General features: G+C 32.8%; 8 protein-coding genes and 5 long non-coding RNA genes across 15 annotated transcripts; 6 read left to right on the top strand and 7 right to left on the bottom strand.

Moving 5' to 3' along the window:
- Positions 1 to 8,298: 8,298 nt before the first annotated feature.
- On the bottom strand, positions 8,299 to 9,507 carry LOC142219560 (protein CREG1-like). 2 transcript variants are annotated; one of them, XM_075288513.1, is made up of 4 exons: positions 9,349 to 9,507; positions 8,707 to 9,114; positions 8,557 to 8,638; positions 8,299 to 8,497 (listed from the first exon to the last, which is right to left on the bottom strand). In XM_075288513.1, exons 2-4 carry the CDS (start codon positions 9,106 to 9,108, stop codon positions 8,388 to 8,390), a joined length of 594 nt encoding a protein of 197 aa, XP_075144628.1. In that variant the 5' UTR covers positions 9,109 to 9,114; positions 9,349 to 9,507; the 3' UTR covers positions 8,299 to 8,387. The 2 variants fall into 2 exon arrangements, with proteins under 2 accessions (XP_075144628.1, XP_075144673.1); XM_075288558.1 differs by lacking the exon at positions 9,349 to 9,507 and adding an exon at positions 9,189 to 9,314.
- A 2,660-nt stretch (positions 9,508 to 12,167) lies between these two features.
- LOC142242885 (protein CREG1-like) lies at positions 12,168 to 13,796 on the bottom strand. Of its 2 annotated transcripts, none has more exons than XM_075288380.1 (4): positions 13,644 to 13,796; positions 13,167 to 13,573; positions 12,461 to 12,542; positions 12,168 to 12,391 (listed from the first exon to the last, which is right to left on the bottom strand). In XM_075288380.1, exons 2-4 carry the CDS (start codon positions 13,566 to 13,568, stop codon positions 12,282 to 12,284), a joined length of 594 nt encoding a protein of 197 aa, XP_075144495.1. In that variant the 5' UTR covers positions 13,569 to 13,573; positions 13,644 to 13,796; the 3' UTR covers positions 12,168 to 12,281. The 2 variants fall into 2 exon arrangements, with proteins under 2 accessions (XP_075144495.1, XP_075170520.1); XM_075314405.1 differs by having other exon boundaries at positions 13,640 to 13,778.
- Positions 13,797 to 19,247: 5,451 nt separating this feature from the next.
- LOC142219515 (protein CREG1-like) lies at positions 19,248 to 19,689 on the bottom strand. Its single transcript, XM_075288468.1, has 2 exons — positions 19,603 to 19,689; positions 19,248 to 19,526 (listed from the first exon to the last, which is right to left on the bottom strand). Exons 1-2 carry the CDS (start codon positions 19,682 to 19,684, stop codon positions 19,414 to 19,416), a joined length of 195 nt encoding a protein of 64 aa, XP_075144583.1. The 5' UTR covers positions 19,685 to 19,689; the 3' UTR covers positions 19,248 to 19,413.
- A 467-nt stretch (positions 19,690 to 20,156) lies between these two features.
- Positions 20,157 to 64,557, top strand: LOC142240252 (uncharacterized). Its single transcript, XR_012723309.1, has 4 exons — positions 20,157 to 20,250; positions 63,958 to 64,044; positions 64,102 to 64,183; positions 64,252 to 64,557. It is a non-coding gene; the product is annotated as an uncharacterized LOC142240252 (long non-coding RNA).
- LOC142241998 (protein CREG1-like) lies at positions 22,983 to 37,245 on the bottom strand. Its single transcript, XM_075314012.1, has 4 exons — positions 37,088 to 37,245; positions 27,589 to 28,071; positions 23,338 to 23,419; positions 22,983 to 23,261 (listed from the first exon to the last, which is right to left on the bottom strand). Exons 2-4 carry the CDS (start codon positions 28,051 to 28,053, stop codon positions 23,149 to 23,151), a joined length of 660 nt encoding a protein of 219 aa, XP_075170127.1. The 5' UTR covers positions 28,054 to 28,071; positions 37,088 to 37,245; the 3' UTR covers positions 22,983 to 23,148.
- LOC142219514 (uncharacterized) lies at positions 42,351 to 42,866 on the bottom strand. Its single transcript, XR_012717612.1, has 2 exons — positions 42,494 to 42,866; positions 42,351 to 42,388 (listed from the first exon to the last, which is right to left on the bottom strand). It is a non-coding gene; the product is annotated as an uncharacterized LOC142219514 (long non-coding RNA).
- On the bottom strand, positions 47,882 to 48,414 carry LOC142240845 (uncharacterized). The gene is made up of 2 exons (XR_012723508.1): positions 48,121 to 48,414; positions 47,882 to 48,061 (listed from the first exon to the last, which is right to left on the bottom strand). It is a non-coding gene; the product is annotated as an uncharacterized LOC142240845 (long non-coding RNA).
- Positions 48,681 to 80,714, bottom strand: Sur-8 (leucine-rich repeat protein shoc-2). Its single transcript, XM_075311523.1, has 5 exons — positions 80,570 to 80,714; positions 79,953 to 80,226; positions 61,462 to 62,009; positions 59,325 to 61,391; positions 48,681 to 53,337 (listed from the first exon to the last, which is right to left on the bottom strand). The coding sequence occupies exons 3-4, from the start codon at positions 61,868 to 61,870 to the stop codon at positions 59,947 to 59,949; spliced, it is 1,854 nt and encodes a 617-aa protein (XP_075167638.1). The 5' UTR covers positions 61,871 to 62,009; positions 79,953 to 80,226; positions 80,570 to 80,714; the 3' UTR covers positions 48,681 to 53,337; positions 59,325 to 59,946.
- LOC142241466 (uncharacterized) lies at positions 56,338 to 56,902 on the top strand. The gene is made up of 2 exons (XR_012723793.1): positions 56,338 to 56,576; positions 56,644 to 56,902. It is a non-coding gene; the product is annotated as an uncharacterized LOC142241466 (long non-coding RNA).
- A 13,463-nt stretch (positions 80,715 to 94,177) lies between the features above and the next one.
- Positions 94,178 to 95,216, top strand: LOC142238590 (uncharacterized). The gene is made up of 2 exons (XM_075310621.1): positions 94,178 to 94,530; positions 94,953 to 95,216. The coding sequence occupies exons 1-2, from the start codon at positions 94,320 to 94,322 to the stop codon at positions 95,108 to 95,110; spliced, it is 369 nt and encodes a 122-aa protein (XP_075166736.1). The 5' UTR covers positions 94,178 to 94,319; the 3' UTR covers positions 95,111 to 95,216.
- A 5,067-nt stretch (positions 95,217 to 100,283) lies between these two features.
- LOC142219513 (uncharacterized) lies at positions 100,284 to 100,919 on the top strand. The gene is made up of 2 exons (XM_075288467.1): positions 100,284 to 100,542; positions 100,615 to 100,919. Exons 1-2 carry the CDS (start codon positions 100,329 to 100,331, stop codon positions 100,821 to 100,823), a joined length of 423 nt encoding a protein of 140 aa, XP_075144582.1. The 5' UTR covers positions 100,284 to 100,328; the 3' UTR covers positions 100,824 to 100,919.
- A 5,762-nt stretch (positions 100,920 to 106,681) lies between these two features.
- LOC142237776 (uncharacterized) lies at positions 106,682 to 108,221 on the top strand. Its single transcript, XM_075309557.1, has 2 exons — positions 106,682 to 106,949; positions 107,827 to 108,221. Exons 1-2 carry the CDS (start codon positions 106,694 to 106,696, stop codon positions 108,024 to 108,026), a joined length of 456 nt encoding a protein of 151 aa, XP_075165672.1. The 5' UTR covers positions 106,682 to 106,693; the 3' UTR covers positions 108,027 to 108,221.
- A 4,699-nt stretch (positions 108,222 to 112,920) lies between these two features.
- Positions 112,921 to 113,316, top strand: LOC142219512 (uncharacterized). Its single transcript, XR_012717611.1, has 2 exons — positions 112,921 to 113,085; positions 113,144 to 113,316. It is a non-coding gene; the product is annotated as an uncharacterized LOC142219512 (long non-coding RNA).
- Positions 113,317 to 121,896: the final 8,580 nt, after the last annotated feature.

Raw genomic sequence — 121,896 nt, 5'->3', positions numbered from 1 at the left:
ACGGACATGCTTAGATCGACTCAGAATTTCACCACGACCCAGAATATATATACTTTATGGGGTCTTAGAGCAATATTTCGATGTGTTACAAACGGAATGACAAAGTTAATATACCCCCATCCTATGATGGAGGGTATAAAAAGAAAAATGAAAGATTATCCAAACTTTACAAAATTATTTCATAATGAAAAGAATCTCCCAAAGAGTGAAATAACGTTGCATTTCATACCCCAGTCCAGCGTTACCGTTGGGAATTTTAAAAAGTGGTACAAAAAGTGGCAAACGACAAAAAAGTGGCACAATTATTTTTAAAAAGTGGCACAGAAAGTGACTCCTTCTTTTTATTAACTTATACCAACAAAAAACTTTAAACTTAAGAATTTTGTACTATTCCATTTTTTGTTATTATGTCAATTTATAATAAAATTGTACAATTTTAGGGTGAAATTTTAGAATATAAGATTTTACTGTAGTAGTACCAGTTTCAGGGATGCTTTCTGAAATAATTTCTGATTTGACTTCATGGCCTATGTATATTTTTGTAATTTCTTTAATACACTAAAAAAAAAGTGAACTCACTATTTCACTAAAGCCAATTTAACTATATTTTAGTTCATGAAATTATTATATTTGGAGAAAGTTTCATTTACTCTAATAATTTTTTGCGTACGTTAGTTAAATGAACTAAAAGACGGGAAAAAATTATACACAAATGAAGTAAAAAGTTTTACTAAATTCGTACTTCTCACAAAATAGTTCATTATTTCTTTAAATTTGTAAATTTTACTACAACAGCGTCCATCATGAACTTCGTATGTCACTAAAGACATTCTTGCAATTTTGAACTCCAATTTTTTCCTTCAAACTGCAAAATTTTCTTTAAAAAGTGAAAAAAATTATTTATGTCTAATAAATTTTCTTGAATTTGTCGAAAAATATTTACTTATTTTTGTGATATCGGCGTGATGTCAGCGCTTGTAATACTGTTTAGTTAAAAATTTCTAAAACTATTCAAAATTTTCTAAAATTAATCAAAAGTTTTCTTCCTAGTGGGTTCACTGTTTTTTCAGTGTATAAAAATAATTTTTATAGTCGATATCTGCTAAATCACTAACTGCAATATAACTCTTTAAAAAAAATATGTATATTTCTAATAGATTAATTTTTATTAAATATATTTTATCAGAATTATAGTCTGCTGAACTAGAACGAGACTGAGTGATTGCAAACTTTTTTATTCTTTGCACTTGCACTACAAACCTTAAACATTTCCATAATTATCACACAATAAATTTGACATAACCTAAATTGAATCATAGCCGCTCACATACATTAAGAATAGACGGACGACAAATTTGCCAATAAAGTGACACAACGGTAACGCTGCCCCAGTCTTATAGATATGCTTTCTCAAAGACTGGAAGCCTGTTCGTGGAAATTTCGTTCGCCTCGAGACGAACTATTCGTCAAAAAAACCCATATTGATATCTCGAAAACCAGGTGGTTTTTGGTTTATTTTTGCACTGTAATATACTTACAAGCTCCTAAATACGATCAGCAAACATTTTGTTTGCTGTTATGCCTCAACTCGATAAATATTCAGATTTTTGGTCAAACACTACAGATATTCATAATATATTGTTTTAATTATGTTAGGGTAGCTCCTAAGTTGACATTTTTATTTGTTTTAGCCAAAATAAAACACTTTTTAGTGTAATCGAGCTTCAAAAATAGCAGGAAATGTTTGCTATTTCAGCAAACAGTGACTGATGTCCCTTTTTCAGCAGACTTTCTGCTGTTTTAGCAAACTTTTCTGCTGTCCCTACTAACAAATTTCTTTGGGTGTAGCAAATGTATCTAAAGTTATTTTAGTTTCAATTTAGACGAACTAGTCGTCTCGAGTCGATTTTGTGTTTCTTGAACAGGCAGTTAGATTAATCTGCAACAAAGGTTGCAAAAATTCCAAAAAAAAATCAGATATAGCATAATTGAAAACAAAACAAGTATATACCGCCGTAAGTTCGGCCAGGCCGAATCTTATGTACCCTCCACCATGGATTGCGTAGAAACTTCTACGAAAGACTGTCATCCACAATCGAATTACTTGGGTTGTGGTATCTTAAAACTTCTTAACATCGTTTTCAAAAACAAAAAAGTTATGTATAGTTAAGTCTACAAATAATTACGAATCGATATGGACTTTTTGCACGGTACGTAGAGAGCCAGAATTGAAATATGGGAGTCGCTTATATGGGGCTATATACAATTATGAACTTGATATGGACCAATTTTTGTGTGATTGGAAATCGATTTATCTGAGGGATATATATAACAATAGACCGATATGGACCTAGTTAGGCATGGTTGTTAACGACCATATACTAGCACAATGTACCAAATTTCAACTCACTCGGATGATTTGGCTTGGTACATTGGCTCCTCCAAGAGGCTCCAAAACCAAATCTCGGGATCGGTTTATATGGGGCTATATATGATTATGGACTGATATGGACCACTTTTGGCATGGTTGTTAAATATCATATACTATCACCACGTACCAAATTTCAAGCAGATCGGATGAATTTTGCTTCTCCAAAAGGCACCGGAGGTCAAATCTGGGGATCGGTTTATATGGGGCCTATATATAATTATGAGCCGATACCGACCAATTTTTGCATGGGAGTTTGAGGCCGTATATTAACACCACGTACCAAATTTCAACTGAATCAGATGAATTTTGGTCTTCCAAGAGGCTCCGGAGGTCAAATCTGGGGATCGGCTTATATGGGGGCCATATATAATTATGGACCGATGTGGATTTTAGATGTTAGAGACCATATACTAACACCATGTACCAAATTTTAGCCGGAACGGATGAAATTTGCTTCTCTTAGAGGCCTCGCAAGCCAAATTTGGGGGTCCGTTTATATGGGGGCTATACGTAAAAGTGGACCGATATGGTCCATTTGCAATACCATCCGACCTACATCAATAACAACTACTTGTGCCAAGTTTCAAGTCGATAGCTTGTTTCGTTCGGAAGTTAGCGTGATTTCAACAGACGGACGGACGGACTGACATGCTCAGATCGACTCAGAATTTCACCACGACCCAGAATATATATACTTTATGGGGTCTTAGAGCAATATTTCGATGTGTTACAAACGGAATGACAAAGTTAATATACCCCCCATCCTATGGTGGAGGGTATAAAAAAATATATATTTATATATACAAATGTCAAGCCAGCTTGCGAGCTGAAACCGAGCGGAACCCGGTGACCGCCTTTCAAATGCTCGAGATATGAAAATTGGAGTTCGGTCACCATGTATTTATGAACGAAAATTTACTTCTAAATACACGCTCACAAAAAATCGCTTCTGTAACATATACTCCCAAACATATTTTGCTTCAAGCATATACATTTTTGGGTATTGCCCAAACATTTATATGTTTGATCTCTTCCAATATATAATATGTTTGAAAGCATATTGGTCTAAACAATATATGTTTGGGTAGTCTAAGTTCCAAACATTTTGTATTTTTGCATCCAAATTCAATAATGTTGTCTTCCAAAAAACAATATGTTATTATGTGAACATATAATATGTTTGGAAGCATTTTGCACCCAAAAATATTATATGCTTAAAAAAATTCTCCCAAACAATATTGTGCTCAAAATTTTATTTATTTATTTATATATTTACAATCATAATGAATTATGAAAATAAACAGGTAATATAGGTGCTAACAACATAGGTTTTCGACCTGAATGCTCAAAATTTTCTGCCTAATTGTATATTTCTGCCTAATTGTATATTCCCCCACATCTTTCTCACTTCCACGAGATTTTTTAGTTCTTAGCACCTTTTTCTGTAATACAAACATTGTAGAAGAAATTATTCATTTTTTTTTTTATTTTAATTTTACCTTTTGCCGGACGGGGATTCGAACAGCGGACCACACAGTTTGTAAGGATCAAAGAAGTAGCTGATCAATTGCCCAAGGAAAAATAAAATGTAAATTTTGTAATAACAAGCAACAACCACCAACTTAATTCAATATCGCTCCCTGTTAAATAGCGCTCCAAGCTACTAAACACATATATGTTTATAGGCTATTTCTAAATTAATATATGTTTGCATCCAAGCATATTATATTTACAAACATTTTATGTCCCAAACATAATATGTTCTAACATATTAACATATATGTCCCAAACATGTTATGCTAGTTTATGAACATTATATGCTTGCACTCAAAAATATTGTGTTTAAAAATTTGTGTTCCAAACATATAATGTTTATAGCCAAACATATGAGAAACAGTCTTTTTCATCCGTGTAGCCAGATTGGGGTAAATGTGACAATGGGTACCATAAACAAAGGCTTATATGTCTTTAAAGAGATAACTTTAACAAGAAAAGATATCTCTTTTGGTCTAAAATTTCGTTTCGGAGGAAAGTTAGTTTAAGATAGATCTAGTGGCAGCCGGTTATTCCAGACTCATTTAGACAAATCAGTTTATTGTGATACCACACGTGATGAAATTCTCTCTTATCAATGAGTGTTGTGCGATTCTTCGTTTAACTCAATGACAAAAGTCGTTTCATATTGCGGTGAAATCTCTTAGAGAAGCTGGATGAAAAGAATTTCGAGGAATATAAATATTGTGGATAAATATGTATTGCGTGCCTCTATATAATCAATCAAGGATTCAAATTTATGGCAAATATGAATGCAAAGATCGAAACATACCGATATCAAATACCATTTCATAAGAAACCATTTGGTTAAAGGAGACATAGAAGTAAAATATATTAGAACACTGAATAAGTTGCTAATATTTGTACAGAGATATTAGAAAATGTAAATTTTTACATATGTATACAGAAAATTATAAAGGGTGATTCTTTTGAGGTTAGGATTTTCATGCATTAGTATTTGACAGATCACGTGGGATTTCAGACATGGTGTCAAAGAGAAGGATGCTCAGTATGCTTTGACATTTCATCATGAATAGACTTACTAGCGAGCAACGCTTGCAAATCATTGAATTTTATTACCAAAATCAGTGTTCGGTTCGAAATGTGTTTCGTGCTTTTTTATCGACAAATTTTGTTCAGCGATGAGGCTCATTTCTGGTTGAATGGCTACGTAAATAAGCAAAATTGCCGCATTTGGAGTGAAGAGCAACCAGAAGCCGTTCAAGAACTGCCCATGCATCCCGAAAAATGCACTGTTTGGTGTGGTTTGTACGCTGGTGGAATCATTGGACCGTATTTTTTCAAAGATGCTGTTGGACGCAACGTTACGGTGAATGGCGATCGCTATCGTTCGATGCTAACAAACTTTTTGTTGCCAAAAATGGAAGAACTGAACTTGGTTGACATGTGGTTTCAACAAGATGGCGCTACATGCCACACAGCTCGCGATTCTATGGCCATTTTGAGGGAAAACTTCGGAGAACAATTCATCTCAAGAAATGGACCGGTAAGTTGGCCACCAAGATCATGCGATTTGACGCCTTTAGACTATTTTTTGTGGGGCTACGTCAAGTCTAAAGTCTACAGAAATAAGGCAGCAACTATTCCAGCTTTGGAAGACAACATTTCCGAAGAAATTCGGGCTATTCCGGCCGAAATGCTCGAAAAAGTTGCCCAAAATTGGACTTTCCGAATGGACCACCTAAGACGCAGCCGCGGTCAACATTTAAATGAAATTATCTTCAAAAAGTAAATGTCATGGACCAATCTAACGTTTCAAATAAAGAACCGATGAGATTTTGCAAATTTTATGCGTTTTTTTTTAAAAAAAAGTTATCAAGCTCTTAACAAATCACCCTTTAGTAAATTACATTCAATAGCCTCTCTCACTCTATGTAATTTACTATAATTTTCTATATATGAAATAATTTAATAATATATGTGATATGTCTCTCATAATACGTTCCTGGTACAAAAGTTTTAGTTGGCATTTCGATGCATAGTGTTTAATGGCGTTTTGTGGTTCATTGTGCTAAGCAGGGCTGTGGAGTCGGAGTCTGAAGATTTTGCTGGAGTCGGAGTCGGAGTCGTAGTCGTAAAAATTTTGCTCGACTCCGACTCCGGATAAACTAAATTTTTTAAAACACTTCACATTTTTGTAACTAAACAAGTTTTTACGCAAATTAGTTTCCATTACGCTATTCATTAGATCAATGTACGGTATGACTGTAAATGAAAAGCAACTTCCAATTACGGAGATCATTTTATGCTTCCTAGAATGTTACACTAGCGGATGGGCTGAATCGATCCATTTTAATGCCCACCACCATAACAATTTATTTGAAATATTTCAATCGATTTCGTTTTTTAATTTTATTTTAAGATCATATACCTATATATATATATATGTCGAATATTGAAAGAAAATTTTTTCAAAAATTTATTTCTATAGAACATTTTGTCAAAATTTTATTTCTAAAGAAAATTTTTGTCAATTTTGTCAAAATTGTATTTATATAGAAAATTTTGTCCAAATTTTATTTCTAAAGAAAATTTTATCAAAATGTTATTTCTATAGAAAATTTTGTCAAATTTTTATTTCTAAAGAAAATTTTATCAAAATGTTATTTCTATAGAAAATTTTGTCAAAATTGTATTTATATAGAAAATTTTGTCAAAATTTTATTTCTAAAGAAAATTTTATCAAAATTATATTTCTATAGAAAATTTTGTCAAAATATTATTTCTAAAGAAAATTTTATCAATATGTTATTTCTATAGAAAATTTTGTCAATTTTTTTTCTATAGAAAATTTTGTCAAAATCCAATAGAAAGATCGAATAAAATCAAAATTTCTAATTTTGTCAAAATTTTATTTCTACAGAAAGTTTTCTCAAAACTTTATTTCTATGGACAATTTTGTCAAAATTTTATTTCTATAGAAAGTTTTTTCAAAATTTTTTTCTATAGACAATTTTTTCAAAATTTTATTTCTATAGAAAATTTTATTTCTAAAAAAAAATTGTCAACATTTTATTTCTATAGAAAATTTTGCAACATATTTTCTTCTATATAGAATATTGCAAAATTTTATTTCTATAGAAAATTTTGCAAAATTTTTTTTCTATTGATAATTTTCCCAAAAAATTATTTTGTAGAAAATTTTGCCAAAATTTTATTTCTAAAGAAAAGTTTGCAAAGTTTGATTTCTATAGAAAATTTTGTCAAAGTTTTATTTCTACACAAAAAATTTGTCAAAATTTTATTTCTATGGAAAATTTTGCAAACTTTTATTTCTATTGATAATTTTCTCAAAATTTTATTTTGCAAACTTTTATTTCTATAAAAAATTTTGCAAAATTTTGTTTCTATATAGAATATTGAAAAATTTTTTCTCTATATAGAATATTGCAAAATTTGATTTCTATAGAAAATTTTGCAAAATTTTATTTCTATAGAAAATTTTGTTAAAATTTTGTCTATGGAAAATTTTGTCAAAGTTTTATTTCTATAAACAAATTTGTCAACATTTTTTTCTATAGATATTTTGGTCAAAATTTTATTTCTACAGAAAATTTTCTCAAAATTTGAAGTATTTGAGATTTTATCGAAATGTAGATCTAAATACTAAGTTGTGCAGAGTATATTATAGTTAGTTATATTACCCGGAGTCGACTCCGGAGTCGGAGTCGAGGCTGATGAAAAATGCTGGAGTAGGAGTCGAGCACAATTGGCTCGACTCCACAGCCCTGGTGCTAAGTCGTTCTGTTATGGTGCCAACAGACCCATATTCAACCCCCTGTGGGAGCGGATACTTTTTTCAAATTGTAAATATTATATAATAAGGAAATAAAAGTGTAATAAAAAAGTGAAAATTGGTGAATAAGATTTGTTTTTTAGTTTTATAAATTTATTCCTTTACATGAACGTCCAAGGTACAACTTCTACAGCAATGCAAAGGATCCAAAAACGGAGTACTTCCGTCCTATGACAAGCCCATGGAAAATTCATGGATCACAAATTGTAGATCCAAACTATTTCTTTGCAAACTCTTTTTTTTTTGTTTGGTGAAAATAGGTGATTGAAATAACGTCCAAATATATTGATTTATCAACATTATCTTCTAAAGCGTATAGTTTTAGGACGATTTAACTTTATTGGTTTTGTATCTTTGTAAATGTGTTACATGTGTTAATATGAACCCTATGTGGGCTGTTACACCGATGTGGCCTTATTTGCTCTGACGAGACCACTCACATTTGATCCCGCCTCATGACAGTTTTTCTTATAAACCCCAAAAAAAGATTTCCAAATTCCCATTTTCAATCGTATTCTTTTTATAAGTTTTATTTAAAAGTTTGCCATAAAATATTATATAGATATATTACAATATTGCAACAGTTCACAATTTGATCTTGTAATAGTCTTCTGGTTTGACATTGTTAGCACCGCCATAAAAGTCCAAAACGAAGATATTTGTAATTTCCAATTCGCACAAATAGAAGTTATGCTCTGGAAAACAAGAAACAAAAGTTAATTAAATTAGGAACAATTTTAGAGAAATGTCATACTATCGATCCATTTCTGGGCAGCAGGATGGCGATCAACGAATGAAGCTACAGCTGTTTGATAATCCTTTGTATTCTCGTCCAACTAAATTATTAATAAAAATATTTACAATCAAATTCGATTTAAATTATATATGTTAGTAGACAACATACCTTCAAAACTTTACCACTGATAATTGTGCGGGCACAAGTTGGTTCCATAGGATCCATATTTTGTTCAGAGCAGTGAAGTAATTGCTCATCTGAGAAGAGAAGTGTAACATTATTATTTTGTTTTACATCTTTGCCTGTGAAATCCAAATTGGTTAAAAGAAATTGAATGCGTCCTAAGGATTCTTGTTTTTCATTGTTATCGTTGACAGCAAGTACATTGACCATTGGGTAGTCCTTTAGTTTACGATGTGTAGAGATAGATCCAACTGCAGCCCAATTCGCTTGATGTACCAATTTTCGGGCAACTAAAGCATGATCGGTCTTCTTATACGTAGAAAATCCACAGGCAATGTTAAGGCATAAAACCAATAACATAATGACAGTTAAAGTATTAGACAACATGGTTCACTGGGGAAGAGGAAGAAAAAAATATAGTTCAAATAAAGTAAAATTAGGATGCGCTTAACATCTGTTAATGTTACGTTCAAACCGTAGTATCCTAGCTAGAAAGGTCTATAATATTTAGGTGAGTAGATTTGGTAACATCGACTTGATCTTTTAATAACAATGATGGCGAGTTGACCCAAGAGCTGGTCTTGTCTCGAAAGATGTCTGAGGTCTGTTGTAAATAATGCGACTTACGTTTTTATAATTTTCTCACAAAATTAAATATTTAATTTTTCGGATATTCTCTCACTCCACGTTGTTTGATTGCAACTGAGTTCTTCATAGTCCACACTTGGTTTATATTGTGAATAATTATATGCTTATTGTTCCTAAATATATTTTTTTTAATCAAATCACTTTCTCCATTTTACATTGAGAAAGTCCCAATTGTAATCAACCAATTATACATTACCACTCGAAATTAAGTGCAAATTTTCTTATCTAATTTTATAAATCATCTCAAGTGTTATTGGGGCTACTCACTTTTCTGTTGCATATCAACCCGCACGTTCAAATTGTACTTGACTGAGAATCCTTTATCAGCAAATACGTGACGCGTTATTCGTTTCTCTAATCTGATAATTGATAATTGACAAGGGGTACAATGTAATAATGGTCTCGTTTGTAGAGGATGTCTTCAATGCAACACGCTTGTCCTAATTATTGCACAATTGGAGCTATGGTAAACATATACCTGGGTAAGATTACAAATAAGGTTGGCTGATAAGTCCCCGGTCTAACAAAGAAAAACACATTTTTGTTGTTGTCAAAAATCGTTTTTATTATTCAACATAGTTCCCTTCAAGAGCGATACAACGATTATAACGACCTTCCAATTGTTTGATACCATTTTTGTAGTACTCCTTCGGTTTTGCCTCAAAATAGGCCTCAGTTTCGGCATCACCTCTTCATTGCAGACAAATTTTTTCCCTGCGAGCATTTTGAGGTCTGAGAACAAGAAAAAGTCGCTGGGGACCAGATCTGGAGAATACGGTGGGTGGGGAAGCAATTCGAAGCCCAATTCATGAATTGTTGCCATCGTTCTCAATGACTTGTGGCACGGTGCGTTGTCTTGGTAGAACAACACTTTTTTCTTCTTCATATGGGGCCGTTTTGCCGCGATTTCGACCTTCAAACGCTCCAATAACGCCATATAATAGTCACTGTTGATGGTTTTTCCCTTCTCAAGATAATCGATAAAAATTATTCCATGCGCATCCCATAAAACAGAGGCCATTACTTTGCCAGCGGACTTTTGAGTCTTTCCACGCTTCGGAGACGGTTCACCGGTAGCTGTCCACTCAGCCGACTGTCGCATATCCAAATATTCCGCATATCCAAATATTGATGAATGATATGACCAACACGTTCCTTTGATATCTTTAAGGCCTCTGCTATCTCGATCAACTTCATTTTCATTTTACGGTCATTCAAAATCATTTTGTGGATTTTGTTTTTTGATGTTTTCGTCGGTAACCACCTCTTTTGGGCGTCCACTGCGTTCACCGTCATCCGTGCTCATTCTACCACGCTTGAATTTTGCATACCAATCAATTATTGTTGATTTCCCTGGGGCAGAGTCCGGAAACTGATTATCAAGCCAAGTTTTTGCTTCCACCGTATTTTTTCCCTTCAGAAAACAGTATTTTATCAAAACACGAAATTCCTTTTTTTCCATTTTTTTTTTCACAATAACAAAAGTTGCTTCACAAAAGACGCTCTTTCTCACAAACTAATTGACTTACAGACGTCAAATTTTGACACGAATCATTTGAAGGTTGGTACTATATAAAAATAATATGCATTTAATTCTAACGACGCCATCTATGTGTCAGACCGGGGACTTATCAGCCAACCTGTTAGTATTCAAAATTCCGTAGTTTGATATTAACATAACAAAAAAGAATTTTTATATTTTTAGCTGGTTGATATTAATAAAATGGACTGCGATTTTGGAATAAAAAGTTTATATCAATGTTTTTTTCTGTTTTCGTGTATGGATTCCTTGTAAGATTCAGTTATTGATTGATTTTGTATGGAAGGGTCTATATAATTATAAAGCGATATGGACTAATTTTACCATGGTAGGTTAGGTTAGGTGGCAGCCCGATGTATCAGGTTCACTTGGACTATTCAGTCCATTGTGATACCACAGTGGTGAACTTCTCTCTTATCACTGAGTGCTGCCCGATTCCATGTTAAGCTCAATGACAAAGGACCTCCTTTTTATAGCCGAGTCCGAACGGCATTCCACATTCCAATGAAACCACTTAGAGAAGCTTTGAAACCCTCAGAAATGTCACCAGCATTACTGAGGTGGGATAATCCACCGCTGAAAAACTTTTTGGTGTTTTGTCGTAGCAGGAATCGAACCCCACGACCTTGTGTATGCAAGGCGGGCATGCTAACCATTGCACCACGGTGGTTTTCATGTACCCAAATTCAAATGCATCGGAAATTTGCTCTTCAAGGAGACTCCAGAAGTAAAAACTGAGGATCGCTTTATATGGTAGCTATATAAAATTGCGGACCGATATGGACCAATTTTTACATGGTAGTCAATGAATAAATAATGACATCATATTCAAAGACCTCTAAAATGCAGGGTTTCATAATTGCGGATTTGGTAGCGAAAAAAGTCATACAACTCACGACACCTATGGAAAAATTGATCCGCTACTCCTTTGATCCTTTATATATTTTCGGAACCATAATATGATCCTTGTTTGCGTTATAAACCCACACAAATAGTTTTAATAAATAAATTATTTCTTAATTCACATTGCAAATGGCGCCATGCTATAAACGTCAGTTTTTCAACTCGAAAAAACAAAGTACAACAAATGGAAAAAATTTCGCTAGTTTTTCGCATTTTTTGAAAATTTTTGAAAACCGAACAGAAGTATTTTCTAATATAGCAAATTTACCACACTTTGTGACAAGTGATTTAACGATAGTTTCTAATGCCTTTTATTATAATCTGAATATTTTTTATGAACAAAATAATACTAAAATTTCGTTCTTCTTTCAGTGCAAACATAGTTTTTGCATTATTTAGTTTTTATTTAGATATCTAAAGGTGGATATGGAACAATATACAAATACATCAAAATTCTAATTGACACAATTTACAACTTGATTTTATAATAGTCTTCAGGCTTTACATTGTTAGCTCCTCCATAGAAGTCCAAAACGAAAATATTTGTAATCTCCAATTCGCACAAATAGAAATTATGTTCTGAAAATAGAAACAAAAAATATTCCATTATTATTGCGGGAAGCAGAATATTTTATAAAAATATCATACTATCTATCCATTTCTGGGCAGCAGGATGGCGATCAACGAATGAAGCGACAGCTCCTTGATAGTCCTTGGCATTCTCATCCAACTAAAATATTTAAAAAAATATTTTATTGTTATGGTTATCAAAATAGACTAATCGAATTTTAATTAAATATAAAGTTGCAGTTCGAATTTAAATTAAAAGAGGAATTTGATGCAGCTATTTTTAATCTTAAAATGCGTAAAAAGTGCCAAGACCCGAAGTCACATGTCGATTTTACGGAGATGTCAATAATCGATATTTTTTAATTTTAAAAATCCGAAAATCGACTTTGAATGTTTAAAAAAGTCGAAGTCTTTTGGATTCTCGTTACAATTCTTAATTTATACGAATGTGTTGAAATCCGTCACACATGCAACGATCTGGGTTATTTATTAATTTCCTAAAGGGCTTAGTTCAGAGCGTTCAGAATACTGCAGTTTTGGCTTTTCGTATCCTCTACAGTTATCTTTATTAAACAAACTCTAACATAATAGACTTTTTTGAAGCTCGATCTTATAATTGAATGCAGAAATTTGTCAAAAATTCTGAACTGATGAGGATGTGAAAAAAACGGATTCTACTCTTGTATACAAATCCTGATATTAAGCAAGCAAATAGAAATACGAATACTATATGGTAAAAATGAAATTATACCATTAAAACAGAACAAAGAAATATATTATTTACCTTCAAAACTTTACCGCTAATAATAGTGCGGGCACAAGTTGGTTCCATAGGATCCATATTTTGTTCAGAGCAGTGAAGTAATTGCTCATCTGAGAAGAGAAGTGTAACATTATTATTTTGTTTTACATCTTTGCCTGTGAAATCCAAATTGGTTAAAAGGAATTGAATGCGTCCCAAGGATTCATGCTTTTCATTATTATCGTTGACAGCAAGAACATTGACCATTGGGAAATCCTTTAGTTTACGATGGGTAGAGATTGAACCAATTGCTGCCCAATTTGCCTGATGTACCAAATTACGGGCAACTAATGCATGATCCGTCTTCTTATAAGTAGAGGATCCGCATGCAATGTTAACGGATAAAACCACGAAAATGGCAACGAGCAAGGTATTGGAAAACATTTTCACTGAAGAAGAGGTAAAGAATTAAAGGAACTTAGAACGATATCTACAGTAATTTTTAAATCTAGTACTTACGTTAGTGTAATTTTCTCACAATTCAATTTCTTAATAGAAGAATAGGCTTCCTCAATCCTATATCTTATTACTTTTCGTGGTTTGATTCCAAGTGATTTCTTCACAGTCCATACGTAGTTTATATAGTAAATTCATATTATTAATTTTTCGTTGAGAAAGTCCCAGTTACAAAAAGTCAAACAGATATTAGTACTAGAAATGAAGTGCAAATTTTCTTATCAGATTTTGTAGCTATTTAGTTTTCATGTATCGATTACTCTTCAGTGGGGACCCTTGGTGGGAAGTGAATTCATTTATCAGCAAATACGTGACATCTAATTCGTTCGGACTTTTATAAGCGCCATGGATTATTAAGGGAAACAATGTAAAGATTTTGAGTGGTTCCCTTTCAAGTATAAATTAATAATATTCGAGTTTTCTATACAGTTCATGATCATTTAATGACATGCAGTTGAAAATTTTGATATTCTTTCATTGAGATATTTTGAGGAAGCAATCCAATTTTAAATCTAGCTGCTATTATATTGGAACTAGATTTATCAATTTAACATTTTCTTTAAAGATATATGTAGTAACAAACCTAATGAAGGTTATAGAAAGTTTGTTAGTTGAATAAACAAAAGGCAGCTAATTCATTGCAGTCCATAATAACACAATAACGAAATTAATTGATCCAATTAATTTTTAATTGAAATGTCTTCAATCGCAGAAATGATAATATCAATCACCAAAGTCAATTAAAAAAATATTTGTTATAAATAAAAAATTAATTGATACAATTATTTGTTGTGATTGAATTTTGTTTTAATTAAAAAACTTATTGAACCAAAAAAAAAAATGGTGATATTTTTTTAGTGTAACAATAATTCAATGAAAATTCTCAACAAATCCTAATTTTTTATATGAATCATTTAGTTTACCCATATTTCCATAAATATGCGTCCTAAAGCGAAATGGGCGGAAATTCAGACACCTCTAAAAAATCACATTTTCGCCAAAAATTCAAAGATATCACTGAAAATCTTCAATATAAATTTCTATTAATTATTAAAAAAAATAAATTAAAAATTAAATTGATTCAAAGGATTTTTTAATTAAAACAAAAACTAATTGCATCAACTATTTTTTAAATTAATTTGAATCAAAATTTGCCAAAAATTAAAAATTCAAAATTTTGGTAGAAATTTGTATATGAAAAACTTATCCTCAATCTCCTGAAACATACATCCTGGAAGGAAAAAGAAGGTAATATATAACCGCCTCCAAATATTAATTTTTAATTTAGAAAAAAAAAAAAACATAAATACAGTGCACTCGCGGTAAAAATTTTTTCATGAAATTAAATTAAGTTTTCAATATTACTAATAACAAAAATAATAACACAAAAAATGAAAACACTCTAGAACGTGTAAACCTCTCGAATATGGCTATGATTTGTTCTGAAATTCGCTGAAGTTCGCTAACGTGAACGGTAACCACCTCTTTCGGGCGTCCACTGCGTTCACCGTCCTCCGTGCTCATTTCACCACGCTTGAATTTTGCATACCAATAAAATATTGTTGATTTCCCTGGGGCAGAGTCCGGATACTCATTATCAAGCCAAGTTTTTGCTTTCACCGTATTTTTTCCCTTCAGAAAACAGTGTTTTATCAAAACACGAAATTCCTTTTTTCCATTTTTTTTTCACAATTACAAAAGTTGCTTCACAAAAGACGCTCTATCTCACAAACTAATTGACTTACAGACGTCAAATTTTGACACGAATCATTTGAAGGTTGGTACTATAGAAAAATAATATGCATTTAATACTAGCGACGCCATCTATGTGTCAGACCGGGGACTTATCAGCCAACCTATTAGTTTCCCAGAAAACAAATTAATTTTTTGCATACAACAGATTTCGCATTCTACGATAAACGCGAAGAGATAAACTACACCCGAAAAATGTTTTCCTCGGTTATGAAACGAAATTTCCCTTTCGAAATTTCCTTTTTTTTCTTTGAGAGAAAATAAACCCAAATTTATTGGAAGTCCTTTGACTATAGTCTCAAATTTTTTTTAATTTTCTTCAAAGTCAAAAGAAAATTTTGGCTCTCTAAAATGTCGCTCCTCAGAAAAGAAAAAAATTCTTTCGGCATATACAATTCACTGTAGATTTATAGTCCGACATCTACCAGTAAACGACTATTTCATAAATACAAACGAAATTATCAATTGAAAAAGGAGCACCTTTACGGCATTAATTTTTTATCCTTAGTTTATTTTTAAATTTCGTGAATAAATTTTCACAAATTTCTATTTTTACGGTTTTAATCGGTTTTGGGAAAAATAAAAAACCGAAAACCGTTTTTAAAACATTGGTATTTTTGGATAAATCGACTTTTCAAAAACCGGTTATTTGGACACCCTAACTAATAGTGAACGTAACATAAAACGTAGTCGTTTCACTCAAAAGTGATTGAATTATGTGAAATATATTAATCGCATAGCTCTTTGTTGTTTGAAACAATAAAGAAGGTCGTTTGAATTTATAATACTTCGTGTCAACTACCTTGCACATACACTGAAAAAAGTGAACTGTTTTATAGGAAGAATGAACTACCACGCACGAAATTTGAACTACATTTTACTCCAGATATCTTCAATATAAATTTCTATTAATTTAAAAAAAAAAATAAATTAAAAATTAAATTGATTCAAAGGATTTTTTAATTAAAACAAAAACTAATTGCATCAACTATTTTTTAAATTAATTTGAATCAAAATTTGCCAAAAATTAAAAATTTTACAGATTCAAAATTTTGGTAGAAATTTGTATATGAAAAACTTATCCTCAATCTCCTGAAACATACATCCTGGAAGGAAAAAGAAGGTAATATATAACCGCCTCCAAATATTAATTTTTAATTTAGAAAAAAAAAAACATAAATACAGTGCACTCGCGGTAAAAATTTTTTCATGAAATTAAATTAAGTTTTCAATATTACTAATAACAAAAATAATAACACAAAAAATGAAAACACTCTAGAACGTGTAAACCTCTCGAATATGGCTATGATTTGTTCTGAAATTCGCTGAAGTTCGCTAACGTGAACGGTAACCACCTCTTTCGGGCGTCCACTGCGTTCACCGTCCTCCGTGCTCATTTCACCACGCTTGAATTTTGCATACCAATAAAATATTGTTGATTTCCCTGGGGCAGAGTCCGGATACTCATTATCAAGCCAAGTTTTTGCTTTCACCGTATTTTTTCCCTTCAGAAAACAGTGTTTTTTCAAAACACGAAATTCCTTTTTTTCCATTTTTTTTCACAATTACAAAAGTTGCTTCACAAAAGACGCTCTATCTCACAAACTAATTGACTTACAGACGTCAAATTTTGACACGAATCATCAAGGTTGGTACTATATAAAAATAATATGCATTTCATACTAGCGACGCCATCTATGTGTCAGACCGGGGACTTATCAGCCAACCTATTAGTTTCCCAGAAAACAAATTAATTTTTTGCATACAACAGATTTCGCATTCTTCGATAAACGCGAAGAGATAAACTACACCCGAAAAATGTTTTCCTCGGTTATGAAATTTTAGCCCAACGAAATTTCCCTTTCGAAATTTCCTTTTTTTTTTCTTTGAGAGAAAATAAACCCAAATTTATTGGAAGTCCTTTGACTATAGTCTCAAATTTTTTTTAATTTTCTTCAAAGTCAAAAGAAAATTTTGGCTCTCTAAAATGTCGCTCCTCAGAAAAGAAAAAAATTCTTTCGGCATATACAATTCACTGTAGATTTATAGTCCGACATCTACCAGTAAACGACTATTTCATAAATACAAACGAAATTATCAATTGAAAAAGGAGCACCTTTACGGCATTAATTTTTTATCCTTAGTTTATTTTTAAATTTCGTGAATAAATTTTCACAAATTTCTATTTTTACGGTTTTAATCGGTTTTGGGAAAAATAAAAAACCGAAAACCGTTTTTAAAACATTGGTATTTTTGGATAAATCGACTTTTCAAAAACCGGTTATTTGGACACCCTAACTAATAGTGAACGTAACATAAAACGTAGTCGTTTCACTCAAAAGTGATTGAATTATGTAAAATATATTAATCGCATAGCTCTTTGTTGTTTGAAACAATAAAGAAGGTCGTTTGAATTTATAATACTTCGTGTCAACTACCTTGCACATACACTGAAAAAAGTGAACTGTTTTATAGGAAGAATGAACTACCACGCACGAAATTTGAACTACATTTTACTCCAGATTTTGAGATTCCACAAAGCGTTGTTAAATCCAGGAAATTTTAATGCCCTGTTGTACTTTTTATGTTAACTGCAGTTCACCAAAATTCATCATCTCATAGAAGAAAAAATTAACTAAAAGTAAAGAAGAAAATCATTGGCGCCAAAGTATGACCATTTTTACCATACAGTAGTTCATTCTTACTATTTTTTGGGAATCGTATGAAAATTTTCATTTTTTTTAGTTCATATTGAACTTATGTGTACGGTCATTGCACTTTATACTCACGTTTAGTTTATAAAGTTTTTGAGACATACTTAAAAAAAGTAAGATTTCATTAAGCTGTGGAAAATTTCGATAAAAGTAAAAAAATTTAACTACAAGCAAATAATTTTTTTTTCAATAGAAATAAGTTAAATTTAGCGTTAGTTTAACTACGACATTTTTTTTTCTGTGTATAGATCAGAATAAAATTTTGAACAAATGTTTTATTTACTCCACACAACAAATATTCCAACATATGTTTGCATTAATATAGTAAATGTGCAATAAAATCCTTGCACTATGTATTCCTCAACTTGATACCGGCCATAAACAGCCGCAAATCTCTCAACGAGATGACTGAGCAGAGCAGTATTCACCTAATTTGGGTGTCACCGAGTCACTGGAACATACCAGGGAACTGCAAAGCATGTGAGGAACTATCTCACATATTTAAAGGGAACAAGAATAGCTAGCTATCTGTAAGCAGTGATGCCAATTTGGTGCTTTTTCCAAAAAAAGTACCAACTTGGTCCTTTCTGGCATTTTCATTTAGTGCTTTTTTCAATTTGAACAGTATTAAGTTTAATTGACGATATCTTTTCATACAAAAATTCGGATTAGACTTTCAAAAGCTTAAACTCAACTACATTGCCAAATGTAGAATTTGATCAATATTGGTACTTAGGGTATTGTTTAGAACCAATTTGGCGCAGGCATACTTATACTCATACCTGGTAATAGGAATTTTTGCTGGGAAATGTCTAGCGACGAGTGCCGAATTTCTGAACTTGATAAAGATGTAATTAATAAAGTTTGTATTAAATTAACAAAAGCACACCTAACTGAAATAAATTTTAATATTTCCAAATTTAATGTCGAAATCTTTTATAATACATCTTAGGAAGTTTTTTTAGTAGAGTATTGAATTTTATTTGGCTTTAGTAGTTTTTGTGGTGGGAGGTTGTATGTTAGAATTTATAATACTGTTTTGGTGCTTTTTGCCTTTCGGTAAGTTCATACTGCGTGTGAGGACTTAATAGTCCTCCGAAATAAAAGAGCCTAATCTAATTACAATCTTGGCTATATGCCATTTAATTTTGCAAAATCTTTATAAATATTTATTTCTTTTATTTAAAATCAAAATTAATATTTATTTGAATACATGCATAAAAGAAAAAAATCACATTTCTTAGTGCCATAAGTGTTGTCCTAGATTATGAGGTTAAACAATTGTACATTTATCAGGTCATTTATTTTCACTGTAATTTTACGTTGTAATAATCATCGGCTTTTACAGTATGTGGTCCTCCATAGTAATCCAAAACGAAAATATTTTTAATATCCAATTCACAGAGATAAAATGTATGGGCTAAAAAGAAAATATCAAAAAAGATTTGTCGTGTATATTTTGATTTGTATAGTAATTAGTATGAAAAGGTATTTACCTTTCAACCAATTTTTCGCAGCAGGATGACGTTCCACAAACGATACAATAGCGCTATCATATATCGGACTATTTTTGTCCATCTGAAATTAAATTAAAGACATTTATGTAGCATAAAAATATATGGGAAGAAAGTGTATTTTGTTAAAATAAAATAAATTATGAAAATTCAAGACATTTAGAAATCAATTAACCCTTAAATGCACAAGGTCGCCGATACCTACGACAAAAGTGATTGAATTATGTGAAATATATTAATCGCATAGCTCTTTGTTGTTTGAAACAATAAAGAAGGTCGTTTGAATTTATAATACTTCGTGTCAACTACCTTGCACATACACTGAAAAAAGTGAACTGTTTTATAGGAAGAATGAACTACCACGCACGAAATTTGAACTACATTTTACTCCAGATATCTTCAATATAAATTTCTATTAATTTAAAAAAAAAAATAAATTAAAAATTAAATTGATTCAAAGGATTTTTTAATTAAAACAAAAACTAATTGCATCAACTATTTTTTAAATTAATTTGAATCAAAATTTGCCAAAAATTAAAAATTTTACAGATTCAAAATTTTGGTAGAAATTTGTATATGAAAAACTTATCCTCAATCTCCTGAAACATACATCCTGGAAGGAAAAAGAAGGTAATATATAACCGCCTCCAAATATTAATTTTTAATTTAGAAAAAAAAAAACATAAATACAGTGCACTCGCGGTAAAAATTTTTTCATGAAATTAAATTAAGTTTTCAATATTACTAATAACAAAAATAATAACACAAAAAATGAAAACACTCTAGAACGTGTAAACCTCTCGAATATGGCTATGATTTGTTCTGAAATTCGCTGAAGTTCGCTAACGTGAACGGTAACCACCTCTTTCGGGCGTCCACTGCGTTCACCGTCCTCCGTGCTCATTTCACCACGCTTGAATTTTGCATACCAATAAAATATTGTTGATTTCCCTGGGGCAGAGTCCGGATACTCATTATCAAGCCAAGTTTTTGCTTTCACCGTATTTTTTCCCTTCAGAAAACAGTGTTTTTTCAAAACACGAAATTCCTTTTTTTCCATTTTTTTTCACAATTACAAAAGTTGCTTCACAAAAGACGCTCTATCTCACAAACTAATTGACTTACAGACGTCAAATTTTGACACGAATCATCAAGGTTGGTACTATATAAAAATAATATGCATTTCATACTAGCGACGCCATCTATGTGTCAGACCGGGGACTTATCAGCCAACCTATTAGTTTCCCAGAAAACAAATTAATTTTTTGCATACAACAGATTTCGCATTCTTCGATAAACGCGAAGAGATAAACTACACCCGAAAAATGTTTTCCTCGGTTATGAAATTTTAGCCCAACGAAATTTCCCTTTCGAAATTTCCTTTTTTTTTTCTTTGAGAGAAAATAAACCCAAATTTATTGGAAGTCCTTTGACTATAGTCTCAAATTTTTTTTAATTTTCTTCAAAGTCAAAAGAAAATTTTGGCTCTCTAAAATGTCGCTCCTCAGAAAAGAAAAAAATTCTTTCGGCATATACAATTCACTGTAGATTTATAGTCCGACATCTACCAGTAAACGACTATTTCATAAATACAAACGAAATTATCAATTGAAAAAGGAGCACCTTTACGGCATTAATTTTTTATCCTTAGTTTATTTTTAAATTTCGTGAATAAATTTTCACAAATTTCTATTTTTACGGTTTTAATCGGTTTTGGGAAAAATAAAAAACCGAAAACCGTTTTTAAAACATTGGTATTTTTGGATAAATCGACTTTTCAAAAACCGGTTATTTGGACACCCTAACTAATAGTGAACGTAACATAAAACGTAGTCGTTTCACTCAAAAGTGATTGAATTATGTAAAATATATTAATCGCATAGCTCTTTGTTGTTTGAAACAATAAAGAAGGTCGTTTGAATTTATAATACTTCGTGTCAACTACCTTGCACATACACTGAAAAAAGTGAACTGTTTTATAGGAAGAATGAACTACCACGCACGAAATTTGAACTACATTTTACTCCAGATTTTGAGATTCCACAAAGCGTTGTTAAATCCAGGAAATTTTAATGCCCTGTTGTACTTTTTATGTTAACTGCAGTTCACCAAAATTCATCATCTCATAGAAGAAAAAATTAACTAAAAGTAAAGAAGAAAATCATTGGCGCCAAAGTATGACCATTTTTACCATACAGTAGTTCATTCTTACTATTTTTTGGGAATCGTATGAAAATTTTCATTTTTTTTAGTTCATATTGAACTTATGTGTACGGTCATTGCACTTTATACTCACGTTTAGTTTATAAAGTTTTTGAGACATACTTAAAAAAAGTAAGATTTCATTAAGCTGTGGAAAATTTCGATAAAAGTAAAAAAATTTAACTACAAGCAAATAATTTTTTTTTCAATAGAAATAAGTTAAATTTAGCGTTAGTTTAACTACGACATTTTTTTTTCTGTGTATAGATCAGAATAAAATTTTGAACAAATGTTTTATTTACTCCACACAACAAATATTCCAACATATGTTTGCATTAATATAGTAAATGTGCAATAAAATCCTTGCACTATGTATTCCTCAACTTGATACCGGCCATAAACAGCCGCAAATCTCTCAACGAGATGACTGAGCAGAGCAGTATTCACCTAATTTGGGTGTCACCGAGTCACTGGAACATACCAGGGAACTGCAAAGCATGTGAGGAACTATCTCACATATTTAAAGGGAACAAGAATAGCTAGCTATCTGTAAGCAGTGATGCCAATTTGGTGCTTTTTCCAAAAAAAGTACCAACTTGGTCCTTTCTGGCATTTTCATTTAGTGCTTTTTTCAATTTGAACAGTATTAAGTTTAATTGACGATATCTTTTCATACAAAAATTCGGATTAGACTTTCAAAAGCTTAAACTCAACTACATTGCCAAATGTAGAATTTGATCAATATTGGTACTTAGGGTATTGTTTAGAACCAATTTGGCGCAGGCATACTTATACTCATACCTGGTAATAGGAATTTTTGCTGGGAAATGTCTAGCGACGAGTGCCGAATTTCTGAACTTGATAAAGATGTAATTAATAAAGTTTGTATTAAATTAACAAAAGCACACCTAACTGAAATAAATTTTAATATTTCCAAATTTAATGTCGAAATCTTTTATAATACATCTTAGGAAGTTTTTTTAGTAGAGTATTGAATTTTATTTGGCTTTAGTAGTTTTTGTGGTGGGAGGTTGTATGTTAGAATTTATAATACTGTTTTGGTGCTTTTTGCCTTTCGGTAAGTTCATACTGCGTGTGAGGACTTAATAGTCCTCCGAAATAAAAGAGCCTAATCTAATTACAATCTTGGCTATATGCCATTTAATTTTGCAAAATCTTTATAAATATTTATTTCTTTTATTTAAAATCAAAATTAATATTTATTTGAATACATGCATAAAAGAAAAAAATCACATTTCTTAGTGCCATAAGTGTTGTCCTAGATTATGAGGTTAAACAATTGTACATTTATCAGGTCATTTATTTTCACTGTAATTTTACGTTGTAATAATCATCGGCTTTTACAGTATGTGGTCCTCCATAGTAATCCAAAACGAAAATATTTTTAATATCCAATTCACAGAGATAAAATGTATGGGCTAAAAAGAAAATATCAAAAAAGATTTGTCGTGTATATTTTGATTTGTATAGTAATTAGTATGAAAAGGTATTTACCTTTCAACCAATTTTTCGCAGCAGGATGACGTTCCACAAACGATACAATAGCGCTATCATATATCGGACTATTTTTGTCCATCTGAAATTAAATTAAAGACATTTATGTAGCATAAAAATATATGGGAAGAAAGTGTATTTTGTTAAAATAAAATAAATTATGAAAATTCAAGACATTTAGAAATCAATTAACCCTTAAATGCACAAGGTCGCCGATACCTACGACAAAAATATATAATATGCAAAATGGTAAATAAAGAACATCTGCATACCACATTTTTTTTTCAAATAAAAATGTTTTTTTATAGTGGTTGTATCTTAAAAATACAATGCGAATTAAACGAAGTTTTTATTTACAAATAAACAATGTAATTTTAAGAGAGAATAGAGATATGTTTACACTAAACAACTTTTTTACCAACATTACTTTCATCTCTGCTAAATATTATTTTTATACCCTCCACCATAGGATCGGGGGTATATTAACTTTGTCATTCCGTTTGTAACACATCGAAATATTGTTCTAAGACCCCATAAAGTATATATATATATTCTGGGTCGTGGTGAAATTCTGAGTCGAGAAGCAAATTTAATCCGATCCGCCTGAAATTTGGTACATGGTGTTAGTATATGGTCTCTAACAACCATGCAAAAATTGGTCCACATCGGTCCATAATTATATATAGCCCACATATTAACCGATCCCCCGATTTGGCTTGCGAGGCCTCTAAGAGAAGCAAATTTCATCCGATCCGGCTGAAATTTGGTACATGGTGTTAGTATATGGTCTCTAATAACCACGCAAAAATTGGTCCACATCGGTCCATAATTATATATGGCCCCCATATAAGCCGATCCCCAGATTTGACCTCCGGAGACTCTTGGAAGACCAAAATTCATCTGATTCAGTTGAAATTTGGTACGTGGTGTTAATATACGGCCTCAAACTCCCATGCAAAAATTGGTCGGTATCGGCCCATAATTATATATAGGCCCCATATAAACCGATCCCCAGATTTGACCTCCAGAGCCCGTTGGAAGAGCAAAATTCTTCCCATTCGGTTGAAATTTGGTACGTGATATTAGTATATGGTATCCAACAACCATGCAAGAATTGGTTCCTATCAGTCCATAATTATATATAGTTCCCATATAAACCGATCCCCAGATTTGACCTCCGGTGCCTTTTGGAGAAGCAAAATTCATCCGATCTGCTTGAAATTTGGTACGTGGTGATAGTATATGATATTTAACAACCATGCCAAAAGTGGTCCATATCAGTCCATAATCATATATAGCCCCATATAAACCGATCCCGAGATTTGGTTTTGGAGCCTCTTGGAGGAGCCAATGTACCAAGCCAAATCATCCGAGTGAGTTGAAATTTGGTACATTGTGCTAGTATATGGTCGTTAACAACCATGCCTAACTAGGTCCATATCGGTCTATTGTTATATATATCCCTCAGATAAATCGATTTCCAATCACACAAAAATTGGTCCATATCAAGTTCATAATTGTATATAGCCCCATATAAGATACCCCCATATTTCAATTCTGGCTCTCTACGTACCGTGCAAAAAGTCCATATCGATTCGTAATTATTTGTAGACTTAACTATACATAACTTTTTTGTTTTTGAAAACGATGTTAAGAAGTTTTAAGATACCACAACCCAAGTAATTCGATTGTGGATGACAGTCTTTCGTAGAAGTTTCTACGCAATCCATGGTGGAGGGTACATAAGATTCGGCCTGGCCGAACTTACGGCCGTATATACTTGTTTTTTTTTTTTTTAATTTTTGGTGAAAATTTGATATTTAGTTTTGACTGGAAAACCACATTTTTAAAAATAGCGCTATGATGTATTAAATACAACAAACTTGATTTCATATTTGGCCAGCTGTCTAAAATAGCTGAATAATCGACTTCTCGAAAATTTTTAAAAGTCGATTTATCTTCTATTCAAATACTCTCAGAGACATAGTAGAAATATTTCCATCATATCTCTCTCCCTCCAAAGTCGCCAACATGAAAATTCGACTAGACGATTTGTGTTGATTTTCAAAAATATTAAATGTCAATTAGTTGTTTGTGAAGATTACAAAATGTCTGCGTCAACTTCCAACTTTTTCTAACAAAATGTCGAAACGTCGATTTTTGATTTTCGAAGTGAACAAAATTTTTGTGATATCACGTGATAGAACGAATGTGATAACCTCAAAAATGTTTCCATGGATGGGGAACAGGGAACATTTTTGTCACAAAAGTATTACCTTCTTTCAAAAAATAAACATGCACAGAAAACAGCAGCAAAATATTTCCAATTAAAAAGTTGATTGACGTTAAAAAATTAATTGATACAATTAATTCATACATTTTTCATCAAACTAAAAACAGTAAGTTAATTAAGTAAATGATTGAAAATTTCAAAATTTCCTATTAAAAAGTTAATTCATACAATTAACTGTTTCATCAAACTTATAAGATTAAGACACTTAAAAAAAATGATTGGAAATTTTTTTTATTTTTTAATTAAAAAAATAATTGAAACAATAAATTCTTTAGTCAGTTAAGAAAGTGATTGAAAATTAGTTGAATCAATTAACAAATTAATAGAGATTTGCAATCAATATCAATTAAATTTTTAATTGAATCAATTAAAACATTAATTGAAATTTGCCAATTATTACCCAATTAAAACTGTGATTGATACTATCATTTTGATTGGAGATATTTCAATTAAAAAATGAATTGGAATTTATTTTTAATTTATTTCGTAATTGATTAACATTTTTTTTCTGTGTGCTTGCCAAAATTAGATACATAATTTCCGAGAAATTAAATAAATGCTAGAATCATGTTACATGTGCCCCGATCAAAAGTAAGATTATGCTCTTGAAACATATTTGAAGTTGTCATATTCCTTCTCTAGGTGTATTGAAAAAACCTAACATGGTTCACGTAATCTTACACCAAAGGAAAAAATAGGGTTTGTGGAGCAAAGGAGTTGCTGTGATTGTTCGAACGTGGTGTATTCCTGAACATTGTGTTTTCTTGCAAGAAATATGCGAGAAGTTCGGAGAATCGAATTGAAGTTGTGGGCAACTGTGACTGTCGATGGCCGCTCTCTAAAAGTTTTCATCGAATACAATTTTGGGAGTTGCGTTGGAGCCGTGGATGCAAGCATTTCGATTACGGACGTAACAACAAGACTCGGCACCGTCTAATCCGCGAATAAATCAATAACCGCTAAATAATCATTTCCGAACTTCATTTCGTTCACACAGTGGCTGCACAAGTAAACAGTTACCCATCAGCAATGAAAATCTGTACTTTCAGATAAATTAACTGTATTTGTCACCTACGATGAGCATTCAATACCTTTTTGTACGAGTACATTTAAAGTACCTTTATACATGCCATGATATAATGGCTTATTTATTATTTTTTGGTGTTATGGAAAGATACAAATAAAATCAATAAACTGGAGTGATATCCTTGGATAGAAAAAAATTGTCTATTGATTCTTTTTTGGACATGGTGGGATAATCCCAATCCTCTTTCTATACAAATAGAAGAACGAATTCAAATAACTGAAATGAGAACACTGGGATAAAAATCTTCATAATATTATCGTAATTTGTCATTAAAATTGAGCCAACGAAATAGTTTCATAAATACAATGAAATTTTTCATTACTGCCACGATTTTTGATTTAATAATGAAATGTGTCATACAAGTTATGACGATTTTTATTGTCTTAATGAAGAATTTCCATTATGTTTGTAACAATGTTTCGTTCAATTTTAATGAAATTTTCTCTGTGTTCAGATCGTCCAACAAAAACATATGAAAATCGGAAACCGCTGTCTTCGCCTCCATTTTGGACAACATATTTATCTTACCCTAACATCATAAAAAACGGTATTGCAAAGCTGGAATAATAATTCTCGTATGTTATTTGCATTAAAAAGTTATCATATAAGACCCACGTCAGGTCTAAACTGAACGGTATGGAAATTCGCTGTAGCCGGCAAAGAAACATGTATAGCTAGGTTTGTCTAGATTGGTGCCAGACATTTTCTTTTCAATACCTTAATAACATCAATTTCTTCATTCTGTCGAAAAACTTCGTATATAATTCATAAAACAATGGCTCCCACCGATGCCAATAAAAATGTCATTATTTTCCCCACAATGAAAGTTCATCCAGTTACCTGAGTTTGTATTTATTTTTTCTCTCATTACCTTTATAACTTCTCCACTAATTATGACGCGTGGGCATGTAGGCTCCATGGGATCAATGCTATTTGGATATTTTCTCGAGCAATGGAGAGTTTGTTCGTCAGTGAATAAAAACGTCACTTTATTGTTTGATTGCCAATCGGGACCAGTAAAATCTAAATCCGTGAGGAGAAATTGAATGCTTCCACTCGAATGGCCATATACATCATTATCATTCACGGATATGATATTGACCATTGGAAACCCCAGAACAGCTGAATTTGTTGATATCGTTCCAACCGCTGCCCAGTTTGCTTGATGCACCAATGTCCTTGCAATCTTCGCATGATCTAATTCTATTCCGGTTTTATTCAGGTTTCGTTTATATTCAGCAATGATGCGAGCATCTTCTGTGGCCGAGTAAGCCTGCGAGAGTTGTATGAAACATAATGCCAATATTGTGGCTAGATGTGCTGATTTCCCAAGCATTTTTATAAGGTTGTTTTTCTGTAAAAGAGTACAAAATAATTATTTCAGAGTATAATTACACAGAAAAAAATATCACCAAAATATTTCTAATTAAAAAGTTAATTGAAGTTGAAAATTTTTTCAATTAATAAATTAATTGATACAATTAAATTTTTAATCATGATAGGAACATTAAGTTAATTAAGTCAATGATTGAACATTTTAAATTTTTTAATTAAAAAATTAATTGATACAATTAACTTTTTAATCAAATTCGGAAGACTAATTCAGTTAAAAAAAAGTGCTGATTTTTTTTTTAAATTTTTAATGAAAAGTGTATTTCAACCAATCATTTGTTAATCCAAATAAAAACTCTAAGCCAATTCAGAAAGTAATTAAAAATAGTTACCTTTTTTAATTAATAAATTAATTGAGTTTTGCAATCAACATCAATTGAATTTTTAATTGAATCAATTAAAAAATTAATTGAAATTTGCTGAAAAAAATCAATTAATTTTTTTATCAAGAATTTTTTCTATGCCCAATTAAAACTGTGATTGATACTATCATTTTCGTGATTGAAGACATTTCAATTAAAAAATTAATTGGATCAATGATTGAATCAGAAAAAAAAAATTTGTGTGTATATAAAAATAAAGGAAATTTCAATATTCTCAATTTGTGTTCTTTATGCTCTACTTCGCGTCAACCATCTCCGTTTTTTTTTTGGCTACAAAAGTCATCAAATTATGTTTTAGGTGACTGGGTTTGCTGGTTGTAAAGGGTGATTCTTTTGAGGTTAGGATTTTCATGCATTAGTATTTGACAGATCACGTGGGATTTCAGACATGGTGTCAAAGAGAAAGATGCTCAGTATGCTTTGACATTTCATCATGAATAGACTTACTAACGAGCCACAACGTCGAATTTTCAGTGAATGGGCCCTAGAAAAGTTGGCAGAAAATCCGCTTTTTTATCGACAAATTTTGTTCAGCGATGAGGCTCATTTCTGGTTGAATGGCTACGTAAATAAGCAAAATTGCCGCATTTGGAGTGAAGAGCAACCAGAAGCCGTTCAAGAACTGCCCATGCATCCCGAAAAATGCACTGTTTGGTGTGGTTTGTACGCTGGTGGAATCATTGGACCGTATTTTTTCAAAGATGCTGTTGGACGCAACGTTACGGTGAATGGCGATCGCTATCGTTCGATGCTAACAAACTTTTTGTTGCCAAAAATGGAAGAACTGAACTTGGTTGACATGTGGTTTCAACAAGATGGCGCTACATGCCACACAGCTCGCGATTCTATGGCCATTTTGAGGGAAAACTTCGGAGAACAATTCGTCTCAAGAAATGGACCGCTAAGTTGGCCACCAAGATCATGCGATTTGACGCCTTTAGACTATTTTTTGTGGGGCTACGTCAAGTCTAAAGTCTACAGAAATAAGCCAGCAACTATTCCAGCTTTGGAAGACAACATTTCCGAAGAAATTCGGGCTATTCCGGCCGAAATGCTCGAAAAAGTTGCCCAAAATTGGACTTTCCGAATGGACCACCTAAGACGCAGCCGCGGTCAACATTTAAATGAAATTATCTTCAAAAAGTAAATGTCATGGACCAATCTAACGTTTCAAATAAAGAACCGATGAGATTTTGCAAATTTTATGCGTTTTTTTTTTTTTAAAAAGTTATCAAGCTCTTAACAAATCACCCTTTATATATTTCGGGTGTAAATTTTCGATGAAGAATGTAGTATACGAAGAACAGTTAATGAGGAAATTTTCCTAAAAATAACTAAGAATTATTTCGTTGTGTCCAACTTTCGGAGAGAGAATGCCATCAACTCTAACAAAAGAAAAACATTTTCGGTACCCGTTTCCCAAACGTTTTGTTTTCTTTGCGTGTATTATACTAGCACGCCCAAATAGAACAAATATTATAATTAAAAGTATATATTTCCGTTGGCCTTAACCCGGAACTTAAAGTTACAATATTGAAAAAAAATAAATGTTGTAAATAAAAAATTAGCATTCAGAGTGGAATGCACAAAACTGTCTGTTTAACTAAAAACAACAACTACATATTATTTATTTCATAACACTGCTCACAACAGAAGCATTTTGGTCTGAGTATGTTAAAAAGGGGTTTCGAAATGAGAAAAATGCAAGATATATTGAGTTTAAGATAAATCCAAAGAATATACACTCATAGAAAAAAGTGAGTTGTTAATAGCAAATGCTGTCTGCTGTTTTTCAGCAAACAAAATGCTGCTGTTTTAGCAGTTTTTATACCCACCACCATAGAATGGTGACGGGGGTATAATAAGTTTGTCATTCCGTTTGTAACACATCGAAATATCGATTTCCGACTATATAAAGATCAAGAATATATATAATATTATTGATCAGGGAGAAATTCTAAGACGATATAACGATGTCCGTCTGTCTGTCTGTTGTAATCACGCTACAGTCTTCAATAATGGAGCAATCGTGCTGAAATTTTGCACAAACTCGTCTTTTGTCTGCAGGCAGGTCAAGTTCGAAGATGGGTTATATCGGTCCAGGTTTTGATATAGTCCCCATATATACCGATCTCCCGATTTTACTTCTTGGGCTTATAGAAACCGCAGTTTTTATTCAATTTACCTGAAATTGGAAATCTAGAGGTATTGTAGGACCTCAAATACGTGTGCCAAAAAATGTGAGTATCGGTTCATATTTTGGTATAGCCCCCATATAGACCGATCTCCCGATTTTACTTCTTAGGCTTATAGAAACCGCAGTTTTTATCCAATTTACCTGAAATTGGAAATCGAGATGTACCTTTGAACCGTAAAGAGGTGTGCCAAAAATGGTGAGCATCGCTCCATGGTTTGGTATGGTCCCCATATAAACCGACCTCCCGATTTGGGGTCTTGGGCTTATAGAAACCGTAGTTTTTATCCAATTTGCCTGAAATTGAAAATCTAGAGGTACTTGAGGACTATCAAAAGGTGTGCCGAAAATGGTCCGTATCGTTCCATGTTTTGGTATAGCCCCCATATAGACCGATATCCCGATTTTACTTCTTGGGCTTCTAGAATCCGAAGTTTTTATCCAATTTGCCTGAAATTTGAAATCTAGAGGTATTTTCGGGCCATAAAGAGGTGTGTCGAAAACGGTGAGTATAGGTCCATATTTTAGTAAAGCCCCCATAAGAACGATCTCCCGATTTAACTCCTTGGGTTTCTAGAAACCTTAGTTTTATCCGATTTGCCTGAAATTGTAAATATTCTGGTAGTTTAGGCTCACAAAAACGTGTATCGAATTAAGTTTTTATCGGTCCATTTGTTAATGCCTCCATATAGACCGACTTCACTTCTTGAGAGTATAGAAGGCGTACTGATCATGAAAATTGCTTCTCAATGTAAAATTTCCAGATTTTACTTCTCGGGTGAAAATCTACAGATTTAAGATTTCAAATCAAGACGTTATTTTAAATTTTCTTACTCACTTACAAGAGATGTTAATGATTCCTCTAAAACTCAAACAAAAATGGTTCTTATAAATCCAGAATCTGATATAGTCCTCATAGGTGAAATCTTTAAATTTATCTTCGGGAAGTGTCCTCAAGTCCTCAAGCCCTCCTGAAATTTCAAAGGAAACCCTAATATTTGGTTCATGGTGGTGGGTATTTAAGATTCGGCCCGGCCGAACTTACTGCTGTATATACTTGTTTTTTGCTAAAACAGCAAACAATCTGTTATTTTGGAACAGCAAACATACTGCAGGAAAATCAGTTGTTTGCTGAAATTTTCTGCTGATACGAATAAAATTATAAATTCACTCCGGTCAAATGGACACTAGTAAAATGGTACACATTATATAACATAAAAAATTAAAAACAATTCGAATTTGTTGATTATGTAATTACATTGTGTAATAACAAACTATCTTTTTAGTAATTCACATTTTTTAATTAAGTGGGATTTGTATACGCTTAACTTCTATGAATATGTGGCTAACATAAATATTTGTCCCGAACGACAAATCTAACATGTCAATGTCTTCGATAGTCGATATATGGCTGTTCTATAAAACAGCCGAAGACAAACTCAACTTGATGAAGATCTTCTCTATATTTTTGTAAAATATTTTCCAATAAGAGCTGGTATTTTCGTATTCGAAGAAAAATTTAATGTTTTGAGATAAATGTTCGGATGTTTATTTCATAATAAAGCGAAAAGTATGCAGTTGATAATGAAAAACAATTTCAACCAAATAATTTCATGTGAATTCTATCGTTGAGGCTGTAATTCGACGCTGGGTAGCATTCTTTCATCCGACAGGAAGGTTTTAAAGTCGCAATATTTTGGTGGCTTATTATGATTGCCCAGCTTGGAAACGTTTCCTGCAAAAGAGTTGCTTGTGTGACACGTAACTGTTAAAAGTTACCGTTGTCCAGTTCAACACCAACCAACTCTAACCATAAAACAAGTTCATTTGTGAAAAAATCAAGTAACTCCGCAAGGCCACTAACCAAACTAAACAGTCGTACATTGAGAATAGAGGACCCTCAGATAAAACAATTTTGTTATTTTTCATGTTAGCCTGATACCGAAACAGGCAATTAACCTGCAAATGCATGATATCTTTTAATTTTACAATTATTATTCAAGCTTAATGGACAATTTTGCATTTTGTCATATACGCTGAGGTGGATGAGCTGAGGTGAATGGGCCTCATTTGTCAAGATGATTTTCCGATGAAAGTCCGGATTCTGTGGCAGCAAAAATTATTTTTACCTCCTCCATATGTTATTGAATCGCGAATACAAAGGGAGCAGCGCAGCTATGTTTCCATTAAAAAAATAAAATCTCTGCCACTTTTACTCTCTTGCTAGTTTTTATTGGATAATTATTGCTAGAAAAGTACGCGAACAGACCTATTGTTGGTTTTGACAAATGTCAACGTCGATATGTCAAACGCCAACGTCGTCAAAGCATCACTTTTAAACGAAAACACGAGACAAGCCGGTAAAATGTTAAAATTATTTTGTGTTGTTTTGGAATATATTTTCCAATTTTTTTATTATATTTGGTAAGTATTGTATTGTATGGGAGCCACCGTGGTGCAATGGTTAGCATGCCCGCCTTGCATACACAAGGTCGTGGCATTAGCGTAGCTAGACAATTTTCCTAGGGGGGGGCTATAGCCCCCCTAGCTAAAAATTTATAGACCGAACCTATAGGTTCAATTATTGTTTTATTTCATAAAAAAGAATACAAAAGTAGACATCAAAATAATATATAATAAAGCAACTAAAAGTAGTTCCACACTTTTCCCAGCAAAAAAATTGGGATATGTTTTAAAGGTACAACTTTAAAAGCTTTTCCAAAAATGTACTCACAAAGAAGTTAATTATATTAACTACACAGGAAGTTTTTTACTTCAGTTTTTTCATATTTTAATGCGTAATTTTTGTTTTCTTTTTTCAAATAATTTAAAAAAAGAGTAAGAATAAATAAAATGGTAAAAATTATTCAAACTTTGCCACAAAAATGCTAAATCCATTATAGAAAAATCGATAATTTTTGAAAATATTAAAACAAGCGTTATAATGCATTAAAAATCATAAAAAAATATAAAAATTATTATAAATTAAAGTTTCTTGAAGCTCGAGGTCTTTATAAATATTTATATAATTCTAACAATAGTTCTACCAAAAATCACATAAAAAACGAATAAATAAAAATTATTTATTTGAGAAAATATCACACAACGATATTTGAGAAAATATCATACCGTAAGAAGTGATGCAAATTTATTGCAACGGCTGTTGAAACGGTGGACATTCGTTCTATGACGAGTTCCTATTACATTCATCGCTTCTCCGCCAATTTTGCACCACTTCCGGACCCAAAAAGAACATTTTCACTTCTTTTTTTGGCGACGCTTTTTTGCAGCATTATTAACATATTAATTTATGAAAGAATAGTTTTAATACCAATTACTATAAGATAAGTAAACCAGACTAAACAATATAATAAAGGAGCTTTACAGCCTGTTTATGTATGTCGAATGAGCTCTGTGGATCGACTAAAATGAAAACAAACAGCTGAATTTATAACCACAAAACAGCTGTTTCTATGCATTTCAGTCGATCGATTGAACTCGTTCGACATACAGAAACAGGCTGTTAGTTATTCAACTAAACCATAAGTTCAATCACAGCTCTATTTCATAAATATCAGACTTCAAACATTGCCATCGGCAACTGCTACCACAACCAGGGTTGGCCTGTCACAAACTGTGACTTTTGCGACATACATTTGCGACGGTATAATACGTATGTCGCAAAAGTCGTAAACCTACTGTATAAAACCTAATTTTGAATAGAAGAAATCCTGAACATTTTTTAATTTAGTTTGACAGCATTCGGTGTGAGTTTCTGCAGAAATTTGTGAAAGTTTTCCCACGGTCAAGCCTATTTTCTTAGGTGGTATCGAAATTCCCGTTGGTGAGTGTGCAAAATACCTTGGGGTTATATTGGACAGGAGACTGAACTTAAAGCTAAGAAAGGTTGAGAAAATCCACGGTACTCTTGCAAAATGCAATAGCGAAACTGTGGGGACTAAAACCGAAAATTGTGGACATTCCTAAGAATTGAAACTTCTTCGCACATACCATCGTCTTGGATATCATCGAATTCGCTGCCTAGCTGACGCAACTAAAGTATTTTGAGTTTGCGACTTTTTTACTGTTTCTACATTTACGGAGCCACCGTGGTGCAATGGTTAGCATGCCCGCCTTGCATACACAAGGTCGTGGGTTCGATTCCTGCTACGACCGAACACCAAAAAGTTTTTCAGCGGTGGATTATCCCACCTCAGTAATGCTGGTGACATTTCTGAGGGTTACAAAGCTTCTCTAAGTGGTTTCACTGCAATGTGGAACGCCGTTCGGACTCGGCTATAAAAAGGAGGTCCCTTGTCATTGAGCTTAACATGGAATCGGGCAGTACTCAGTGATAAGAGAGAAGTTCACCACTGTGGTATCACAATGGACTGAATAGTCTAAGTGAGCCTGATACATCGGGCTGCCCATAACCTAACCTAACCTAACCTACATTTACGACGCGTATGTGACGTTTACGACGTTTACGACTTTGCGACAGTCGCAAACTTAAAAAAGTTTGATACAGACCATCTCTGACCACAACCCAAGTAATTCGATTGTGCATGAAAGTCTTTAGCGGAACTTTGTGCGGTTGTATATACTTGTTTAATTTTTATAAAAATGTAAAATCGTAAATCGTTTAAAATTCTGGGGGGGGGGGGTCTAAGCCCCCTCCCCAGAAGCCTTCCTACGCTTATGTGTCGTGGGTTCGATTCCTGCTTCGACCGAACACCAAAAAGTTTATCAGCGTTGGATTATCCCACCTCAGTAATGTTGGTGACATTTCTGAGGGTTTCAAAGCTTCTCTAAGAGGTTTCTCTGCAATGTGGAACGCCGTTCGGACTCGGCTATAAAAAGGAGGTCCCTTGTCATTGGGCTTAACATGGAATCGGGAGGCACTCAGTGATAAGAGAGAAGTTCACCAATGTGGTATCACAATGGACTGAATAGTCTAAGTGAGCCTGATACATCGGGCTGCCACCTAACCTAACCTAACCATTGCATTGTATAATATTGTATTCCTTTTAAAGTACTTTTTGTTTGATTGGAAAATGACTATTATACATTGATATGTATATGGGAGCAACCGTCGTGCAGACAAACGGTTATGGATTCAATCCTAGTTTCGACCAAACACCATAAAGTTTTGCAACGGTGGACTACTCTCTCTGTAATTTCTGAGTGTTTCAAAGCTACTCTAAAATTTTCATCGCAATGGGAAATGATGTTCATGCTCGGTTATAAAAAGGAGATTCCATGTCTTTGAGCTTCCTGAATGGAATCGGGTGGCACTCAGTGACAAGAAAGAAGTTCAACACTGTTGTATTATAATGGACTTTACCCGAATCTAACAGGTTGGCTGATAAGTGCCCGGTCTGACACATAGATGGAGTCGCTAGTATTAAATGCATATTATTTTTATATAGTACCAACCTGCAAATGATTCGTATCAAAATTTGACGTCTGTAAGTTAAATAGTTTGTGAGATAGAGCGTCTTTTGTGAAGCAACTTTTGTTATTGTGAAAAATATGGAAAAAAAGGAATTTCGTGTTTTGATAAAATACTGTTTTCTGAAGGGAAAAAATACGGTGGAAGCAAAAACTTGGCTTGATAATGAGTTTCCGCCCTACCTTAAGAATTTTTGTTATTTATTGTATGTTTGTTTGTTTTTTGTCAGCTGTTATCTATTTCTAGCATTGTTAATTCCCATAATAATAAAACGCAAAAAAATGACAAATTGATTTCAGATCAATATAACTGTTTTATTGTCTTTTTTAAAATGAAATCGTCAACCTCTTACATAAAAATGTCTTTAATTACAAATAAAATTAAAGTATACAATCTTCATGTTTGGCAAATTATTTTTTTTTTTTTAATTTTAAAATGGTCCATAAATTAACCCAACAAAATATTTTTACCCGAAAAACATGAGTCATATGATCTATGCTTAGGGTTTAAAAAAATAGTATTTTTTGTGATTTTCAAAAAGTGCTGAAGATGCAAAACGTATTGGGTTCCATTTTTTTTTTTAATTTTTAACGATGCAAATTTAACAGCCCTGTCATCGTAGCGACTTCATATGCTGCTACTAGATATAAAATTAGTACAGAGATGTTGTAAGATAATCGTAGGTAGATATGTATTTGCAAAAATAACAACAACAATAGTGTGAATTAGTTTGTTTTTCTGCTGTCAGCTGTTATCTGTTTCTAGCATAACTAATTCCTCATAATATATTACTACGCAAAAAACAAAATGAGATTTTTTTATACATTTCTTCATTCAAACGTATTGTAATTAAATAATTACAAATACTTTTAGATAATGTCCTTAGTTTGCGATATTTTTTACAAACTTTGTTATTATAAATATCACTTATTACAATCTGCAAACTCACCTCCGTTTTATTGGTATTAAATAAACATGGACTTTCTGATCTTTTTTTTTGCTATCGTTATTCTTGGACGACACTCACTACAGAACCTTTCACTTGGTGTAATTGTTTATGACTGAGCTGCTGTTGATTCGAAGTGGTAGCTGCAGACGTTTTTATGTAGTTTCTGCTTTTCTTTGTTCGTAAATACAAAATGAAAATGTGAGTAGTAAACAATGAAAAGCCGACAAATATGTACCCAGTGGTGGTGTACATTGCTAACAAGGTTTAATTTAAGGCCGATTTCACTTCCCACTTTTCAACATCCACATAGAAGAATTTCCAAACATCGTGATTTCAGATAACATCGCACTATTCGTAAATTCTCAAAACGATCGTGTTTACATAATTAAGCGTATGTACGAAAATTTAAAAATTTGACGTCCTACAAAAAATACAAATTTTGTTTTTGTATAACTGATACTGCATATCTAATTACAGTAAGGGGAAAATAATTAATTATTACACTAGTTTAATTTTTTTTTCATGTGCATTTGATGAAATCAAAAAAAAATAAATTTTTAATGGATCAGTTTTTGAGATATCCCGTTATTTTTAGTTTTTTTTGCTCTTTTTTCACTAAACAAATTATATCTCGAGTTAGAAATGTCCAATTAAATGAAGGATATTGACATGACGAATAATCGTGTATAATTGGATCTGTGATAACTTAAGTGGTTCACAAAATATCGATGCAAAAAGAGCGAAAAACTAAAAATAACGGGATATCCCAAAAACTGTTCCATAAAATTTTTTTAAACATTTTTTTTTTTTTCGAATTCAGCAGCTCAAAATACATAAGTTACCTCTCATCAAATGATTGGTTGAATTGATTACGAAAAGAAGTCGATATATAGAACTGAGTTGAGGTGGTTACGAAGTTATCTGATTCACCCCCATTTTCAAAAAGCTCCGTTAGTGTTCCGTTAACTAACCAACTTTTAAACCGTATTATAGACGAAGCTGTCATCTTGCCTTTATATTCCATAGGCCAGTTAGGAATTTAACTGACGAAAATTTTTGAGTTAAAGTTAACTGGAGAGAAGATATTTGCAATTTACTTTCTGTTAACTGGCAGTTAAAGCCTAACGGAGCTACATGAAAATGGCCGTCACAGAAAATAATATTACCAAAATATTAAAAAAACAATTATTTGAAGTGAAACACGCCATCAATTAAAAAATAAAGTCAGTAATGAAATAATTTTGATTGAAAATCTCAATTAACATATTAATTACAGTATATCCTCCCTAATCCGAACGGATATAGTTTCGACGGATAGAGTTTCGAAAGTTAGGTTCAGTATTGATTTCCATCTTGGATGTGATGATGGGTTAGTCAACACCAGTATTTAGAAGCTTTATAGAGGTGGTGGTGTGTTAGTCACACCAGTATGTTACCCACTTGCACTGTTAGAAAAATATGTTTTTCATATGTTCCGATATAAACAAAATGTGTTTCGGGCACGATTTTAAACCACAATATATTTAAGTGCGAACATGTAATTTTCCTAAACTAACACTAAATGTTTGGGACATCTATGTTAATATGTTAGAATATATTATGTTTGGGGCATGAATGTTTCATAAAAATCATATGTGTGAATACAAACATATATAAATTTACAAATTTCAACTAAACATACATATGTTGTGATATTTTATTCAAAGCGACAGAGAGAGTATAGAGAGAAATAGAGATGGAAACCGGGAGAGTTGACGAAAGATATCAATATAACACAGCAAAAGAGTCAAAAAAGAACAATTTCTGTGAAACCGCTTGTATGTTGTTTCGGAAAACTGTTTTATGATAAGGCCAAAAATTTGATATGTTTAAGTCTAAATATTATTTAATTTGAATAAAGAGAATATACATTCTGAACCAAGAGAATAGACATTTGAAAAACAAACAGCTTATGTTTTCGCCTTGAGAGCAGCATTTTATGTATGTGTGGACATGTGTTTTGTTTATCATTTTGGCATTATTTTTTTCTTGGTTCGTTAAAAGAAATCAGGGGTCTTCATAAAAATAACGAAAGGGCACTATACTCTTTTTAGAGTTGGGACGGTAAAATGAAATAAGGAGGAAATAGTGAAAAAGTACACAGTAAAATGTAAAAAAACAAAGTTTAGTTTCTCTTTATTAAAAAGTAGTCCACGAGGAGTTGACGGACACCATCAAATATAAAAGCGGGCATTAAGTTCGACTTTTACAGCTAAAACAATTTAAAAAGTTTATTTTCTTTAAAATGAATTATTAAAGAAAAATAAAAGGAATTTTAGAGCGATGGTGTTAAATGCTAGTAAAAAACTGTTCACTCCTAAATAAATTTATGTTTATATTATAAAATTATGTATGTATGTTTATACTCGACTCCACGTTCTTCTTTTGTTAGTTTTTGAATTCCTTCCAAATTTTAAAGTTTTGTACAAAAACAGTTTTTTATTACAAGATTGTTATTTTTGCAAAAAAATAATATTTTATCCAAAAATCAGTCAATTTCGTTTATATCAAGCACTGTTACTGACTATAAATCTTTAATAACGCACATTTCGAAGTTTCATTAAAAAAAAAAAAAATAATATAGTATAAATATAAATGTTAAATTAAAAAAAAAAAAACAAAAAAATGTTCGGTCGGAGCAGGGATTGAACCCACGACCCTTTGCATGCAAGGCAGACATGCTAACCACTGCTCCACGTGGCAAACAAATGTATGTTTCTGTTAAATAATGTTATGTTTGCATAGGCTCGTGGGCGCTGCAAACTATGCTATATAAATGTAACTTAAAACGATAATTATCTACTGGTGACTATAACAGCTACGTAGCCCAGTGGATAGTGTGTTGGCTTACAAACTGTATGGTCCTCGGTTCGATTCTCCGTGCAGGCGAAAGGTAAAATTTAAAAAATTTATAAAAGTGAATAATTTCTTCAACATTATTTGTATTACAGAGAAAGGTGCCAATAACTAAAAAATTTCGTGGAAGTGAAAATTACGAGTATGTTAGGGAATGAGCACAATCGTGTTTGGGAAAAATTCTTCCAAGCATATAATATTTTTGGCTCAAAATGCTTCCAAACATATAATATGTTCACATAAAACAAACATATTAATGTTTCGGCAGTATGCAATAATATATGTGCTTCCTGCAAAATATGTTTGGAACATATGTTAAAGAAGCGATTTTTTTTGAGGGTGTGCTTTATAGCATGGCATATATATGAATCGAAATATTTATTGGGATCCGTCTCCAAAATAGAGCAGATTCATCTCCGTTACATATTAGATCTTCACTAAGACCCATTTCCTTGACTTGACAACCACACTGTTAGAAAAATATGTTTTTCATATGTTCCGATATAAACAAAATGTGTTTCGGGCACGATTTTAAACCACAATATATTTAAGTGCGAACATGTAATTTTCCTAAACTAACACTAAATGTTTGGGACATCTATGTTAATATGTTAGAATATATTATGTTTGGGGCATGAATGTTTCATAAAAATCATATGTGTGAATACAAACATATATAAATTTACAAATTTCAACTAAACATACATATGTTGTGATATTTTATTCAAAGCGACAGAGAGAGTATAGAGAGAAATAGAGATGGAAACCGGGAGAGTTGACGAAAGATATCAATATAACACAGCAAAAGAGTCAAAAAAGAACAATTTCTGTGAAACCGCTTGTATGTTGTTTCGGAAAACTGTTTTATGATAAGGCCAAAAATTTGATATGTTTAAGTCTAAATATTATTTAATTTGAATAAAGAGAATATACATTCTGAACCAAGAGAATAGACATTTGAAAAACAAACAGCTTATGTTTTCGCCTTGAGAGCAGCATTTTATGTATGTGTGGACATGTGTTTTGTTTATCATTTTGGCATTATTTTTTTCTTGGTTCGTTAAAAGAAATCAGGGGTCTTCATAAAAATAACGAAAGGGCACTATACTCTTTTTAGAGTTGGGACGGTAAAATGAAATAAGGAGGAAATAGTGAAAAAGTACACAGTAAAATGTAAAAAAACAAAGTTTAGTTTCTCTTTATTAAAAAGTAGTCCACGAGGAGTTGACGGACACCATCAAATATAAAAGCGGGCATTAAGTTCGACTTTTACAGCTAAAACAATTTAAAAAGTTTATTTTCTTTAAAATGAATTATTAAAGAAAAATAAAAGGAATTTTAGAGCGATGGTGTTAAATGCTAGTAAAAAACTGTTCACTCCTAAATAAATTTATGTTTATATTATAAAATTATGTATGTATGTTTATACTCGACTCCACGTTCTTCTTTTGTTAGTTTTTGAATTCCTTCCAAATTTTAAAGTTTTGTACAAAAACAGTTTTTTATTACAAGATTGTTATTTTTGCAAAAAAATAATATTTTATCCAAAAATCAGTCAATTTCGTTTATATCAAGCACTGTTACTGACTATAAATCTTTAATAACGCACATTTCGAAGTTTCATTAAAAAAAAAAAAATAATATAGTATAAATATAAATGTTAAATTAAAAAAAAAAAAACAAAAAAATGTTCGGTCGGAGCAGGGATTGAACCCACGACCCTTTGCATGCAAGGCAGACATGCTAACCACTGCTCCACGTGGCAAACAAATGTATGTTTCTGTTAAATAATGTTATGTTTGCATAGGCTCGTGGGCGCTGCAAACTATGCTATATAAATGTAACTTAAAACGATAATTATCTACTGGTGACTATAACAGCTACGTAGCCCAGTGGATAGTGTGTTGGCTTACAAACTGTATGGTCCTCGGTTCGATTCTCCGTGCAGGCGAAAGGTAAAATTTAAAAAATTTATAAAAGTGAATAATTTCTTCAACATTATTTGTATTACAGAGAAAGGTGCCAATAACTAAAAAATTTCGTGGAAGTGAAAATTACGAGTATGTTAGGGAATGAGCACAATCGTGTTTGGGAAAAATTCTTCCAAGCATATAATATTTTTGGCTCAAAATGCTTCCAAACATATAATATGTTCACATAAAACAAACATATTAATGTTTCGGCAGTATGCAATAATATATGTGCTTCCTGCAAAATATGTTTGGAACATATGTTAAAGAAGCGATTTTTTTTGAGGGTGCAGTTCTAGCAGAAAACCCACAATTGTTCTCTGAAAGTACCTTGATTGGCATTTTATAAGATTCGAAGAACTATGACAACATGCAAATTGACCGTCTTCCTCGCTCACCTTTTGTTAGTTTTGTTTTAGTTTCCAACGAACAGTTGCTACGATATAAAAAAAATATTACTGTCCGGATACAGATGAAGATTTTTATTATCATTTCTGTTATTAAATTAATTTAATGATTGAACCCAAAAATTAATACATACCAGGCAAAAACAGTAAACACATAAATTGCATAGAAGAATCAATGACTGGGTAAAATTTCATCAAATCAATCCATACCAAAAATAGAGTTGGAACCAAAGATGATTTATTTTTGCAACCAAAAATTTAAAGAAAGCGTATTCAGAATGACGAACTTGTACACTGGTATCAACTAATTGGTACCGAACACTCGGCTTAATACTTTGCTTCTTATTATTAAAACAAATTGTTGGCGATATGTAAATTTGTTTACATCAGTCATAATCAGAGAAAATCTTTCATATTTCACCACTGGGTATCCACATTTGTTAATTATGCGCGTACATTCAACTGTACTTTTGTTGGTAGAAACGGAAAAAGAGTGCCTTTGCGGTGTACTTACGCCCTATTGTGTATACATTAATGTGGCTAATTTCAGTGTTTTTCTGTCTTAAGGTGAGTATTAAGTTCGTGTTTAGCAGCTAAAATGGTCATTTTTTCATTTGAAGATTTTAACTTAAATATTTTATTAATTGCAGCATTATACAAATAATAAAAGACTTATTGTCAAATTGAAGAAATTTTATTAAAAATAATACATTTTATTTTGTTGTTTATTATTTTGAAGGAAAAAAATTGGGGGTTACCTAAATTCAATTAATTTTCATGAATTAAAATAAAGTTAAATCGGCTTAAGAAATATCCGTTGAATGAACGTAGAATGCTTGAAGGTAGTATACTTTCGAAATCTTGTGATATTTTTTTAAATGTATATAAACCTTTTTTGTGCAACTTCTAACTTTTTTTATTACATGGAAGGGAAAATCAGACGTTTGGACCTAAGATTTTTTGTTTTCTTTAAATTAAGTTCCTTTGAATATGATTGTATTTGCCCAACAATTTGCTCTATCAATTATATTGCTTGAACGTATGCGTAGTTTGTGCGTTTTTATAAGAGCCAAGTGGATGGTGTGTTTGCTTTCACATGGCCCGTGGTTAGATTCTCTGTCCTAAACAAAAGGTAAAATTAAAAAAAAGTAATACCTCAATAAAGTTAGTGGCTAATTGCATCATTTTCACTTTCACATAATTTATTTAGTTCTCACCACATTATCTTCTGCAATACATGTTGAATATATATTTTTCTAATTTTCCTTTTTCTGGTCGGAGAATCGAGCCGTGGACCGCAAGTTTTCTAAGCAAACAAACTATCCATGTAGCTCTTACAATAATAAACATACAAATTTCCGTATATCCATCAAAACACAATCAACGCATACAGTCAAGCAATTCTATTTATAGACCGGATTGTAGTCCACACATAAGCAAATTCATAGGAACTTCCATTTCTTGAAAACCACATATACCAAATATATGTAATTTTACTTATATTACAAAAATGGTCGCAAGATTTCGAAAGGATGTTGCATAGTGGTATATTGAAGTTTTACTACGAAACCTCAAAATGTGCAATATTTGCGCCAAAAAGGAATTGGTTTAAAATATAAATAAAATAATAAAACATTGTGATAATATACTTTTTGGGCTTTGTATTATATTGAATGAATAAATAAATAAAATGTTTCAACTTTTAAAAAGATAACACAGTGACAGAAGAACACAGTTTGCGATACACGTAAATGACGCTAACGTGTATCACGAAAGTGTAAACCTTTTTTCCAAACAAACGTAACGAATATGGCTAACGTGTTTTGTTTGTCTAAATTTATCTTGCGCAAAAATAGATTATTTTGGATGTATCATATTTGAACACTGGTACTAATATTTCTCTGGCGAATATGTAAAATTATCACGGTTACTTTTTTTACTGTATCACTTCAACGTTTTGCAGAGAAAAATCCTTATCGTTATTGTTATTTTGCAACTTTAGTTTCCACTGGGGAACGCCACCTTTAGGTGACGTTATTATCAGCAGCAATATGCATAGATTTAATTCGATTAATAAGTAAATCTTTGACTTATCTATAATTTCGTTTTTATATTACATCAAAAATTCATTTCCTTGTCCTAGATAATAAAATAGAAAATACACAATCATACACTTCATTGCATTGTTGATAATTTTGCAAGCGAAATTCTTTATTGGAAAAGGAAATTTAAATTATTGCAAATTTTATTGTTGTCATATTGATATGATTAATAATTTCCTTGCCAATTGTCGCAGTCTGCTGGATCGCCATCGAATTGAAATATTCGTTATCTCATTTTGGGTTGAATATTATTATACCACACACAGAAAATAAATAAACTGTTCATTGGGAAAAAGGAATTTATTTAATTTTCAAAAATTTCAAACTTTCATAAAAACACCAACCACATAGTAATTATAATATTGATTTTAGACCCCATAAAATATATACCGATCGACTCAGAATCACCTGATCCTGAGTCGATCTAGCCCTTGGTGTCCGTCCGTCCATGTATTTGTTGTTCGCAGGATTCCGGTCGCAATTATTAACCGATTTTGATGAAATTTTGTATGTAGCGCTTTATTGGCACAAGGACGAACGCTATTGAATTTGGAAAAAAATCGGATCAAATTTAGAAATACACAGTCTCACATAAGTTTGTATACCCCTGAGTTTTTTTACCTCTTAACTAAACATATTTCTTGTTGTCGTTTATAACCCATACCAAAAAAACTTCTTGAAAATTAACAATTACTTTGATTTTCAAATTAATTTACTAAAACGAAAGGATATATATGCATATTTTTTAAAATTTGATTATTTAATGAAAATATAAATTATTTAACCGTATGTAAATTTGTGTGAGACTGTGTAGCTCCCATATAACAGGTTAGCTGATAAGTCCCCGGTTTGACACATAGATTGTGTCGCTAGTATTAAATGTTTTTTTATATAGTACCAACCTTCAAATGATTCGTGTCAAAATTTGACGTCTGTAAGTCAATTAGTTTGTGAGATAGAGCGTCTTTTGTGAAGCAACTTTTGTTATTGTGAAAAAAATGAAAAAAAAGGAATTTTGTGTTTTGATAAAATACTGTTTTCTGAAGTGAAAAAATACGATGGAAGCAAAAACTTGGCTTGATAATGAGTTTCCGGACTTTGCCCCAGGGAAATCAACAATAATTGATTGGTATGCAAAATTCAAGCGTGGTGAAATGAGCACGGAGGACGGTGTACGCAGTGGACGCCCGAAAGAGGTGGTTACCGACGAAAACATCAAAAAAATCCACAAAATGATTTTGAATGACCGTAAAATGTAGTTGATCGAGATAGCAGAGGCCTTAAAGATATCAAAGGAACGTGTTGGTCATATCATTCATCAATATTTAGATATGCGGAAGTTTGCAGCTGTTAACTTGTAATACACCCGAGTTTTTCGGTCGATATGTGACAATGGATGAAACATGACTCCATCACTACACTCCTGAGTCCAATCGACAGTCGGCAGAGTGGACAGCGACCGGTGAACCGTCTCTGAAGCGTGGAAAGACTCAAAAGTCCGCTGTTTTTTGGGACGCGCATGGAATAATTTTTATCGATTATCTTGAGAAGGGGAAAACCATCAACAGTGACTATTTTATGGCGTTATCGCGGCAAAACGGACCCATATGAAGAAGAAAAAAGTGTTGTTCGACCAAGACAACGCACCTTGCCACAAGTCATTGAAAACGATGGCAAAAATTCATGATTTGGGCTTCGAATTGCTTCCCCCACCGTATTCTCCAGATCTAACCCCAGCCACTTTTTCTTGTTCTCAGACCCTAAAAAGGATGTTCGCAGGGAAAAAAATTTGGCTGCAATGAAGAGTTTATCGCCGAAACTGAGGCCTATTTTGTGGCAAAACCGAAGAAGTACTACCGAAATGGTATCAAAAAATTGGAAGGTCGTTATAATCGTTGTATCGCTCTTGAAGGAAACTATGTTGAATATGTTGAAAAAATGTGTTTTTCTTTGTTAGACCGGGGATTTATCAGCCAACCTGTTATGTATCGCCCGATTACGATAAATGGGTTCAGATTGCGCTCACTTACTGCGTCAAATTTGTCACAAAGTAATCCAATTAACCACCCTTTAAGTGTGCCATAATTTCATTGAAATCGGTTCAGATTTAGTTATAGCTCCCATAATTTGCTCCCAAAATTTGGCCATAAGTCCCTTATATATCAACCGATCTGACCTAAAGTTGGCCAAATCTAATTTTCTATAGCACTTACTACATGTGAAAAAAAAATCATCGAAATCGGTTCAGATTTAGTTGTAGCTCCCATATATATGTATCTCCCGATTTTCACAAATTTGGTCATAAAACCCTTATTTATCAACCGATCATACTCAAATTTGGCTTACTCCAATCTACTATAGCACTGAATCTTTGTGCAAAATATCATTCAAATCTTTTCAGATTTAGATATACACAGTCTCACACAAGTTTACATACGATTAAAGAATTTGTATTTTATTGAAATAATAAAATATTATAAACTATGCATATACATGCTTTAATTTTTGTAAAATAATTTGAAAACATAGTATTTGTTAATTTTTAACAATATTTTTTTAGTGTGGTTTATAAAAAACAACAAGAAAGATGTTTGGTTAGTAGGTTAAAAACTCAGGGGTATGTAAACTTGTGTAAGACTGTGTAGCTCCCATATATATGTAGCGCCCGCTTTTAAAAAATTTGCCGTTTACAGCCTTATTTGTGACCATAGTGGCCTCATTTTTAACCGATATATCAACAAAACCTGCCAAATATAATCCAAATCGGTTCAGATTTAGATATAAATCCCATATATATTTAACGCCCGTTTTTGAAAAATTTACCCCTTATATCTTTATTTCTGACCATAATAGCCTTATTTAATAACCGATCTTACTCTAACTTAGCACAAGGTAGCCTTCTGTTGTATAAACCAAATCTGGAAAATATCATCCAAATCGGTTCAGATTTAGATATAGCTCCCATATATATGCATCGATCGATTTTTCCAAATTTGGCCATAATACTCTTATTTATTAATAAATGTTGCTCAAATTTCAAATGTACATGTATTAGCCGAACGTATTTAGAATTACATATAGCTCTTACATAAATCTCTTGCCCTATTTTCAGAAATTTAGATTTATTACCCACACTAATTTCCTCTTTTTTAATAATGGACTCAATATTAGTAGCATGCTAACTCTGTAGGTTCAGAATCAACTATAGCTCCTAATATCAGAAATTTCTGTTCAGGGGCCAAATCACCGCAGTCGCAATCGAGTACTTCGTCGTCGTAATGTAGTTTACGCGGATCACCGCAGTCGTTATCGAATTGTTTCTAGTCGAAGTTGAACACGATAGGTAGCATGCTATCGAAAACGAAGTATTTATGTAGTGATCTTTGAGCAGAAAAAAGGTAAACAAAAAGAAACAAGTAGTTGGGGAAAATGGAAGTATTATTTATATATTTTGGCAAAATACATTTAAGAAAATATAATATTACTTGCATTTAGGGAAACGGAACAAAGAAAGGAATGCTCAGTAGCCACTTCAAAAAAACTCATTTTTCAAGAACATATTTAAAAGCTTCTTTTGGCAGACGAAAGCGTCTTTTAAATCTATAGATTTTAAAAACACAATTAGTTAAAAGCACTCACTTCAAAATAGAATCACTTACAGGCGATGCACTTCAGGCAATGCTAAACGACTGATTTTGTCTCGAATATTTGTCCTTATTAATGCTACTTTGTACTCATCATAATAATTTTTACACATATACATATTTTGATCACAAAAAGTTATTTTGAAATCATCTTTTGCTTCCAATTTCTTATTACCATATGTTTACAGCAATGTAAAAAAAAGTAGTAGACAAAATAAATTATAGATCGAATGCGGTGATCCAAAATTTTACAGCGATCGAAATGTTTCTCGATACGAAACAGAACTCGATGACGAATGCGGTGATTTGGCCCCAGATTGTGATGAAACTCCCATGCACACCTTAATGTTCTTAAATATGGAATTGCGGTTTTCCCAAACCTATACCATTGATACCCCACAAACAATGTTCACTAATTCAGTAGAGGTACTTTAGGGTATGATATAGTCGGCCCCGCCCGACTTTCTACTGTACTCACTTGTATTGTTGATAATTCTGGAAATTTCATCTTGGTAGGAACTTGTTTCCATTTCCTCATATAAACCTGACTTTTGATAAATAATAACACACAACTATTTATTCTCCATTCATAGACATTTATTTTTATTCTTTAAATTAGTTTGGTTGGTTTTTGTTTTTAGGGGAGTTTCATCTTGATTCAGTGTTAGGGTTTTTTTTGTAACCCAATTAAAGGGTTCCTTTGTTTGATGTTAACATTTATAATAAAGTTATCTTTATTTTTGTTTTGTATTTGCTGCTGCAGTTTATAGATTTAACTCTTATTATATTATAGTGTATTTATAATTGTTTCAAATATATTACTTTATTGTTTTATTTCTTCTTTAAATACATTAAATATATTTTTTCGTTTTACTTTTATTGTTTTTTTTTTTTTAATACTAATAATTTTTTGTTTTTGTTATATAGAAAATTATTAAGGGGTAGGAGAGGATATTTTCTAAAAACCAGGAATATATATATAATAAACAAATATACATACATACATAGTTATGTATACATATTTAGTTGCATTTATATAACAGTTTCATAACAGCTAAGTAGTAAGAGATAAAAAACAGGTATGGGATATTCTGTCCAATTTCTATTTTATGAAATCTGGTCATGGAAATATTGAAGAAAATCATCTACTGAAAATTTTAATGCAATCTTCTGCTCATTAATGGGAATTGTTGTGTATTTATTTTGTGAGAAAGGAACATTTTTGGCTTTGCAAAACAAATAATTTAACAAATATGTATATCTCTTACTAAATATAATACAAAAAACACATTCGATAAACAATATTTAACTTACAAAAATATATTATTTTATATGTATACATATTTTTTGTTTTTATCTTAATTTTAATTACAAAGTGTGCGTGTTTTTTTCATTTATACTTAGTTCTTTAATTTTTTTACACTTTAATATGGCATTAGTTGTAGAATAATTTCAGATGATTTTTTTGTTGTTGTTATTTTTTTTTATTTGTTTTATTATATATTTATGTATATATGTGATATTTTTGTTTTATATATTTATGAGTTCCTTCTGTTACTGTTTAATAAAAATGGGTGGTTTACAGTTTGTTTCTTTGTTTCTTCATGTTATTGTTTCGTTTTTCCCGTTTTATCTGATTTTCTTATTCTTCTTTTATTTTGTACCAAAAAGATTGTGTACTTTTGTTAATTGATGTAAAATAAAACGAAAGTGTTACACTTCGTTCAATAAATTTAAAAAAAAAAGTTATTAAATATGTTCTTAAAAAGATATTGAAAAGAAAAACTATTAAAGTTGTTTTGTTCTCAAATTAAAGCAGTATTCGTTGATATCATAGTTATTTTGGTTTTTGTGTTTCAGTTTTCTTCTAAAAATCTTGACTTTTTATGTATGTAGTTTAGTTTTTCTCATTTTTTTTAAAGCTTATAAGAAAATTTTAAAGTCATGTATAAAAAATATTACTTTATTTTTTTTTTCTTAGAAATACACACACAAAATAAAAAAAAAAATACAAATAGAAAAACACAAATTATTTCGTTTCATGAGACCAGAGAAAATTTTTCAAATTAATAGAAAAAAACTAAAATTATCTTAATTATTTAACGTTTTACATGTCCTTATGACAACTTATATTACTAACACTATAAAAAGAGACCGAATCGAGGTAATACAGAAATAATTTGATTTTGCATTTTTATTGAAATATGATTAAATTTGGATAAAAAATATTTGGAATATACTAAAACAAGTGGGACAATTTTACAGTGTTGTTAAAGCGTTCAAAAGATATCAATTCTAAGTAAGTTTTAGTGAAGATTGAAATTATAAATATGCGCATTATTATATGCGTACCTAAATAAATAGCTAACCGTCTGATTGAGTGCAGTTTCTACATTCTTAGTCTTTTTATCAGGGAATTGCAGCGATTTTTACAAATGGCCACACATTTTTCACTTGAAAACTAAAGAAACTGAGGAGACTACATTCACTACAACTAATATATTTATAATAACAGCAAAAATAGTTTGTTCCCTGTGCGACCGATACAGGACTAGTTCTTGGTGTCTATTCCCATTTGTTGGTCAAAACGTATGAAAAGACCCGGTCACTTTAACATGGGTTTTCATCGATTCTAAAGTGTAAATTTACCCACACTTTAGGATACAACTTGTACTCAGGACACGTCCAAGGACATTTTAGTAAAATCACATAGATAAGCATGAACCAGTTAGGGACAAACTCTTTGGAACATGTTTCATTTTGAGCATCCGAGTCGCACCAGAAAGGAAGTCTTTTGGAATATGAAGAACAAGGGGTTATTCTGATAATTGCATTTCAGTAAAAGTGCTGATGCAAATAAGATGTTAATATCAGCACCGGTACCAGTACTGTCTGTCATTGGCAATTTGCACCAAATTTCCCTAGGGTTGTTTCATAAGATTTTAATATCATGGCCCAATAAGATATTAACCCTCTAATGCCCCAATTGTTTTGCCAGCTGATTAAATATTAAATGGCAAGAAAACTAAACAAGAAAAATTTATACGGTAAAATTCAGTATTGCTGCAAAGCCTCTTGAACAGTTTCAACTAAGTTTTTTTTTTTTGTATTTTACCCATTTTTGTTCTCTTAAGGTGTCTATACTAAAAGCTTCATTATTTAATGAAGCCCGCCTAAAGGCGGGATTGGGCATTAGACGGTTAATATCAGCACCGGTACCAGTACTGCCCGTCATTGGCAATTTGCACCAAATTTCCCTAAGGTTGTTTCATAAGATTTTAATATCATGGCCCAATAAGATGTAAACCCTCGAACGCCCCAATTTTTTTGCCAGCTGATTATATATTAAATGTTAACGACACAAAGGCAAGAAAACTAAACAAGAAAAATTTATACGGTAAAATTCAGCATATGCTGCAAAGCCTCTTGAACAGTTTCAACTAAGTTTTTTTTTTGTATTTTACCCATTTTTGTTCTCTTCTCTTAAGGTGTCTAATGCCCTTTAGGCGGGAATGGGCATTAGACGGTTAAAATCAGCACTGGTACCAGTACTGTCTGTCATTGGCAATTTGCACCAAATTTCCGTAGGGTTGTTTCATCCGTTTTTTTCTACTGTGAAGGAAAAGCATCTCCTTAGTGAAAACAGCAAAATTACTACCGCTGGTTTGACTACCAAAAGTTTGTTAATTTAGCTAAGGAAAACAGTTGTAGTAAAGATACAAAAAGTCAACAAATTTTAAGACGATTTCATTCATTTTAAAGAATTTTTCAGAATTATTAAAGCCAAGTTGGCTTTAATCAAACAAAATGTTCTTTCATATAAAAATACTTATTTTTAAGTCGAATCACTTAACTATAAGGACAAAACGACTTTAACGAAATATTTACGAACTTTTGAACAGAGAAAAAAAATTATATCTGAGAAATATACTAAGCAAAATTCGCATTCGTATTTTAGGGACATTAAATCCTTGACCTCACGACAATATTTTTTTCAATGTATTTTTTTTTTTTTTCAATGTTAAACCTACAATGGTTCTTTAAGCTGTAAATACTAAATTATAATGATGATGTTTTGGGAATTCCGTCATCTAGAGTGAAAATATAGTAAAACGCTAAAAATTCTCATCATCCGGTTCACGAAAAAACACTATTGGACTTCGTTCTTTGGGAAAATTCTGGATAACTCCTGGAATAAATAAAGGATGTCATAGTTAATCAGCAAATTATTGTACATGAATATTGAAAGTAGTCAACGATGATTTTGTTCCAGTTTTGTTCTGCTAAACTTTGTAATTTAATTTTTATGTTCAATTACTAAAATATGTTTGTATTTGCTAAAACTAAAAAAAAAATGATTTTAGTTTTTGTGTAATTCAGTTTGAAACTTTTAGTATTGTTAACATTATTATGTATTATGACGTCTTATACTGTTTTGATAAACACATATAACATGTAACATCTACAAGTTCTTTTACATATATATTTATTATATTTGTGTTTGTGTGTGTGTGTGTCTATTTACCGGTTTCAGTTTTATATATAATATGCATTTCAATCTGTTGCGAAAACAAATTCTTGCATTAAAATTTCTTTTGTTTGGATCTGTGGGTTTGTGTGTGTATGTGTGTAGGTGGTGTATATAAATCTTAATTTACATACAATTATAATTAACAAGTTCTTTGTTATGACTACATTAAATTATTATTATTATTATTATTATTATTATTATTATTATTTCATGTTGTTGCTTATAAATATAGATGTATGTATATTAAATTTAATATTTTTTGTTTTAACAATTCCTTGGCGCAAGTTTTTTTTTATAAAATAATATAAATTAAAAAAATATGATTTCGAACATAAAATTGTAATGAAATGTTATGGTTATAAATATTTAAAGCTTTTTTCGTTTTATTTGTTTTTCTTTAGAAAAAAATAATAAAAAATAGAGTCGGAGAAAATAGAACACTTTTGTTTCAAAGAGACAAAAAAAAATATAATCTCGTTTAAATTTAATATGACTAGATTTAAATAATATTTTTGTTACATTATATCTTGTTCTAAAATGCAGGAAAATATATGTATGTTGTTTTCTTTTATGTCAATGCATTTATAATTTGTTTGGACTCTTGTATTGATGATCAATTTGCTTTATTTTATCTGCTTCATTTTTTTTGAAAATAATTTCACAATGGCAGCACCTCCGAAGGTTTATGCAAACACCTTAAACTGAAAAATAAGAAAATGGGAATTTTGTTAAAAAATAATAAATTTTGTTATCAGTCCTAACCAAAATATAAACCAAGACATATTAAAAAAGTTTTTATGATTATGATTATTGCAAAAACGACAATGTCAGCCGCAATTTTGATTGTAAGTAAAATTGAAACACTGTTAAATAAGTGGGATATGTAAAACTAAGGCAACCTGCAAATTTATTGTTTGCTTCGAAATATGAGGAAATATGTTACGGTTCGCAAGAATAATTCACACCATCAATGATTTAAATTTTTTTATAAAATAATTTGTTGAATTTTTATTGTTACTTATCACAATTGACAGTCAAAAATTGGCGTATCTCAAAAAGAAAAACATAAATTCAGTACATGGAAAGAAATTTGATAGGGGGAGATAAACACATAAAACCCCTTCAGCTACGCCTATATCATTAATAAATATATTTGAATATAAACAATTTAATTAATTCTTCTCGTCAAACACTATCTCCTGTATATAGTGTTTCAAAAATGACATACTGACAGCTCTATCGTAAAACTTGACATTTTTGAGGTTATATATACTGAGAACGTTGTAACATACGAACGCTATTAGTGTTTTTGAATGGAATTAAATCATAAACATTTTCGTTAATTTTTAGACCCACCACCATAGAATGGTGACGGGGGTATAATAAGTTTGTCATTCCGTTTGTAACACATCGAAATATCGATTTCCGACTATATAAAGTATATATTCCTGATCAGGGAGAAATTCTAAGACAATATAAGCATGTCCGTCTGTCTGTCTGTTGTAATCACGCTACAGCCTTCAATAATGGCGCTATCGTCCTGAAATTTGGCACAGATTCAGGTCAAGTTCGAATATGGTTTATATCGGTCCATGTTTTAATATAGTCCCCATATAAACCGAACTCCCGATTTGGGGTCTTGGGCTTAAAAAACCGTAGTTTTTATCCAATTTGCCTGAAATTGGAAATCTAGAGGTATTTTAGGACCATCAAAAAGTGTACCGAAAATGGTGCCTATCGGTCCATGTTTTGGTATGGCCCCAATATGGACCGATTTCCCGATTTTGCTTCTTGGGAGTCTAGAGAGTGTATTTTATATCCGATGTGCCTGAAATTGAAAATCTAGAGGTATTTGAAGACCACAAATTGGTGTGTCGAAAATGGGGGGTTATCGGTTCATGTTTTGGTATTGCTCCGATATAGACCGATCTCCCGATTTTATTTCTTGTGCTTCTAGAATCCGTAGTTTTTACCCAAATTGCCTGAAATTGGGAACCTAAAGGTATTCTAGGACCCTAAAGACGTGTGCCAAAAATGGTGAGTACCAGTCTATGTTCTGATATAGCCACCATATAGACCGATCTCCCGATTTTACTTCTTGGTCTTCTAGAATCCGTAATTTTCATCCAATTTGCCTCAAATCGGAAATCTAGAGGTATTCTAGGATCATAAAGAGATGTGCCGAAAATGGTGATTATCGGTCCAGGTTTTGATATAGCCCCCATATAAACCGATCTCCCGATTTTACTTCTTGGGCTTCTACAATCTGTAGTTTTTACCCAATTTGCCAGAAATTGGAAATCTAGAGGTATTCTAGAAAAATAAAGAAATGTGCCGAAAATGGTGATTATCGGTCCATGTTTTGATATAGCCCCCATATAGACCGATCTCCCGATTTTACTTCTTGGGCTTCTAGAATCTGTAGTTTTTACCCAATTTGCCAGAAATTGGAAATCTAGAAGTATTCTAGAAAAATAAAGAAATGTGCCGAAAATGGTGATTATCGGTCCATGTTTTGATATAGGCCCCATATAGACCGATCTCCCGATTTTACTTCTTGGGCTTCTAGAATCTGTAGTTTTTATCCAATTTGACTGAAATTGGAAATCTACACACAAAAAATGATCACCAAAAGTTTTTCAATTAAACACTTAATTGAATTTGGAAACGGATTCAATTAATTATTTAATCAAATCCGAATAAAAACCAATTAAAAAAATGATTGATATTTGTTACGTTTCCAATTAAAATATTAATTGATTTAATCAATTTGTTAATCAATTCGGAAATAATTTTCAATTACAAACGTGAGTGAAATTTTTTCCGTTTCCAATTACACATGTGATCGATCCAATCACCTTTGTGATTGAAACTGAATAATTTTGAGCAATGGAAAGAGCGAAAAGAGAACAAGAGAATGGGTATTTATTCAACAATGTATGATGGAGAGATCAGTCTGTGGAAGTAACTCGTAACGAACGGTTGGGTTTTTGTTTTTCGCGTAAATTGAAAAACATGATTGGCGACATTCTGCCTGCTGCATTCAAAATGTGTGCATAAATATTTTGAACGCAACAAAAAATCATAGCAAAGGGTTGAAATAAATAAAGTGTGCAACAACAAACGGACACGTGGTAAAGGTTTGAAAAAATATATGACAGAACGCATTTGAAATTACCTGTGTTTTGTGGTATTGTAAAAATGGAAAACAATCTACGTTTATTGAAGGTAAAAAATTGTGAAATGTGAATACCGTTTTCCATTGAAGCCTGTTTACATTAAACGGACTAAAATAATATATTTTTTATTCATTTCTTTTAGTGACCAATTTTATTTCGTGAAATTGACCAATCAATCCCATCAACTCCATCATTTTATCAAATATATAATAATATGTTTGCAATAAAAAAGTGGGTACCGTATTGATCTTTTAAAATTATAAATTTTTTTCAATCCTAGTTTTCTTAAAACCAAGTAAGATTCACCTTGAAGTTCCGAAGTAGCGTTGGCATTAAATTGCATTTTTGCCTGCCTTTTTCAGTTTGAACCCAAGTAGAGAGCAGTATATCTGGTATATAAACTAATGAGCTGAATTATGTAATGCTAAAAAACTTATTTCTTTTGGTTTTAAAAATATGAAAAATATCCGATAATAATAAAAATATGTATTTTCCATTTATATTTTTTTCTATTTCCAGAATTTGCAAAGTATCATCAATATAATACCAAATATTACATTGCTTTCCCATTATTTTTGTCTTTGATTGGTTCAAATTTTAATAGACGATTTTAATGTGTGGAAATTTTGGAAAGGAATTGTTACTAAAATTAAATTACCGTGCTCCTTAATACACCTTTTTATGCTAAAAGACTACAACTGCAAAAGAAGATTATAATTCTGCAACCTGGAACTAAGAATTGAACTTGATATTCTATGCAGGTAATGTTTAACAAAATTAACTTTAAATTGAACAAAATTAAATTCGAATTATTCTGTTTACTTTCAGAAAAACTAATTTAGCTTACAGGCTGCTGAATTATTGGAAATCTAGGCGCATCTACATATTAGAAGGAACATGCTAACATGGTTATTATTATAAGGAAGATAATGATTTATATAATTTATTTTTTCACCCTATAGTTGTTATTGATAGTAGTTGTATTTGTAAGTTATGTTAGAACAAAACACAAATGACAAGAACCAAATTTATTTGTCTATTGCATAATTAAAAAAATAATAAAATATTAAATATGTTTTATAAGAAACACATATTTTCTTTTATTTCAAAAGAAAAAAAAACTAAATACGATTTTGGGTTCGCAATATATAAATTTTTTGATCGAAATTTATAGCCAATTTCAATTAATTATTTAATTGAATGAATCAAATAGTTGATTGATTTTTGTCGCGAAATTAATTAAAATTTTAATTGATTCAATTAAAACTGTGATTGAATTTTATGTTAAAAATCAATCACGTTTTTAATTGATTCAATCACACAATTAATTGATTCCGTGACAAAAGTCAATTAAATTTGTAATTAAAAATCGTGTTGGTTTTCAATCAAAATGGGTGATTGATACTATCATTTTCGTGATTGAAGACATTTCAATTAAAAAAATGATTGAATCCGCGATTTTCGTGATTGAAATCAAAAAAAGTTTTTTGTGTGTAGAGGTATTCTAGGACCATAAAGAGGTGTGCCGAATACATTGTGTATCGGTTTTGATATAGCCCCCTTATAAACCGGCCCTCCGATTTGGGGTCTAGATTCTAGAACACAAATTAGATGTGCTGAATACTGTGTGTATCCTTCCATGTTTTGGTATAGCCCCCATTACACCGAACTCCCGATTTAACTCCTATGGTTTCTAGAAATTGTAGTTTTTATCCGATTTGCCACAAATTGAAAATATACTGGCATTTTAGACCCATAACAAAGTGTATATGATTTAGTTTTATCGGTCCATTTGGAAATTGAAACTGAATGCAAAATTTCCAGATTTTACTTCTCGTAATCATTTTCAAATCAAGGCGTTATTTCATCATTTTCTTGCACACTTACAAGGAATGTTTATGATTCCTCTAAAACTCAAACAAAAAATGGTTCTTATATATTCAGAATCTGATCTAGTCTTTAAATTTATCTTCGGGAAGTGTACTAGTTGAACTGCTCTGCTTGGGAGAATATCTGTCATCAAACCCCCCTGAAATTTCCAAAGGAAACTATTATATTTGATTCATGGTGGTGAGTATTTAAGATTCGGCCTGGCCGAACTTACTATTGTATATACTTGATGTTACAACTATCGACGTGAATTAACTCAACAAGAATGCATCGATGAATTTAATTCAATTATGGCTATGAAGCTCAAGGACCATTCACCATTCACCATACAATTCAACCGAGGTCGTAGTTCGCTGCAAGACGAATTTCGTGAAGGTCGTCCAAAATCAGTTGTTGTTCCACAAACCATAGATGCTGTGCACCAACTGATATTGCAAGACCATCATCGATCGCGTATCGTGAGATTGGGATAACCTTAGGCAATAGTGGGGCCAGCATACATTCAATATTGCATGAACATTTGACGACCAAAAAAAATTGTTCACGTTGTATCCCACACAATTTGTCAATCGGTAAAAAAAGTTATTGTACTTTGGTCGAAAGAAATACTCAAAAATACGATCGCGGTGGTTCCAAACACGTCAATTCAACCGTGGTGGGTGATGAATCGTGGGTTTACGCCTATGAGCCCGAAAGTAAAGGTTGAGTTACATATCATGCGTTAATCCGTGTGTTAATGGAAGGGTTGATTTTTTTTCAGTTTGAAGCACTCTAACAAAGAGACAATTAAACTCTTCAATTAACTGACGATACGGAATGCATGTTTTGGAGATATCTCAAACAAAGTGGCAAAAGTGCTTGGTCATACTAAAGTGTATAGATCTTAATGGGGATATATTTTGAAAAACAATAAAGCGTTTTTCGATGATTAATACTTGATTTGTTCTCTAATCCCGAAATATAAAAGGCAACCACTAAACCTTTACCCCCTTATATTGGAAAAAAGTGACTGCAGTTCTTGCAGTAGATGCGAAACTTTAAACTTAACTATTTAAATTACTATCTTGTGGATAGACAACCTACTTCTAGCTAAGTCGGGGCCGATCTTCAACATCGAGGAAGAGAGTTCAACGTTAAAGTTACAGAACAGACGATGTTCGTGCATAGCATCTCGCAAAATTTTCACTTGGTCATAATTTCTTAACCCTGAAACTTATACACTCAAACCTTTGTAATATGCCTCTCTTTAATGAGAAGTTGAAATTAAAATTGTATTGTAGTCCGAGAGTATATCTATTTTTCATTACAAGAAAAATAAATTCTTGCGATTTGCGCTTATGGGGAAATATATTTTTGCATTGAAAATTCAAAGAAAATTTTCTGCTAAAACAGAAGTCGGTGTCTGATTCAGGATCTAGCGAATAATAAATTGCAAAATTATTGGCGTTTAAAATGTAACTGGATTTATATTAAAAACAAGCAAAACAAAAATGTTTTTTTTCCTGCACTGTAATAATATCCTAAATTATTTCTTAATGTAATCAAGCTTAAAAAATAGCATAAAATAATATTTGCCGTTTGGGCAAACTTTTCTAAACAATGTCTCTGGGTGAACTTACCATCAATTTAGCGATATAGAAATATAGTTGATTGCCCGTTTTGGTATTATTTTACAGCTGTTGTTGTTCTTGTCAAATATATGGGATTTTGCGGGAAGCTTTTTAGAATTTCAAAAATATTCGGTTGTGATCTGTTCTTAAGACGTTTCCAGGTGTAAGTAGTAAATGACAAAGCTGCTTCTATATTTAATTTATTTTGATATTCTTTTATAAATTAAAGCTGTAAAGTGAGTGTGTGTGGTTTGTTTGTTGGTTTTGCTTTTTATACCTTTCTTCAAACAAGAATATAATGGATTTAGTATTTTGTTTTGATTAAGCATTCGTTTCATTTGTAGAGTTCATTTCGTAAGGATTTTTTAGAGAAGAGAGATAAAGAAGGCTTCTTTATTTTAGGAAAATTGTATAACTCTCCTATTCGATATGGTTACTTTTGTGTTATTCTTAGATTGTGTTTTCTCCATTGTTTGTTTGGGCTTCATGTTATTACACATTTGGTTCTAGTTCTCTGTTAATTCTCTTCTTGATGGGGATGTCGTGTCATATCATTAGGTTGTTGATGATGATGATAATGGTAATACGGATATGAATTGCCTACGTAATATGTACGTAATTCACCATCCACTCACATTTGCCTGTAGGGTGAATGCATTTTTAGCCATTGTAATACCAGCGAAGGACCACCAGCCTGTATTTCTGGTGGTATGGTACTTAGGGGGCATTTATCAATATTGAGATATTTCAAATTTGTACATAATGCCAATTCATAAGGCAATTTCTCCAAACAAGGATTTTGGTTGATGTACAGATTTTCCAAATTCTCCAAGGAACCAATTTCTTCGGGTAAAAATTGTAGATTATTCTCACTTACAGATAAGTGGGTTAGATTTGTCAAATGACCAATACTTCGTGGTAACATAGACATTTGATTTGTCTGCAATATTAGCTTCTGCAATTCATGCAGCAGTCCAATTTCATTTGGCAACACCTCAATGCGATTCTCCTCCAAATCAAGTATGCGTAATTTACGCAATTGCCCAATGGTATTGGGTATCTTTTTGAGCATATTATTGGACAGTATAAGGATTTCAAGATTTTGCAAATTCATTATATCATCGGGCAGCTTTTGTAATGCATTTGTGGCCAAATTTAATTCCACCATATTTATCCAGGTACCAACGTCCAGTGGTAGAGCTGTGAGTACATTCTCCTTCATATTCAATTTGGTAAGACCTTTAGCACGTGAAAATATACCATAGGGTATTTTATCGATACGATTGTGTTCCAAATTAATACTATATACATTAGTGAATTGTGCCGGGCCTCCAGTAGGATAGCTACTGAAAGCATTTCGTGACAATGTGATTGTGGTCAAAGCACTCAGTGAAGCCAGTAGACCATCAGGCAGTTGTGTAATACTGTTTCCCTCGACATTAAACTCATCCATGCATTTACAATTTTTCAATGCATTTGGTATGGTGCTTAGGCGATTATAACGTAAACCCAAACGCACTAAATTTTTGAGGTTTCCAATGGTCTCGGGAATGTCGAGCAATTCGTTATGTTGCAAATCCAAAGCACTTAAATTAACACAATTGCCTATATCCTCGGGCAAATGTTCCAAATGATTGTGACTAACATCTAAAGTGGTCAAATTGACCAAAGCTCCTATACAGTCGCCCAGTACTCGGATTTTGTTCTCTCTTAAACTTAACATTGTTAAATTGGTCAAATTGCGCAAATCGTTGGCCACTGTGGTGATGCGATTAAATCTCAAATACAGTGTGGTGAGGGAGCGTAGTTTGTATATTACAGCTGGTATTTCGGCGAGTTTATTGTGTCTTAAATCCAATACCTTCAATTGTTTACAATGCTGTAACGTATCGGGCAGAGACGTTAAGGAATTCTCATTTAGAGCCAGGGTTTTTAGATTCACCAAATGTCCAATTTCTTGTGGCAATTGACCAATTTTATTACTATACAAATACAATTCCGTTAAATGTACACAATCTTTGACACTGGGCGGTATAACAGTTATTGAAGATTTACTCAAGTCCAAACGTTTAATACCTGCAAAGAAAGACAGACCAAATGGAAATATTAAATTTTGAAACGTAATAGAAATAGTGCATAGTCTTACCTTCATCTCTACATCTTTGCAGAGCTTTTAAGACATCTTGATCCGCTTGTATGGGCTTGGGTTTCTTCATTGTTGGCTTGGGTTTATTCGACTCTGGGTGCTTAACAGTCACCATTTTAGGTCTGGTTTCTGGTGGCATTTCGTTGTTGTTCGAACTACTGTTCCCCTGATGATGATGTGTCGATGATGATGATGACGATGTTGAATGTAATGTGGGTGCTGTTAAATTTCCAAAACAATGTGTGGTAAGGGTTACAGATCCACCACCTCCTCCGGCGGATGAATTTGTTGTACTACCACCTCCACCGCCTCCGCCGCCGCCGCAGGCAGTTGTTGTCTCTTGCTGAAGATCGTCTGATTCTAATGATGTCGATGATGCTGTAGCACCCACCGATGAACACAAGTTCATAATTTTTCCCAGTTTTACGTTTGGTAAAGACAATTTGCCGCCCAAAACGAAATATATTTAATTCCACAAATTAACAAAAATAAATTGAAATTCGTTAAGGAATTAAGCGTGCAGATGCAGCGTAGTTATTTGATGTGTTCTGAAATGAAGGGAGAATAAAAAAATGAATTTTGAACAACAATTGATTATAATATAGATTGACAAAAAATTTTTGAGATGAGTTGGATCATCAGTGCTTAGTTAAGCCAACCAAAAAAAAAACAAAAAACCGGTGTATAAGATATATGCAATATATTATAATCGAGCGAAGTTGTGTAAACCCAAATTCCTCTTGAATATGCCAGAAATAAGAAGGGTATATTCCCCTCATATATTTAATGCGAATACATGGGGGCACTTATGGAAAAGATGTACAAAGATGACATCAACTTTTATACCTGTATTACCGACACAGTTTTCTTTTCCGTACTAATTTCCGTTTCGAATAACTTCTACAAATACGGCAAGAATCGTCGTTTTTGTACATTTTCTCTTGGTTGTTATAGGTATTCAAAATTATCCTGGATCCGGCCGATTCAATGCTACTTTACCTAAATGCTTTCCTGCATATTCAAAACAACGTCACCATTAAGTCAACTTTTGCCCTAAAAATTCTTGGATAAAGTGTCAGTAAATTGTTTTGAAAATGGGCATATATGTCAAGATCTAAAATGGGATCTAAGATGGCTTGGTTTAGATACCAAATCGTAGTCCAGGCATTGTTGTAGTATGACGCGATTTGAACTTGTTGATATGTGGAATGGAAAACTGTTGTGGTTTTCGGCCCATATGGGCCAAATACTGGCCACCCACGTCACTCAAAATCCCCATTACGTAGGAGTAGAGTAAGCAACATCGTCCATACGGGATAGATGTAGAGGGTAGAATGGGAAAATTTTCCACGATGCATGGGTAATGGCATTACTTCAAGGGTGTTGGCTACTGCGGCCAGAAAAATTAAAAAAACGATATTCGTTCAACCATAGGAGATAAAGCTGGATCCTGTTGTGTTATGGCTCGGGTAACACTCATGATAAAGCTGCATCCTGTTGTGTTATGGCTCGGGTAACTCTCATGAACATTCCAAGCAGCAATTAGTACTTATTGATCGACTAATTGAAGAAATTTTGTTAGACATAATTACTTTTTTTTCACATGTTGAGGTGGGTATTAAGTTCGAGTTTAGCCGCTAATTTTCACTAAAGTGAAAACTAAAGCAGTAAAAAACGTCATAAAATTATACATATTTGTTGCAGATTTCATTATAACTTGATGGGGAATATCCCAAAGCAAGTTTTCACAAAGTTTATATTCCTTAAAATGGATTAATACCCACCTTTAAGGTGAGTATTAAGTTCGAGTTTAGCCGCTAAAATCGCCATTTTTTTACGATTACTTTTCTTTACTAATGTTTTGTAAGGAATACAAACTTTGTGAAAACTTGCTTTGGGCTATTCCCCATCAAGTTATAATAAAATCTGCAACAAATATGTATAATTTTATGCCTTTTTTACTGATTTAGTTTTCACTTTAATGTGGGTATTAAGTTCGAGTTTAGCCGCTAAAATCGCTAAAGTGAAAACTAAATCAGTAAGAAAAATGCATGAAATTATACATATTTGTTGCAAATTTTATTATAACTTGATGGGGAAAAGCCCAAAGAAAATTTTCACAAAGTTTGTATTCCTTAAAATGGATTATTAAAGAAAAGTAATCGTGAAAAATGACGTTTTTAGGGGCTAAAAACTCGAACTTAATACTCATCTTTAGTGTCGGGAATTTTCTTTGTATAATTTAGTAATTTGAGATGGTAACACTGAAAAAATGCAACTCTGTGTACAAGAAACAACAATTCATAAACAAACGTGAAACAGTTATAACGGCGATAACAAGCGTCACTTCGAAATAAGAAAATAAAAAATAAATATTGGTAAAATGTCTCAAAATCTTAACAAAAGGAAAATTAACATCCTTGATACAACTGAAGGTAAGAAAAATGTCGTGCAATAAAGAATTCATTTCTTTATATTTTCAATTTGTTTCTACAGACACTGATAAAAGGTTGGACTCCATTGGAACGATGCCTTTCATAGGAAAGAATCAAGCAAAGCGACAAAAGCTAAAACACAGAAGAGGTACATTTTGAAATCCTGAATTGATATAATTGTTTTAATTCATTTTTCACTTTACAGATGCTATAGATGATACTTTGGATTTTTTTCGAGACGGAGGATCACAGTATACTATCCCATTCCGTAAATAAGGATGACGAGAGTAAGGAAATGTATTTCGCCTATTAGAGGTCATTATCAACAAATTTTATTCTTTATCTTTCTATGTAGCTTCATTCAGGGATGAAGTTAGAAGAGAGTTAAGGGCTATTAAGGACGAAATTGGAGTGATAAAAAATGAGTTAAAGAATGAAATTTGCAGTTTACGGAGAAGTTTACTTTATAACTTCAAAAAATGGAGGAGTCTATTATTTCCAACGTGAACACCATATTAAAATATTTTTTTACCAGTTAGAAATGTCAATCTTAATCTTAATTATGTATTTTTCCTATTAATTGTTAATTGTTAAGTTTTCTGATGTTCCTTTGTAAAGTGTAAAACACTAATATAAATATAACAATAAAATATTCAACGTATTTTGTTTTGTTTCAATAGCGGTTTTAAGGTACTGTAAAATTATAATTCTAACCCTCCTAAAGCATTCTAGAAACAATTGGAAAGACGTATGAAATGTTGTTTTTCAGTGCCTTTTAATGGTTGTAAAAACCATCGATACACCGTATAACGATGTTATCATTTTGGGGTTGTCAAAGCGTTCGTTAAACCATCGGAAAAGCGTATTTCATGACGCTTTGAAAACGTTGTTAAATACAATCGATACACCGTGGAATGATGTTATCATTTTGGGGTTGTAACAACGCTTTTTCCCACCGTGTATCAACCGTTCACAACGCTTTTACAACGCTTTTCCGATGGTTTTTTTTGACTGGGAATGTTTATCGATGGTGTGATGAATTTAACCGAGGTCGTAGTTCACTCCAAGACGAATTTTGTAAAGGTCGTCCAAAATCAGTCGTTGTTCCCGTAACCATTGATGCTGTGCGTCCACTGATATTGCAAGATCGTCATATGACCTAACGTGAGATTGAGACAACCTTAGACATTAGTGCGACCAGCATACATTCAATATTGCATGAACATTTCACCAAATTTAGCCGCCAATTAATAAAAAATATTGATTTAAATATGAAATATGTATTTATAATAGTTGTATTTTTGCCAAAAATTTGACCCTTCCATCCACAATCAATCAGTATTAAGTTGCGATAATAATTTTACAAAAAATTAGCTCAGAAAATTTTAATGAAATGTAAATTTGATTGTCAGATTGGTTGTACAATTAATCTCTTTAAAATTCGAATAACTTCAAATTGGTTTTATAATGGATAATTGGCCGCCGCCGCCGACAAAAATGGGTCGGCTTCATTCTCCGCTTCCAAGAAATCAGCAAAACCAAGCACCCGAAATATAAAAGGTAACCCTCGTTTTATGATGCTTTGGCGACGAATACTGTTGTCTGAGAAAATTGGACATGTTGAATAATTCGGCAACCAACTATTGCTCACAGAATCCAATTATATAGTCCGAATTCCTTATGGGTAGAAATGTTACCAAGTTCATCTAGTAAATCAACAATGACAATTATATTTTTCAAAAGCAACCAAAAGCATTTGAGTCCTAGTAATGACGTAAGAAAATTGTTATGGAGTTCAGGTGTTTTGGAAAATGCGGGTTTTGAAACACATGTATTTTTGAAAATGGAGCTCATCGAAGCCAAAATATATTTCCACACAAAAAAACATTGGTTCGTTTGTAATGCTAAGCCACGATAACAGATTACAGATACTCCCGTATTAGACATTACCACATTTTTTCCATATACCGACAACACCCCAGAATGACTGGAAAATGCGAGTATTTTGGGCAGACCGGATCCAAACAACCAATTGCCACTTAATGGGTTAAAAACAATGTAATGAATCTGTTGCATTGGGCAATAAACTCCAAATGCCAAGAAAAATAGGAAAAGGGAATACTATACAAACCACATAACTCACACGTTCAGGACTAGATTTTTGAAAATTCGAAAAACGATGTGTCTCCCACAAAAAGTCTTTACGATTCAATAGATTATATTCTTGATTTCACACGTTTATTTTTTTTTTTTTAATGCAATTAATAATTTTTTATAAATTAATTTATGTGTTTTAATAGCAACAAGAAGTCAATAACGTCCTAATATTCCAAGAACCTTAGAAGTAGGAGAAGTCCGTTTAATGTATCCACTCAACCAAAATGGACAATCACAACTGACAAGAAAACAAATTATACGCCAATAAATGATATCCAATACTGATTTAGTTATTCCTTTACACATGCACTACATAGAAAAGGAAATTGTTAAACAACACCAGCCGTAACTGCTTTGCATACCATTACATTTATTATTGTGACATGAAAAGGACAATGATTGTGCAAAATCAATGGCAACCAACCGACGACACCATGTCATACGCAATAGAGTCTCTAGCTGGTGGCCAATAATTAATCTATTTTTAAGTATATGTCGGTATAGTATTGTGTCTTCAACAAGAACGACAATGATGTTGATGATGATGGTGATGGTGAGGTTGGCGACTGTTTATTGTTTTTAATAACGTGTGACTGGTACAATAGTTGGTGGTGGGCTTAGTTGTTGCACCAACCATCATCATCATCATCACTTAGCCGTTCGTTATTTACACACCAACCAAATCAAGGAGCAATGAATGAGTATGACGACAACAGTACTTGCTCTGACGCATTTGCCAATGGGGGGTAAAGCAAACAAAAAAAAAACAATCACATATTAAAGGACAATAATAACCAGCAACTTTATTATTCTCAGCTACTTAGTATTCAAATGGCATAGTGAAATATTTACACTTTAGGCTAATGTCGTCGCCACTTTGTTGTTTGCACGGAAAACACAACTGTTGATTTTCACATTTAAAAAAGGATTTTTCAAAATACTTAAGTAATTTTCAAGAGTAAACTATATATGTGAACTTCCATAGTCTATTTTTCACACTTTTAATTACACTTATAACCACCGTAGATGTCAAGGATTTTTTGACAACTGATACAAATCCAAATCAATACAATGCTTTTATGAAGCCTCATAACAGGGTATTTTTTTATTAAGAAAGTCAATCAAGCGTAATTTCCTTATAGCATACCCTATTCCGGGCAGTAAAGTGGCTATGCATCGACATTTCACATTAATAAAAGGTAATATTTAAAGCAGAGCTTCCCAACCCAATTTGCTTCGCGCCCCCAAAAAAATGTATCAATTTCGTTGCGCCTCCCAACTTAAAACAAATTTTGTTTACCCAAACAAACAGAAATAAATATTAACAAAAGCTGAAAATATGATTAACAATAACTAATTAAATAATTAAAAATAAAAATGTTTATGAATATTAATATAAAAGAGTTTATCAATTAGTGGAAAATTTGGCAATTGTTTCAACATGACGGCAGTTTCAACATGAAAGCAAGACAGATATTTTGATTTTATGTCTAAAAGTGACGAAAGTGGATTCAAAATTTTTTAAACGTGTGAATACAAAAGTGGGTACTGGTTCTGATATTTTAGCAAGATTTTGTAGTATATTATTGATGTTTTGTAGAACTTAACAATTAGTGTTGTTTTAACGCCGAAAAAAGTGAACTGTTTTATAGGAAGAATGAACTACCACGCACGAAAATTGAACTAAATTTTACTCCACATTTTGAGATTTCCACAAAGCGTTGTTAAAACCAGGAAATTTTAATGCCCTGTTGTACTTTTTAACTGCAGTTCACGAAATTACATCATATCATCGAAGAAAAATGAACTTAAAGTAAAGAAGAAAATCATTGGCGCCAAATCATGACCATTTAACCATATACAAGTAGTAGTTCATTCTTACTATTTTTGGGAATCGTACGAAAATTTTAATTTGTTTTAGTTCATATTGAAATTATGTGTGCGGTTATTGAACTTTATACTCACGTTTAGTTAATGAAAATTTGAGACATACTTAAAAAAAGTAAGATTTCATTAAGCTCTAGAAAATGTCGATACAAATAATAAAATTTAACTACAAGTGAATAATTTTTTCCAATAAAAATAAGTTAAATTTAGCGTTAGTTTAACTACGGAATTTTTTTCTGTGAACAAATTTAATGATACAAAACCTGCTCAACCAAAAATGACGCTGCGCCCCCCTGGAATATCGTGGTGCCCCCCTAGGGGGGCGCGCCCCTCCATTTGGGAAGCTCTGATTTAAAGAGCTATCGAAATATTCAGAAAAAAGAAATTTTTATTTGAATCGATTATGCGGTTCATATAATTTAATTTTTGAATATTATTTAACGTAAATGTTGATCGCGACTGCTCCTCAAATGGTACATCCAATTTTGACATACTCTTTCCAACATTTCCGCCAACATTTCACGAGATACCACTAATAAATGCTTCAAAATAGCCTTCCAATGCGTAAATTGCGGGCCCACAAAAATTAGTTATTAATGTTAAATTGCACGATCTGGACGGCCAATTCACCAATCTCGAACGTGAAATTAAATGTTCACCCAACTTGCCTCTCAATAACTCCATTGTTACGTATGCTGTGGGTCATGTTGCAACGTTGACATTTTGTTAAAACCTCATGTCATATAAGTTAAGCTTCTGCATTTGGGGCAAACAAAATTTGGATATGATCTCACGGTAGCGCTCAATTCATAATTCCCATCATCTTTGAAGAAATGAGGTCCAAAAATGCCGCCAGCCAATATCCAGAACAAACTGCGACTTTTTGTGGATGCATTGGTAGCTTTTACAAGTTATATTGGATCTGAACCTATTTTCAAACATAGTTAAAGTGACAGTTTGGACCCTTTGGGCATATAAGGTACGTTTTTCTATACAAAGCTCTTTCTGTTAAATTTCTGGTCGATTGCAATAAAAGACTCTGATAACAAACATGTGTCTACGACAGATGAATATCGTTAAATCGGAATTGATATTCCTCACAAAAATATTGGAGATAAACTGACCTAATTTCTTTATTTGTCCCTGAAATCATTCAATATTCTCTTATCCACAAAAAGTGTTTATTAGTTTACTTATTTCTTAATAACAAGATTATATAGTGTATTATAATGGCCATATATGCCCACTACTATTGTTTCTTATTTGTTACACATTCTTCTTCGCAAAAATGTAATCTGAGAATTTTGTTCCAATAAAGAAATCTTTACGAAAGGTAAGCAATATCGGTCTTGCTGTTATTAAATCCACCCAAAGGATACAAACGTGATAGGTGGTCTTTCATGGATAAAAGAAAGTAAAAAAAAGAACGTAAACTATATAAGCAAAATAAAAAAAAAATAAAAAGTTGGGTAGCACAATACATGATCTGTTGTATACAATCCTCCATAGTATGCGGGCACGAAAAAGTGTTGTGATTATTTCCCCTAAATTGAGGATAAAGTAGGGGACTTGTAGATTTGGTGGGAAATTACAACAAAATTGGGGATTTCGTCGAAATTTGTTCAGTATGATAAATCAGGTTTACAAGAATGGTTCACATGAAAATCTTTTTTTCTACAAAAAATAAGCACGTCAAAATTTAAAAAAGAAAACATGTCGTTTTTCTACGTCATAAAGTAGGATTTATTTTGGAGCCCAAGCGCTAATTTATTAATTTTACTCAGCTTTTCTAAGGTATTTTTCTAATTGTGAAATCATTTCGTCAGGATTCGGGCCTAAATGTTGTCCCCTCATCACTGATTTGGACAATATATCCCATACTGATAGACCAACCAATCTTGTTACATGAGTAGTGACCCAACTTCCATTTTCATTTCTGGAGCATTTAGAAGACGATCCCCGGTCTTCTGATTTTTTATAGCTCGCAAGAGCTCAATGACAAAAATTTTATATTCTGTTAAATTCTTAAATTATTACTAATTTTCTACAGAAGATCCTATTTCTTTATTTTGTTTTCGTAAAACTTATTAAACATTTATTGGCAATTTTTTAACAAAAATTTTAACTTAAATTGAGGATTTTTGGGGGCGAAACCGTCCCAATTTGTGGACAAGAGCCAGAAAAATGCTGGCAACACTGCATCGAAATATCAGTTTCCTTCAGTTTTGTCGGTGAAGAATATCATTCGGTCTTCATTTTGGTTTGCGGAGGCTTAACGAGTAAGTCAATGCAAATTTTGTGTATACTCTGGATGGCGTACAGTTAGACATTGAAAATATTGAAATTATAACAAGTATATACGGCCGTAAGTTAGGGCAGGCCGAATCTTATGTACCCTCCACCATGGATTGCATAGAAACTTCTACTAAAGACTGTCATCCACAATCGAATTACTTTGGTTGCGGTAACACTTGCGGTAACACTTGGCAAGGTATCTTAAAACTTCTTAACACCGTGTTCTCAATTGTAAGTTAGTCCATATGGGGTATATATTAAACAAAAAAAAGGCCGATTAAATACGTAAATAATTCAGTTTGACAAAATTTTCTATAGAAATAAAATTTTGACAAAATTTTGTATAGCAATGAAATTTTGACAAAATTTTCTATAGTAATAAAATGTTGACAAAATTTTCTATAGAAATAAAATCTTGACAAAATTTTGTATAGTAATAAAATTTTGACAAAATTTTCTATAGAAATAAAATTTTTGAAGATTATTTTTGGGGATCGGCTATATATAACTATAGACCGATATGTACCAATTTTGGCATGGTTGTTAGCTGCCATATACTAGCGCAATGTACCAAATTTCACCACGTACCAAATTTCAACCGGGTAGGATGCATTTTTGCTCTCCAATAGCTCCGGAGGTCAAATCTGGGAATCGGTTTACATGGGGGCTATATATAATTATAGACCGATATGGACCACTTTTTGCATGGTTTTTGGAGACCATATACTAACACCATGCACTAAATTTCAACCGGATCGGATGAGTTTTGCTCCTCCTAGAGGCTCCGGAGCTCAAATCTGGGGGTCGGTTTATATGGGAGCTATATATAATTATGGACTGATATCGACCAATTTTTGCATGGTTGTTAGAGACCATATACTTACACCACGTACCAAATTTCAGACGGATTGGATGAAATTTGATTCTCTTAGAGGCTCCGCAGGCCAAATCTGGGGATCGGTTTATATGGGGGCTATATATAATTATGGACCAATGTGAACCAAAGTTTGCATGGTTATTAGAGACCATATACTAACACAATGTACCAAATATCAGCCGGATCGGATGAAATTTGCTTCTCTTAGAGGCTCCGCAAGCCAAAACGGGGGATCGGCTTAAGACCAAGAATATATATACTTTATGGGGTCTTAGAGCAATATTTCGATGTTACAAACGGAATGACAAAGTTAATATACCCCCCATCCTATGGTGGAGGGTATGTTAGGTTAGGTTATGTGGCAGCCCGATGTATCAGGCTCACTTCAGTCTATTGTGATACCACAATGGTGAACTTCTCTCTTATCACTGAGTGCTGCCCGATTCCATGTTAAGCTCAATGAGAAGGGACCTTCTTTTTATAGCCGAGTCCGAACGGCGTTCCACATTCCAGTGAAACCACTTAGAGAAGCTTTGAAACCCTCAGAAATGTCACCAGCATTACTGAGGTGGGATAATCCACCGCTGAAAAACTTTTTGGTGTTCGGTCGTAGCAGGAATCGAACCCACGACCCTGTGTATGCAAGGCGGGCATGCTAACCATTGCACCACGGTATACAAATACTGACAGTATTGCTGCCACCGGTAGTATATTGGAAGTGCGGCTATTATTGAGTTATTTATTTATTAATTACTTAGGGATCGGTATTGTGGACCTAAACTCCATCGTCAATTAATGATAATAAAATGTGAATCGCCATGCGTATTCAGGACTATTACGATAACTGACTCTAACAACTGTTACCAGAATTGCAAAAAAAAACGTTGGTATAAGGGCGTTACTTTGAGAGGCACCAACCAGAAAATTATGAAAAAAAAAATAACTAGTTTGTCCAACAGAAGTAAGTAATCTTTGGCAATAATAGGATCGTTTAGTTACAAATTACAGAAATCATATAGTCAGCAGCATCGCCCGACTATAGCACAATGTTATTACTTTTAATGTACACCCAAGAAGGCTCTTCTTGAGATTTATTTTATATTGACTTCACAAGAAGTTCTTTTTGAGGTAATGTATAAAAATGTTTGTTTTACGCACCACTTCAGGAGCCACACTTGTTGTCAGTACACACACAAAAATTTCACGAAAATTTTTCCAATTAAAATTTTAATTGAGTTTTAAAAAATATTCAATTAAAAATTTAATTGATTCAACAAATTTTTTAATTGAAACAAAAATCAATCACAAAAATAATAATATCAATTAATTTTTTAATTGGATCAATTAACTTTTTAATTGACCTTCAATTAATTTTTTAATTGATACTATCATTTCTGTGATTGAAGACATTTCAATTAAAAATTAATTGGATCAATTAATTTCGTGATTGAATCAGAAAAAAATTTTTTTGTGTGTACCTTCCCGATTTAATATAATAATTTATTATAATCTTAAATTTTTTAATAAATAAAATAAATTATCCATAAAATGTTCAATCCTGTTTTGGAGTGTTGTTTGCCCAGAAGATTTACTTTAAATCTGAATTGCCCAAAATTTAAAATATTGTGTCGTCAAGATAGGTAAAAATATGTCTCAATTAACTTAAATAATGTTACCTCAAATAAAGAGTGAATTTTATATGCCCCATCTGACTTTTTCTTTAACCACTGTTGGACTGTGATTTTGTCATATCCATAACTCATGTACTAGAAATTCTAATAATTCAAACCCATATAGGTCCGTAACACCAACCCACTTATTCAGGGATTTCCTTTCATGAGTAATGAGTTGAATACAAAGGGTTCAATGAATCAAAAAAAGAAATACTATATATTATAAATTCAAAATTTTCCGATCTTATGTTTTATACCATAAGCGCACATACATACATATGTATACGTAGATAAAGTGGCTGAAAATTTTCAATAGATGAATCATGACAAATAAAATATATGAAAATAATCATGAAGAATTCACCGAAATAATAAACAGATATGCATGCATTCATACGTATGTATGTACGTAGATCTGTTCTTTAATCTATATATTTTGTATGTGATTACGTAGAAATATTTATGCCATTGTAAAATTTCATATGCTCGTTTATTAAACTAAAGAGGGGGTGGTGGAAGGAAATTCTTGGCTTGGAGATAAACAATTCCACAGCCATAACGCAAGAACTAGCGACCACTGGTGCACAAAACTGAAACATACATTTCGCAACAACAAAACAGAATTATTTATAAACACCAAAAGTATATGTAAATAAACAAGAAATAAGAAATATATTTTTTATGACTTATTGGCGGCATGGTCACATCTGGTCTAGGAATTAAATAGAAAACAAAAATTTAGAACGAAAAAACAACAAGGCTACTTACTAATAATGACCGAACTTGGATTATATCGAATGTTAAGAACAACAAATATAAACTAAGGTTTCACTAATGAGTCGTCTTCGCCATAGTAGATGGTATCTTCTGCCGGATTTTTGTAGTATGATGATGCGGAAGTGATTGAACGACAAGAGGAGCCTAAATTCACCACGGCTGAAGTTATCGATGTCGATCTAGGTTATGCCCTAGTTTCGATGTTCAATATAGAGCACCTTAGCTTACCGGACTCCTCAATTTCTTCGTGGGCTCACTCGTCAAACCGAGCCATCAAATAATGGATGCTTTTGCAATCTTGAGCGCGATCCAAACAGTGAAGATGTTTGAAATTTAATCGTGAATATAGGACATAGCAAAGCAAGGCCTGATATTAACCGCTCAAGCGTTACTAGATAAGGTAAACCCCCAGTCAGGCCTGAAAAGAATTCACGGGGGTACTGTAGCGGATATGGTAAACCGATGTACAGGTTGTTGGCATTCGACCCCCCGGAGGACACAGACCTTCGAGCTAGATTTGACCCAATTATGGGCACATTCCATATCAGTCAGGGCATCATACAGGGGTCGACACAAGTAGTTTCTATCTACCCAAGGAATATAAATTTAATATAAAGAGATATAACATCAAAGCCATAGCCGCACTTCTCCCCACATGATTGATGAACGTTTTAGACTTCTGAATATTATATTTGATGGTGTTATATTCCAACAGGAAATTTTCCAAAAATTGGGTCTTATAGAAAAGGTTATTGAAAAGGCACAAGGTGGTAACCATAAAATCCCTATTTCTCTTGCCAGCAACAATTGGGCTGCGAATAAAGAATTCATGAAACTAACAAAACATGTATCCTAATGTTGTTCTGAGAGTTGCTACTCGGTGGCTTTGAAGAGCTCCACTGCATCCATATGATGATCTCCAGAATTGACTCTCAAGCTTCTATTTATTTATTTATTATAAGATTTAATGGATGCTTTTGAAATCTTGTGCGTGATCAAAACAGTGAATATGTTTGAAATTTAATCGTGAATATAGAAAATAGCAAAGCAAGGCCTGATGCGAGTATTAACCGAAAAGATGGTGGCTTCAAGCGTTACTAGATAAGGTAAAACACCAGACAGGCCTGAAAAGAATTCACGGGGGTACTGTAGCGGATATGGTAAACCGATGTACAGGTAGTTGGCATTCGACCCCCCGGAGGACCCAGACCTTCGAGCTAGATTTGGCCCACTTATGGACACATTCCATATCAGTCAGTGCATCATACAGGAGTCGACACAAGTAGTTTCTAACTACCCAAGGACTATAAATTTAATATATAGAGATGCAACATCAAAACCATAGCCGCACTTCTTCCCACATGATTGATGAACGTTTTAGACTTCTGAATATTAGTGTTGAAGCTAGTTCAACAGCTTATCATATATATTCACCAGACTTGAAATACCTTTTTTTCGAATATAATTTGAATTAACTGATAATGAATTATTTATAGTTAAGTTACTGTAAATGTATCTAGTTTTAGGAAATATTGCTTGAAGTACTAGGAATCCCTATAGAGTTTAACTTTCTGTTCTAACGACAACACTATTGCTTTACCTTTATAGCAAGGGAAAGCTTTCACTCAATTTCTTCGAAATCTAGCTGTCCTTATCTAGATTAAATTGTACTAAATAAGTATGTCGACTTAATGATGTACAATGCAGATTCACTTTTGCAACATCATTGTAAGCGGTAAGAAGCTAGGATCTCTGCTGAATAAAATTGTCCACCTAAATTCTGAAACCTGTTTCTTTTCTGTTTTTTCATTTCTGGGTTTACTCTCTGGATATAATTTTACTTCTCTGGGAGATTTCACTTAACGCTGTTACAGTCCAATTATAGATACCTGTCCTGGAGTTGTACAATTAGATGTGATGTTATATTCCAACAGGAAATTTTCCAAAGATTGGGATCTTATTGAAAAGGGGTTTCGGCCATTTACGACAATTTTCATTAAGCTCCGTTAGTGCTACGTTAGCTAACGAACTTTTAAAAGGTACTATGGGCATATCTGTCATCTTGCTTATGTATTCCATATGCCAGTTAGACACTTAACTGCTTAAAAATTTTTAGTTAAAGTTAGTCTGAGTGAAGATATTTGCAACAATCATAATAAGTTATGAAAATAAATAGAACAAGTAAGGAAAGTCTAAAGTCGGGCGGGGCCGACTATATTATACCCTGCTCCACTTTGTAGATCTAAATTTTCGATACCATATGACATCCGTCAAATGTGTTGGGGGCTATATATAAAGGTTTGTCCCAAATACATACATTTAAGTATCACTCGATCTGGACAGAATTTGATAGACTTCTACAAAATCTATAGACTCAAAATTTAAGCCGGCTAATGCACTAGGGTGGAACACAATGTTAGTAAAAAAATATGGGAAACATTTAAATCTGAAGCAATTTTAAGGAAACTTCGATAAAGTTTATTTATGATTTATCGCTCGATATATATGTATTAGAAGTTTAGGAAAATTAGAGTCATTTTTACAACTTTTCGACTTAGCAGTGGCGATTTTACAAGGAAAATGTTGCTATTTTGACCATTTTTGTCGAAATCAGAAAAACATATATATGGGAGCTATATCTAAATCTGAACCGATTTCAACCAAATTTGGCACGCATAGCAACAATGCTAATTCTACTCCCTGCGCAAAATTTCAACTAAATCGGAGTTAAAAATTGGCCTCTGTGGTCATATGAGTGTAAATCGGGCGAAAGCTATATATGGGAGATATATCTAAATCTGAACCGATTTCAACCAAATTTGGCACGCATAGCAACAATGCTAATTCTACTACCTGTGCCAAATTTCAACTAAATCGGAGCAAAAAATTGACCTCTGTGGTCATATGAGTGTAAATCGGCCGAAAGCTATATATTGGATCTATATCTAAATCTGAACCGATTTCAACCAAATTTGGCACGCATAGCTACAATGCTAATTCTTCTCCCTGTGCAAAATTTCAACTAAATCGGAGCAAAAAATTGGCCTCTGTGGTCATATGAGTGTAAATCGGCCGAAAGCTATATATGGGAGCTATATCTAAATCTGAACCGATTTCAACCAAATTTGGCAAGCATAGCTACAATGCTAATTCTACTCCCTGTACAAAATTTCAACCAAATTGGGGTAAAACTCTGGCTTCTGGGACCGTATTAGTCCATATCGGGCGAATGATATATATGGGAGCTATATCTAAATCTGAACCGATTTCAATAAAATTTGGCACACTTGACTATAGTGCTAATGGTTCTTCTTGTGCAAAATTTTAAGCAAATTAGGGTAAAACTCTGGCTTCTGGGGCCATATAAGTCCATATCGGGCGAAATATATATATGGGAGCTATATCTAAATCTGAACCGATTTCTTCCAAAATCAATAGGTATCTATTCTGAGCCAAAACCCATACTTGTGCCAAATTTGAAGTCGATTGGACTAAAACTGCGACCTAGACTTTGATTACAAAAATGTGTTCACGGACAGACGGATATCGCTATATCGACTCAGGAGCCCACCCTGAGCATTTTTGCCAAAGACACCATGTGTCTATCTCGTCTCCTTCTGGGTGTTGCAAACATATGCACTAACTTATAATACCCTGTTCCACAGTGTGGAGCAGGGTATAAAAAGTTAGGTGCTAACAACAAAACAATATGATTAAAATAAAAAAAAAACAGTTATTTAATTTGTCAGTTTAAGGTAATTTTACATTACAAGTTAGGATTAAAATTAAAAAAAAAAAAAACGCAGCACATTAATATTTCAGTTTAAGTTAATTTTATAATAGTAGATATTTTTATTTTTATATATTTTATTTTCCTCCAAAACTGACCGGCGGATCTAAAAAATTCTATCCGATATCGATAGAGTTTTCATATGGTGTATGGGTCATTGTGGGACAAGTGTCCATTTGGCCACAATGGCCACTGGATTTTACTTACAGTGTTTTGGAAAATGCGTTTTTTTTAACACATGTGTTTTTGAAAATGGAGCTCATCAAAGCCAAAATATATTTCCACACAAAAAAAAACATTGGTTCGTTTGTAATGCTAAGCCACGATAACAGATTACAGATACTTCCGTAATAGACATTACCGCATTTTTCCATATACCGATAACACCCCAGAGTGGCTGGAAACTACGAGTAACAGGTTGGCTGAAAAGTCCCCGGTCTGACACATAGATGGCGTCGCTAGTATATAGTACCAACCTTCAAATGTTTAAAAATTTGACGTCTGTAAGTCAATTAGTTTGTGAGATAGAGCGTCTTTTGTGAAGCAACTTTTGTTATTGTGAAAAAAAATGGAAAAAAGGAATTTCGTTTTGATAAAATACTGTTTTCTGAAGGGAAAAAATACGGTGGAAGCAAAAACTTGGCTTGATAATGAGTTTCCGGACTCTGCCCCGTGAAATCAACATTAATTGATTGGTACACGGATGAAAGACTGTTTTTCGGAGCAACTCTAGTTTAGCTATACCTCGTAAAAAAAATTTTTTTTTGGGTCGATAGAGAATTAAATTTGACATCGAAGTAAAAAGTAGCCGGTTGGCGGTCGCAACCGGTTAACCGGTTATTCGAGCCTAAAGTGTAAGCAAATAATCGTTAATAAAACCGGATTTAGTGAACCGATTACTTTAAAATGTACATCACTAGAAAGCTAAAGGTACGACCTTTCAAATGAGGTACAACTCGAGTTTATCCGGTTATCAGTTTAGGTTTTAGATGAAAAAATACGTGTTTTTGAACCGGTTTTTTTTTACAAAACCGGGTTTTAATCCAAAAACGCTCGATGTAAAGGTTCAAAATTACTAATTGCATTGTGTAGCTAACACTTCTACCTATCCGTTAAAGTCATTTGCTTGCCGATATCTCCGTTAGAACCGGATATATTTGATCTGAAATTTAATTGTAACCGTAAAATTTGAATTTTGCCAAAAAAGAATTGTATTCAATTTTAATTCAAAGTTGTTTTCGGGGTAGAATGAAAACAGATCCGGTTTAAAACCGGTTATGGTTTGAATGAACTGATTGTTCCTAAAGCCACATCACTAATCGCGCGATTTTTTTGAAAAAATTTTTCATTTTGTCTTTTCAAACCGGATATGGATAGGATCTGGGTAATATGTCTAATTGTAGGAATAAGAAAGTGCCGCAGGCAAAAAATTTTTTATTTTTCAAACCGTATATGGATGGGATCCGGGTAATATGCCTAATTATAGGAATAAGAAAAAATTTTGTATTTTTCAAACCGTATATTGATATATAATAGTTAATATCGCCGGTTATAGTAAAGATAGCAGCTTGACTTTGACCTTGACGGAAAGGTAGAAGTGTTAGCCACACAATACAATCCGTTATTTAGAACTTTTATATGGAGCAGTTTTTGAGATATAAGCTTATTTATAAAAAACCGGTTCCGAAAAATACAAGTTTTTACCCGTACAGCTGGAAAGGATGAAGCTGATATAACGGTTCATACATCGTTTTAAAGGTATCTTCGAAACCTTTCTAGTGATGCACTTTCAAAAGTAATCGGATCTCTAGAACCGGATATATTAAGGATTTTTAACTTACACTTTAGAACCGAATAACCGGTTATCCGGTTACGACCGCCAAGAAAAAAAGTTGTTGTTGTAATCTACTCAAAGAGTACTACCATCTGTGAAGTTTTGAAAAAAATCTGAGAGGTATAGCTAAACTAGAGTTTAGCCGAAAAAGGTGCTAAGAACTAAAAATCTCGTGGAAGTGAGAAAGATGTCGGGGAATATACAATTGGGCAGAAACAAAATTTTGAACATTCAGGTCGAAAACCTATGTTGTTAGCACCTATATTACCTGTTTATTTTCATAATTCATTATGATTGTAAATATATAAATAAATAAATAAAATTTTGAGCACAATATTGTTTGGGAGAATTTTTTCTAAGCATATAATATTTTTGGGTGCAAAATGCTTCCAAACATATTATATGTTCACATAATAACATATTGTTTTATGGAAGACAACATTATTGAATTTGGATGCAAAAATACAAAATGTTTGGAACTTAGACTACCCAAACATATATTGTTTAGACCAATATGCTTTCAAACATATATATTGGAAGAGATCAAACATATAAATGTTTGGGCAATACCCAAAAATGTATATGCTTGAAGCATATACATGTGAGGGTGTATGCAAAATTCAAGCGTGGTGAAATGAGTACGGAGGACGGCCTTAAAGATATCAAAGGAACGTCGTGTTGGTCATATCATTCATCAATATTTGGATATGCAGAAGCCTCTGTGCAAAATGATAATAGAAAAAATATAAAAATACATTATACTTACGGCCGACTCCGGCAGAGGTGATGCCTGCCTTCACACAATTATATTATTGTTTTTATTATTATATTATATTTTTTTGACCTGAGATAAGTGTGTAAATATAACCATAGCATGTTTATATTAGACTTATAATACATAGATGTGTCAGTTCCAAAAATATGACATTTCGATTTGATTTTTTCGTAATCAGTCCCAAACATTAATTTTCGCGCATTTGCTTTTGTGTTGTTCGAAATTAAATGTATTCGCGGTTTTGGTCTTTTTGTTCAAATATGAACTTTTATATATTAATTTATTTATAAATATAATTTTGTGTAAAATTTGCAAACTACAAAAAGGACAACGAAAATGTACTACTCGTTATTTTTATTTTTTCGTTTATTCTTAATCTTCGGAGCTGTCAAACATAGTTCGACATGGCTCATCTATATGTTATATTGTCTATGGTTATATTTTGTTGTCATGAAATGTTGCTGGCAACATTTCGACTGACGGCAAAAGTGTTGTCATTTGGGAACTGGCAACACTTTGGCCGACCGCAAAAATGTTGTCATTTGGGAGCTGGCAACATTTCGACCGACGGCAAAAAAATGAATGGCAATTAAATTATAATGGTTAACGTTATCGTATCGATGATGATGATTTGATTGTATAAAACCACAAATTTCACTCAATAACACGAGATAAATTTTTAATTTTATATTTTATTTTTGTTTCGCAATTTAATATCCGTAAATTCAACCAGTTCTTTGATTTGTTCTTTTGTTTTTTATGCAGACAAATGTTGCCATATTGTCATATGTTGCCAGATTATTCTTATTATGTTTAACCAGGACTATATAAGAAAGGTAGCGTTAATACATCTATAGAATTGTGTTGCAATAAGGTGGTATCCCAATAAACACAAACGTTTGAAAAAATGCTAAATTTCAACAATTTTTCAAACATTTTTTCAAAGGATTAGGGTAATATTCAATTTGAGAAATTGTTGAGAAAATCGTGTTCTCAACAAAAAACAGACATTACCCACAACAGTGAAATTCAACACATTAGCAATAATATCTCAGGTGTTATCCTCAAATTGAAATGCATCGTTACTCAATAATTTGTCAAACAATTTTCGATGCGAGTCAAATTCCAAATTAACATCGTTGCAAATACTTTTCAACCTAAATTTGTATGAATCCCTGCCAGCATTTCAAAGTTCCATTTCATCTTCATCGCTACCACAGTCTCGTAAATGTCACTACAACCATCCTACTGTGATGGGGGGCAGCATATCATAAAGTACAAAATGTACTTCATACATGTATTTTGCCATCACTACTTTTACAAAAGCCATTTTATTTTTTGTGAAACGCCAAGCGCAACCAGCTTGTTATATTTTATTTAAATAAAAACGAAAATAAAGTTCTGAAAACATAGATTTTACGCTTAAAATTGTGAAAGGTATATTGGTGAACAATTTTTGATTTTCCAAATGGAATAAAGTGATTGTTTTTCAAATATTTTACAGATACGCTGCCTCCATCGAATAAAAACACTGGCTGATAGACGCTGCAACATGTAACTCGCTACTTGTAACTCTACATCATCATTAATGCAAAAAATTATGTTAAATGTGATGTGATAGTGGTATAAATGTTATATTTTTAAGAATTTGTAAATGATTAATCAAATTAATAAATATCTAAACAAACGTGTTTTACTCGACCACAATGATTCTTTTACCACTATCTTAAAATGTGCTTTTTCTGATTGTTTGGAGGGTCTCTTATTGGCGTCGTTTTAAATTGATCTATAAAGGCACCTAATAATTGCACTCATGCGAAACCTTTTTGTAGTAACTTGGCGTGGTACAACTTCTCAATAGTGACGGCGCTTTTCCGACGAGTTTTTGATATCGTATATGATTGTTTTCGACGTACTGGGGATTCGCAGAAGCGCCCCCAAATTCAAAAAATGTTGGCAGGGAATGATATCCCCGCTTCAAATTGAAAGTCAAAGCCAAAATTCTATTTCTAATTTATTCATTTTCATCAAAATAAAATATATAATAACCCTGCCAGCATTTCAAAGTTCCATTTCAAAGGTTTATTGGTGAACAATTTTTGATTTTCCAAATGGAATAAAGTGATTGTTTTTCAAATATTTTACAAACACGCTGCCTCCATCGAGATAGACGCTGCAACATCTAACTCTACATCATCATTAATGCGCTTTACAGACTATCAGTTATTCCGGACGGAATGTCGGTGTTTGTAAAGAATCTTACAGTGTGCCGAATCGATACGACTTGTTGGCGATGACTAAATAATCGGTAAATGTGTTATCGATCCCATAAACATGCAGCAGTATCGATTTTGCCTTCGGACTTATAATGTGCACAATATATGGGATATGTTCGACACGAGCACTGTCGTCCGGAATAACTGATAGTCTGTAAAGCGCATAATGCAAAAAATTATGTTAAATGTGATGTGATAGTGGTATAAATGTTATATTTTTAAGAATTTGTAAATGATTAATCAAATAAATATCTAAACAAACGTGTTTTACTCGACCACAATGATTCTTTTACCACTATCTTAAAATGAGCTTTTTCTGATTGTTTGGAGGGTCTCTTATTGACGTCGTTCTAAATTGATCTATAAAGGCACCTAATAATTGCACTCATGCGAAACCTTTTTGTAGTAACTTGGCGTGGTACAACTTCTCAATAGTGACGGCGCTTTTCCGACGAGTTTTTGATATCGTATATGATTGTTTTCGACGTACTGGGGATTCTCAGAAGCGCCCCCAAATTCAAAAAATGTTGGCAGGGTATGCACCTCTAGCGAAATTTTCGGTAGCAAAAATTTATTTAAGTCTACAACAAAAAAAAAACAGGGCTGTGTACACAAATTTTAAACCAGCTAATCGCTTTTAAAAATTGTTTATATATGTTCCAAATATTCCTCAAATAAATTGTTTATTATTTACAGACCTTTTAAAACTTTTACGCACACAATGATTGTAATAAATTAAATGTTTGCTGCCAAAATATGCTTTTGACAACCCTGTTATTTTCATTAAAGGTGCGTACCAGCTTACGAAATTGAACGTTACCGAAAATTTCGTTAGCATAAATAGCAATGCATTTCTTATGGGAATGAACTTTTTAGCTAGATGTGCATACCGGCCTTATGGTATTCCATAAATTAGTCACGATAAATTGCTATTGCCCTACCAACATTTTTTGATTTTGACGGCGCTTCTGAGAATCCCCACCACGTCGAAAACAATCGTATACGACATCCAAAACTCGTCGGAAAAGCGCCGTCACTATTGAGAAGTTGTACCACGCCAAGTTACTACAAAAAAGTATCGCTTGAGTGCAATTATTAGGTACCGTTTTTAATAAATTTAGAACGACGCCAATAATAGCCCCTTCAAACAATCAGAAAAAGTGCATTTTAAGATAGTTTTGGTCAAGTAAAACACTATTGTTTAGATGTTTATTAATTTGATTAAACATTTATAAATTCTTAAAAATATAACATTTATACCACTATCACAACACATTTAACATATTTTTTTTTCATTAATAAGAGAATGATATTGATTTAAAAGTGCAAGTTGCATGTTGCAGCGTCTATCAGCCAGTGGTTTTATTCTCGATGGAGGCAGCGTGTCTGTAAAATATCTGAAAAACAATCACTTTATTCCATTTGGAAAGTCAAAAATTGTTCACCAATATACCTTTTACAATTTTAAGCAAAATAGCTATGTTTTCAGCACTTCATTATCGATTTTATTTAAATAAATTATAGGAAGCTAGTTGCGCTTGGTGTTTCACAAAATATAAAATGGCTCTTGTAACAATAGTGATGACAAAATACTTTCATGTACATTTCATACTTTTTCATACGCTTCCCCCATCACAGTTGGCGATTGTTGCAGTGTCACTTACGAGTCTGTGGTAGCGATGAGGATGAAATGGAACTTTGAAATGCTGGCAGGGTGTGAACTCAAAAACGTCACTTGCAATCTGGCAACACCGACGCGACGTGCACTGATGATATGTTCTGGATAGAAAACAAGGGCAACGGTGTTCTGGAGTGCTCATACAAATGTTGCAAAAGCAAAAGCGAAATTAAATTGTCATTTTCTGTAAAGATGGATACTAAAGGTCTGCACAAGCATATTTGAAGTTTCATAATTGAAAATATTCGAACACATGTATAGATAGGACAGGTTAGGTTAGGTGGCAGGCTCACTTAGACTATTCTGTCCATTGTGATACCACAGTGGTGAACTTTTCTCTTATCACTGAGTGCTGCCCGACTCCATGGTAAGCTCAATGACAAGGACCTCCTTTTTATAGCCGTAACCACTTAGAGAAGCTTTGAAACACTCAGAAATGTCACTAACAATACTAAGGTGGGATAATCCACCGCTGAAAAACTTTTTGGTGTTCGGTCGAAGCAGGAATCGAACCCACGACCTTGTGTATGCAATGCGGGTATGCTAACCATTGCACCACGGTGGCTCGGTTGTAATTAGTTCATACCAGCGTACGAAAACAAGCAAAAGAAAACGTTTCCAATTGTTTCGTTTCGTACAATTCACATATCCAAAACGAAACGAAAACCCAAGATAACGGCACTTGCCTTTCGTTTTGTATTGTTTTTGTTCGTGGGTGGAAACCAAACCAAACCTAAACTGAAAAGTACTGCAGTGCTTAGTAAAATATAGAAAACAAAACAGTACACATTGAATGCAAACGTTTCATTAAGTCGTTGCAAGAAGAAAAAACTTGAATGTTATTTATTTTTGTCTTGCATTATTTATTCAATTTATTCTTGGAACAATAACACCTGTTATGTTGGTAAATAAGATTTTTTTAACATTTTTATCATCGTTTCGCTCAGCAAACGTTTGCAAACGTTTTATTCCCACCGAACGAAACAACTTGACACCGCAAATCCGAAGAACATAAAAGCAATCATTTCGTTTCGTCTCTTTTGCTTCTGAAATGTTTGTTGTTTTGTTTTTGTCTGTGTACAAAACGATTGACGAAAATGTTTAAAGTTTGTGACTTTAAATGATACGTACCTCAATCGTTTCGTTTGTTTTCGTACACTGGTTCACGTTACCGCGAGTGCACTGTGTAACAAAATTTACATCAAAGATTAATAATTTTATACTGTTTTTACTGATTTATTTATCACTTTAGCGGCTAAACTCGAACTTAGTACCCATAGTACCACGACAAAAATAAAAAAATAATGCACTTGTAAATTAATAAGCACCTCTTATGGGAGCGTCCTGATTTTGACACAATTTTCGTTTTTCAAAACTTGCAACTTCTCTATTTCTCAAATGACAAACTTAATTTCCCTCTGGCTATCTTTTGCAGCCGTTTTGGAAGGACTTCCAGTAAAAATGTGTGACTATTATCAAAAATTATCGTATGCTCGAAACGGAGCTATAATCTATTTTTTGTATTTTCTACTTGATTTAGCATCTTTACATATGTGGTTAAACATTTTTCTGAATGAGTTTGGATAATTTGGCAATCATGACTGTTCTCAATGGGTTTGTTTTTCAGTTTACCTAAACTGCAACGTTAATTGCGCAAACGTTTAGCGCATTATGTCCTGTTCAGATTGGCATATTTATGGTCAAATGCTAAGAATTGTCGGAGATAAGTATATAACATCCCTGCCACCATTTCAAAGTTCCATTTCATCCTCATCGCTACCACAGACTCGTAAGTGACACTACAACAATCGCCAACTGTGATGGGGGAAGCATATCAAAAAGTATGAAATGTACATGGAAGTATTTTGCCATCACTATTGTTACAAGAGCCATTTTATATTTTGTGAAACATAGCTGAAAACATAGTTATTTCGTTTAAAATTGTGAAAGGTATATTGGTGAACAGTTTTTGATTTTCCAAATGGAATAAAGTGATAGTTTTTCAGATATTTTGCCAGACACGCTGCCTCCATCGAGAATAAAAAACAATGTCTGATAGACGCTGCAACATGTAACTTGCCACTTGTAAATCAACATAATTCTGTTATTAATGAAAAAATTATAAGAATTTATAAATATTTAATCAAATTAATAAACATCTAAACAATCGTCTTTTACTTGACCACAAATTCTTTTACAAATATCTTAAAATGCACTTTTTCTGATTGAAGGGGCTCTTATTGGGGTCGTTCTAAATATATTAATAAAGGCACCTAATAATTGCACTCATGCGATACTTTTCTTTTAGTAACTTGGCGTGGTACAACTTCTCAATAGTGACGGCGCTTTTCCGACGAGTTTTGGATGTCGTATACGATTGTTTTCGACGTTGTGGGGATTCTCAGAAGCGCCGTCAAATTAAAAAAATGTTGGGATATATTATGCTTGTTCTTATAATATGTCCAATATCTGGGTTATGTCTGGAATAGGAGGAGACGCTTCAGGCGCCGCTATTATCCGATTAACTTTAAGTGAAAATATGGAGGATTTCAAGTAGTTTGAGTTTGTAAAGAGCTGTGCTTGGCCATCGAAAATGATGGCGGCTTTCTGATGAGATTTTGATATCTTATTCGACTGTTTTCGGCGTGGTGATGATTCTAAGAAGAGCCGTAAAATTCGAAAAAATTTGTGTCTATTTCGGTAGTAACAGACTGCAACTACAACTTAAAATTAACTAACTTTGACTGTTGATGCGGACTTTCATTTTCATCTACATTTTGCAGGAATGTTTTTGTATTTGTTTTCATTTTCATAAATAAAGTGGTTTTAAACTCGAAACCTTTAGCCTTTACAAAGGTGAATAAATGCGATCTCTATTTTGCGAACAAGAACTGGATGGACCAAAAAACTAGACGAGGCTAGATCGGCTATGGCAGTCAACCACGATAAATGATTCCGACATATTATTTTCATGATAGAGGTAATAGATTATGTATAATTGAATTTCTAAATATACCAGTCTAGGGCTACAAAAGTATCTGAGATATAAAAACTCCCAAAAGATGATTCATAATTATTACTGCCCTAGACAACAAAATGTGTCTAGGGCAATGATGGACCCGGAAAACGTGTGCAATAAAATGTCAAAAAGGCTGTGTTTTTGTGATTGCTCTCTTCTAATTCTACTCTCCGCGTAGTTTTATTATCTCTCACTTATTTTCTCTCTCTCTCTATCTCTTTTTATGTGCCACTTTGTTTTCAAAATACCTACACATGAAATCGTAATTTTCGTCATTACATTACCCCACTTGAAAACAACAGCCTGCCTACTTGAAATCAATCCATATGTAGAGAGTATGTATGATGATGATTCTTCAGATGGGGGTGCTGGTGGGGGTCGTGTAGGTTCATTACGTCGTACTGATTTAGGTTTGCTGCTGCTACTGGTACCAAAGATGTGATGTCTACTACATCATACATATGTGGGTATAGTAAAATGTTATACATAATTTATGTTAAGAGACATTATTAATTTTTTTTCACAAAAATTTTCTAATCAATATTTGTATCTTTGCAAAGCAGCACTATACATTTTCTTAATGGCACAAAATATAGTCGAATTTAACATAGTGGAACACTTACATCTTCACTTTTGATTAGCTGACATTGAAACATAAAATTGTTATCCTTGTTTTTTTATTAGTTAAAATCTGAACTGACTCACGCACTAACTCACACGACGGTCTCCAAATACCAAAACGAATTTCGAGGTATTTTTCAAATATTTCGGTATTAAATTGAATTTGTTTTACACGTGGAAGTGATTGTTTTGAAAACACTTTTTTTGCACAATATGGAAATTGTTTGAAATATTCTTGGGATTTATTTTACAATACAAAAATTGGTTTACGGTTTTACAAAAAAAATATTACGTGGACTACGACAATCTGAAAATTAGTCTCTTGTGCTGTGTGTCTCGTTTGTTTCGTAGCTGAAAGTTTTGCCTCTGATGCGCATGCTTATCAAATGTCAGGATAATGTCAATGAGAATAATTTGACATTTGTTCTTTGGGGGAAAATTAAACATTTACATGGTTCATAAATTAGATATTAAAAAGGAGAGTTAAGGTTTTATTTTTATTTTCTATTTCTGCACGCACACATGATTCATTGGTATAATATAATATAATATTTTTTGAGTGTATGCCATTGAAAATATCATCATCCATAAGGTATGCTTAACTTTTCTTTGTAAGGAGTAATTCATGTTAGCCGTTACATTAGATTCATCGAAATGTCACGCTCCTTAAAGTATGCTATAATTTTTGACAAATGAAAGGTTATGAACAATTCAATCGAAATTTTATCGATATGTTGAGTCATTGTTAAAATGTCAGATTTGATATGATGAGATTTCTTAAGAACGTTATAAAACTTGCAATGGTGTTTTATCATATCGTTTTATATAAATTAATTAATTATCTGTATAAACCATGTTTAGTTTAAAGGCTATGAGACATAAAATGCAAATCGGTTTAAGGATATAATTGCAGCTTGACTGTAATTGTAAGTTTTTATGCCGATATATCTTGGAGTATTATATCTCCATTTTATTTTAAATATTTCATCCTTAAATACGGTACAGGTATGGCGCGATGTTTTAATCTTTTAAGTAGACCCAATAGCATACCAATCCATCAAGTATGGAACCATTGGGTTAGTTTGGAGGGTTTTCTCCATGAAATGTGTATAATTCAGATTTCCTTACTGTGAATCAGTGTTGCCGTTTGGCGTTTTTTCACGTTTGGAAGAATTTTTAGGAGTAACATTTACTTGGGGGAGTTTTTGGCGGTAAAAATGGAATTTTTAAGTGTATTACTGCAGGATTTTTTCACAAAGACCCTAAACATATTTTTGGGGTTTTTGAACACTAGAAAAATATTGTCGTAAGACCAATTTCATGTCCTCAAAATACGAATGCTAATGTTGCTTAGAGGATGTATATCTCTGACATAATTTTTTTTCTGACATAATTTTTTTTCCTTGCCCAAAATTCCATAAATTTTTCAATGAAGTCGTTTTCTCCGTCAGTAACGCTGGTGACATTCCTGAGGTTTCAAAGCTTCTCTAAGTGGTTTCACTGCAATGTGGAACGCCATTCGGACTCGGCTATAAAAAGGAGGTCACTTGTCATTGAGCTTAACATAGAATCGGGCAGCACTCAGTGATAAGAGAGAAGTTCACCAATGTGGTATCACAATAGACTGAATAGTCTAAGTGAGCCTGATACATCGGGCTGCCACCTTACCTAACGTAAATTTAAGTCTTTAAATTTGCTGATTTTTTGTATCTTTACTACATAGGAAAAGAACGGTAAAAATGGGAGATGTTTTTCATAACTTTATTTTAAAGACTTTTTTACTTGAAGCATATCATAATTTCTGTATCTGAAATTAAAGTTGTCATTAACACGTTCTAAATTTGTTTCCTAAAATCAAGTATTGCATCTTAAATGTATCCATACTTTAATTCTCTGCTATTAAAATTTGTTTCCTAAAATGAAGTATGGAAAACTCAAATTTGAAAGAGAATTGTGTCTTAAATGTATCCTTATTTAATTTCTCCGCTACTTACTTCACTATTATAAAGACAAAATCTTTGGGACCGGGAATGCTTTTTTTAGTGAACCTATTGTGGAAGTGCTTTTGCCACCAGTGTTGCCAGAAAAAATTTCGGTTTCCCCTACATGCCTAAAAAGTTTTCTCTACAATTTACCCTACAATACTTTTTTTTTAAATTTAAACATTACAAAAAAACTGTGTTTCCATGTGCTTTATTATCGTAAAAAGGTGTATTGTATATTACAGTTTTTTATACCCACCACCATAGAATGGTGACGGGGGTATAATAAGTTTGTCATTCCGTTTGTAACACATCGAAATATCGATTTCCGACTATATAAAGTATATATATTCTTGATCAGGGAGAAATTCTAAGACGATATAGCCATGTCCGTCTGTCTGGCTGTCTGTTGTAATCACGCCACAGTCTTCAATAATAAAGCAATCGTGCTGAAATTTCGCACAAACTCGTCTTTTGTCTGCAGGCTGGTCAAGTTCGAAGATGGGCTATATCGGTCCAAGTTTTGATATAGGCCTCATATAAACCGACCTCCCGATTTGGGGTCTTGGGCTTATAAAAACCTTAGTTTCTATCCAATTTGCCTGAAATTGGAAATCTAGAGGTATTTTATGACCACAAAGAGGTGTGCCAAAAATGGTGAGTATCGGTCCAGGTTTTGGTATAGCCCCCATATAGACCGATCTCCCGATTATATTTCTAGGGCTTCTAGAATCGATAGTTTCTATCCAATTGGAAATCTGGAGGTATTTTAGCACCATAAAGAGGTGTGCTAAAAATGGTGACTATCGGTTGATGTTTAGGTATAGCCCCCATATAGACCGATTTCCCGATTTTACTTCTTGGGCTTCTAGAATCCGTAGTTATTATCCAATTTGGTTGAAATTTGAAATCTAGAGGTATTTTAGGACCATAAAGAGGTGTGCTAAAATTGGTGAGTATCGGTCCAGGTTTTGGTATATCCCCCATATAGACCGATCTCCCGATATGGGGTCTTGGGCTAATAGAATCCGTAGTTTTTATCTAATTTGCCTGAAATGAGAAATCTAGAGGTATTTTTTTTTTGGACCTTAAATATGAAAGCCGAAAATGGCGTGTAATTTTTATCTCCCAAATAGACCGATCTCTCGATTTGACTTCTTGGGCTTTTAGAAATCGTTTTTTCAAATTTGCATGAAATTTTAAATCTAGAAGAATTTTAGGAACATAAAGAGCCGAAAATGTGGAATATCGGTCAATGTGCACTGATAATGAAAATTGCTTGAAACTGAATTATAGTTTCCAGATTTTACTTCTGGTAATCATTTAAATAATGGGGGTAAAAATCTACAGATGTTAGATTTTAAATCATCGTCTTCTTGCACACTTGTACACGATGTTTATGATTCCTCTAAAACTCAAACAAATATGGTTCTTATAAATCCAGAATCGGATCTAGTCTTCATCGGTAAAATCTTTGAATTTATCTTCGGGAAGTGTACTGGTTGAACTGATCTGCTTGTCATCAAATCCCCCTGAAATTTTCACAGGAAACTATAATATTTGATTCATGGTGGTGGGTATTCAAGATTCGGCCCGGCCGAACTTACTGCTTTATGTACTTGTTTATAAATTCATTAATCTTATATTGAGATGCAGTTCCTTAGAGGAATTTGTTTTCTTAGATACGTAGTCTCTCATTTGAAACTCACAGTCTCTATTGTTGGTCTATTACAAGTACTTCATGTTCGGCAAATAACATATTATGATGTACTTCAAAATTGCTCACCAAATTTGGTAGATTATTTTTTTCGCGCAAAATATCTTATATTTTTTGCCGAAAGATTTGTTATCTGAAGCTTTGATTTACTATGTTTCTCAAATTCTGATTTACCACAGCTAATGTGCTTGCCACAAGCAATGCAATCACTCTTCTATTTATCGCATATCACTTCATCGAACAATTCTTTCCAGTTCTTCTTTGCAAGCCCTTCCCACCTAAATTTTTATTTTCTATTCATTCTAATGGTTTCCAAATACATTTTTCTAGAAAATTAATTAATTAATAACAAAAGTAGAGTTCCAAAAAATTACCAACATTTTAGACAATTTTTCGGTGGAGAGTATTTTTATTTTTATACCCTACACCATAGGATGGGGGGTCATTCCTTTTGTAACACATCAAAATATTGCTCTAAGACCCCATAAAGTATATATGTATTCTGGGTCGTGGATTATGAGTCGATTTGAGCATGTCCGTCCGTCCGTCCGTTTGTTGAAATCACGCAAACTTCCGAACGAAACAAGCTATCAACTTGAAACTTGGCATAAGTAGTTGTTATTGGTGTAGGTCGGATGGTATTGCAAATGGGCCATATCGGTCCACTTTTACGTATAGCCCCCATATAAAGGGACCCTCAGATTTGGTTTGTGGAGCCTCTAACAGAAGCATATTTCATCCGATCCGGCTGAAATTTGGTATATGGTGTTGGTATATGGTCTCTAACAACCATGCAAACATTCGTCCACATCGGTCCATAATTATATATAGCCCCCATATAAACCGATCCCCCGATTTGGCTTGCGGAGCCTCTAAGAGAAGCAAATTTCATCCGATCCGGCAGAAATTTGGTATATGGTGTTAGTATGTGGTCTCTAATGACCATGCATAAATTATGTATAGTCCCCATATAACCCGATCACCAGATTTGACCTCCGGAGCCTCTTGGAAGACCAAAATTCATCTGATTCAGTTGATATTTGGTACGTGGTGTTAATATATGGCCTCAAACACCCATGCAAAAATTGGTCGAAATCGGTCAATAATTATATATAGGCCCCATATAAACCGATCCCCAGATTTGACCTCCGGAGCCCCTTGGAAGAGCAAAATTCATCCGATACGGTTGAAATTTGGTACCTAATGTTAGTAAATGGCATCCACCAACGATACAGGAATTGGTTCATACCAGTCCATAATTATATATAGCCCCCATATAAATCGATCCCCAGATTTGACCTCCTGCACGCAGAGAAGGAATATGATCACCTCAAACATGTTTCAAGAGCAAAATGTTATTTTTGTATGGTGACCATGTAACATGTTTGTCACTAAAATGTTATTTTCTCGTCAAATATAACCTGCTTGCCAAAACCAGATACATGATTTCCGAGAAAATAACTTGGTTGCGAAAACCACGTTACATGGTCACCACCCAAAAATAACATTTTGCTCTTAAAACATGTTTGAGGTGATCATATTCCTTCTCTGGGTGTGTGCCTTTTGGAGAAGCAAAATTCATCCGATCTGGTTGAAATTTGGTACGTGGTGGTAGTATATGATATTTAACAACCATGCCAAAAGTGGTCCATATCAGTCCATAATCATATATAGCCCCCATATAAACCGGTCCCGAGATTTGGTTTTGGAGCCTCTTGGAGGAGCAAATTTCATCCGAGTTGAAATTTGGTACATTGTGCTAGTATATGGCCGTTAATAACCACGCTATGAAAAGGTCCATATCGGTCTATAGTTATATATAGGCCTCACATAAATCGATCCCCAATCACACAAAAATTGGTCCTTATCAAGTTCATAATTGTATATAGCCCCCATATAAGTGACACCCATATTTCAATTCTGGCTCTCTACGTACCGTGCAAAAGTCTATATCGATTGGTAATTATTTGTAGACTTACCTATACATACCTTTTTTGTCTAATATATACCACGTATGGATTAACTCACAATTTAGAAAACGATGTTAAGAAGTTTTAAGATACCACATCCCAAGTAATTCGATTGTGGATGACAGTCTTTCGTAGAAGTTTCTACGCAATCCATGGTGGAGGGTACATAAGATTCGGCCTGGCCGAACTTACTGCCGTATATATTTGTTTCTTCTTGATTTGATGAAGTTACTTATATTTTGTAGCGAAACAGCTTCTAATGAAGACGCTAGCAAAAAGCGGCGGCGTACCTAACTATTTTTCCTCCCCCAGAGCCACCAAAATGTAAAATTTATTAAAAATTGTGTTGAGTGATATTTTGATATATTTGGAAAAGTCTGCCCATACAAATCGCAAAATATTAGAAAAAAAAATCTACATGTAGGGAATTTCCCCTACTTCTGGTTACAGGTGTCGAACAGTCGACTGCTGTTTACTTTCGGGTTCATACACGATTCATAGACATATGTCATAGATGTGTTTCGGAGGACCGCTGTCGTACTTTTGGTATATTTCATTCGACCAATCGATAGGAGCATTTTTTTAGCGATTATAACACAATATATTTTTGGTGGTCTTTTTAAAATTTGGTCCATGTTATATTTGCGGGATGAATGTGCCTTATCCCAATATTTCGTTCTTCAGAAGTTTCTCTCTACATTGTTTGTTGCCAATGTACAGAGAAACTTCAGCCGATTTATTCTTAAGTTCCTTATTTGTTTAAGTATGACTAATAACAACCTTGTGAATTATGACACTATCTGGCAGTCGACTGTAATAATAAGAGTCATCTTTTCAATTATCTTAAAAATTCCACATTAGAGATAAGTTCAGCTCTCTTCTTAGGGAATATTTGTAAGACGTAGATAAATATGACGAATATAAACATCTGACACACATAGAATTTTTCTTTGAAAGCAAACCCCCATTTACCTCATTTGCAGTTCATACAACTTAGTTAAAATAGCTATTTCTTGTGGTCGCTATATTGCATATGAAATAAATTAATATAAAGAAGTCGTTTCCAACATCGCATTTCAGACTAAAGCGTTGACAATGCATTTGAAGATAAAAATTGCAATTTTACTGTTGTTAATTGTAGTCCTCTGCCGTCATAGAGTCAATGGGAACGCATGTCCTAAAACGTGTCCGGCAGAATTGAATCCAGTGTGTGGAACATTTCATCGGGGAACTCGCAATGGATTCATAACGTGTACATTCGATAATTATTGTAAACTTACTACTCGTGAATGCATGGCCAATGAAAGTGAGTGAAAAACGAATATTAAAATAAATCAATTAATTTAAATGAAATTGGTACTTGCTATTTAATATGTGACTTTTGCTTCAATCACGAAATAGGTAAATTTCGTGATTGAAGCAAAAGTCAAATAATGTGTAATTAATTTTCATTCAATCACGGAAACGGTTAACTATTGTGATTGTTAAACACCGACGTCAAGAAAATAATTGTGATTTGTCAAAAAAATTAATTGAATTAATTAAGTGAATTTTATTTTCAATTTAAATCGTGTTTCAATTCAAAAAATATTGGTGATTAAATAGTTTTGCTGTGATTTCACGTTAATGATTAAAACAGTTTTAATCAAACATTAATTGGATCAAATTTATATGATTTCCATTTATATTATTATATATTATATATATGATTAATTTCCCTTTTTACAGAATGGCTTAGCCGTCAAGGACGTTGTAATAAGGAAAATCCAGATTGCACCAAATTTATAGCCACTCTTCCTGTTACAACTACACCAAAGCCAAAATCCCCTGGAGTGTTGGAAAAGTCAAAGAACTTCTTCAAAGGACTGTTTGGCAAAACTAATTAAAATTAGAACGAACCTTCATTTATTTAAATAAAGAAAAATCGAAAATCCTACAAAAAAAAAAATTCGCACGAAAATGTTCACGATTTAATAAAAATTTTATGAGCGAGATGAATCTTTTAAGTTCCCAGCAAACAAAGCGTTGAATGAAAAAGTTCTTTTTGGATCCGGAAGTGGTGCAAAATTGACGCAGAAGCGATGAATTTAACATGGGCTTGTCATAGGACGGAAGTCCTCCATTTCAACAGCCGTTGCACTGAATTTGCATCACTTCTTCAGGTGTGATCCGAATTCAATATTTTGGATGTAAATTAAAAAAATCTGTGATATTTTGTCAAATAAATAATTTTTATAATTTTTTTATAATTTTAAATGGATTCTAACGCTCGTCGGAAACGTTTGACCTCAAATACACAGAAAAAATATCAATTAATTTGATTGTCAATACAATTAAAATTATGTTTAAATTTGAGCTAACAACGTATTTTGTAAATACAATTACGATTTTAGTCACTTTAGCAACTAATTTTGTTATATCAACAAACATTTTGTTATATCAACAAACATTTAGTTGAACTTCAAAATTTTCTGTAACAACAATTTATTGTTAGCTCAAAAATTATAATATTATTTTGTGTGTATTTTTAAAAATTCACAATTTTTTCAGATTGGATTTAGCATTTTTTTCAACAAAATTTAAATGATTTGTACCATTTTATGAATTCTTACTCTGTTTTTAACATATTTGAAACAAAAAAAGTTAAAATTACCCATTAAAAGTATGAAAAAAAACAAAGTTTTAAAAAATTGAATTAAAAGAACTTCATGGGTAGTTAAAATAAAGGGCATCATTTTCTGGGAGTGCTTTTAAAGTTGTGCCTTTGGAAGAACTTCCAAATTTTTTAGCTGGGTTATTGCAAACAACGCAAATAGCGCTCGTATGCCAAAACGTTCTGAGTACACAGAAAAAAATATTAACAAAATATTTTTCAATTAATAAATTAATTTATTAATTGAAAAATTTTTCAATTAATAAATTAATTTATACAATTAACTTTTTAATACAGATAGAAACAATAAGCTAATTAAATCAATGATTGAAAATTTAAAAAGTTTTAATTCAAAAATCAATTGATACAATTAACTTTTTAATCAAATTCGGAAGACTACGTCAGTTAAAACAAGTATATACAGCATTAATTTCGGCCGGGCCGAATCTTAAATACCCACCACCATGAACCAAATATTAGGGTTTCCTTTGAAATTTCAGGAGGGCTTGAGGACTTGAGGACACTTCTCGAAGATAAATTTAAAGATTTCACCTATGAGGACTATATCAGATTCTGGATTTATAAGAACCATGTTTGAGTTTTAGAGGAATCATTAACATCTCTTGTAAGTTTGCAAGAAAATTATAATTATCTTGATTTGAAATCTTAAATCTGTAGATTTTCTCCCGAGAAGTAAAATCTGAAAATTTTATATTGAGTTTCAAGCAATTTTCATGATCAGTGCGCCTTCTATACCCTCAAGAAGTGAAGTTGGTCTATATGGAGGCATTACCAAAAGGACCGATAAAAACTTAATCCGATACACGTTTTTGTGAGCCTAAAATACCAGAATATTTACAATTTCAGGCAAATCAGATAAAAGCTACGGTTTCTAGAAACCCAAGGAGTTAAATCGGGAGATCGTTCTTATGGGGGCTATACTAAAATATGGACCGATACTCACCGTTTTCGTCATACCTCTTTATGACCCGAAAATACCTCTAGATTTCCAATTTCAGGCAAATAGGATAAAAACTTCGGATTCTAGAAGCCCAAGAAGTAAAATCGAGAAATCGGTCTATATGGGGGCTATACCAAAATATGGACCGATACTCACCATTTTCGGCACACCTCTTTATGGTCCTAAAATACCTCTAGATTTCCAATTTCAGACAAATTGGATAAAAACTACGGTTTCTATAAGCCCAAGACCCCAAATCGGGAGGTCGTTTTATATGGGGACCATACCAAAACATGGACCGATACTCACAATTTTTGGCACACGTATTTGTGGTCCTACAATACCTCTAGATTTCCAATTTCATTGAATAAAAAACTGCGGTTTCTATAAGCCCAAGAAATAAAATCGGGAGATCGGTCTATATGGGGGCTATACCAAAACATGGACCGATACTCACCATTTTTGGCACACCTCTTTATGGTCATAAAATACCTCTAGATTTCAAAATTCAGGCAAATTGGATAAAAAACTTCGATTTCTATAAGCCGAAGACCCCAAATCGGGAGGTCGGTTTATATGGGGACTATATCAAAACCTGCCTGCAGAAAACCTGCTTTGCAGAGTTTGTGCAAAATTTCAGCACGATTGCTTCATTATTGAAGACTGCAGCGTGATTACAACAGACAGATAGACAGACAGACGGACATCGTTATATCGTCTTAGAATTTCTCCCTGATTAATAATATATATATATATATATATATATATATATATATATATATATATATATATATATATATATATATATATATATATATATATATATATATATATATATATATATATATATATATATATATATATATATATATATATATATATATATATATATATATATATATATATATATATATATATATATATATATATATATATATATATATATATATATATATATATATATATATATATATATATATATATATATATATATATATATATATATATATATATATATATATATATATATATATATATATATATATATATATATATATATAGTTTATATAGTCGGAAATCGATATTTCGATGTGTTACAAACGGAATGACAAACTTATTATACCCCCGTCACCATTCTATGGTGGTGGGTATAAAAAGTGATGAACATTTTTTTTAATTTTTAATTAAAAATGTATTTCAAACAATCAATTGTTAATCCAAATAAAAACTCTAAGCCAATTCAGAAAGTAATTGAAAATAGTTCCCCTTTTTAATTAAAGAATTTATTGAGTTTTGCGATCAATATCAATTAAATTTTCAAATAAATAGAAAAATAGTAATTCTTGCTTCACCATGGAATGGTGAGGGGGGTATAATAAGTTTGTCATTCCTTTTGTAACACATCGAAATATCGATTTCCGACTATATAAAGTATATATATTCTTGATCAGGGAGAAATTCTAAGACGATATAAGCATGTCCGTCTGTCTGTTGTAATCACGCTACAGCCTTCAATAATGGCGCTATCGTCCTGAAATTTGGCACAGATTCGTCTTTTGTTTGCATGCAGGTCAAGTTCGAAGATGGGTTATATCGGTCCAAGTTTTGATATAGTCCCCATATAAACCGACCTCCCGATTTGGGGTCTTGGGCTTATAAAAACTGTAGTTTTTATCCAATTTGAAATTGGAAATTTGGAGGTATTTTAGGCCTATCAAAAAGTTTATCTAAAATGGTGCCTATCGGTCCATGTTTTGGTATAGCCCCCATATGGACCGATTTCCCGATTTTGCTTCTCGGGTGTCTAGAAAGTGTATTTTCTATCGGAAAATGGGGTGTATCGGTCTATGTTTTGATATAGCCCCCATATAGACCGGTCTCCCGATTTTACTTCTTGGGCTTCTAGAATCCGTAGTTTTAATCCAATTTACCTGAAATTTGAAATCTAGAGGTACTCTAGGACCCTAAACACGTATGCCGAAAATGGTGAGTACCGGTCCATGTTTTGATATAGCCCCCATATAGACCGATCTCCCGATTTTACTTCTTAGAATCCGTAGTTTTTATTCAATTTGCCTGAAATTTGAAATCTAGAGGTATTATAAGACCATAAACACGTGTGTCCATAATGGTGAGTACCGGTCCATGTTTTGATATAGCCCCCATATAGACCGATCTCCCGATTTTTCTTCTTTGGCTTCTAGAAACCGTAGTTTTTATCCAATTTGCCTGAAATTGGAAATGTAGGAAAATAAAGAGATGTCCCGAAAATGGTGATTATCGGACCATGTTTCGATATAGCCCCCATATAGACCGATCTCCCGATTTTACTTCTTGGGCTTCCAGAATCCGTAGTTTTTATCCAATTTGCCTGAAATTGGAAATCTAGAGGTATTCTAGGACCATAAATGGGTGTGCCGAATATATTGAGTATCGGTACAGATTTTGATATATGATTTACTTTTATCGGCCCATTTGGTAAGGCCTCCATATAGACCGAGTTCACTTATTGAGGGTATAGAAGGCTCACTGATCATGAAAATTGCTTGAAACTGAATGCAAACTTTCCAGATTTTACTTCTCGTAGTCATTTAAATAATTGGGATGAAAATCCACAGATTAAAGATTTCAAATCAAGGCGTTATTTCATCATTTTCTTGCACACTTACAAGAGACGTTTATGATTCCTCTAAAACTCAAACAAAAAGTGGTTCTTATAAATTCAGAATCTGATCTAGTCTTCATAGGTAAAGGTCTTTAAATTTATCTGTGGAAAGCGTACTGGTTGAACTGATCTGCTTGGGAAAATATGTCATCAAACCCCCCTGAAATTTTCAAAGGAAACTATTATATTTGATTCATGGTGGTGGCTATTTAAGATTCGGCCCTGCCGAACTTACTACTGTATATACTTGTTTTCATAAAATTTAGGACACGGATCTTTTAAATTTTCGTTCCTCCGTTAAAAAAAAAACACTTTTTTGCTTTAAAGAAATAATTATTAAATTAACTAAGAAACTTTTTTACAGTGGGTGGTCTGATAAAAACACGCCGTCTTCTACAAGTAACAGAAACAAAAATACGAGTTGTGACTGAAATTTCGACACAAGGTAAAAAAAGAATATGTTATCTTTTCTGGGAAACGAAATTTTTGACCAACGAAGTTTTCTTTTGTTCTTGAAATTGTTTCTTTAAGCTAATCAAAGTTTGTTGGGGACAAACGATGCCAACGGGTACGATAACTAAAAATTTATTTGCCTTTAAATATACAACTTTACTAAATAAAAGAAAAATTCATTTCTGAAGAAAGAATTATTATTTTTTTTGTATGCAATATCCATTATATCATAGTGTAGCTAATTATTGCCTTACACCTTATTAAATCCACTCACGTACCATTTTAAACATTATTGCTTGTAAATATTACCTTCTTAATTATGTTTGATTAGTCAGTCATTGTTAAAAGAGGTGTACTCGGTTGCAGTCCACAATGGATTGGTTGAATAAAATCTCGATTTTTATAGTGCTTTTTATCCAATTAAGTGAGCATAAAGTGGAATGTCAGAGGCGTTGTAGTGAAGATTGCCCAAGTATTGATTATCCAATTTGTGCAACTTTATATACGGGACCTAAAGGTGGATCAATCTCATGCACTTTCGAAAATACTTGCAAATTGAAATATCGGGAATGTGTTTATTATGAAAGTAAGTGGTGACATTATAACAAAATCTATTATCTAGATGTGAAAATATTAATTTCAATTTTCTCCATAATAGTTTGGACATTCAGGGCACGTGCTTGTACTGCGGAACATAGCCAATGTGAAAAATATCGAGCGGTGCGTCCTTTTGCTAGAAAGACCACAACGAAACCCCTAATTAATAAAGTTATTAAGAAATGCAAAAAAGTTTACCAAAATGTTAATTTTAGTATCAAATCAAAAGCAAAAAGAGAAAATAGAGAAGAAGATTGTGTAGAGGAGTAAAAGCCAGTTATCTAGGCTAGACTTTCGTAAATATTGTATCTTCCACTATTTTGTATCTTCTGTACTTAAAATAAAAAAGTGTTTCGACTATGCAAATATTATTATAAAAATTGCGACACACTGTGGAACAGGGTATTATAAGTTGGTGCATATATTTACAACGAGAGGCGAGATATACACATGGTGTCTTTGGCAACATTGTTCAGGATCGGTCCCTGAGTCGATATAGCCATGTCCGTCTGTCTGTGAACACATTTTTATAATCAAAGTCTAGGTCGCAGTTTCAGCCCAATCAACTTCAAACTTGGTACAAGCTTCCGTTTTTTAGGTCAGAATAGAACCCTATTGATTTTGGAGGAAATCGGTTCAGATTTAGATATAGCTCCCATATATATCTTTCGCCATTGCACCACGGAGGCTCCGTGGTGCTATGGTTAGCATGCCCGTCTTCCTGCTTCGACCGAACTCCAAAAAGTTTTTCAGCGGTGGATTATTCCACCTCAGTAATGCTGGTGACATTTCTGAGTGTTACAAAGCTCTCTAACAGTTTGGCTGATAAGTCCCCGGTCTAACAAAGAAAAACACATTTTTTTGCCAAAATTCGTTTTTATTATTCAACATAGTTCCCTTCAAGAGCGATACAATGATTATAACGACCTTCCAATTTTTTGATGCCATTTTGGTAGTACTCCTTCGGTTTTGCCTCAAAATAGGCCTCAGTTTCGGCGATCACCTCTTCATTGCAGCCAAATTGTTTCCCTGCGAGCATCCTTTTGAGGTCTGAGAACAAGAAAAATTCGCTGGGGGCCAGATCTGGAGAATACGGTGGGTGGGGAAGCAATTCGAAGCCCAATTCATAAATTTTTGCCATCGTTCTTAATGACTTGTGGCACGGTGCGTTGTCTTGGTGGAACAACACTCTTTTCTTCTTCATATGGGGCCGTTTTGCCGCGATTTCGACCTTCAAACGCTCCAATAACGCCATATAATAGTCACTGTTGATGGTTTTTCCCTTCTCAAGATAATCGATAACAATTATTCCATGCGCATCCCAAAAAACAGAGGCCATTACTTTGTCAGCGGACTTTTGAGTCTTTCCACGCTTCGGAGACGGTTCACCGGCCGCTGTCCTCTCAGCCGACTGTCGATTGGACTCAGGAGTGTAGTGATGGAGCCATGTTCCATCCATTGTCACATATCGATGGAAAAACTCGGGTGTATTACGAGTTAACAGCTGCAAACACCGCTCAGAATCATCAACACGTTGTTGTTTTTGGTCAAATGTGAGTCGCGCGGCGCCCATTTTGCACAGAACTTCCGCATATCCAAATATTGATGAATGATATGACCAACACGTTCCTTTGATATCTTTAAGGCCTCTGCTATCTCGATCAACTTCATTTTGCGGTCATTCAAAATCATTTTGTGGATTTTTTTGATGTCAATTATTGTTGATTTCCCTGAGGCAGAGTCCGGAAACTCATTATCAAGCCAAGTTTTTGCTTCCACCGTATTTTTTCCCTTCAGAAAACAGTATTTTATCAAAACACGAAATTCCTTTTTTTCCATTTTTTTCACAATAACAAAAGTTGCTTCACAAAAGACGCTCTATCTCACAAACTAATTGACTTAAAGACGTCAAATTTTGACACGAATCATTTGAAGGTTGGTACTATATAAAAATAATATGCATTTAAAGCTAGCGACGCCATCCGGGGACTTATCATCCAATCTGTTAAGTGGTTACACTGGAATGTGGAACGCCGTTCGGACTCGGCTATAAAAAGGAGGTCTCTTGTCATTGAGCTTAACATATAATCGGGCAGCACTCAGTGATAAGAGAGAAGTTAACCACTGTGGTATCACAATGGACTGTATAGTCTAAGTGAGCCTGATACATCGGGCTGCCTCATAACCTAACCTACCCTGATTTGCTTTTGCACAAGGAGTACAATTAGTGGTGTAGTCAAATGTCTAAATTTGATTGAAATCGGTTCAGATTTACATTAAGCGTATATATTCTGGGTTAAGGTGAAGATGTCCGAAAACAAAGATGTCCGTCCGTCTGTTGAAATCCGAACGAAACAAGCCATCCACTTGAAACTTTGTACGAGTAGCTGTTATTCATAGAGTGCGGGTTTATAAGGGGGATATATCGAAATCTGTATCGATACACAATGTATTCGTAACAACTATTTATGGCAAAAAAACCTCTAAACATCAAATTTCAGGCAAATTGGATAAAAACCACTGTTTCTGGAAGCCCCCATATAGACCGGTCTCCCGGTATATATGGGTTCTATACCAAAACATGGACCGATTCATACCATTTTCGACACACCTTTTTATGGTCCTAAAGTACCCCTAGATTTCGAATTTCTGGCAAAAACTACGGATTCTAGAAGCTCAAGAATTAAAATCGGGAGTTCAGTTTATATGGGGGCTGTACCAAAACATGGTCCGATACATACCATTTTAGACACACATATTTGCGATCCTAAAATACCGATTAACTGATACTCACAATTTTCTAAATTTCCAAATTCAGGCAAATTGGTTAAAAACTACGGTTTCTATAAGCCCAAGACCCCAAGTCGGGAGGTCGGTTTATATAGGGACTATATCAAAACCCGGACCGATATAGCCCATGAAGGCTGTAGCGTGATTACAGCAGACAGACAGACGGACATGGTTATATCGTCTTAGAATTTCTACCTTTATACACCAAGGAACTAAAGGAAAAAATGTTCATCAATTTAGTTTAGCCAATTTATTTCCATTAAGTTAAATTTTTGTTTAAAATAATATAATTTACTTGCTTCAGTAAAAAATCATAAACTGAAAACAGTTAGGAATAGTTCATTAACTAGAATAAGGCATGGAATTTTACTAATACTATTTTCTTTGCTGGGTATAAGAATTTACTACTGAACAAGAAAATGTTATTCACTGATAACAAAGCATTCGTAAAAATAAACAAAATATGAAGTTTCCTCAAATTTAGTAAACCTTCTTATAAAATGATAATTCTGACTTCCTTTATTATAGAAAGCTTATCATACATACGAATAACACTTGGCATAGAAAAATATTTTAGTTCATTCGTGCTAAGAAGTATTCAATCCTTTTAAAACTTAAGGAGACACACTTGTTAGAATATAGGAAATTGTCCTATATTCCTTTTATCTACCTGTAATAGATACCTGTCATCGATGTAATCGATATGTTTGCGCGTGGGTTGTTTTTTTAGTTGGAATCGCGTTGTTATGGTATACAGAGGGATTGTTAAAAAATAATATAATAAATAATATAATAAATAACAAATAAAATATAAAAAATATTTGTTATTTTAAATTAATGAGAAAAAATTATGTTCGTGATGGTGTATAAAGAAAGAAAACAGAACAAGTATATACGGCCGTAAGTTAGTACCCTCCACCGTGAATTGCGTAGAAACTTCTACTGAAGACTGTCATCCACAATCGAATTACTTGGGTTGCGGTAACACTTGCCGATGGCAAGGTATCTTAAAACTTCCTAACCCCGTAATATATACCACATAGTCCATACGTGGTATATATTAAACTAAAAAAGGCCGATTAAATACGTATATAATTAAGTTTAAAGTTTCTATAGAAATAAAATTTTGACAACATTTTCTATAGAAGTAAAATTTGGAAAAAATTTTCTATAGAAATAACATTTGGATAAAATTTTCTATAGAAGTAAAATTTGGAAAAAAATTTCCTATAGAAATAAAATTTTGACAAAATTTTCTATAGAAATAAAATTTTGCTAAAATGTTCTATAGAAATAAAATTTTGACAAAATTTTCTACAGAAATAAAATTTTAACAAAATTTTCTATAGAAATAACATTTTGACAATGTTTTCTATAAAAATAAAATTTTGGTAGATTATTTTTGGCTCGAGTGGCAACCATGATTATGAACCGATAAGGACCAATTTTTGTGTAATTGGGGATCACCTATATATAACTATAGACAGAAAATCTGGGGATCGATTTATATGGGGGCTATATATAATTATGGACCGATGTGGACCAATTTTTGCATGGTTGTTAGAGACCATATACTAACACCATGTACCAAATTTCAGCCGGATAAAATTTGCTTCTCTTAGAGGGTCTGCAAGCCAAATTTGGGGGTCCGTTTATATGGGGGCTATACGTAAAAGTGGACCGATATGGCCCATTTTCATTACCATCCGACCTACATCAATCGCAATCGCAAGCCAAATTTGGGGGTCCCTTTATATGGGGGCTATACGTAAAAGTGGACCGATATGGACCAATTTTTGCATGGTTAGAGACCATATACTAATACCATGTACCAAATTTCAGCCGGATCCGATGAAATTTGCTTCTCTTAGAGCAATCGCAAGCCAAATTTGGGGGTCCGTTTATATGGGGGCTATACGTAAAAGTGGCCGATTTTCAATACCATCCGACCTACATCAATAACTACTTGTGCCAAGTTTCAAGTCGATAGCTTGTTTCGTTCGGAAGTTAGCGTGATTTCAACAGACGGACTGACGGACATGCTCAGATCGACTCCGAATTTCACCACGACCCAGAATATATATACTTTATGGGGTCTTAGAGCAATATTTCGATGTGTTACAAACGGAATGACAAAGTTAATATACCCCCATCCTATGGTGGAGGGTATAATAATATACCTCCATCCTTCATTTTGGAATCTTCAATTAACAGGTAACATTCAGTGACGCTAACCATTTGTGAAAAAATTGGTTTATGATTTTTTTTTTATTTGTAGGTATTGAAATTGTAAAAGGAGGACAAGTTCGTTACGCAGCAACTTATTTAAAGTGAAAGGTACAAGAAGAAGGAAAAATGCGTTTTACAGTTGATGACATTGCATGGAAATTGGAAATAGTGGAATAATAAACTAATATTTCAAGGCCAGTCGATGCTGTTGATTCTTAATAAATATATTTAATATATTAATAAAACGTGTTTTTGATTGAAGAAAAAATTGCCTATATAAATAAATAAAATTGTATTTAAAAACGAAGGTAAGCAGTTCTAAAAAAAAAGTTCAATAAAATTATTCCATATATGAATTCAATTCACTTAAATTTTTTCATTCTGTAGTATAGTGGTACATAATATATGGAATGCATTCTACCTAATTTCAACGAACATCACATCGTTCTAAAAAATAAAAATGTCTTTGGCGCTATACGAAGTTCAACTTTCTTCACAACTAGTTCATTTTAACTTAAAGAAGGGTTCACTTTTTTCTGGGTGTATAGTCGGGAATCGATATTTCGATGTGTTACAAACGAAATAACAAACTTATTATACCCCCATAAAAATAGTGAATTTTTGAAAATATTTGAGGTTTCAGATAAGAAAATTTTTAATTCACATCCAAAACACTGAATTCGGATCAAACCCTAAGAAGTGATGCAAATTCAGTGCAACGGCTGTTGAAATGGTGGACATTCGTCCTATGACAAGTCCATGTGAAATTTATCGCTTCTGCGTCAATTTTGCAGCACTTCCGGATCCATGCTTGCTTTTCTGGTGTGAAACCCATTTAAAATCTATTGCTTCTGATGCAATTTCACTTGGACAATCAAAGTGAATAAGAACTCATATATTGATGTATGTTTGCGATTTAAGTTTGCTCATTATAATCTGTCAGTGTCTATAGCAACTCACAAAATTTTGGTGTAGGGTATGCAAATCAATATTATTCAGCAACATGTATGTATTCCTCAATATATTATAATTCAACAAATTATTAAGCTCACTCATGATTAAACTATAGCTCATTTTACAAAAATGTTACCTATAAATATTTATTTCTCTGTGAAACATTTATGACAATCCACTTTTGTCACAAATTAGATAAGACAATGGGTTGTGTAGCAAATATTTCTATATTCATTGTATTTACACTTCTATTTTTTAATCAGAATGTTTTTGCAAAAAAGAAAAAACCCTGTATAGACAATTGTCCAGAAGATGGCATTCCAGTTTGTGGGACATTCTATGTAGGATATCGAATAGGATTTGTTACTTGCAATTTTGTAAATAGTTGCAAGTTAAGATTTCGGGAGTGTATTGCTAATGAACGTGAGTACATGAAAAAAACAAACACAAATGTGGATAAATATTAAAATAAAATAAATAAATATTTTTTTCATGTACATTTGATGAGAGGTGAATTTTTTTGTGTAAGTTATCTCTCATCAAATGTACTTTTTCGGTGTAAACTAGTGTTATTAATATTATATTGTTAAACAAAAAAATTTAGTCTACGAACACACTCAAACAAAAAAGGGAACCCTACAGGACACTAAAGCCATTTTAACATTATTTTATGAAAATTCATATGTTTTAGTAAAACGTTCCCCAATTTAAGAAAGTTTTCTTCCCATTAACATTTTCTTGTGTACTTTAGTTAAATGAAATAAAAACGAAAACAAATTACACAAATAAAGCATAAAGATTTACTTTATTCGCTTTTCGTAGTTCACAACTTTCTGACATTTTTACAAATTTACTAAAAAATATGACCATCGTGAAACAAGGCTGAAGACATCTTTGCAATTACCATCTTCAATTCTTTACTTAAAAAAATATTTATTTTTTTTGACAAATTAGAAAAAAGAATTATGTCTAATTATTTTCATTGAATTTTTAGAAAAATATTATTCTTATCTTTTATCATATCGGGGTTTTGTAGATTCGATAAATATTTTCTAAATTTTCTTGCCTGCCGGTTTCACCTTTTCTTTTGAGTGTAATCAGCTCGTATGTCATCAAATAATCTGTTTGGACGTAAAACCGACGGCTCGTGATAATTGAATTTAGTTTTTAATTCAAAATAAAATTTGTTATCGAAATTTTTTGTTTATAAATATATTCGATTTTTTGGTTACATTTTAATAAATTTTTTGAACATTTTGTTCTAAAACATTCTATTTCGATATCGTTTTTTTATAAATAGGATGGCTGGATAGAGATGGGCATTGTAAAAAGGATACACCTCACTGTGATGTAATTAGGTCAGAACGTCCGGATCTGTTAACAACTACAAAACCTCCCAGTAAATTTACAAAATGCAAAAGAAAAGTCAAAAAAATTATTAAGGATGTATATACAAGACCAAAGCGAGAAGATGTTGAAGAGTGCGTGGTAGAAGAATAAAGTGGAAAATGCTAATACTTCAAATTATAACAAAAAAAATGCAATTTATTTATAAATAACTCCACGCTAAAAACAAAATATTGAAAAAATTATGACGGATTATGCAATTAAAATTTTGGGATACGCAAGTTACACAATTTTTTTAAAATAGAGAAATTTTAATTAAATGAAAGTGCATAATCTTTGTTTCAGAAATGTTTTTTATTTTTTTTATTTTAGGAAACGAATCTTTGAAATTTTTGTATAGGAAAACCTTTTTGATTTAATGAAATAATCTTTAAATTAACTGGGGTATTCGGATTAAAAATAACAAGTATATACGGCCGTAAGTTCGGCCAGGCCGAATCTTATTACCCTCCACTATTGATTGCGTAGAAACTACTACGAAAGAATGTCATCCACAATCGAATTACTTGGTTGTTAAAACTTCTTATTAACACCACGTACCACATTTGAAATGAATCAGATGAATTTTGGTCTTCCAAGAGGCTCCGGTATATAGTATATAGGTACATAGGTCATTAGAGACTATATACTTACAGCATGTACCAAATTTCAGCCGGATCGGATGAAATTTGCTTCTCTTAGAGGCTCCGCAAGCCAAATAGGGGGATCGGTTTATATGGGGGCTATATATATTTATGGACCAATGTGGACCTAGTTTTGCATGGTCATTAGAGACCATATACTTACACCATGTACCAAATTTCAGCCGGATCGGATGTAATTTGCTTGTCTTAGATTCTCCGCAAGCCAAATCGGAGGATCGGTTTATATGGGGCCTATATATAATTATGGACCGATGTGGACCAATTTTTACATGGTTGTTAGGGACCATATACTAACACCATGTACCAAATTTCAGTCGGATCGGATGAAATTTGCTTTTCTTAGAGGATTCGCAAGCCAAATTTGGGGGTTTGTTTATATAGGGGCTATATATAATTATGGACCAATTTTTGCATGGTTGTTAGGGACCATATACTAACACCATGTACCAAATTTCAGCCGGATCGGATGAAATTTGCTTCTCTCGCATGCCAAATTTGGGGGTCCGTTTATATGGAGGCTATACTTAAAAGTGGACCGATATGGCCCATTTGCAATACCATCCGACCTACGTCAATAAGAACTACTTGTGCCAAGTTTCAAGTCGATAGCTTGTTCCGTTCGGAAGTTAGCGTGATTTCAACAAACGACTCAGAATTTCACCACGACCCAGAATAAAAAGGGTGATACGGTCAAAATTTGGTCAAGGGAAAACGCGTGTAAATCGGTGAAATCGTTTATTTAAAAAATCAAATTAAATTTCTTTTTCAAGTTCAATTAGTATAAAATTCAGGAAAAATATTCAGTTAGGCTTTCGCTTTTCCAAATCTGAATTGCCGCGCCTCACGCTTGGCACCTGCCATCAGATTTTGTACAGCCACCTTGTCCACCTTCTTCGCCGCAGAAAGCCAGTTTGCCTTGAACTGCTGCTCGTCCTTAGCATTTTTTTGCTTTTCTTTAGGTTCCGCTTGACAATAGCCCAGTATTTCTCAATTGGGCGGAGCTCTGGCGTGTTGGGAGGGTTCTTGTCCTTGGGAACCACCTGCACGTTGTTGGCGGCGTACCACTCCATGGCCTTTTTACCGTAATGGCAAGATGCCAAATCCGGCCAAAACAGTACGGAACAACCGTGTTTCTTCAGGAAAGGCAGCAGCCGTTTATTCAAACACTCTTTCACGTAAATTTCTTGGTTGACAGTCCCGGAAGCTATGAAAATACTGCTTTTCAAGCCACAGGTACAGATGGCTTGCCAAACCAGATATTTCTTTGCGAACTTCGACAGTTTTATGTGCTTGAAAATATCTGCTACCTTTCCCCTTTCTTTTACCATATAAAACTCCTGTCCCGGAAGCTGCTTGTAGTCGGCTTTGACGTAGGTTTCGTCGTCCATTACCACGCAGTCAAAATTCGTCAGCATCGTCGTGTACAGCCTCCGGGATCGCGCTTTGGCCGTCGTATTTTGTTTATCATCGCTATTTGGAGTCACTACCTTCTTGTAAGTCGATAGTCCGGCTCGTTCTTTGGCTCGATGCACGGTTGTAGACGATACACCCAGCTTATTTGCGGCATCTCGGAGAGAGAGGTTAGGGTTTCGCTTGAAACTACCGGCAACTCTCTTTGTCGTCTCAGCGGCTTCCGGTTTTCGATTTCCCCCCGATCCAGACTTCCTGGCTGTCGACAAACGTTCCCCAAACACTTTAATTACATTTGTAACGGTTGATTTGGCAGCTTTTAGCGATTTCGCCTGCTTTGCGTGCGAGTAGCTCGGATTTTTGTGATGCGCGAGCAAAATTTTGATACGCTGCTCTTCTTGCTTGGACGGCATTTTGACAACTGAAGAGTGAATTCCAAAATCAAAATAGGCGCAACATTCTACACACACACCTTCAAAATGAGGGGTGTTCAGGTTTTTTAAATGCAAAATTGAAAGAAATACGTCAAGTTTATATTGACCAAATTTTGACCGTGTCAACCATGTAAAAATTGGTCCACATCGGTGCATATGTATAGCCCCCATATAAACCGATCACCAGATTTGAACTCCGGAGCCCCTTGGAAGAGCAAAATTCATCCGATTCGGTTGAAATTTGGTACGTGATGTTAGTATATGATCCCTAACAACCATGCAAAAATAGGTCCACATCGGTCCATAATTTATATAGCTTCCATATAAACCGATCCCCCGATTTGGATTTCGGAGCCTCTAAGAGCAGCAAATTTCATCCGATCCGGCTGAAATTTGGTACATGGTGTTAGTATATGGTCTCTAACAACCATGCAAAAATTGGTCCACATCGGTCCATAGTTATATATAGGCCCCATATAAACCGATCCTCCGATTTGGCTTGCGTAGCCTCTAAGAGAAGCAAATTTCATCCGATCCGGCTGAAATTTGGTACATGGTGTTAGTATATGGTCTCTAATAACCATGCAAAAATTGGTCGACATCGGTCCATAATTATATATAGCCCCCATATAAACCGATCACCAGATTTGACCTCCGGAGCCCCTTGGAAGAGCAAAATTCATCAGATTCGGTTGAAATTTGGTACGTGATGTTAGTATATGGTATCCAATAACCATGCAAAAATTGGTCCATATCGGTCCATATTTATATATAGCCCCCATATGAACCGATCCCCAGATTTGACCTCCGGAGCCCTTTGGAAGAGCAAAATTCATCCGATTAGGTTGAAATTTGGTACGTGATGTTAGTATATGGTATCCAACAACCATGCAGGAATTGGTTCATATCAGTCCATAATTATATATAACCCCCATATAAGCCGATCCCCAGATTTGATCCCAGATTTCGTTTTGGAACCTCTTGGAGGAGCAAATTTCATCTGAGTTGAAATTTGGTACATTGTGCTAGTATATGGCCTTTAACAACCATGCCTAAATAGGTCCATAGCGGTCTATAGTTATATATAGCCCTCAGATAAATCGATCCCCAATCACACAAAAATTGGTCCATATCAAGTTCATAATTGTATATAGTATATATACTTGTTTTAATATGATTTTATCAATTAATTTTTTCAATTGATTACGTTTTCAACGTCAATCAATTTTTAGTTGGATATATTATGGTAATATTTTTTTCTCTAGTTCATCGTGAGCCACCGTGGTGCAATGGTTAGCATGCCCGCCTTGCATACATAAGGTCGTGGGTTCGATTTCTGCTTCGACCGAACACCAAAAAGTTTTTCAGCGGTGGATTATCCCACCTCAGTAATGCTGATGACATTTCTGAGGGTTTCAAAACTTCTCTAAGTGGTTTCACTGCAATGTGGAACGCCGTTCGGACTCGGCTATAAAAAGGAGGTCTCTTGTCATTGAGCTTAACATGGAATCGGGCAGCACTCAGTGATAAGAGAGAAGTTCACCAATGTGGTATCACAATGGACTGAGCCTGATACATCGGGCTGCCACCTAACCTTCTCTAGTTTACATGCGCAATTAAAGGGTTAATTGGGACAATTAAAAATGTGTTTGCTATATGTACAAGTGTTTTCCCTATAATGTATATTTATTTATGATATTAATTTGTGTCAGTTAAATATCATTCGTAAATTGCTCAGCATATTACTTACTCTACCAATTCGATAAGCATCTTAAATATAATGAAACTTGGCACATCTCATATATTAAAAATTTTTATAATAATTTACAAAATATTAAATGTTAAAGGCAATGATAATTGTAAAATCATGTGCACAATGGATTATAATCCTGTTTGTGGAATTCTAAGAGAACCTAGTCAGCGAGTAATTCAGTGTACCTTTGGAAATTCATGTGCATTAGACGTAGAAAAGTGCATATCCAGACTACGTAAGTTGGAAATTTGTTAAAAAAGGAGATTTAAAAATTATATATATTTTTTTTATTTTAGCATGGGTACATATTCCTGATGCTTGTCGGTCTGATAGCTTGGGTTGTAAAGATGTAATACGCTCGCGACTTATTGGTTAATTAAAGAAATGTTTAGATTTTATTATTCCACAAAAATATCAATGACAAGCCTTTATTGTTCTCAAGTAAAGAAAGGTATTGAGCAAATTATTAAATGTTATACAAATCCAAATAATTATAATAAAAATAAATATTAAACATTATAATAAAAATATATTTTATAAATAAAACCATTTATATGCACAAGTGTTTATTTCATTCAGCTTTTCTTAAAAAATATTAAATCTGTATTAAAATTATCAGATAATATTTTTATTGCTACCTCATATATAAATAGCTGACAGATATTGCTAAAGCATAGTTAAATTTTATAAACGTCAAGTCAAAATGAATTTCTTCCCATCACTTATATTGTATGTCCTAGCCATACTAAGCCCTTTGGCGTACTCGGGAGTTAATGCAAATTGTCATAATATTTGTATACCAGATAATAAACCTGTATGTGGAACTTTACGAGGACGAAGAACGCTTGTAGTCACATGTACCTTTGAGAATTTGTGTAAATTTAATGTACACAAATGTATAACAAGACTTCGTAAGTTTTCTTCGATCTCGCATTGAAATTGTTTTAAAGTGAAATTTATTTATTTTAGCATGGACCTATACTCTTGGAACCTGTCGTATGAATAGTCCGAAATGTCAAAATGTTGTATGGCCTTAAAAACTAGAAACGAAACTTAAAGTCATTTTCACTATTTTCAGTTGTAGATATTATCTAAATTATAATTTTATTGAAATTATGAATAAACAAATTGTTTTTATTAAATACTATGTAAATATAAAATAATAAAAAAGTTGTTTAAATATTAAACTGTATATTCGCAACTTAATGTTCATAATGCAGGAGAACATTGAGGGATGATAGGCTTTATTTAACGATGTCCCACTGCTTGGAAACATTTAAGGAAGATCAGCTGCAAGGAAAAGACAGAATATTTTCCAATCACGGCCAATCCAGCAAAAAATATGCTATCAAAGTTTGGGGAAAATATACAAATTTTATACCTATAGAAATTTTTGTAAAAATTTCATTCCTACGGAAAATATTGTCAAAATTTTATTTCTGTAGAAAATTTTGTCAAAATATTTTGGAAGTACTTCCAATGGCACAACTTTAAAAGCACTTCCAGAAGATGCACTCCCAATGATGTTCTTTATTTTAACTACCCAGGAAATTCTTTTAATTCAACTTGTGGTTTTCATACTTTTATTGGGTAATCTTAACTTTTTTGTTTCAAATAGGTTAAAAACAGAGTAAAAATTTATAAAATGTTACAAATCATTACAATTTTGTCGAAAAAAAATCTAAATCCAATCTGAAAAAAATTGTGAATTTTTGAAAATATTTGAGGTCAAACGTTTCCGACAAACGTTAGAATCCATTAAAAATTATAAAAATTATTTATTTGACAAAATATCATAGAATTTTTTAATTTACATCCAATACATTTAATTCGGATCACATCTAAAGAAGTGATGCACATTCAGTGCACCGGCTGTTGAAATGGAGGACTTCCGTCCTATGACAAGCCCATGTTAAATTCATCGCTTCTGCGTCAATTTTGCACCACTTCCGGATCCAAAAAGAACATTTTCATTACTTTTTTAGCGACGCCTTTTTTGCTGGGGTATCATATAGTCGGCCCCGCCCGACTTTAGACTTTCCTTAGTTGTTTTTCAATATAATCTCCTGAAACTTCAATACACTTATTCCAACACTTTTCTAGCAATTCTATCCCTTGATTAAAATAGTTTTCCTCAAGGTCTTCAAAATAGTGGTTTACAACTGTAATTGCATCTTCATTTGAGGTGAAACGCTTGCCAGCAAGGAATTTTTTTTAGATTTGGGAACAAGTAAAAGTCACTGGGAGCTAAATCAGGAGAAAAAGATGGGTGGTCAAGCAACTCGTACTTTATTTCGTTGATTTTAGCCATTGTTAAAACACTCTTATGCGTTGTAAGCCAGGACTTTTTTCTCGAATTTGTACATTTAATTGATCCCAAAAGGTTGCAATAGTACTCTGAATTTATTGTTTTACCCTTTTGCAGATAGTCAATCAATAAAATACCTTTGAAGTCCCAAAAAAACCGTTGCCATAACCTTACCAGCCGATTGAATTGTTTTTGCCTTATTTGGGGCACTTCCTCTAACTTCAGTCCATTGTTTGGATTGTTCTTTTGTCTCTGGAGTATAGTGGCGGATCCATGTCTCATCAACAGTTATGAAACGACGCCTAAAATCCATTTTATTTCGCTCAAAACGATCCAAACAAGCTTGAGAAATGTTCATTCTAATGCGTTTTTGATCGACTGGTACCCATCTTGCAGAAAGCTTTTTCATCTGTACACCCAAAAAGAAGTGAACCCACCGTAGAAGAAAATGTAGGTTTATTTTGGAAAATTTTAACTAAAATAGTTTTCTAATTGCAACGTGTTACAAATAAGTTAATACTTTTTGTCAAATTGAAGAAAATTTATTAAAAATAATTAATTGTTTTCTCTTGTTTAAGAAAATTTCATATGTTGAAAGAAAAAATTGGATTTAAAAATTGTTAAAATTTCTTCAGCGCTATACGAAGTTCATGACAGGTACAATTTTAGTAAAATTTACTCATTTGAGAGACTTATGAACTCAATTTAAGCAACCTTCTGCCATTTTAGGAAAATATGAACTATTTTATATTTTAATAAAATTGTGCACTATATTTGTATACAACTTTTTTTCTTATTTTTAGTTCACGTAATTAAAGTTAGCAAAAAATTATTCAAATAAGGAACATTTACTCATATTGTGCAAAATTTAACTAAAATCAACTAATCTTCATGAACTAAAATAAAGTTCAGTTGGCATTAGAGCCCCTTTTTTCTGGGTGTAGTTCTTCATGCAAAATTAAATGGACTCAATCAGTTGAGATGCCCATGATATTAGCAATTTCACGCACTTTTATTCGTCGATCATTTAATACCATATCATGCACTTTGGCTACAATTTCTGTTGTTGTTGCTGTTTTTGGACGTCCACACGCAGAGAAGAAACATGATTGTCACAATCATATTCGAAGAGCAAACTAATATGATAGGAGCCATTTTTGCGGCGACCATGTAACATTTTCACTTGCAACCATGTTGGGTCAGTGAACATGGTTCTAAGAAAAATAAAATTGTCCTCATCTAAAATGTTATTATATTGATAAAAAGAATTTTGTTTCCATTAAAAGACAATGGTCACGATCTAAAATGTTATGGTATTCGTCAAAAATGTTTTTCTTCCAGTTAAAAGAACATGGTCACAACCTAAAATGTTTTGATCTTTATAAAAAAACTTTTTTCGTCGTCGAAAAAAGGACGCCACTTGAGAAAAGAAAACACAAAATTAACTTTATTTATTTGTTTTTATTTATTTATAAACTAATTCATTGTTTATTTGTATTTATAATGCCGTTCAAGTAAACATCATATATTTTTACACACTCTATTTTATTTCAATTTCAACAATAAATAATTATTCCATATTTGCATCATGCCCATCAAAAGTACAAACGCAGACATCATGTAACTGCAAATAAAAATAAATGATCCCTATAGCAAAAGGCAGAACAAAAACCAGGTAATTTTTTTCAATTACACTTTCCTTTTTTGTGTTCACATAAAACCACGTGCCACTTCTGAATAAATAAATTAACACAAAACACAATAATTCCGCATTCTCCATCCATTCCAAGAAACAATCAACACACGACTGACGCGTAAAATGAAAATCGTGTGTACCTGCTCAATGTTTTTATAAAATTATTTTCGCTGCAAACAAGTTAAAAAGTCAAATGGTCACGAAAACAATGTACATGGTCTTTATGGTCATGTAATGGTTCTAGACATGTCTATATGTAACCTATAAAAATACTTTTTTCTCTGCAAAAAAGTAAAAAAAAATTGAGTGGTCAGGTAAATGATTTTCCCGAATATGTAATGGTCTCAAATTCTATCATTTAAATAATAGAACATGTTTGCGGCAGTTGAGAACCCTTTAAATGTTTATTGCCAACATATAATTTTCTCCGCTCGAAAATTATTTTTACAAAGACCAAATACATGGTTTTCGCGACAATTACATACTCTAGATAAGCATTAAATGGATGCGGCAAGCATGTCCAAACATGTTTTTTCTGTGCGTGCACTACGTGGTTCATCTTCAATGCTTGTACGACCACGTTTAAATTCAGCAACCCAATTTTTTACTATTGTATATGAAGGAGCACTTTCACCTAACACATTCACCATATCATTATGAATTTCTTGTCACGATAAACCTGTTTCTATATGAAGGAGTTGCCAGATCGAAACAAAATTTAACATGTGTTCATAACAGAGATGGAAGTTTCCAAAACACTTAACTTTTTTCTGTTTATACCGCGCTTTTTTTGCTAGGCTAAGAAGTTTCCGAACTGCCCTCGTATGTTACAGAGGCGATTTTTTAGGGTGTACTGGATATGTGGGGAAATCGATATTTCGATGTGTTAAAAATGAAATGTAACCTCATCCTGCGGTTAATATGATATGTGGGTCGATGAAAATCTAAATATTTACGTGGAACCATTTACCTTCCTAATAAAATTTAAGCAAATCTAATATAGGGAGACAAAAGTGGAAAATCGACTTTTTGTCAGAATAGTTCAAAAGTCGAAGTCGATTGAAAATTCACCAAAGAGTCGAAAGTCGCGACTTCAAAAATCGATAAAGTACAAACATTTTTAAGTTTCCTAATGTACACTTACCGAGGTTAGTTGAACAAGTTCAAGCTACAGTAAATAAATACAACATTAAATAATAGAACATAGTTGGGAGCCACCGTGGCGCAATGGTTCACTGAAAAAAATATTGTGGTGAAAGCAAAGTTTTCATGTCCTTAAAACTGGGTATCTGAACATGAAAGAAAATTTTGTTTGACTAATGTGAACTTGGTTTTAATAATTCTGAAAAAAATTCTTCAAAATTAATAAAATCGTATTTAAATTTGTGGACTTTTTGTATCTTGACTACAAAGCAAAAACGAGTACTTTATTTTAGAGCCGCTTGAAACGCTTGAATAATTTATATTCGAAGTAGACCACGACTTTGACAGCACATGAAGAAAAAATCTGAAAAAAACAAGTAAATTAAAAGTAGACTACGAATTTGGAAATTTAAGTTGTCGTTAACACGGTTTGGAAGGACTTTGACAGCACATGAAGAAAAAAAAACAAGTAAATTAAAATTTGTTTCTTAGAAGCAAGTACGCAAAACTCAAATTTAAAAGAGAAATGTGTCATAAAGTTATCCTTACTTCAATTATCCGCTTCATTGGCTCGGAATCAATACCAAAATCATTATTGTTAGAACAAAATCTTTGGAACAGGTCATGTTTTATACCCTTCACCACTACAGGGTACAGGGTATAATAAGTTTGTGCATTTGTATGTAACGCCAAGAAATAGTGGTCATAGACCCATCTTTTAGTATACCGATCGGCATAGAATTAAATTCTGAGTCGATTTAGCGATGTCCGTCTGTCTGTCTGTCTGTCCGTCCGTCTGTCTGTATATGTAATTTTGTTCACAAAGTACAGCTCGCAATTTAAGTCCGATCGTCCTCAAATTTGGCATTGGGCCGTTTCTTGGGACAGAGACAATTGCTATTGGTTTTGGAAAAAATCGGTTCAGATTTAGATATAGCTGCCATATATATTTATCCCCGATTTGGTCATAGTTAGCGTGTTTATCAACCGATTTTCTTGAAATATCGTACATCCAAATATTTTATGAATCTCGAAAATCTTGCAAAATATCAGCCAAATCGGTTCAGATTTAGATATAGCTCCCATATATATCTTTCGTCCGATTTAGACTCATATGACCACAGAGGACAAAGTTTTCTACCGATCTTCGTGAAATTTGGCACAGAGGGTAGAATTGACATTCTACCAATGCTTTGTAAATTTGATTGAAATCGGTTCAAATTTAGATATAGCTCCCATATACAGTTTGTCAAGAAAGTGTTTTGACAATGGGATAAAAATTATGTTTTGTTCCAAAATTAAATATAATGAAATTTAAAAAAAAATATTTTATTATGTATTTTGCAAAGTATACATACGTACACAGAATTAAAAATTTAATAAAATATTTAATATTTCAATTATTTCTAGAATTTGAAATATTTGGCAATGTCAAAAGACTTTCTTGACATACTGTATATCTTTCGTCCGATTTGAACTTATATGGCCACAAAAGCCAGAGTTTTGCCGTGATTTGCTTCAAATTTTGCACAAGGGGTACGTTTAACAGTATCGTTAAGTGTGTCAAATTTTGTTAAAATCGGTTCAGATTTAGATATAGCTCACATATATATCTTTCGCCCGATTTGGACTTATATGGCCCCAGAAGCCAGAGTTTTGGCCCAATTGGGTTGAAATTTTGCACTAGGAGTAAAATTAGTAATATAGTCATGTGTGCCAAATTTGATTGAAATCGGTTCAGATTTAGATATAGCTCCCATATATATGTTTTTCTGATTTCGACAAAAATGGTCAAAATACCAACATTTTCCTTGTTAAATCGCCACTGCTTAGTCGAAAAGTTGTAAAAATGATTCTAATTTTCCTAAACTTCTAATACATATATATCAAGCGATAAATCATAAATAAACTTTTGCGAAGTTTCCTTAAAATTGCTTCAGATTTAAATGTTTCCCAAATTTTTTTACTAGCATTGTGTTCCACCCTAGTGCATTAGCCAACTTAAATTTTGAGTCTATAGAATTTGTAGAAGTCTATCAAATTCTGTCCAGATCGAGTGATATTTAAATGTATGTATTTGGGACAAACCTTTATATATAGCACCCAACACATTTGACGGATGTGATATGGTATCGAAAATTTAGATCTACAAAGTGGTGCAGGGCATAATATAGTCGGCCCCGCCCGACTTTAGACTTTCCTTACTTGTTTTCTCATTGTATGTTGCGTACACTAACCGAGGTTAGTTGAACAAATTCAACCTACAGTAAATAAATACAAATATTAAATAATAGAAAGTAGATTATTTGAATGTTTACAAAAAGATGGAAAATCAACCATTAATAAAACGATTCATCCAACAGCTGCAGCAGATTTCTGATTAATTTCTTATGAATGACTTTGAATGCCTTTTAGCTTGTGTTGTAATAATACAGGTAAATTGTAAGAGAAGTTATTATAAAGAATTATATTATAATAAACTGAAGTTCAAATAATAACATTTCAATTTTAGAAAAGAATCCATTTTATTAAGAAAATAATTGCACAAGTGTTATTTATTCCTTTTGAAGAAATTTGGATGCCATTTCACCAAAACAAAGATTTATCTTTGCTATAAATATTTCGTAAACAGGGGCAAAATTCATAATCTGTGTTTAGGTGTCAATCTGTAAAGCTATGAATCTTCCTACTGCAATTATTTTACTTACATTGGCCTTAGTTTGTGCCATTTCGAATGTAAAGGCCAACTGCCGCAGGATTTGCGGTCGTGATAATAATCCCGTATGTGGTACATTAAGAGGACCGGGTCGCCGCATAGAGAAATGTACTTTCCGTAATGTTTGTACATTTGAAGTACACAAATGTATTACCCAACATCGTAAGTACATTATGAGAAATACATTGCAAAAAATATTGTTTTTTGGAATAGAAGACGTATTTCACACACTGAAAAAAACAGTGAATCCACCAGGAAGAAATGTTTCGGTTAATTTTAGAAAATTTTGAATATTTGTAGAAAATTTTAACTAAACAGTAACAGTAAACGTTGGCATCACGCCGATGTCATCAAAATAAGTAAATATTTTTCGACAAATTCAAGAAAATTTATTAGACATAACTAAGTTTTTTCACTTGTTAAAGAAAATTTTGTAGTTTGAAGGAAAAACTTGGAGTTCAAAATTGCAAGAATGTCTTTAGTGATATACGAAGTTCATGATGGACGCATTTTTGGTAAAATTTACAAATTTAAAGAAATTCTGAACTATTTTGTAGAAGGTACGAATTTAGTTAATCATTATGCTTCATTTGAGTTTAGTTTTTTCCTCGGTTTTAGTTAATTTAACTAACGTAAACAACAAATTATTAGATTAAAGGAAACTTTCTCCAAACATAATAATTCCATGAACTAAAATAAAGTTAAATTGGCTTTAGTGAAATAGAGAGTTCACTTTTTTTTGAGTGCAGATATAAAGATTTTTTCTTGATCAAAAGTTGATAAACTTTTCAATGAACACGCAGAGAAGGAATATGATCACCTCAAACATGTTTCAAAAACAAAATGTTATTTTTGTATGGTGACCATGTAACATGTTTGTCACTCAAATGTTATTTTCTCATCAAATATAACCTGCTTGCCGAAATCAGATACATGATTTCCGAGAAAATAACATGGTTGCGAAAACCATGTTACATGGTCACCACCCAAAAATAACATTTTGCTCTTAAAACATGTTTGAGGTGATCATATTCCTTCTGTGGGTGAAGTCGTTTTATCCTTATAGTTAAGTGATTCGACTTGGAAAATGGATATCTTTACATACAAGAAATATTTTTTTGAATGAGGTCAACTTGTCTTTAATAATTTAGAAAAAATTCTTTAAAATTCATGAAATCGTCTTTAGATTTCTTGACTACAAAGAAAACAAAACCTTCAAACATATAAGATATTTTTTAACACATTTTTTTTAAAGTAGTTTTTTTACTTGAAGCATGACATAATTTCTATTTAAAGTCGAGTCTGAAATTGGGAATTTTTCACAAAAAAAGCAAACAAAAACGATTAAATTGAATTTTGTTTTCTAGTATCATATACACATAACTCAAATTTTAAAAGAGAATTGTGTCCTAAAAGTTTTCCTTTTCCTCGGAATCAATACCAAAATTATTAGTGTAAATACGAAATCTTTGGAACAAGCCAATTTTTTTTGCAGTGTATATATTGAATATACTATAGAAAATTATATATAAACTTTGTTTTTCTTCATTATAGCCTGGACTTATGTACCTGGTCGCTGTATGTGGAATAGTCCAAACTGCCGGAATATTATTCGTTCGTGAATTTAACACTAAAAACGTTTTTAGATGTAATTATAGTTAAAGCTAAAAATTTTCCAAAATAAAATAATATACTATATTTAATGATTTTCCAATTCAAAATTTCCCTACATACAAAAAAAGAAATAAAATTTTGTGGTGTAGTAAACATTGTTATTTTCTTACAGTTTTGTATTCCTCCGAAAATTTCAAATGTTCTCGCTGCAATCAAGAAAAAGTGAACCCTCTAGGCACACTCTA

This window comes from Haematobia irritans, chromosome 1, assembly GCF_050003625.1.
Source record: "Haematobia irritans isolate KBUSLIRL chromosome 1, ASM5000362v1, whole genome shotgun sequence".
NCBI lineage: Eukaryota > Metazoa > Arthropoda > Insecta > Diptera > Muscidae > Haematobia > Haematobia irritans.
Note: the sequence above shows the minus strand (reverse complement) of the source record. Positions and strands in the feature narration are given on the sequence as shown.

Excerpts from the sequence above, each read along its gene's own strand:
- LOC142219560 (XM_075288513.1), bottom strand. The coding sequence starts at position 9,108 with ATGTTGTCTAATACTTTAACTGTCATTATGTTATTGGTTTTATGCCTT. Across the intron at positions 8,639-8,706 it reads TCAGTGGTAAAGTTTTGAAG|TTGGACGAGAATACAAAGGA; the intron begins GTATGTTGTCTA and ends TTAATAATTTAG. Across the intron at positions 8,498-8,556 it reads TGCCCAGAAATGGATCGATA|AGCATAACTTCTATTTGTGC; the intron begins GTATGACATTTC and ends CTTGTTTTCCAG.
- LOC142242885 (XM_075314405.1), bottom strand. Across the intron at positions 12,543-13,166 it reads TTAGCGGTAAAGTTTTGAAG|TTGGATGAGAATGCCAAGGA; the intron begins GTAAATAATATA and ends TAAATATTTTAG. Across the intron at positions 12,392-12,460 it reads TGCCCAGAAATGGATAGATA|AACATAATTTCTATTTGTGC; the intron begins GTATGATATTTT and ends TTCTATTTTCAG.
- LOC142219515 (XM_075288468.1), bottom strand. The coding sequence starts at position 19,684 with ATGGACAAAAATAGTCCGATATATGATAGCGCTATTGTATCGTTTGTG. Across the intron at positions 19,527-19,602 it reads TGCGAAAAATTGGTTGAAAG|CCCATACATTTTATCTCTGT; the intron begins GTAAATACCTTT and ends TTTTCTTTTTAG.
- LOC142241998 (XM_075314012.1), bottom strand. The coding sequence starts at position 28,053 with ATGCTTGGGAAATCAGCACATCTAGCCACAATATTGGCATTATGTTTC. Across the intron at positions 23,420-27,588 it reads TTAGTGGAGAAGTTATAAAG|ATGGACAAAAATAGTCCGAT; the intron begins GTAATGAGAGAA and ends ATTTAATTTCAG. Across the intron at positions 23,262-23,337 it reads TGCGAAAAATTGGTTGAAAG|CCCATACATTTTATCTCTGT; the intron begins GTAAATACCTTT and ends TTTTCTTTTTAG.
- Sur-8 (XM_075311523.1), bottom strand. The coding sequence starts at position 61,870 with ATGAACTTGTGTTCATCGGTGGGTGCTACAGCATCATCGACATCATTA. Across the intron at positions 61,392-61,461 it reads GCAAAGATGTAGAGATGAAG|GTATTAAACGTTTGGACTTG; the intron begins GTAAGACTATGC and ends CTTTCTTTGCAG.
- LOC142238590 (XM_075310621.1), top strand. The coding sequence starts at position 94,320 with ATGCATTTGAAGATAAAAATTGCAATTTTACTGTTGTTAATTGTAGTC. Across the intron at positions 94,531-94,952 it reads TGAATGCATGGCCAATGAAA|AATGGCTTAGCCGTCAAGGA; the intron begins GTGAGTGAAAAA and ends CCCTTTTTACAG.
- LOC142219513 (XM_075288467.1), top strand. The coding sequence starts at position 100,329 with ATGGATTGGTTGAATAAAATCTCGATTTTTATAGTGCTTTTTATCCAA. Across the intron at positions 100,543-100,614 it reads GGAATGTGTTTATTATGAAA|TTTGGACATTCAGGGCACGT; the intron begins GTAAGTGGTGAC and ends TCTCCATAATAG.
- LOC142237776 (XM_075309557.1), top strand. The coding sequence starts at position 106,694 with ATGACAATCCACTTTTGTCACAAATTAGATAAGACAATGGGTTGTGTA. Across the intron at positions 106,950-107,826 it reads GGAGTGTATTGCTAATGAAC|GATGGCTGGATAGAGATGGG; the intron begins GTGAGTACATGA and ends TTTTATAAATAG.